Raw genomic sequence first — 144,179 nt, forward strand, 5'->3', positions numbered from 1 at the left:
TTGCAGCCTGTCAAAACAGTGATTAAATCCAAGACTGCAATCTAAAGCCAGCCCCAGCAGGCTTAGAGAGCTGCAGCAGAGGCAGAGAGATCCTGCCTGTGCCAAAGGTTTCACTGGGCACCTTGCACAGGGAGGGATGGCAGGGATGAGGGGATGGAGCCCAGAAGCACATCCCACCCTTGGGTGGATCACCCTGCAGCAGCAACAAACCCACCCGAGGGTCTCACTTTCCATAAACACTGAAGCAGCAACCTTCAGCCTCACCTCTGCTGCACACCTATTTATGGATTCCTGCCTGATCCAGACTGCAGCAGAGGAGCCCCAGCCATGCACAAGCAGATGTCCCAGCCATGCACAAGCAGATTTCCCAGCCATGCACAAGCAGATTTCCCAGCCATGCACAAGCATATTTCCCAGCTCACCCTCTGCAGGGGTGTGTTTGAGATGTGAAGAGGGGCAGCAGCAAAGGCAGCATCCCCAGGGGGATAAGGGAAGGAATACATCTGCCAGATAAAACTTTTTCAGAGAGAGAGAAGATGCTGTTGATAGCATGGGGGCCTGCACAACAAGGCAGTGCAGGAGAAGTTCTCAGAGAAATGCTGATTTACCAGGGGACAGAGGCAAAACCTGCTACTGTGGAGCAATGATTACCTCTGGATGAAGAGGAGGGTCTGGAGCTTGTAAATCCTAGAGCACACCTCAGCAGCCTCTCAGGACATGCTATTCATGGCAGATTATTTGCCAAGAGTCCCAGTGCCTGTTGCAGCCCATCCCTGGGGGCTGAGCACCCCCGATCCCTTTGAGCTTGTGCATCAGCTCTGCACTGCTGCTCTTGTGCCACGATGCATTTGAAAACAAATCACCTGAAGCAGACCCCTTTCTCAGGCTGAAACACTCCAAAAACACAGGTCTACTCACTATCCCTCCAAGGTGCCATCATGTTAAAAATTAAGCATTAGTATAGAAAATATTAATATAAATACAATTATGTTAATGCAAATAGAAGGATAATATATAACAAACTATATTAAAACAACAGAAAACATGGACGTCTGCAAAGCTGAAAAACAGAAAAGGGTGCTGTGACTTCCTGAACTTCGCTAATGTTTGTGATTCCTCTTGCAGTACCTGCTGAGAAAGCAAAGATTTTGCATTATGCAGGTCACATTCCTTCACTAATATTTCTATTCAGAGGCAAATTGATGCACTTCTAAATATCATGAAGCTATCTCTATATTCACACTTGTTTTATCTTTTTCCTCCTTTAAAAACTTAATAATGCCAATTAAATTTGAAAAGCTGTGTCGGCTGGATTGGTGAGGCTTAAAAATGTTTTGGCTGATGAAGTTTGGAAAGATGCCTTGCTTTGAAAACCTTTTCATTGTCCCTGTGCCTAGAGCCAAAGGTGACTCCACTTTGCAGCAGATTCCAGCTGAACTCCAGAGAAGTGGGCTGATAGCACAAGATACACATCCAGCCATCCTTTATCTCTCTTCCCTTCCAGCCCCCACTTTGCATTCCTTACACTTGCAAAGTCATATTTGTCTATGCACAAAGGCCCACGGGGGGAATTTTCAGCACCAAGTTCACAGAATTTGCCCTTTACCACCTCCTACAGATATCTAAAAGGAAACATGCAAGCCAGGGTTCCAAGGAAAGTGGGTGTAGAAACCCAGGACTCTCAGCATCATGACAACTGGAATAGCAATAAGGAAGTCATATGTCTTGGCCAAAGTTCTGTGAAACCTTTCATTTTCAATGAATTGGCATTTTCAAAGGGAAAAATACATCATTGCAGCATTTATCTTCTGAACTCATACAAAGATACACCACAATAATTTGCTTTGCAACAAATCCCTCTATAAAAAGTGCTGAGCTTGCAGAGCTGTCTGCCTGAGAGGTTATATGGAAGATTTGTAGGGGTACAATCAAAGATGAAATGACATGTTAACTTCTGGATTATAACTAATCCCTCTGGAAATAATAATTTATTCAATCAACAAAATAAAATCAGTTATATTAACCTTGAAAGATCTACTAACAGCTACTCTCCAAGCTTCACATACACAGATTATAATGTTTAGCACTGACAGTTCTCACTATCTGATTTTTCACTCTATTTTTGTCATGAAACAGTGAAAGATATCCTCAGGCCTTTTTACTGCTTTACTTATAGAGAATGAAATTATATGGAAGGTAATTTTCTTCTCACATGCCCCAGCCTCTCTAGCTGGGCCAGCAGCGTGTCCATCTTCAGAGCCACAGGGATGGGCTCTGCTGGACATGGTGGAAGCTTCCAGCAGCTTCTCACAGAATCCACCTCTGTGGCTTCCCCTCCTGCTACCAAAAACCAGGCTGTGCTAAACCAGCACACCCTGTCATGCATGATTTCATTGCACCATCCAGCCTGGTGTATTTTTGTCTCAAAACCAGTTCTGGCTGAAGACAACTTCCTGTGGCAAATGTCACTCTGTGCTGTCCCTTGATTCCTGGTGTGTTGCTGCTCATGCAGATGATGCTGTGCCTTCCCACACTGCACCAAACACTTGCAAAATGAGAGGCTTTGCAGCAATCCCAAGCTCAGCACGGCCATTTCTGGAGTGCAGCCATTCCCAGCACTGGAGCACTCCACAAGGCCTGAAAGGATGAGCACTGAGATCTTGGATCCAGCCCATCTTCACGGGAGCAGCACACACAGCTCTGTGAGCCAGACAGAGGAAAAGGCAGGAGCATTCCCCCAGGCATCTCCTGTTTCTTGGCTTTTTTCTCAGAAGAGAAATTCAGAACCAATAACATGGAAAAGGTGATTCAGATCCACTGGCAGGCAAACAAACTACAGGAACATCTGAGCTTTTTGCAAAGTCAGGTCTGTACACTGCTAGAGCTTCACCAGTCCTCCAGAGCAATAGACTGACAACAGAAAGTGCCGTGAAAAGGATGGTTCTGGAAGAATCAACAACCAGCTGGAAGGCAGAACGAGGCTGTGGTGTGCTGCAGTCAGCCTTGAGCCACACTCACAAAACTGCAGCACTGCTCAGTTCTGCTGGAAAGCAGTGCCATTTAGATACTGGCTGTGAAGAGGCCCCAGGATGGCAATTTCCTGGAGTTACCTGGGGAATGGGCACCAAAGTCCAGATCCACAGCAGGATTTGGGTGGTGACTGCAATACAAGCTGACACCTGGGGAGAGCAGGTGGCCACAGGATGGTTTCTACAACAGCTGGGTGGTTACACACAGGAGCTGCCTGCAAGAACCTGAAAGAAAAGCAGACATCTCCTGTTAGCCAAGACTTGGCCACAGCATTCGCATGTCCAGGTGCAAGCTGTAAATATTGAAAAATGACACACAGCAGCCTGAGCAGGGCTGGATGTCAGCACTGAAGTCCAAGCCCAAAGGCTCAGCTCCTGGATGCTCAATCCTGCTCTGACTGAAGCCAGAAGGAAAGCTGGGAGAGCTCTCTGCAATGTACTAAAAAAGCCAAGTTTACTGGTGTTTATGCTTATAAATATATAATTAATGTTTCTGAAAAATTCATTCTGGGAGCCATGGAAAACAGCAACATCAGAAGAAAACAGACTTGAAAAGAGAAGGGAGAGGTTGAGTTAACAACAGAGCATCTTTATGATCCATATATTTAACAACTGCACTGTTCTGTGCTGTTTTTAAAAATCACCCTTATTTGTTATCTGTGCATTTGTGCAACACCTTTACCCTGCAATCCTCCAGGAAAATTTATTAAATTTAATAGAATCCACCCACATTTTAAAGCTGAGATGGAAAGTACTCATATTTAATAAAAAGTACATTTTCTAAATGGTTATGGTATTTAATTTGCATTCTCTTTGCTATTTTAACTGTAGCTTTATTAGAACAGCATTGTTGGCTGCAGTGTTTCTTTTTCACCACCATTGTCATTATAAGAAAAACATGGAAAGCAGATGAAAAACAGGGAAAATATAAAAAACCACAGCATGAGCAGAGTAGGCTGAAATGTGTGTTTTTGGGAAAAATATCTCAGATCTCTGCAAAGCTCAAATCCCCAATCACCCTCCCCATGAGCTTCCAGGAAGAGAAAAGAAGATGTAGGATGTTGTTGGCTTATTTCCATAGCAATTAAACATCCTTTTACTTTGGCAGAGAGGCACAGACAGTCAGCAGGTGAAAACTCAGCTCTCCAGCCAGCTGTGCCCATTGGCACTGGTGGAGGAGGCCTCCCCCAGCCTGCCTGTTTCCTCCATCCTTAGAGGGTGGGACAGAAACTCCCTTTCCTTCCTCTGCTGTCTCCCTCTCAGGACCCACTAAGCTCTGTGGGGTGGATCTGGTGCCAGATGTCTGTGTCTGCCCAGTTCAAATCCCCAAGCAGATTAGACACGTCTGCACCGAGAGGATCATCCCCAGTTCATGTTAATGAAATCACAAAGATCAAGAGGTGAGGTTGGGACTGGCCAGAGCAACTTGCCCTGGCCCAGAGAACCGCGGGACCTGGCAGAGGTGAAACATAGAAGGAAGGGAGGAAGGATGGAAGGAAGGAACTGGCAGGAAGGAGACAGGGAATGGGGCAGGTGAGCCAGGTCTGGGTGGGTGCCCAAAGCCCTCCTGAATCCACAGCCCTGCTCCAGCCCCACCAGCCTCAGCCACAGGGATCATTAGGAGATGGTAAATTGCAGAGGGAGAAAGGTGAGCAGAAACAGCAGCTTGATCACCAGGCCCCAGTAATCACTTTCTGAGCTGGAATTAGAGAATATTCACCACTGGGGAGGTAAATAATCACATGGATGAAAATGATGCAGTGAAATGGTGCTGCAGGTTCAGCATCCACATCCCCAATTGTCACCAGCTCAGTGCCACCCCACAGACCCTATTACAGCAGCCCTGCCAGCTCCCCAGCCTGTTCTCCTGCCCAAGAGCAGATGCACCTCTGCCTGCTTCTGGCAGCATGGCACCAGCCCTGTGCAATGCCCGTGGAGCTTCCAGGGGAGGAGCATGGATCAGATCCCCTTCCTAGAAACCAGCACAACTCAGTGCTGAGGAAAGGGCCGTCGCTGTCAGCATCCTCCTTGCCTGAGCCAGGCAGAGAGCAAGGAATGAAAGAGGGAAGACGGGAAGACTCCAGAATGCCACAGCACAAGACACTGGGAGCACTTAGCCAGCGCACCCCAATGTCATTTACAGCTCAGGTATGCAGGATGATCCATGTGCATGCAGCCAAAAGATGGTCCCTGTCCCAAACCCCAGTTAAAAAAGGAGTGAGACAAGAGGAAGCATTCTGGAATTACTCAGATCTTTGAATTTGAAGGAAATGTGATACTCCACAATGAAAAAAACTCATATAGGAGACTATATCTCTGCTGGTTCTGAAAAATTAGACTTTAAATTCTCCTTTGACTTTGTCCATAGATAGGGATTTGCTTGGATTCATTTAATCATCTTTGTTGCTGAATGAAACAAGGAGCAGCAACTCACCTTTCTATAGATGTCACTGAGTTTATGGCCCCATGTGCTAAAGAGGCAAGGCACACAAAGAAAGTATTATGCCTTCATTTGCTAAGAAATCAGATTCACACTAAAATGTAATAGAAGTATTATGATTTGTTTACTGGTTCTCTTTTTAATAGAAAAAAATAAGTTACTTTAGTGAACCATTTAAGCTGGTTTTGATGTATAACAGAATTTTTGGGAGAATAGTGTGTCCACTGATCAGATTTTGAGAGAAAGGACATGGGTTTCTATGTTAACTGGTCTTTTTGCTCACTGCTGTCATGAGTTTAGACAGATCCCCACCAAAAATCAAACTTTGATCTAAAATAACACTCACCAAACATGGAGCAGAGCCAAGAACGCCTGCAATTACAGGGCAGCAATATTCATCTGTCCTGTGCTGCAATACACACAAAACACTTCAGATGGAGTAATTCAGATAATATTTCAGATAGAAATGGAGTAATTCAGATAATATTTCAGATAGAATAGCTAATAACAATTGTTTTAATTAGCCCTTGTCAAACATCACAGAACAAAGCACTGTAACACCAAGACTGGTGCAGATGTAAGATTTGCTCAAACAGGTTCAATCAACAGCTTTGTCCTGGCAGGAAATTCAAAGAGGAGAGGATAACTAAAACATTTATGCAGAGACATGTGAACTTGCAGCTATTAAATACAAACCTACCAAAGAGCTTACTCAAAGGGGCGCCACAGATTCATACCAGAGTTATTGCCAACTGAAAACAGCTCTTCAATAGTTTCTCTGTGCCTACTGAATGTCTGTCTTCAGTCCCTCTCTAAATATATTCCATGTCATCCTGGGAGAAATACTAGAAAGGCAAAAAGCTCTTCAGTACTTGTACTCTTTCTTGTGAAAGGGCTGCTACCACCTCCAGCCTCCTTTTTAGATCTGCTACACAAAGTGGCCCTGCTAAGGGGGTTTGCATAGAAAAACTTCTTCAGATGATGATGCCAGAGCATGAGAGCAGTGGGCTCACCCCTGGCCTTTGCTTGGCAGCAAGAGAAAACAAGGTGCCTTCAGCTTTTGAAGTCTTCTTTTGAGCAGGTCGGTTCATCTGATCAGAGGCAGGCTGGCTACTCAGGAGTAGATTTTATAGGCAATTAAAATGGCAGAGAAATAAAATGTAAATACCACATTTAAGTTTAATTAATGGATTTGCAGCTATGCAGGGTATTTCATGCACAGTTCTGCCAGGATGGCACAGAGGGTGCCTTGGCAGACCAGAGACACGTGTGACCTCAGGAGTGCCCACACTGACCCAGTCCTGAAGAACACAAATCTTGAAATGCAGAAGGCTCCAAATCCTGAGTGTGGCTCCTTCCCATCTCACAGTCTGACCACAGGCTGCTCACAAGGGCTGTGCTGGGCAGGTTGAATCCTGCAGTCAGCTCTGCTTGAAGCCATGCACCAAACCCCTGCCCTGGCACAGATGGCTGGGCCAGCTCAGGGGGTGCCACCCGTGAAGGTGAAGCCTGGCAGGTCCCTTTGATCCACGAGAGGTGCTGCAGTGCAAAAAGTCCCCATCCCACTGCACGCCCCTGCCCCAGTTCTGGGATCATGGCTGCACCTTCCTGGCTCCTTTGCTCTTTCCCAGCAGTGGCTCAGTGCTTTGTGTTCCCTTCAAGGTGAGCTCTTCCTTCAGGTTTAATTGGATGTGTTGGTGTGTTTTTGTGCTCACGTTAAAGTGAAGCTAATTTTACATGGCAAAACGCCAGTTCAGGAAACCAATACGCAAACTCGTAATTATTCATGCATAATTCAGGGATTATTTGCATACAGTAAACAGGCCATCATCCTGATGAAGTGTCAAATGATATAAAGTGCTAATGAAAGAAAAGAGAATAGACAAGAAGAGAGCATGAGATCAAGAGAGACAGAAAGTGGGAGGGGAATATATCCTCTAATGAACTTTCAGAAGTCTCCCTAAGCTGTTTTCATAACAAGAGGCACTAAAACACCTTTAAGCACAGCCCCATGAGCCATCTTCTCTCCCATATTTCAGTCCAAAATCTTCCACCAAGCAAAGGCACATTTTCAGTCTGGCCCAGGGTTTATCTGGGTGTAAATCAGATCATTCCAGTCAAACCAGAAATTCGTTCTCCCAAGACCCAGTAATCCAAAAGGCCCATCATTGTCAGAGGTGCAATGTTTCATTATTAAAGGGCTCCTTGGCTGTCCCAGGAGGGTACCTACACTTTCATTATGTATTATGTATGGTGAGATCATTTTAATCATTCCAGCATAAGAACAAACATTTCCCAGCCCCATTCAAGTCTCTCTCTCACTCTTATCCTGGGGTCTGTGCGGGAGACAAAGTCCTCACCTCCAGCAACTGCAAAAATACTCTACATAACTAAGAATGCTTGTCAGCAACATGATATTCACTGAGAAAGAAAGGGAGAAATGGATGCACATGCTGACACTCCAGCACTGGATTAGTTCCATAATTTTACAGCAAGGGTTGTGTCCGCTGGAGAGACACAACTCTTACTGAAAGCATTCTCTTTGCAAGGAAAAACAATCAAAGGTGTTTGCTGGGAGTAAATTCTTTCTTTTTAAAGATGCAGACTTCATTACTATTACCTCGAGCTTTAAAAAGTAAATATTTCAGAAAAGGGTTTCTAGCTTTCAAGATTCACAACAAATGTGGGTTTTAATGTGCTATAAGGAAATAATATTTCTACCAAACCACAGGTGTTAGTAGTTACTATATACATATTAAAAAAAACTCTGAGAAAAATTACAAAAGGTGTTGTAAAAATATGATTTTAGAAGTTGTTTCAATATTTGATTTTAAAAACTTAACTGCTAATGAAAAACTTGAGCATGGAATAGTGCAAACACAAATAAGTAAGGACTGCTCCTATCCTGATGTACAGTGTACTAACCTGTTGCTTTGTGCACATTACAACTGGCATAAAATTAAATAAAGTGATGATGGTACACTCCTGGTAGTAGCTCCTGCTTGGCTGCAGCCCAGCCAGACTGGTCCAGGCTCCCGGGAGCTATTGGAGTTTCTAGTACGTTTTGTACACCTGTTATTGTGTGGTTTGCCATTGATTAGGTGTCATAAAAGCCCTGACTTTGCTATCTGCTTCCACTGACGTGGAAATCGGTGGGATCTACCCAGACTTGCTATGGATTTATTACACTTTCACTGAACTGCAAACACTCCTATTGTTCGTGGAGGGGCAGTCACATTCTCACTAAATACAAATACCAAAACGTTAATTATTTTGATTATTCTGTGCTTTGCTCATTTCTGCTGTCACACCAAGAGCAGCAAGGTGGTTTTCAGAGGACAAAACGAGAGACAGGATTTCTTTGTGTGCATTCCTGTTTGTCTGCTTGCTTCTTGAGCAGATAATATTGCCTCTCCACAAAATCTATTTATAATCAAGGCTTCAGTCTTGCTTTCCTCTTGGGTTTTTTTTGGGGGGTGGGGATTGCTGGGTTTTTTCCCCATGAATGGACTGCCAGGGGGAGCTGAGCCTGGGAGATAAATATATCAGCTGCAGTAACTCTTGAGCAGAGCTGAGCCTTGGCACATTGCTCTCTTTCACGCTGCTGTATGCATGATAAAAAGGATTTTTTTCTGGTGAAGATGCTTTAGGAGAAAATGTTCTAAGCATGGTGCACAGTGGAGAGAAAGGGAGGGAGACAAAGTCTGGAAAAGAAGGCAGGAGCACTTTGTGCCATAAGAAAAGATTTAAGCGTGTCAGAATGAAAGACAAGCATTTTCAAAGTGCATAATATCCCCAGAATTACATGGGATGTGGGTGGCTTCAAGGCTACAGCTCCTGCTCTGCCACATATAGGTTTCAAGGTCAGAGTCTAATTTTATCCTGTGATATAACAGCCTGTGCTGGAAGCTGCTGAGACAAGTCTGAGCCCCGAGTGATTAGTGTCTTGCTTTCCTTGTTTCTCTGAAGCTGAGGACAGGGTGAGAATGGGGCAATTTGGGATCACTCCGTGACTTCCACATCTACAAGTGACACAGGGGCAGCCACAAACGCTGCTCCAAGGCACAGCACAGCTTCCACTGCCAGCTTTTAAGGTGAGCTGAAGGTGCTGGAGGGGAACAAGTGAAAGCAGAAATTCCTGCAGTGGGCACAAGCTGTGGAAGATGCTGGTTTCTTTTTCCAGTTAACCCACAGAAGCCTCAGCTTGAAAATTAACGACTTCAGGGCAGGAACCAGAAGTGCAAAGCAAGGAGGGAACATGGCAAGGCAAGGCAGCAGTGATTCTGTGCTCATGAATTCAAGGGTTCATCTCAGATGAGCTTGGCAGGAGCCTGAGAAAAGCACTGGGATGAAATCTGACTTCAAGCAAACAACCAAGAAAAGGAAAGGATGGAAAATGCAAATTAAAAGTCAGTGAGACAGACCTTGAGAAACCTGATAAGGATTAACACTTCTGATGCCTGTTCCTCACAGAGGAAAGGAGGGTTTGACAGGATCACAGGGCTCAATACTTGTGACCTCTGGAAATTGGTCCCTCAGAGCTCCTGGGATGGGCTCCTGAGATGAGGGCAGACAGAAATCTATGCCTAAGTGGTTCCTGCCTCGGAGCAAGCACAGGACAAAATGACTTTGTGCATTATCTACCAGTCCTGCTATTCAATCATTTCACAAATTCTCCCTAATGCATCTATTGGCATCTGCAATGCATCCCAGAGAGGGAGGGAGGGAAGGAAAGCAGGAAGGAAGGAAGGATTTTTCCTTTGTTACTTTTCCTATAAACAACAGCCACATGCCAAAAATGAACACAATTTTGTGGGTTTGGGGTTTTTTCCCCCCTACAAATATATGCCAACAGATCACAGAAAATGTTAGAGAGCCAAACACATCTCTACAGCCGAGGGCCACTGCTCTGCCATTATCACACAGAAAATGTCAGGTTTTGCTGTCACCACAATGTTCCAGGGCTGGCTCAAATAAATCATGGATGAAGACAAAGGCAAATTCTGACCAGTGGTTCCCTCCCAGTGAAGTGCAGCCCCTCAGGAGAGGTCTGCTGTGAGCAGGCACAGCTGCTGCTCAGTCTCGTGCTTGCAGCCTCCAGGCTCACACAGGGTTTTTCATACAGTGCAAGCCCTTTCTCTCCTGTGAGCTCACCTGTAGCACTGTTTAAGTGGTCTCCTAATGACAGTCTCAGAGACAGATTTTTCCTTGCCTAAGCAAGAGCACTGCCAATTCCACCCATTAGAAGTATTGACTGCCACAGGGTGATGTGTGTAGCAGTGAGAACACAAAGCTGAAAATTGTAAAAGACAAATTAAGTCCCCACTGACAATTCTGAGCACCAGCACAGAAGAGAGCTGTTCCTGCCAGCAGAAGGATTTTTAAGACTTTGCTAGATAGAAAACAAAAACAACACATGGTGACAGTGACCTTTGGGCTGAGGAAGAGCCAAGGATGAAGTTCTTGCATCGGTAAGGGCCAGAGGATGATGCTGTGGGAGCACCAGTGGTGCCAGGAGCTGTTCAGCCACCTCTCACTTCTGCAGCACAGATGACAGAGAGCAATTCAGTGTTTTGGCTCTCACTGAGCAGACACCAGACCCCCAAGTTAGACACCCAGGGCCATTGCAAACACTAAAGCATCTGGTAACTGTAAATCATAAATTTTCCTCTGAAGCATTCTGTTAAAGCAACAAATTCACTATCTTTCCCACACAGCCTACATTTATTTTGCCTTGCACTTTGCTTTGTATTTAGCTGCATTAAAATCAGCTTATTCTACACCAGTCCAGGGCTGACTACAAAGTATACCGCTGATGATTATAAATTCTTCATGATGTTATTTTCAAAGTAGGAAAGATCTGCAAGGCTCGGAGAGACTCTCCTTCAATCCTTTCACCTTAATCAATCACGTTTGCTATAAACCTGTTACAAACTTGTTATGAAGTAAACAATCAGAAAACCATATCAAATTTGTCTGACAAGGTCATCTTGCCCTTCTTCAATACTTTATTCATTGTGAAGTAGGATTTGAAATAATGATGCCCTCAAGGTACCTTCACCCCTAGCAGATGGCAGAAGTCACAAGGCAAGAGCTGTAATTAGAAAATCAATGGTGGTCTCATCATTTATTGCGTTCTACATCAGTGCTGGAGGGAAAGAGAGGGGGTCTGTTTGTTGGTGCTGAGGGTACCCATTTTCCAGTCATGCTCCTTGTCCCTGGCCTCCAGAGAATGGTAACATCCCACCTGAGTTGTTTTGGAAGTCTCCAAAGTGCTCAGTTGTTTCCAGGACCAAGGACAGGGGAAGATGTGTCGCTTTCCCTCCTAGTAAGTCCCCAGTTGCTTTTCTTTAGCGCCTTTGGAGCTGATTCATGAAGATTGGCAGGGAAAGGGCACCAACAGTGGGATTGTGCCTTTTGCACTCCCCTGATGAGTTACCAGGCTCAGCCCAGAATTTCCCTAACACCAAGAGCAGTGTGTGCAGAGACCCTGCCCTCCAACAAATGATCTATGTGCACATGGGTCAGACCAATTTTAATTACTTTTTTTTCCCTCTCAGATTCCCAGACTTATGCAGGACATGCTGCAGAGCTGGTTCATGACTTACACACTTAGAAGGAGCTCTAGTCATAAATCATAAGGATAAGGTTTATGCTCCAGGCCTACTTCCTAGAGTATCCAATCTTTAATAGCAACACAGAGAGCTCAGGAATAGCAGCACCTTGCCAAGCTTTTCAGCAAGGGCTGAGACCAGCTGGCCTGGCTCAAAAAGCATGCAGAACCCCAGAGCAGCAGCTGCACTCTGGCTGCAGCTGCCCTCAGCCACAGGCTCCAGCATCTCCTCTTTTTGCAACCTGTGGGCACCTCAGTGCACTGTGGGCTGGAGGGGTAGGAAACCATCCCGGAAAAGGGGCACCAGCTAGCAAAGAGAGCACCCTGTAAGTAACAAGGCAAATGGTGCAGGGATACAGGCAGCATTCATTCAGGAGCAATTCTGGAAACATCCCACAGAGTAGATAATGCCAGGGAAAAGCATTTTCCTTTAATGGCCCCTTCATTTCTCTTTTATTGCATCTGAAGTGTGCAGTAAAAGGAAAAACATTTGAAGCCATAAACAACCACAAAGAAACAGCCTGGCATCTCCTGAAATACACTGCAGGATTGAACACAGGGAATTTTAGGAAGGAGCAGGGTGGTGGCACAAAGGAAGAGTATTGATGGTCCTGTGCTGGGGGGAAATCTCATCCTCCTGTGGGATGTCTGAATGAAAAATCCCACACTGCACTCCTTATCCCTTGTTCTGCTCTGGGAGACTTCCCTGCTGGCTCCATGGGCATCAGGCCCAGGGATCATGGTGTTCCTGGGGAAGCAGAGCTGGTGCATAGACACAGGGACAGTCCTCCACGTGTTGCAGGTCCTGGAGATGTGCTGAGGAGATAAGCCAGGACAAGGTTTGTGCCACTGCACTGCAGCATAAGGAATCCAACCAGCAGAATTCCACCCCCATGGACAGTAACAACGCAGTAATGTCAGAGCATCTCTAACTGAGCTGCGCCTCACTGGCAAAATTTTGGCCCTATAACTGAAATATCAAGGAAAATTATCTTTTTTTAGGAACTAATAAGGCACCAAACCCCCACAGTGTGCAGGATGATACAGAGCCCATCTAGTGAGCAGAACCTCACTCACAGTAGAAGAAGACAGAACCCCATGGTGGTGATGGTGAATTTCCCCCACAGCCTGTCTCCCCTCCCCTCAACAGTGAGAGAGATTGGAACTGCACCCAGCCCCTTCCCCAGCCCAGTTCCTGTGGTATCTCTGCCCCACCAAGAGAAACCCCTCAGCGAGAGTAGCCAGGAACACCTCCCCCCTGAACCGTGGCAACTTTTTGGGTCTCTCTTAAGCACCAGCCATTATTGTCTCTTAGCAACAGATGCGAGAAAATTCCCTGAGAGAAAGAAGAAAGGAGCAATCCTGACCTCCAAGACAGATACACATGTAAACAATGCTGCTTTCCTATAAAGTTTGTAGAAAGATGTTAAACACCAAATGCTGGTTTTAATTTATCTGGATGCTGAAAAATAATGCCAAAATAGGAAAAACCCACAAAATCCCAAACAATCCAAAATACCTATTTCCAGTGCCAAAGAGTCAGTAACCAAGGACATGAAACAGGTTAATTACAATATTTAGTGTAGCATTACACCACTGATTGTCCAGCCAGCAACACCTAATTGAACTCAAATTATTCACTCTACATATCTAATTAGAAGGCACAGTCTCAAGGCTGTGATACAATCAGTCACTCAGCATTAGGCTTTTACATGAGACATAGCTGACGACACTCACTTGTGCAGGGCACGGAGCAAATGCCGATGCTGGACCTGCAGCTCTGGTTTGCAGCAGATATTACTGTTTATGATGGCCTTGATCTTTGTTTTGTATATTTACAGACCCTACTGCTGTGCACAGACATCCCACACTAAATCTATCAGAAAACATTACCCACTATAGCTCTTGGCAACACCAACTCCGCTGTGTCAACCAGCCAAAACGGGGCTCTAAATGAGGAGAACAACTCAGATCATATGTTTCGCAAATTATGCATAAGAAGAAGATGTAAACAAGCTCCATTAAGATTATTATGCATGAGTTCATGTTTTTGCACAATTCACAAATTACCTATAACTGCTTTTCTCAGATAAATAAGGTTGGAACGATACAGCTGACATTTTTTTGCCAAAGTCTATGACTTCACTGCAGCTTTCAGAGAAATTACTCTGAGATTTACAGTCTTATTAACCCATGACCCTGATATTGTCTGATGAGACTTGATTATCATCCCAGTCTGGTGGCTGAAAAGAGTCCTTTTCTTGATCCAGAAGACTCAGAGCAGAAGCAATATGTCTCTGAACTAAATCTGAGTCTGAAAGAAACTGTCCCAGCTGTGTATGAGCATGGATAGCCCTGCTCTGACTAGGAGGAAAGCTGAGTCAGTAGGATGAACATATAGCTTATCTTTCTTTTCTGATTCAAGTCAATCTGATACAAACTGGGAATGCTAAAATAGACACAATTACAAGAAGGTATTGATACATAATTCCTTGATTACACCAAGCTCACGATGCCCCTGCAGAGAGATTAACGGGGAGTCTGGGGGATCAGGACAAAAAAAAATAGGTTTCCTGCAGGCATCATGATCTCCACATCCTGAACAAACACAGCTCCAAATGCATAAAGCCATGGCCTCTCCCTAGGTCTTAGATCACAATGAACATGTTGCTTGGCAATACCATTCCCTTTTTAAAGCTCTCCATTCCCCAGCACTTCTGGCTTCACTCCTAACTGCATGCCCACTTGGGATTTCCTATTGAAAAATGTTGCACTGGCCCACTGTCCAACACTGGAAAGAACAGATTTGTTATGAAGATATTGCCTATTTTTCCATAGTATCTCCTGGCAGAGATAGAATGAAAATACCTCCCTGAGATGAGTAACGTGGGACAAGTCTATTGTTTCAGCCAGTGCTGCAGACAGGAAGTCTTACCTAACATTTCTTAGATTTGTAAATCCCTGAATGACCTTCATGGATCTCTTTAAAATAGTTTTGAAGCACTGACAGGTTCACTAACCTTGCATCATTTCCAAAATGATGCTGAGAGCCTTTGCTTAAATTGGTGGTGGGGTAAGAGCACCTTGTCTCTTCACACCTGAAGGGCTTTAAAAAGGTAATTTAGGGATTTCTGCAGAAATCTCATCCATCTTCCAAAAGTGGCCATTATGAAGGACACAACTCCTGTAACACTGAGGGCCCAGTGGACTGGAGGGCAGAGCAAAAGTCTAGAGGAACCCAACAAGACCTGGGTTTTAACCCAAAATTGACCCACATGTCCATGAGCTGCTGCTACCATTGAGTCAGAACAGGTGTGTGCTTTCCTATGGATGTGTTCAGGCATTCAGCTTCCAAATCCAGCTTGCTCAGGGGCTCCTGCTTGTGCAAAACTGTGCCCAGACCACAAATTAAGGTTTGTTGCCAGTGGCATCGTGTTCTCCTTGACTGTGACATTCATAGCTTTAACTACAGGTATTTAGAATTACATTAATGTCTCCTGTATTATGTAAGGAAGATTAGAGTTCTGTTCCATTTAATCTTGCTCATCCATCATTTATTTAACTTTGCATATTGTCATTCAAGGCAAGTATTTTGAAATCAAAGCTCCATTAAACCTATTCAATTATCTGTTGTTCTGGGTAACTGTTATCACTGGGTGCAATAGCTTTTATTAACTGAAACAGAACATTAAGAAAATGAAAAATATGTGATTGTTAACCTTGGAGCATCCCCAGGTCCTCATTTTAAAGCAGCTCAGGCATTAATCCTACAACTTATAAATAAATGATTATTAAAAAAAGACTAGGAAAAGTTGTAGAAACAGACAACTAAGCAATGTCTTCCATCACTGATTCTGTTTCTTTAAGCAGGTAGATCTTTATTTCCGTGCAGCACACAGAAAGGCTTTGATGTTTTATGTAATGCTGTTGCTCAGAAAGGCAACTTGAAGTTCAGTATAAAATTCAGACTGCACAAAGAGCCCAACTTCACAGCTCTTGCTCTCCTATTTGTGATATGTTTTATATTTAAGAGTATTTATACTGCTTCAAAACTATGTTCAGGAGACACATATTGTGGTGGCTCTGTCTTAATCACTTTGTAATTAGATGTACATTTAGTAACTTCAAAGTAAGAGGAAATATTGGTCTATTTCTGTACTATTCTTACTCTATGTCATGCTTGTAAAAACTTCAAAGTGTGCAAAAACCAGTCTGATTTCATGCATAATTAGGTATGGAACTGATACTTCCAACAGACAATAGCAACCCACTTTCCAGTCCTTGGCAAGAAACAAATTGAGACAGAGAAAACAGCAAGAACAGCTGATACCTGAAATCACCTCCCTGCTTTCTGTGGTCTCTGTATCATCAAACTTCTCATTTGTGCCAGGCAGTTATCTAGGAAATCTTATAGACTGAAAAGTATGGATTGGTCAGAGGGAGGTGGCTACATCTGGAAACTTGCTTGAAACAGGGAGTAGCAGAAAAGTAACAGGCTCTAAGGGAAGATGCCCAACTCTCCAGAGGCCAGAGATACCTGACACAGGATCACATAAATAGCCAGTAACAACGTAAAACTGCACTGTGAAATTCCACTGTGCTTAGATACAGTTGTTAGCTTTATCCTGGGGAAAGTTTAATCCAGGCTTCCTTGTAATCCTCCTCCTATTGCTGACCAACACCCCCTCCCCCAAATAGCCCAAGCCACTCTTCATGGACAGCAGTGCTTGCACAGCACAGCCTGCCATCCCCTCAGCAGTTCTCTGGTGCAGGAATCAATGCAAACTCTTATTAAAGCATAACTTTTTCTTTGTTCCTCTGCCACAGTGCAGAGAACCAAAAAATACCCTTGAAGAGATGCACATACGAGATTAGATGACTTACAGCCAGCATGAACAACAGATGTGTGTGGGTATTGACTACCTTTCTTGCTCCAAGTAATTACTGCAGGCTACAGAGAAGAAGCTGCAGTCTCCCAAACACCTTCAGTCACATCTCATTGGTCTCCAGCCAGATCATCCCACAAGAATCTTTTCAATCACACAATCCTATAAAAACCAATTTGGTTTCATGGTGGTGATGAATCTGCCCTCTGACTAACCTTATTATTTGCCTGCTTGCTTTGTGAAGAGCCAGATCAGACAGCTTCAGATATATCCATACATTTTCAGTGTTTTGTTAATCATCCTATTGCTTTATCGATGTTCCTATATTGGACAATCACCTTCATCTGCAGAACACTTGCTAATTGTCAGTACTGGGGAGGCTGGACATTTGAGATCAGTCTGGTTAGCAGAACAGCGTTTCTGCTGTTCTGGCAGAATGCAATGTTCAGTCATAAAGCAACAGGATAAAAACAAGTGTGAAACAAAATAAAATGCTATGTGTTTTTATCCATGGGAAATCATGCCTGACCAACAGCACATAAATCCTTATAGGAGAGCTTCCTTGTTGGACTGAGGAAACACACTTGTCCTCCCCTCTCCAGAGTGTGGCAGTCAGTGAAATCTCCTTAAGTGAGTTACTGCTTGAAGACAGAGAGGCTGGGAATTCAGAGCAGGAACCAGCTCCATTGGGATTACCAGCAGGCTGAAATGAGTGCTGAAATGAGACTTCTCAGAGCAAGGGCATTATCAGTGATGACAATCCAGTCCATGGTTGTCATTAAGGATCCTGGTCCATGAAGCAGCTGTGGTGCTCAAGGAACATGCCAGGCTCATGTTCAAGGCAGGAGCTGCCTTACAGAGGGAGACACAACATCAAACCTGTGTAAAACTGCCCTGTATTACCAGGCTTTTCTTTTTCTAAAACCTTGAAAGGGTCAGGCTGAGAGTCAGAGGAAAGGTGACATCAGAGGGACTGGTACAGATAAAACAGAGAATGCCTTGCAAAGAGGCACAGCTTGACTGAGCTCTGCTCTACATCAAGCAGGTGATCACTGACACAGGTCCATGTGAGGAATAAAAAATGTACTTCAGCTCCTGAAGACTTGAGATCTGGGGGAAAAAGAAAAGCAATCAACAGTGCAATTTGTTTCTAATTCCCAAACATTTGAAGTCTGCTGCAGTGAAATAGTTCGTAATGGAACAATTTCTACCACCACACTGAAGAGGAGAGATGTACAGGCCAGGAACAAATCAACAGCCACTCTACCAGAACCATTGCTCTTGAAGAGCCATCAGAATTGCTGCTGAAGTGTCTTCAGTGCACGTGACTTAGCATTCAGTCGCTGCCCAGGCTGATGCCTGGCTAACCAGCCCTGTGCAGGGCAGTGCATTGCTGCTGCTGGGGCTGAGCCTGGGGTAACTTCTGAGCTTCTCTGTGCAGGACAAGGAGTATGAGATACTCTCATTTGCCTCCCAGAAGCACTTCACCTCTAAACAATCAAGAAGTGGAGGAAAAAGGAGTTTTATAATGCCAGAGTAGGATTAGTGCCTGGCTGAGGGGAGGGGGTGGTTATGCCTCCAAAACCATCCCAATCCCTCTGCAACTTCAAGGCGAGCTGAGGGACCTCAGCAGGATCCCAAATGGCAGCAACCTGAGACACAGAGACTCTTGAGCTCTTCCAAGGGCAGCCAGAGCCCCCCAGCCCCTCTCATCTGGTAGAGAACATCTGCTCCTCAGAAACTGCAGTTTTCACAGAGGAAAACAAGAAAAACAGGCGGCATTTTTCACTCTTTCCCATTGAATTTTTAAATTGAAAATGCCACCATTTTCAAAGAAGGCCAAAAAGAAGAAAAAATTACAAGACAGGGCATAAACAGAAATTAATAGAAGTATTTCCACAGGCTTTTTTAAGCATGAAAACCTTTTTATAAGTATCTATGGAAAGATTACTGCTATTTTGGATCAGCTGTGGAGTCAGCATCGAGCAACAGATTTTGCTGAGCATCCGCTCCTCTGGAAACATTTCCCAGGATAGAAAGAAAAACACCCAGAACTTCTCAGCACACTCAATTTGCTAATTTTGTCCAAGAAAATCTACCCTCCAAACTGATCCCTTCATGTCTTAGACAGAGCAGTCCCAAGGAGGACCAGCAGCACTGCAGACACTTGGTCACCCATCAGCCCTTTGTCCAACACACTGCACACACAACCCAGAGCCTTTCCCTTGCCAAATACACATTCTTATTATCCATTTTAATGCTGACCCTCCCTGCAGCCCCTAAGCAGTAATGAGTGGCTGAAACTCAGGCAGGGAGGCAGCAACAAAGCCACTCTAAGTTTTTGGGGAGGACTGAACTTCCCTGAGGGCACTGGTGGAACATGAGCTCCTCCTTGGAAGAAGAGTGGAGACAAATTCAGGGAACTTCTTCCTGCTGCCCAGATGTGTTCAGCATAGCAGGCAGCTGTGCTGAACTGGAGAGATCCTGAAAGAAAATCCATCAGACAGCATGGAGAACACGACCCTGGAGAGAGGGTGGAACAAACTGTACAGCCATGGATGCTGACTAATGAACACAGATTCATTATCATACTAATGTTCAACAGTGTTAAAGCACAGGACCTGTCCCATCCCACAAGCCAGAGGCAGCAGCATCTCCCTTCAGACCCTGCAGCACCTAGGTGCACATGTAAAGGCTTTTCTTCAAGGGAATTACTAACAAAACCAGCAATTTCTGCCATGCAGATAAAATAATAATTTTAAATAATAATTTAAATAGTGAAACTAATGAGATTTAACCACAGGTTTGGGTTCTTCCCCCTCTCTGGACAAAGCCCTTTGTTTGTTAACATAGGCCCTTATTGCAATTGGGAACCTCCTGTTTGCACTGCTGGGAGCTGAACTGGCACAGGGGATGTGGGTCCAGCAGAGGGGATCCATGCCCAAGGAATCCAGGGTTTTGTGTGAGCTCTGGGGAGTGGAAGTGTTACCAAAATGGCACTGCTGGTCACAAGGAGGAAAACAGCATCCATGGTGTCCATGGATGCAGCTGCAGTTTCATCCCAGGTGGGTGCAGCAGGTTCTGGATGAAGACAAGATGCTCCCCTGAGCAGGGCATTTGTCCCAAGAAGCTCCCAGGCTCACCTCCACTCACACATTCACCCACATTTTTAGCCTGTACCATGATTAAGAACAACTGCACTATTAAGACACATCATCACATCATCCACATTCAGATGTGAACACAGGGGAGAGAGCAACTTACAAAACCTTTGCAGATTTTGGGCATAAAAATGTTTTTGGGGACAGAGAAAATCAGTATACAGAGACAAATCTCCCCATCAACTAATAGATTTATTTTCTGACAACATGCATATAGCAGAGCAGCACTCACTCCTAGTAATTCCAGTTAAATGAATGGAATCACCCAGAAAATAATTCAGTCTCAGGAGCTGGTTCATGTTCAGCCTGACAGGATGAGTGACACTGTGGTTCCACCCTTGATTGGTTGGTTGGATTTTAACAAATAAATTGTCTGAGTTGAGCAATCATCCACCACCTGGACTCTTAGCAGAGTATTGATGGATTTTTGGTCCAGCCCTAAATCTGCTCAGGACAGAAGTACCATTTTTACTGATTTTGGAAGGTGTTGGCCAGGGCTCACCTCCCAGTGGTTGTGCTGCCCCAGGCCCAGGGAATGGGATTTGGAGCTGATCCATTCACCAGCCTGGGTGAAAGCACCCACCAGTCTCAGGTATCACTCTGCAGAGCAGGAACTCCACTTAAAAACCCAACTGATTAAGGCTTATAAAAGCATACTTTTATTTTTTGTATTTTTGCCAAAATTAACTCTGTAACATGTCAGTGCTACAGCAGAGCTCTGCGAATCAGGGTATTTGTAAGGCTGTTTAAAAGATTTTAAAAATTGGGAAAGTGAGTTAAAAAAGGGAGCTTCAGATGAAAATTTTAAAGCCAGTTTGCCAGCTAAATAATACAAGGAGAAAAAGCATAATTAAAAATAAAGTTATCAGGCTTTTAATACTACATTTACCAGACAAGCTAAATATAGCAACATTAGACTAAAGCATAGTCTTTTGCAGGCTTAAGTTTCAACAATTCATTTGCTGATTAGCACCGACATGAAATCACTCAGCACCTTGATTTTTGGAAAAAAAGACAAATACTGAATTTTTACCTGTTTAAAGAAACCCAAACCACAGTGGGTTAAACATAGAAGAGGAGAGTGATAACGGAGAATGATGTAAAACCTAATTAAAGACCTTTGGCTGCCGCAGAACTGAAAACCAATTAAAAACCTCTTTTTGCCTGGGAAGGTCCCAGAAGAAATTCCTAAATCTTAATTTGCTGCTGTCCTTATCTGCGCTGTGACAGGTCTCTGAAGGCTCCAGAGCCAGGCAGGAATTGGAGAGGGCAGCGAGCAGAGGCGCCCGGGCTCTGCCTGCCCTCCCCAGGCACAGCCCCGGACCGCATCTCTAATTGCCGACTGCCATCGGCTGCCCCATTAGAGAGAGGACTTTTAAAGCCCCTTTTAGGACTTGATAGCCAGCCTCAATGCCTCGCTGCCAAGCACAGCCCCGGTGGAGGATGAAGGATGATGCTCAGCCCAGGCCATACCTTGAGCCCAGCTGCCAGCACTTCCAGTGCCCCCAGCTCAGGCTGCCTCCTGTCCTGCTGCTGGGGAGTGCCTTGACATTTTGCCAGACACTTGATACCATTTTGTTTTATTGCTGTAGGGAATTATCAGTGACAGGAGCGGGGAACACTCAGAAAGACTTTTTACAGGTTTATACTTAATTTAAAAATCTAATTTAAATCCCTAGTAGCCTTTCCTTTTTATAAAATTAACACTTAATTCCTTCCTTGCTACTTGAATGAATTCATATCTGCGGTCATCCAGAGAAGATGAAATTGGCAATTACAATTCTGGGGTGTCACATTGCATATGAGTAATTAGAACCATGGATTTTGACATTGATTTCTTTTCTTTATTACCACTTTTTGTTGCCTATGTAATATCACTGTGACCTGTGGTATGAGATCCACAACCACAGCAAGTGCAGAGACCAGAGGGAACCAGAGGGCTCAGCTCTGCTCCCCGTTCCAGCTGGGAAGGTGCAGCCTGCTCACTTGTGCCCACAGTGGTTGTCCTCCCCAGAGGACAGCACAACACAGAGCAGCAGTCCCAGACCACTGAGACTCAGCACAGCATGGTTTGGGAACTGGTGGCTTGCCAGAGGGGGAGCATCCGAGGGCAGAGGGCACGCTGCCTGATGTGTCCATCACCTGAGAGGCTCTTGGAAAGATATCAAAGAACCTTTTCTCCTGCACATCGTTCCCTTTTGCTGAATGCTCCCTTTATCCTGTTACTGCTCTCCTTTTCCCTTCACTTTTTTAGATTCCTAACACGCTGTTTTTTCCCTCCCACCAAGGCAGACTCAGTCTTGCCTTCACTGCAGAGCTGCACGGCTGGGTCAGCTCTCCCTGCTGGAGGCAGCAGGTGACCCTGCTCACACCATCCCTCTCACGAGCTCTGGTCTTCTCACCTGAAGAAGGAGAATTAAAATTATCTTAGCAAAACCCTACACAACGATGGATGACTGATCATGGCACTTTCCCCCCAGAGATCCCACAGTCATTGCTTGTGCTGGCAGCTTGCATGAAAGCATTTCATGATTTAATGTTTACCCATGAGCTACCTGAAGAGCATCTTGGGCAGTGCAGGCCCTTTCATCATTTTTCCTGCTGAAGTCCCAGGCTCCATCCAAGTCAGCATCTGCAGAGGAGCAGCCTATGCCTGTGCAGACACAAAAAATTATCATAGTACTGATATTTACCAATTGATTAGCAATGACAAGTGCATCCACCTTAAGCAAAAGGACCAGCGGAGCCCCAGAGCAATTACATAAAGCAAACTCTCACCTTGAGAACATACTGACATTATGTAAAACTCATGCTCCCAGTGACTTTGCTCCCTTTGCTTGTGCCCCTCTGGATGGCAGCTGTGGTGGATTGCTGCCTTGAGTCTGCCATGCCTGGGATTTCCACATTCCACTCTCTCCCAGAGCTGGGACTCTTGCTTTCCATGGACAGGGATGGGTGCTTCCACTGCAGCCTCTGCCCCAGGACTGGGGCTCCAGAGGAACAGAGCTGTTCCTCCTAGGGACAGCTGGGATCCTGAGGCCTCACCCTCTGGAATGCCAGGCCGTGGAGCTCCAGGGCTCTGGTGGTCCTCCTGCTGTGGGCAGATCCTCTCATCGCTGCCGAGCATTTGCAGGCAGCCCTCAAGGATCATTTCCATGGCCGAGGGCCATTGGTCATCTGATCAGCTTGCTCACCACGCCAGCAAGTTCTGCTGCTGCACTCTTTACATGGAAAAAGGCAGCTCTAATTTGGGGGAGGCAGCTTTAAGGCTGCTGGGGGGGAAAAGCCATCAGAAGTTCATGTAGGGCAGTTTGATGGGAGCTCTGTGTGTCAGCTCTCACGCCATCAGAGACTCAGTGAGAAACAACTCCAGTTGGGAATTAACCCATTTTGCAGTTACTGCTAAACCTCTGGGTTTAATTAATTTTAAGAAAGTATTTTAATCCCCATTCCTAGATTTGGTTTTTGGTTTTTTTGGGTTTTTTTTTTCCCATTGATATCTTGGCCTTAAAGCAGGTTAATTTCTACAATGGCAGCTTCAGAACCTGGTCTGAGACAGGTTGGATGCTGAGCTCAGGAGGCTCCAGGCCATCAGACACATCCAGGTATTCCAAAACCATCAGCCTCAAGGGATCTTCTACACACAAAAATAGCCTTTAATTTTGCTCCTCCCTCCTGCACTGGAACAGCTAAATTTTATTTTCCTTTATGCCAAGCCTTTATTCCTGAACAACAGACTGCCCAGAGAGAAGGATAAAGAGCAACTGTCTAGAGGTTTGTGTATTGTAAGGTCACAGCAGGCCTTTCCTGACGTAAGCCACTAATAGCATGGCTAGACACACTAAATGACATAAAAGTCAAGAGTGGACAATTACATATAATTTCAAAGTGATAGGGAAAGGCCACTGGATTTACAATGTCTAATCCTTTGCAAAATGTCTGTATATTAAATAGAAATAGTTAATTCAACCACGTATCCTCTCAGTGACCTCATTAGTCTATCCCCTTGCTAAAAATACTCTTGGTTTGTCCCTGGGAATACAGTGATTCTCATTAGCAAATCATGGTTACTCTTACTTAATACAACAACACAGACTACTATACATGAAAAATACATCAAAGAAATTAAACAATGTATTTCTGCCTTTCTGAGAGGTAAAAACAGTCAGAACAATCAGTTATTTTCTTGTGAGAATACAAAAGAACCACCAGACCACTCCATGCAAAACCCAGCAATAATCTTGTGCAGGTATAAATTAGCCCCTACCCCTCCCTGTGCTCAGACCATGCATCATACCCACAGCTACACTCTTTTATTCCCTTTATGGCACATCTTGGAGGTCCTTGACAGGAGCTGCACTGACCTGTCAGGGCTGTGCCACCTGTGTCAGCCTCAGTTCTTGTACAAGTCACAGCTTTCCAAAATCTCTTCATCACAAGATGCTGGCCTTGAATCACAGGCAGTGTCTTGCTGAATTTTTCCATGCTGTCACATCACTCCTGCCTGTGAGATGCAGCACGAGCCCTGCATTACCCATGCACACAAAGGCTAAATTTGCTAAAAAATGTTTACAGAAGAGTTAAAGCAAACAACTTGAAATTCTTAAGACTGTACAAAGCATTTCCTGTGAGCATGCTGGTCACAGGGCTTGTCAGGATCTCCCTTTCTCCCTCTCTGTCCATCACCCAAGCCAAAAGCACAGCCCAGTGAGGAGCAGCTGGTAACACCAGAGGCAACCCAAAATTGGTGAACCCAGCCCCTGTCACAGCTGGAACAGAGCCTGCAGGTGAGATGCTCTCCTGCTGGAGGGAGCTGTGCCCCAGAGGGGGATGGAGCTCTCAGGTACCAGCAGCTTTGCCGAAGGGCATTGAAAGCCCTGAGTGCTTCCCTGGCCTTCACCATCCTTAAGCAGCAAAAGCCTAAGATCCTTCCAAACAGTATTTTTTCCTAACATGTCTTTAAAAATCACTGTGGCTTTCATAAAACTCATTTAACCTGTTATTTTATCAAATTGTTTTGGTGAAAACTGCTCATTCCCTACTTGGTGATGGCCACAACAAAAACTTGTTCATATGTCTATAGTAATACTGGGAACACGCTCCAGATTTGTTTTCTAAGCCTAAAATTATTTGAAATAACTTTCCATCAAGACCTATAAATCTGATCTGTGACCCACATACAAACATTTCACCCAGCTCCACATCATTCACTGGAGCTGGAAGGAAAATGGACCTTAAATGAACATAAACCATAGCATCTGAGCATTTACCACTGCATCTTCAGCTGAGAAAAAACAGTTCCTCTCTTACATCCTCCCTGTTCATCACTTTTTTCAGCTGAGAACACACAATTATTGGTGATAGAAATTCTAAAAAGTAAATAAAATTAGTTCTAATTAGTAACCAAAGTACTTTTACTGAATAAGTAAACTGCAAATCTTTCCTCTGTGCCTACAGGACATATTCTCTCTTATTTTGTCTGTGAACATATTACCAGAGTCCTGCTACTGGGCAAACCTGGTAAATGAAGCACAGAAATATCAGACATTCTGCAGGGTGTGAACAGGCAAATGCTGCTGGTGTTGGTTGGTGGGATTGTACTGTTTGCAAGAAAAAGTTGCTACTAAACTGCTGCAGCCCTTTCCAGTGTCTTAATGGTGGAAAAATGGTAAAGCACCTGCTACAGGCCATGAGAAAGAGAAGGCAAGAAACTGCTTGAGATTTGCTACTGTGGTGCACATTTTACAACCAAATGTTCATGTATAAACCATCATCCATTAACTATGATAAAACATGCACTAAAAATAATTTTAAAAGGAGCATTCAGCTGCTATTTACCCATTATTTTTTTTAGCCATTCAAGATGGTTTGATTTTTTGGTCCCTTTTTTAAAACAATTCCCACTCCACCTTGACATCTTGTTTAGAATTTGTTTCTAGGCACAGAGAGCTGACAGATGTGATGTGATTAGCAAGACAAGACAGCCTAACCAAGAGCAGACAGCACAGCAGACAACACGCACGGGGCCGCGAGCTCCTCTGCACGCTCCATCATCCCCAGCAGCCCTGGAAGTTTCATCTGACAGTGGAGATGGGCATTAACCCCTGCAAGTCCACACCAGGGTTGGTTTCAAAACAGGCTGCATTCAGGAGCAAACCCAGTTTCTGCTGAATTATAGAGAAAAAGGTGTCTTTCTGCAGCCCAGCTCTTCCAGACAGGAACGTTTCCAGCTCAGTTCCACTATCGTTAGCAGAGTTACTAAAAGTGTTTTTGAAGATCAGCTTGTGTGCTGTGACCTTGTCCTTGGTGCCACCTCAGCAGTACTGTGGGAGCAAGAACAGAGTCCCACAGCTGCTCTGAGCTGCAGGAGCAGAGCTGCCTGTGGGGAAACCCTCCCCTCAGTGTTCAGAGCTGTCAGACATGGAGTCATCTGTGTGCATTCCAAGCAAATAGGTCAGGACTGGGAGGGCAAAGAGAAACTGAGGAACTGTCTAACAAACCCAAATGAGCGTTTCTGGTGTTGGCAAATTCAGATACCTGGGGTCACTCTTGCCAAGGTCTTTACATTACAATGTTTTGGCTTCTCAAACCCCCCCAGCTCAAGCAACAGGTAACACATCCAGAGAAGAAGCTACTTTACAGTCATTTGATGTGAGCTTTCCAAAATATTACCCCTCTGTTTTGAAAGGCACATGAGGCCATCCAATATCCACCCCTCAGTATCACACATCTGAGAACGTGCTGCCCAGGATCTGCAGACAAGGGGGTCACAAACCTCAGCAGATGGCTTTACTTACTACTCTGGTGAAGTGTTTTCACTGGAGGCTGTCAAATCACATGGATAAGGTCCACAGAAAGAAAGTAGAAACAAGAAGTTGAACAAAAGGCATCCCACCTTCAGCAAGAACAGCACAGGTCTGTTCAGGGGCTGGTGGTTCCCATCACAGCAGCCATGTACAGCATTTTGCAGAGGAATTAACCAAGAGAGATGAGATCAGAGCCAGGAAGGGCAGCCTGCACTAGATACTTGATCACAGCAGACTTTCACTCAGTCTTGTGATGAACCCAGTTACTTGTGGCAATGCAAGAGCTGTTTTCATAAAATAACCAGTGGTCATGAGGTTCTCCTGTGCCTTCTGTGGGTGGCCAGTAAAGACTCTTGACAGCACAGTCTTTGCTGTTGACATCAAAAATGTCACCTGACTCCCCATCATCCTTCAGGTAGGTCACAAGATATTAGGGTTTTTGAAAAAAACCCAAAAAGTAATACCAATAAACAGTTGGAGAAAACAAGTCTTTCAAACCCTAGCTGATAACCAGCTTCAGAAGAGAGTAATAAATCTTTGTTCCCATTTTATGGGAAGGGAATACAGGCTTCCCAGGTGGCTTAGAAAAGAAACAGGAAAGAGAAAGGTCTTCCTCCAGCAAATGACTTCAGAAGAGAGTAATAAATCTTTGTTCCCATTTTATGGGAAGGGAATACAGGCTTCCCAGATGGCTTAGAAAAGAAACAGAAAGGTCTTCCTCCAGCAAATGGAAATAGAGATGTATCACACCCTCTGACCAAGCCCCAGCCCCTGGGCAGGCCAAGGGTGCCCCTCTCAGATTTGGCCCTGCTCTCCCCTCATCCCCATCCAGAACAGAACAAATGGCAGTGCTGGTTACTGGGAAGCTGAGGAGCCACCCTGCAGGACATCACCTCTCCCTGGAGGTTCATGGCATCCTCTCTCAGGGCACTGTTTTGCCCAGCTACAACATTCAGGGCTTCTCCCAGCAGGTCCCTCCCTCCCTCCACTGCCAGCACTGTGCCCAGGAGATTCAGCAATACAGAGTTTCACTTGCCTCTTCGCTTTCATATTTGCATCACACACACTGAGATTCTTCTGCTTAATCCTGACCCATTTCCAGTGCCAAAGCAGTGACAATGAACACAGGGTGCAATGGTTTGATGCTGCAAAGTCAGCTCTATGTGGGGTGTAGGGAGAAGCCTCAGAGCAGAGGCTTCTGTAAAAAGAAACTCCAGTAATTTTTAGTTTGTTTGCTAATTGACAAGCTGATTTTAGACTGCACGAAAGACTAATTGCTATTCCTTTCAGCCAGTGAACTGTTAATGAAGCTGGAATTTGTCCTAAAGACCATATGGCACATGTCATCTCTATCAAGCTATCTAAATTCCAGAAAGTCCACATTTATAAGTGTATAAATATGGACAAGGAAAATGAAATGTGATTCTTTAAGAAGCATAGTTTCTGCTGTAACCCTAAGTTCCAAGCTGCAGCTGTTTATTGAATGGCATTGGTCTCTCATGCCACATGATGTTAAGACAAAACAATTCATCTTAATTTCTAAAAGACAGCAAAAATGAAGAGTGAGATGAAGAAGGTGAGACATCTTTTAAAATTCTCAATCTGATGTCTGGTCTAATGAAAATTTTACAATGGTTTACAATGAGGATGGTTTTTCTTTGGGGAGGAAGTAAGGACAGGGAGAGCAAACAAGGTCACAGCTTTGTTCCTATCAGCATCCCTGAGTACAGGACACATGCTTGGTGACATGAAGAGGTCTCAGTCATGTCCCTAACTGCTTAACCTCTGAATGGCCCAGCCTGCCTGGAATCAGGCTCACAAAATGTCTGAGAAATATTTAGGGCCTCGGCAGAAAATTGGCAGGGGGGAGAAATCTCCACTCTCCAAAACCAGTGGCTGATGAGTGTTAGAGCTAGAGGAGGTCACTCAGACATGCTCTTAGTGACCTCTGTGTGCAATGACTGCAGCTCAAATTTGTCCTATGCTTTGGAGAGCCAAGATTCAAAGTATTCTGATGCACAAACAAAGATAAAAGAGAAAATCCTTCCTCCATGCATGGATGAAGATATTTTAATGGCTCTGCTGTCCACAGTGGAGCCCTGCTGGTCCCTCTCAGAGGGCCACAGCAGCACCTGCCTTCCCAAGCCACACTCCATCCCTTCAGCCTGCCAGAGGCATGGGCTGGAGCCCAGCTGGGGCAGAGGTGGCCACAGGTGGCCCCTGGCTCTGGCCCCATCCCCTGACAGGGGCAGGGATGGGATTTGAGGCCGCAGTGCCTCGGTGCTGGTGAGTACAGCCTGCTACTCCATGGGGCAACACAGAAGGCACAGAGCAGGAATAGTGCAAAGGTGCTTGGTTTTTCCTTTCCCAGCACTGTGTCACTGCAGGCCAGATGGAAACCTCCTGGGATATTACACAAGATAAGCTTGACAGGATTGTAAATCATAACTGTCCCAAATGGCAGAACTGCTGACAGCAGACACTACCATTCAGTTGCACCTGATATTTCCTTTTCTTTGTCTCTTCTTGTCATCCCGTCCTTAAAACTCCATAAAGTGAAAAGAAAAAGCAGAAACTCAAAAAAGACCTGAATGATGAACCAAAACCTGCCATTTCATGTTTCCTGGGTTTGGCTAAATGCAGTAATGCTGAAATAACAAGATACATAAAATCTCTTTTAAAAAGGCTTAGGAAATAAAACCAGAGAAGTGTATCCTCTAATATTCCATGTAATTTAAAAACATTATTCAGAATTGACTAGATAGAAAACACTGTGACTAATGGGAAACAGGGCATCACTTATGTGATATGAGCACTTGAGACATCCCATATACACACAAAGTCAAATATTAATAGAGTGGTATATCAACAGAAGCAATCTCTCTGTTTTGGGGACAGATGTAGGGATTTATTTTATTGTCTTTATTTACAGCAACAATCCTTTCATTGCTAATATCCTCAGCTCCTGACAAAACATGCCTAAGGGACAGCAGCTCTGTCTCCCCTTTCTGGAAACTTGGGCTGTGCTTTAACTGCAATTAGGAAGCTGCTTTGACTTTCCTTCCAAGTTCAGTGCTCCTGACCCTGGTAGAGGTTCTTTAGTCACACAGGGCTGTTCCCATGAAGATGGAAGAACAACACTCCCAAGAGTCTTTCTGGCCTCAGCACCCAGTGCCTCCCCACCACGAGCAGGGAACACACACTCTATAAAGAGTGTACTGTAAGCACTCGGTGATTTCTGGCCTCAGCACCCAGTGCCTCCCCACCACGAGCAGGGAACACACACTATAAACAGTGTACTGTAAGCACTCGATGCAATTACATATCTGAAAGAGACAAATACTCAAAACTAAAGTTAACCAGCTCAGGCCAAAACAATCTGCATTTAAATGTATTAAACAGGGCAGCCCTGTTCTTCAAAGCAATTTTTTTCCAGAAGTGATTAAGAAAAGAGATGACCCCTTTTTACCCCAATTAACAATGCAGCACCCATTAGCAGGAATTTTATGACTTTCTGGTGGTATTTATTGACAGCTGTCAAACATTTGGGTAAAAAATATGGAAAGAATACACTGGCACTGAGTAAGAAACATGGGGAGGGGACTCAGGTGATCAGTGGTGTGTTTATTTTGGTGCATAAAACATGTAAGGAAAATTATTTCCACATTTCTAAGGAAAGGTTACAAGCAATGAAAAACAAATGGAAAAGAAACCAAGCAATTTTTTTACAGTAACGTTGAACAAGGGTGGTAAAGGCAAAGTTGTTAATTCAACAGAAGCCAAGTATTTGGGAACAATCCCGGTTATGAGGACCACAGGTTAAAACAGACTAATTTTTCCTTTATTAATGAATACTGTGCGGTGAAACAACGTTTAAAATCTGAAATGTTCCTACAGTTATTTTTCCTGCAGTGTTGTACAGACAGAGGAGAATAAACAAACTTGCTCTCTACTGAGAGCTGGAAAGTGTGACCCAGCCCTGACCTTCCCTCCCACCATCTCCATCTGGGCACAGAAGAAAGAGCAGAATCAAAGGCCAACAAGAAGTGTGGTTACCCAAGGAGCTCCTGTGCCTGCCCCCTCCCAGAGCCCTCAGCAGCTCATGTGCACAACTCCCCTCAGAGGGGACGAGGACACTCTGGTGGTCTTTAGATGCCCAGGTTACTAAAATTTGCAGCCTGAATTTGCCTCGTGCACTCAGATTTCAGATGGGTTTGAGAACATCTTGCAAAGCAGTGAGAGGCTGGTGGGGAATTAAATGTCAAAGCCATGGCCCTCAATCCTCAGCTCCACATGGTCTTTAGCTCCACAGGTACTTTGGATGTAAGAACCCAAGATTGGTTTTGGAACTCAGTCATCAGGCAGCAGGGAAGACAAGAGGTGCTCTTACAGAAGGAAACAGATGCCAGACAGCACAGAATGCTGTGGTCTGAGGGAGAATACAGCAACAGGCCAGCCAAGAGTGCAAGCAGGTACAAATAACTGAGCTTTGACTCACTTAGACTATAAGTTATCAAAAAAAAATACACATATATACATCACTCCCTATTCAGTCTGTGAGAGCTGAAAGTCCAAACTAACCTCTAAACCATGACAAAAAATCTAAAACAATATGCATTTTTTTTCCAGTCCCAAACACATTTTCCTGTGAGATCTTTTCACATTGCAAAATGATTTCTCCTAAACACTTAGGAAACAGAACTCCAAATAGAAAGGGTTTAATAACTATGTGGACAGCCTGACAGCATGCAGCTCTGAAAGAGCCACCTGAACTTTTTGCTCCCACTGCAGACTCACAGAGGCATTACTCATTTAATGAATAAAAAAAATTAAAAACTCAAACAGCAGCAATAAATACCCCCAAAGATGGGGGAAAAAACAGCACTCGAGCCAAAGTAATACTATAGTAGGAGACCATCCCCTCAGGAATGTCAGCCACTTGCGGCTCCTGCTGTAGCACCACTCCCAGGTTTCCTGGGCTGCATCTCTATACAAATCACCAAGTCATCAAAGAGCTCTGGAGGACTCCAGTGTGTCACTGATGGTGGAATTCCTGAAGAAAACAAGCCAGGTTGTGAAAACACATCCCACCATGTCTTTCCCAGAGTGGGAAATCAGCAGGTTCAACAGAGCTGGACACCAAATTTGGAGCCTACTGATGGAGAAAAGAACTTCACTTAATGACCTGTGAAAGACTGGCAACAAGAACGTGTGACCTGGGGACAGGCAGGAAAGCCATCCGGATTTCCTAGCTGGCTCTCAAGCTGCAATCACCTTTTCACAGCTGAACGGGTCCTGCAATACTCAGGGGACTAAAAACTTTATCAACTAAGCAAAGTATAACTCTGCCCTTTAAGACTTTTTTTTTTTTCTGACCACATTTGCACACAAAGAATCATAATTCACATTTAAAATATAGAAGAAAAAATATCCCATAAGCTACATATGGTGTGCAAGTAAAGAACACTTTCACAGAGCATGGAAAGCATAAAGTGCCACGTGAGAGCCTGACTCTCCCTCCAGATCTCTGGGTCACCACATCACATAAGGTGCAAGCCAGGAGGAAAGGGGACACACATTACTCCTGCAACATGCACATACCTTTCACTAGCTTAAAATAGCTTATATGTTTCCAAGAATGCACAAGCTGAATTACAAATACATTTATCAACAATGGGCAATTCTCTCTTGATGTAAGTGCCACTAAAAAGCCTCTGCTTTATCTGTTCTGATCAGGAGCAGAGAAAGTAACAGAGATGTCAGCTACCAAGGGCATCAAGTCAAACCAAGGATTAAAGAATCAGTGACCAGTAGAGTCACACATCAGTGTAAAGGTGAGGTAATCACCAGCTGGAGGGCAAATTAAGAAGGAACAACAATTCTGGTGGGCAGAATGAACTTTGCAAAGAAAAGTGCTATGATCTTTTCGGATCAGTTCATCCTCAACTCTTTGGTTAGAAACTTCTCCAGATATTTGTACTGCACTTGTTGCTGTGGTATCAAATTATTTTTTGATGTCCAACCAGCCCATCAGATTAAGACTGTAAGCCTTTAGTTAGAACTTTATTTATCTGCATGCAAACTGCTCTAATCCGTGATTGCCATTATTCCACTAAAGGACCAGACTACTGGTTTGAGCTTCTGACTGTCACTAAAATGCTACTCCTTAGAGATCCCTCAGAAACAGAATAGGCAATTTAAAAATAGCACTGTTTATAAGAAAACACTGAATATTCCACCCAAAGGGCCTGTAGAGCCACAGCCAGGCTTCAGCACGTTCTGCTGCACCAGTGCTCATCCCTTCAGCACAGCTCCTTTATCCCAAGAAGCCACAAGACTGGCTGGATCCTTGCAGGAATTGCTTTCCCTGGACCAGGTTCTTGGACTTTGCAACTTTCTAAGGGGAGGGGTATCACAGAAAAATGGATATCTGCAGATGATGAACCCTCTGATGTTAACAAGGCAAAGGAACTTTACATAACCTGGATTTTCCCAGGTCGTCTTCCCCACTGTTCTTGTCCTATCTCAAAACAAAGAACAAGGGAAATGTCACCTTGGATGTCTGGAGTCAGAGTGGTGAGTTTTGCAGGGATATCAGATGAGCCTTTGGGCACACTGTACATGGAAGTGAGCCCTGTTGGCATTTGCTGCTAATTGGGCACCAAAAAAGCAAAGCCTGAATGAATTTTGCAGTGTGTGCCTGCATCACTGGGAGAGGGCAGACAGCTCCCGTGGCTCTCCCAGCTGGCACACCATGCAACCCTAATTTCATTCAAGTCAAATAGCTATAATTGCTTTTTACCCAGATGCTTTTCTGATTCAGGTACTACAACTGCAACATGAGAGAGTCCAAGATTTATGAAGAGGCAGCCTGACTGGAAATGGAGATGGGTATTTGCTGTATCCGTGTGTATACCTACAGCTGTGGGTTCAGAGATGGAAAGGGGATCTTATGCTATGGTTAAGAAACACTCAATGAGCATCATGGCATTTTATACTACACTACAGAAGAAACCAGTTTGCAGTTTTGGGCAAGTCTTTGATGTTTACTTTTCAATCCTAGTGAGTAAATGTTAACTAATTTAATTATAAACACTTTAATCCAGAGGGAGATTTAAAAAAAAAATCACAACAAAAAACCCCAAAGATTAATTTGATTGAAGCACTACATTTAATCCACTGATGACAAAACGTTCAAAAATAAGTCTTCCATTTTATGTATAACAAATAATGAGTCAAAAAAACCAAAACAAAAACAAAAAAAACCCAAAACAAAACACAAACAAAAAACCTCATCATTGTGGCCATATACCAGCTCCTGGCTATACAAGGCTCAGACACAAAACTGATATTCTGGCTGGCTTTAAATCACCTCAGAATGATCAGAACCCATGTGAAGCTTCTTCCAAACAGAGAACACCAGTGAAGATTCCCACTTTTAAACACTGTGTCCCTCATCCCCAGCATACAAAGAGCAGGATATATTTACATTATCCTAAAGGAATTGCAACTCCTTCAAGTACTTTTCAGTTTAATTAACAAAAGAGACACTGAATATGGATTTCAGAGGATTTAAACTCAAGTAGGGTCTAAAATCTGGTCTTTGAGCTGGAAAAAAAAATTAGTAGCATGTGACACTTAAATGATTGAAAAATCCTTAAGCAACAGAGCAAAATTTTTCTATCCAGTGCTTTGCACAGCATAAGAAGAATATTCTTAGGGTGATGAATCAATTTATCTTCACTGGCCAGTTTCCAGGAGTATCCACTGGTGCCACTATTCTGCCTGCAACAACCTTGCACAGCCACATGGAATTGAGACTTCAATTTTTTAAAGAGGAAGAATTGATTTTGATTTTAACCAAAACAATTATGAAACCTAAAGCTTACATGTAGATTTTGGTAGTGACCATTACTAGTAAACTGCACAAAGAATAAATATCAGTACTTCCAAAACTGACACCACAGTAATCCTGCTGCTTGATTGCATCAAGCAGGGACAAAACACAAATAGCAAAATCCCAACAAAAGTCTATTAAGCTTTACTTGGTTATTATTAATAGGTAACACAATAAGCTGTTTTAAACAGTTTTCCCCAGAGGATGCCCCTGTGACTGTGTTCATTAGCAAAATGACTCGTAACATGATGGGAAGTCCAGAACAATCACAATGGCATAATCAGAGCTGCAGTTTGTCAGCAGGGCACCATATTTTGGAGCAGGTAAAGATTCCTGTGAATTTGCAGGGCTGCACACATAAGCAGTTCTCCAAGGAAAAAACATTAAGACTGGTTTTTCATCAGTCCCTAACAATAAAATGAACACATCAGACCAAAATAGTTTCTTAAAAGTAGGTCAAAAATACCCATTCATGATCACTTCTGCATTGGTTTCCTAGCAGATTCACCTACCCGCGTGGATATACATCATGTGTATCCTGGAGACACTGAGGCAGAGGAAGAAAACCAAATACATTAATGAGGTAGCTTAGACTGGGTAACTGCAGTTAAAAGTTTTATTGAACAAAAAAAGGTAAAATGTGGTAGTCCAGGTTCACTGAGCAAAAGCAGCTCTCTCACTGAAGCTGCACTTTGTGCTAAATAACCTTATTAACTGAGACTATACAGAGGAAACATTATGCAAGTTATCTCAACAGTAAAGGAGAAAAGGTAGATTAAATTTGATCGGATGGAACCATTTGGTCAAATTCAGTGGCTTAAGTTACTGATTCTAGCCCTTAACTACCCATATTCAGTACAGCCATAGCACAGAATACTCTGCTGCACTGAATTCCCATTTGTTAATAGTGTGTGCTCCCATGCAAGTGGAAGCCAATTCCTGAAAAGAAAACCAAATTAAAAAACACAAATATGTTTAGAATGTTTTGTTTGAAGCATCGTTCAACTGACTCAGGAAAAACACTCGATATATGTTATAAAAAACTCCTGGCCTCTACAAGGTCCGCTCCTGTACAGTGCTAATATTTTAAAATTATTTTATTTCTTCCCTCTGCCTAAGAAACTTCATATGCTCTGAAAGCACCCACAAAGTCAGGTGGGTAAACAGATATGTCAAAAATACTCTGTGTAAAGAGGGAGGTAGCTCAGGCCCCTTGGCAACCTTCGGAGAGTTCACATTGATGTGGTCTACCTACCCTTGTGATCTGCAGTCAAAAATGAAAGGAAAACCGATTTCAACATGAAATTCAGTGACATGTTCAATACAAATTTGACTCACTGGGCTCCCAAATGTAAGCTACAAGGTACCTCACACCCAACATACAACATTAATAACGTACCTAGTTCATACATTTTACAGACAATACCTTCTCATTTGTTAAACATTTGGCTCGGGCGAGTACATTTCTTTTGTTAACCACTTGAGAGACATTCTAGGCCAAACAAACAGCACAAATAATGTCAAAGTCTTTTTTTTTTTTTTTTCAGTAATTGTATGAAATGCTGTAGGCTAAGCCTAACAGAAACTACTGAAGAAAAATAAGAGACCCCATGATGCAGTGCAGAGGTGTTACTACAACATCGTGAGCCAAGGGATGGTTCTAAGGTGCTGAAAGAGGAGACTCTCTGGACGGTGACCCTGTATTGTCCTCCGGAGGGAAAACAGTGAGAGTGCAGGCTCGAATGCCACCAAGGGATTCTGGAAGGTCAAATACTTTATGCCACTCATCTTTTTCTGGATCATACTTCTGAACTATTTCCACCATACACCGGTTATTCCAAGAATATCCTCCGACAACATAGATTTTATTTTCAAAGACAGCAACCCCAACATCGCTTTGCCCACGTAACATGGCGGCAATTGGAGTCCACTGGTCTAGAGTTGGTGAGTAATATTCACAGCTTAGAACATCATCATAATCACTTGTTCCTCTAAAGTGGTTTCCACCAATAACATACAGCTTGTCTCCTACAGTACACATGCAATGCAGACCTCTGACTGTCGTCATCGGAGCTTTCTGAGTCCATTTGTCTGTGTCAGGGTCAAAGCACATGAGTTCCTTTTGGAAAGTATCGTGGGTAATTCCCCCTAAAGAAACAAGACACATGTTAGAGGAGTGCTCAACCCAATAAGCATTAAATAACAAAAAAATACATTTTACTGAAAATTTCATTTTCCTTAAAACTTCTTCACTCTAGCTTAGATTACTATCACAGAAGTACTCCATTTCAAATGACATTTGTTCCTTTAAATGGGAATATGGAGAGAAGCCACTCACACTGTGCCTCATCACACAATTGATACAGGCAGATTAAAAGAACAAAAAACTGTTACCTATGCTTCTACTTTGCAAATTTATTTCTTTGCTTGTGTTCATTCAGTTTGCTAGTTATGTTTCTCACCATCAAGAATCCATTTCCCTTTCAAATTCTGATACTATGCCACTGTGTTTTAAGTACCACATAGTAGCATTTTCATAAAAAATCTTTTTTCATCAAATTCAAGTGAATAGAGAGAGGACACACATTTCAAATATTCTTCAGTTAATAGTTACCTATGGTTCCCTCTACATTTACCTTCTCCATAGCTCCCTGCAAGAGCATTTGGAGAGGCTCCAGGACAAAAGGAAAAGAAAAATCTGTGGGATCTACATGAAAAAAACACAGCAGACAGCATATGCATGTGCCACCTGCAGCAAAACAAGCAAAATGGGCAAAACACAACTGACAGCAGCACAGCAATTAGGAGCTCAATGGACTTGCTCACAGAAAAATAAGCACCTGTACCTCACAGTAAATTCTAAAGCAAATTCCTCCTAGCCTTCTGGCACAAGAGCCCCTACATGAAGCTGCTCCAGCACATCCCCCACCAGTTCTTGTCAGCTAAGCAACCTTGTTCCCACCTCCTGCCACGAATTTCAGCTTAGTTCTTAAGAGGACATCCTTTAAAATTTCAGTAGGAGAATCTAGGCCCTGCAATGATCACTGACAGACAGATTGAATCTTCTTTAAAAATTAAGCTAACAGCAGATTTTCAGACAACCCATTTGGAAAAAAAATGTAATGAAACTACAATCTCAGTTACACACAGGATGAGCATATTTCAAATTAAAAACCAGTGCAAGTACAGATATCACTTATATGCTATGATTAACATGAGAACTTAGCAGTTTCCATTATTTCAATGAAGGCAAACGTTGTTTAAAGTTATAAAATTTTCAATGCATTCCAAAGTTTATAGTTTATGTGTTTAATTGCTATATTATCTCATAATACATGTTATAATTATTTAATACTCATACACAATTATAATTATATATTATAACAATGTTATGTTTAATTATATTGCTATATATAATATATAAATTATATATTATAATTTATATCTATGGCTACAGGAAACTTTATTTCGATTGGTAAAGTGAGTAACTGCTTTGGAATCCAGAGCTATTCAATTACTAAGCATAATATTATCTACAGTAATTTTGTCAGAGCCAGCAGTGTATGTGCTGTTTGTCTGTCTTCATATGAAACTGCATCACTACTGATACCACGGCAAGCCTACTGCAACCACAGACTAATTTGTACTGTCTGCTGCTGCGACAGAAAAAGTTAGACAAGGAATTGTTTCAAGAGATGATGACAGGCATGATTTATTTACCTGAAATATACATTAGCCCCCCATACACGGTTCCAGCGTGACCATAGTGGGGCTCGTTCATTTTTGCCACGTAGCTCCACTCGTTCATTCTGGGATTGTAACATTCCACAGTGGCTGTTGGAGACAAATGAGAGCACAGAAGTGTTGAAAGCAGCATGGCAGCTTGGTGCTGAGCTCAGTGCAGTGGCACAAACATTCACAGAGGAAGTGCCAACAAGTAACACTGTGCAGCTGAGGGAGTCTCCAGGGAATTATTGAGCACTATCACAGAAACAGCAGATGGGGTTGGAAAGGGCCTCTGGAAATCATCTACTCCACCTCATCCAACTCTGCTAAAGCAGGGTCACCAAGAACAGGCTGCATAGGATTGTGTCCAGCTGGGCTGTACCATCAGCAAACTTGCTCAGAGAACACTCTGTGTTCTAATTTCCTATTCTATGTGCTAATTTTCTATTGTACTGCAGTGTTTTATTAAGGATTTGCACAGAAACATACAGCACAGAATGTGCAAGTCACTACATCAGTTTACAAAAGCCAAGCTTAAAAGAAAAAAACATGAAACATCCCTGAATCTGGCAAGGACATAAGCAGTGCCTCTGTTGAGGCACAACTCCATTTGTGCAGTTTTCTCTGTGAGCTGGAATGTTAAAATGATCAAGGCTTTTATCAGATCAGAGATCACAGAGGACAGTACCCAGGAGTCAGTGCAGAATGGATTCCTGAGGAGGAAACCTCTCTCCAGTGTAAGATGGGAGAGATGCAGGCTGCCGGGAAAGGGCTGCAATAATCACAGAGAATACAAATAGAAGACATTTAATAATGAAGAAAGCTCTAGGTTTGGCAGGCTGAATACTACAGTATGATCAGAGGGGCACAAGGTCCTCAAAACCCCCACAATATAATGACTTTATGATGCACAGAGAAATTGTCAATAATTAAGTTATCTTAAAGACAAATTAGATCTCATTTTAAATAATTAAAGACTGCTTAATCACTTGGATGTTTATGAACTATACATAGAAAAATTGAATCTGTCTTTAAAAGTGGCATTTTACTTGGTCTAGAACAAGGTTTTTATTGAATCATGAGTAGAAAATCTGAGTCAGCTCTATGGAATCGGTGATGACTTAACAGTGCAGGATTACACATCAACCAAGAGAGAAAATACCCTTAGAATCTGAGAAACTTGTCATTATAAAGGCAGAATCTAGTTAGTTTTAGTTTAAGCCTAATTACAGAATTATAGAGCCAGTAAAGAACACCAGACAGTAACACATAGTGAATATAAGGCAGCTCACCCTAACTCCAAAGCTGTTTTAAAAAGATCCTCTGGATCACTTTAGTAGACTATAGCTATGATCTCAAACTCCAAAAAAAACCCCGAGCCGTGAAAAAATTAGGACAGAGCACATTAGAGTGACCTTCTGAATTCTCTTGTAGTTGCTGCATCACCACTTTATTGTTGTAAAACGGGATGATAATACATAATTCCATGCAATTAGTGTCTCAAGTACATGCACTGAAAATAGAAGCTTCCAGTTCCAATGTCAGAAATACTGTTTGACAGCCAGTTCAGCATCATCTAAGGCTAGAAGTGAAAAATAAAAAATCTATTTTGCACATAAGAATTGTTAAATTGTTACAGCACACTGGATTTGCTTCAGCTTTTCCCCACCCAGCAGCTGAACTTTAAATTTATGAAATGCAGAAAAGTGCCAGTCCAGAACATTAAGTTCATTATGCAAGGCAAAACACATTAAATTTCTGGGTTTTTTCTAAACAAATTATATACGTTGATTTGCATGTATGAAATTATTAATTTCATATTCTTGAAACTGTTTCAAAATAGTAATGAAATCTTGAAATGCATCTGGTTCTGTGTGAGTGGCTCGCACAAGGACTCCCAGTTCTGTCAGCTCAGGGATGTGTAAGATGGACAAAAAAATAACAAACCAATACAAAGGAACTGAAGTCTGGTGTGTCTGCAGTACTGCTGATGTACCAAATTTTTGATTTAAAATTCTGCCCAATATATGGGCAAGTTCCCAGGTTTACTCTAAGAGATCTGCCTTGGTCATTTGGGTTTTCTTAATAAAGACAGAAATCTCCTTTTAAAAAAAAAAAAATTTCCTTGCTGCAGGCTTTCAGTAACCCATCACAGACTTAGCCACAAATCCAATGAATGCTGGAGACACTCTCTTGCCTAAAGAAGAGTATAGGCACAAAGACCTGATTCCACAAATGACAACTAAAATTAAATCTGTGAGTTGTGTTTCTGTGCAATTCCACCTTGATATCACCTGTAGTTTTTGCCCAATCCCCAAATAAACCCATGCTTGCTCTTGTAAACACATTCATCCATTCCAATATTCTTTTTTTAAAAGGAAAGCTCCTTTCCACTCTGCTCTGCTTAGCAATCAGAAGCAAAGATGTGCAGAAATTTCAAAACCAGAAGGAAACAGATTTGATGTGCAAGTAATTACAGCTGTCCCAGTTCCACCCCTGGGGCAGCCCCTTCAACCCTTTGAGCTCCTCTGTGCTGAAACATTGCTCTGCAGATTCCACAAAAACTGCATCCCCTGTCCAAAGTGCTCCCACTCTGCACTGAGGTGAGGAGCTTGGGTTTCTAACACACTCCAAGGACAGGGAGAGCAGAGGATGTGCAAAGGAAGAGCAGAGCCAGCAGCACACAAGTGAATGTGACATTCAGTGCTGGACAGCTTTATCTCACTCTGCACTACAAACTGCATTTAAAAGAGAAGGCATAGCCAAAATATCCCTTTAGCAAGAGAAGACAAAACGTGCAGAATTGGTACCCGTTACCACCATCACTGTCACCACGTTGTAAAGACATTATTTATCTGAGAAAGGATGGTGCTGAGTCCAAGACCCATCTCTCTGATGTGCCTTCAAAACTGTCTCTAACATTCCTAGCACAGCCAAAGTACTGTCTGACACTATTTCAGACAAACTATTCCAACCCAAGTCCACTGTGCTCTAAAACAAAGCTAATCACTTTCCAGCCGAAAAACCCTACTCTTCTGTTAGATTGATCTGTATAATTGTTTCCCTGTTACCTTGCAAGGTCATTCAACTTCTGTCTTTTAGCAAGATATTCCTCTGCACTGAAAAGAAAAAATATTCAAAATTCCAGCTATTAAAGGTGCTCATAATTTAAGAGAGACAAATTCTTCTTCAGAAAATCTCCAGACAGAGCAGAGTTCACAAAACACTCTAAAACTGCTACTTTAATGCACTTAAGTGAGAGTGACGGATTTATTCTTCCAACACCATGAATGATTCAGACCAGCCTTTATTTATGTTTAACAGTAGAACTTCTGATGTGCTCATTACCATAATCCAGGGAAGACAGGCCTCATTTTAATAGAATTAAGCAATCTCAAAATGACACCAAGTTTTGACAGTCCCAAGGGATGTTCAGCCTGTACCCATTTTATAGTGCCATCTGTGATGCTATTTGAGGAGTATACAGATATTTAACACTTCTCTGTCAGTAGCTTCTAAAGCGTCTTGAGGTCTGTTACAGCAGCACTTAGCAACTCTGTGATGTCCCAAAACCCAGGCTCTTAACTTTGTTATACTATTTCTATAATACAGCTTATTCATGTACAACTCTAAGCTGACTTCATTAAATAGTCCTGACTAATTTTGTCCTAGCACAGCAAAGAGCCACTCCAAAATAAGCCTCTGCACAAGAGGTCCTCTAGTTCACACTCTGGTCTGATATTCACAATACTACTCTGACAGTGAACAGCCCAGCTGGATACTGATACATATCAATCAGCAACACTTAAGATATATTAGCTATATCTTTATATACACACGTACATATATATGTACACACACTCAGGGGGGAAGTTTTTACATAAACAAGGAGTGTTCAACATCATAGAGGGCATCTGGAAAATAAATATCTTCCAACTTGATGGGCAGAGGGTCAAAAGAACAGGTAACTAGCCCAGCAGTTTTCTCTGTCTTTATTGCAGCATGATGAATTAATGAATGAATCTGTGGTTTAGTCACAACCCCATTTCCCCTAAAGTGCTGAGGAAAAGCCCATACATAAAAACCCCAAACTCTACTCCAGCCTATCAACAGCAGAGCTTGAAGTATCTGAACAATACCTAAATGCACAAGTTTTCTAGTACTTACACACACAGCTTCTGCCATCATCAAGCACAACTGAACTCTTATAATGAGCTACAAAAATCTTCTTGTCAGAAGAGAAAACAGTCTCCAGTGTTCAGCTGGAATCTGCCAGTGTGCTGTGCTTCACAAGTATCTTTGTGACCCACACCTGCTTTTCCCTTTGACTCTTTTTCCAAAAAGTCTTGTTTTTTGCACACCTGTCTTCTCCAGGCTGGGCTCCTCCCGTGCCCAAGGGCGGCTCTGCCTTCTGGGGATACCTCTGGCAGGTGTCTGCCTTGACATTTAAAGGCAATTATCTACAATCCTTTCAGGAGGGGTACTTAATTCTGCACAGCCCTAAGCTGTTACAGGGTTGAAAAATCTCAATTATCATGTCATAATTCAGGCCATTTAAAGGATACATTTACCACATTCCAACACATGTACCACATAAATGGAAATTCACTCATCCTGTCCAGTGAACCACACCTTTCTCAGTGGCATGCACTGGTAAAACAGCAGCTCATTATTACACTAATGCAAGTACCACAAATGTAGAAAGTAGCATTTACAAAGTTCTCAGAAGAAGAAACATCGGAAAACTGTTTTGAGAAGGTTTGATAGAAAGCCTCAAAAAGTAAAACTTTTATTCCTGTGAATGTCAGGGAAAAAAAAAAAAAAAGTTTTAGTAACTTTAATCCTTTGGTCCTTTTCCATAAGAGCCAATTTTCCAGAAAGCTCAATTCAGGTTTTGGGAATTTTTCCTCTCCAACAACAGACTGAAATTAGTTTGAACCCAAGGGCAACTTCTTTAATATCTGTCCAACACACATTTGACCTTCTCTTCTTTGAAAAGCCTGAGAGTTTTTCTCTTCTGAACAGAATGGGAAGTTTAAGCTGGATTGCATCTTCCAGTTGTCAAGGTTTATGAAAGAAACATGAAAATGAAAAGTGACTCACCTCACAATTAACAAGGAAAGAACCTGAAGCCCCAAATCAAAGCATCAGACAGCTACAATATTTAGCATTTAGAGTGCTCTTCCCACAGAATGATCCAGTGGCATTTTTCAGGTCTGTGTGGAAATTGCTACAGCATTTTAATGATATCTTTACAAAAGAATTTTAGATAGGTGATAAATTTTGTATTTTAATTAAAGAAAGCAGAAGAGTTGAGGTCAGCAGAATGATACTGCTTGATCTAATTTAAGCTAAAACTGCACTCAAAGCCTCCTTCACACACAGGTTGCACTGGCTTAGTGACAATATTATTTCATATTGATTTTGTCAGGCTTGCAACTTTTTCAGTGACATTTTTATAACCCTCCTCTGTTCAGATTGTACAGTGCACAAGGTCAGCAATCTGATTATTTGCTATTAATTCATACTGTTAGAAAATAGCTCACTGAAGCTATATATCAGGTTTTCTGATACTCAAAGATCAATACATGTTATTTTGTACATTTAGTCTTCCAGAGGATATTGAGATTGTTTAGGATGTATTTTCAGGTAAATAGTGATAACAGTAAAAAATTCTGAAAACCCCAGGATCTGCATCAGAAAATGACTAGGGAAAACAAGTTATTGCTAAGCGTTTCCCATCTTTTTGGAACAGGAGGCATTTTTAAATATCCCATTTCATCAAACACTGGAATGGAATTAAAGTTTAAACTTACCCCTGATATGGGGTTTTTTCTTCTGTTTTTGTTTAGTTCTTTTCTTGGTGTTTTTGTTTTGTTTTGAGTTTGGTTTCTTTTGGGGTTTTTGGTCAAGCTGAATTAAATATCATTTGCAAGGGGGGAAAAGAAGAGGCACCAGGACCAAGTCATTCAGTCATTTGTACAAATAAGGTCATAGGTGAAATATAACATTTTTAATAATTAAAAAGGCCGGAACATCAGAATATCTGAATCTCACTACTCTGTGAGTGAAATAAATCACAGTCATAAGACTAAAACAAAACAAAAAAAAAAAACCACATCAAAAAACCCCTTGGCATTTCAAATACTATTCCAGAAAATTTTTGTCTTTTAAAATGCAATGCTCATTCAAGAGTGAGTGTCAGCTAGAGCTGTGTATCCCTTAGGAATGGATTTTGTTTCTCAGCTAAAGTAATGATTAATTTTTTCTTTTTAAAACTGCACTTATATCCCCCCACACTTACACAGGCAGACACAGATGCTTACTTCATGTTTCCTGGTAAAGATCAAGACACTGGATAACATGCATCAATACACAAGACATACGTATTTGGAATTTTTTTGTGGTATTCCTTCTAAAATTAACTTCTAAGAGTGTCCAGAAAAAAAATCTGCATTTGCAGTATTTCCAGAAAGCAGCAGCACTCCAGTGACTTCAACTTGTTTCTCTCCACCCACTCCCTGGGCAGAGGGCACTTCCAGGCCCAGCAAAAGGCAAGGGGCTGGCTGCAGGAGGACTCACCTAGCTCACCCGCTGCATTCCGACCTCCGACTGCATACAAATGTCCTTTGAGGGCACTTAGGTGGAAGAAGGTCCGTTTCTCGTTTAAAGATGCCACTTGCATCCACTTGTTGTAGCGAGGATCGAACCTGAAGACCGTGTCGACCGCCGTCTTTCCCTTGGTGTCGTAATTGCTCTGGCCTCCCACCACGTAGAGGAAGTTGCCGATGACGGCGATGCCGTGCTGGTACCGCGGCGCGTCCATGGGCGCCAGGGATTTCCACTCGTGGGCCTTCTCGTCGTACATCCGCAGCTCCTTGCTGACCACCAGCTGCTGCCTGAGCACCCCTCCCAGCGTCACCAGGTGCGTGCTGTCCGAGCGGATCGCCGTCCGCTCCGACTGCATCACGGGCTGCATGTACGGCATCATCTGGTAATTGCTGGCCTCCAGAAGCAAGTTGACACAGGTGTTGTCAGTTCTCATGAAGTCCACTGTCTGGACGTAGTTGATAAGATCCTGGGGGGTCATCAGGGGAAACCTGATGTTCTTCATGAGCTTTGCAGCGTACTCCATGCGAGGCTCCTCGTAGCGCAGCCAGCGACAGGCCGCCTTGAAGAGCTCCAGTTCAGTGCAGTGCTTAAGGCTATTACTTGAAAGCACAAAGGCAAGACGTTCAAAGGGGAGTTTCACAAATTCACCAGTACTTAATAATGCAGGGAAGTTCTTCAGGATGAAATTATTAACATATTTATCCACTTCTGTGAGATTGTATGTGTTGGCAATTCGCCCAACCTCAACGCAGTTTTCCAACGAAACCTATTAAGTAAACAGAAAAAGGAATCAAAACACTTTCTTAATTTGGTGTCTAAATGATACTGTAAAATTTAATGAATACTGTAGAATCAGCAATATTTCAGCATTTTGCAGTGCTCAAGGTGATTTACACATGAGCAAATATTCAGTGCAGTGTATATATTCATGACTGCAAAGGGAGACCAAATTTTTTCCTTATTTTGAAGAAAGAACTGAGACAAGTAGCAAGCAGATGGCATATATTATGTCAAATACCTTACACAATGATGAGGTATAACAGTTAGATAGCGCCTCATCTTTGAAAAGCTCTGAAAACATCTAAGACAGACATGTGGAAAATAAAATTAAGGGACAGGTGATCAGCCCAAGGTTACAGAGAGCAAAACAAAAGTGTCACCATTAGATATTTTTTGACACTATGGAAATTGTGTTGGCAGAATACAACCAAAGAGAATGGCACAGCTAACCCCTGAATGCCACATATTTTGGACAACTAATATTTACAGTGTTCAATCTCATGAATACATTCCTTCAAAACAAACAAAAATGGATCTTTAATAAATCAAGGCAGTGTTCTCACCGTCTCTGTTCAAAACTAAATACATGTCAAAAATAAGACAAAGGTAGTGATTTTAGTTTATACATAATTTTTTAAAAAGAATGAACCTAGGAGGATTTCCCCTAAAAATACCCAGCTCATTAAAGTATGGATCACACACCCAAATTTAACTCAGTACTCGAGTGACTTGGTAATCATATGTTTTACACTGTAGCTGCATCTATCTTTTTATATCTTTGGCTCCTGAATTTCTAAGGTCACTTGGGATCCAAGGCACAGGAAGGAAGAAACATGCCAGGAATGGGGCAAACTTCTAGTGGGTTTTCAGTGAACCCAGCCAGTTCCTTTCAGGAAGCTCTCTGGTACATGTGCTCAGCAAGTCAATCAAATGCTTCTCGCTCAGAATTGCAGCTTTTTTGCATTCAAACCTTATTCCAGACCAAGCTTCATTTACACATGTTCTAGTCTCTGTGTATGTCAGTCCTACTCAGTGTCAACCATTTCCACAACTTTGTGATTCTCATTACATTCCTAATGCCAGAAGAACTTAAGCTTACAAATCTCACAGTTATTTTGAAAAAGATTATAAAGATTGAGGACTATGGCCCAACTGGAGCCTAAGAATTCAAAAACCTTCAAATGACTTCTGGTCATGACAGCGATTAGAAGATTTTAATACTGTATAACTTAATCTGATCATTGTCCTTCAATACCAGACAATTCCAATGTCTAATGAGTACAGGAATAGGAGATTTTTTAAATTCACTAGAAACTGATCCAACTTGCCCTAGAGTTAAGATCTACTGTCATCCAAAGTCTTCATTCATGCATCTTGAAATGCCTACTAATCCTGTAATCAGGTCCCATCTATAAAATGAATGTGCAGCAGACTGTCAGGAGTTCTAGTATGAAAATATTTGTGCTTTATATACATGGAAATAATTTTTGTATTACAAGACAGACCACATTGTTTATATCAAAATATAATACACCAACTAGCAACAGCCTATAAAATATTCTCCGACTGGCTTTGAGGATCAACAACAAACAGATTGCCCAGAGAAGCTGTGGCTGCTCCATTGCTGAAGTGTCCAAGGCCAGGCTGGATGGGGTTCTGAGCAACCTGGTCGAGTGGAATTTCTTCCAAAATTTCTTCCAAGTTGTATTACAAAATAAAGCAATGGAAAAATCATCCCTTAACAAACAGCTGACTTGCAGTATACCATAAATCTTAACTCTTGCTATATAGTTACTGTATTTAAAAATCACTTTGGAATACATTGTCTGGCACCAAACTAGAGATATGCAGCACTTCCACCACATCAAAGTAAGCAGGCAGAAATTATTGCATACAGGAAAGGCATGCTTGAACTTAAAAGATCAAAGCAAAACCTGTACAGGTTCTGTACCACTGGCACATGCAGAATGCAGTGAAGTATTTGGAGCTATTGCTGACTGGCTGCCACTTATCAAGTGCCCGGAGTGCACTGGGTTCTGTATTGCCATAATTATGTAACACTGTAAATCCATGAAGCTGAGCATATTCCTGGACTTCTTACATTTGAGAAATTTATTGACACATTACACACTGTTAATGACTGATGAACATGATATCAGCAGCTTCCAGTCAACCCCTGATTCTGGGAAAATTCACTTTATACTGCCTTTAGTAATCCACTGGGACTGTACTGCACTCAGGGTTGGTTGGTTTTTTTTAATATATGATTGCAAGTACTTCCCATTAGGCTTATGAAATTGTGCATTATGTTTGACTCACCAAAAAATTCCTCCACTCACCTCAAACCAGAGTGCCATATTAAATATTGTCTTAAAGCTTACTTTTCTCACAAAATTACTGTTACCCTATTTACTCTGCTCTAAGATAATAACCAATGTACCAGGCTAAATTATATTGCAAAGACTTAAAAGTCATAAAAATATATATTCTAGAGATTCTTAAATCCTGAGCCAAAAAATAATCCTTCAACAGAAAGAAAGGCTATAGCTACTTCTACTTGAATATTCAAAACTGGACAGAGTTCAGCACAATGTTATTTAAATAAATACTTCAGTTACTCAAACACTGGGGTTTTTTGGTTTTTTTAGAAGTTTGACTTATGCTATGGATCTGTGTGGAAGTCAGTCAATCAGGAGCTTTTCAAGAAAGAGAAGGAACTGCTACTCTGGAAATGCCACTGAAGTGAACAGGAGAAATGGAAATATCAGGTGAAAATACATACACTGTACAGTGTATCCAATAACAAGTAAAACTGCTCACAAGGAAAGAGCTAAAAGACAAACATTCAAGCAGCTAAGCAGCTCCACAAGGAGTTGAGAATTTCACTTAAATAAATCCCATTTTACATGGACTTGACTACTGAGCAGAGCTGCTCACTCACATTACTCATTGTAATAGCTCATTACAAAACAGAAGTTGCAGAAAATACTAAAAAGCTTTTCAAAAAAGAAAGGTCAAGCACAGCACCATGTTACAACAGCCTGAAAAACCCAGAGCAAAAGCCAAAGTACTTCTTTGAGAAAGCAGTTCACTTAATTTTTTGAAATTTTGTAGCAACCACTTCCCAAGCTCTCATAAAAATTTAACTGACTATAAAATACTACAAAACTGGACACAGCAAAATGATTGCAAGTATGAGAGCCTTGGAGAACAGCTCACGAAAAGCATCACACACAAAAAAATCCAGCCCTCAAACCCAGCAGCACAAAACAATCAGGTATCTAACTTTGTTTTGTGTCAATGGCTGTCAGACACTGAAGCACTTAATGCAGTGCTTCAAAGGGCCCAAGTTTAAAAGACCAAACACATCCCTGAAACCTTCAATTTTCTTATGGGCTCCCATTGACAGAAGCCCAGAAAAAACTGCACAGAAATTTGACCAGCTCAGAAAACAGAATCCACTGTACCCCTACAGTACAAAGTCAAATTTCTGGTGGCTGTCAGAGCTGGTCCCAGGGTTAAATCCCACACTCCCACAAAACAGATTAACTTTGCTCCATCCTCAGATAACCAAGTTTTTTTGACAAGGCACGACTTCCAAGTATTAAGCCCTCAATATTTGACTATATCCTAGTAGTTACGAAAGTGTAAAGCACCAAATTATAAAAGGAACAAAATTCTTTTGCAGGTACATCCAAGATATTAATTTTCAATGTTTGGGATTATTTTCTTTAATTACAGTGTAACAACCCTTTCCCCATTACCCTGTAATTTTCCTGAGTGCTGTAATTCACTTGGGTAAGTTTCTCATCTTTGTCCATTTTATACATTGCTGCTAGTTTTGCAAAATCAGTGTTGTGTCTAGAGCTCACTACTCTGAAAACATTTCCATGGCATTTTTATGAATTTTATTTACATTACAGCTCAGCTAGATGTGAGTATGAGAGTAATCCTAGTCTATTGTACAGGTATAATTATTGAAAACCAATAGAAACAGTAAGACTGAAAACATCTTAGGAAGTACTCCACTGTTTCTCTGAGAGTCTGTTTTGCTGCTGAGCAAAGATAATCAGAGCAATGGGGTACTTGACAGGAGGGGTGTAAATGCAGAGCAAATAAAAAAACCACTTTCAAGTCAGCTACAACAGATACTGTTCTTTGAAGGTCTCATTAGTTTTGCTACACAAATTAAGCTGTTACCTTAAGCTTTGGTTTTTCTTTGTAAATATTTCCAATACCCTCTTATGAAGTACACAATTACATTATGCCTTACATAAACTGACTTCTATAATCTCTTTAATAATGGACTCCCCAGACAATTCAAAGACAATTAAGCATTTGTCTGGGAATGGTTACCTCAGCTCTCAAGCCAGCTAACTTCAGTAGAAATAAGCTCAACACTTGCTCAGAATATTTAAATTACAGAAATGATCCTTCAAAAAGAAACTCTTTTGCTCACCAACTCTTGTTTCAAAAAATTTAGAAGTAAGGTCATCCAAAAATTCTTTATATAAGGATGCTAAGAACATAACTAGGCTAACAGAACAACCTCAGTTTTGTACTTCCTCTACAGCTATGCCATGAATGAAATGATGTCCCCTTAGATATCAGTCTAAATTAAAGTATTCCCCCCCAAAAAAACCCAATAAAATTAAGAGAATTAAGAAAGTCTTCCCCATTCTTTGAAAATGGAGTATCAAACAAGATCATTCTAATTTGAATGAAAACAGTGACTGAATCAACACCACAAGTGAACATACTTTCAGAGAATGAGCATTTAAAACAATAACATGATTTAATATGAAAAAAGTTCTTTCCTTAACAAAGCAAAATAAACAAGGAGCTGCCCTACCCAGAAAGGGGAAAGGCCACCACAGCATCCCCAGGGCTCAGCTCCCATCAGAAGGAGCCCTTTTCAAATACCTCATTCAAAACACCACCAAGACCTTTTTCCAAGCTGGTATTTATAGTATGTCAAACCTGGAGAGGCATCATTTTAGAGGTAAAAAAACCCCACTGAGCAAGATAAAATAGGTGGGATGGGATTGAAGAGTATTAAGCTTAATGAAACATTATCACAACATTATCAGATAGGTCATTTAAAAAACATCTCTAAATTAAAAGCAAAATGGCATTATCAAGCCTGAAATAGGTGGGATGGGATTGAAGAGTATTAAGCTTAATGAAACATTATCACAACATTATCAGATAGGTCATTTAAAAAACATCTCTAAATTAAAAGCAATATGGCATTATCAAGCCTAACATAATATCTCTAACACATCATAGGAAACAAATTGCTGTTATTATCAGCTTAGAGTCCTCTGGTTTGCATAAATCCTGGTACATATTTTCAGTTAGGGAGGTCACATTTCTAAGCCTGTACTCTGCAGAGCAACAGGAATACCTGCTTCTTTATTTCTCATTACAGAGCTGAAAAGCTGATTTCCAAATAATTCTGTAATTTGCGTGGAACACACCTGTTAAAGTCGGAGTTCTAGTGAGATATGGAAGCATTTAACATCAACACTAGAAAACCTCCAGTGCACATTAAAAGGAACTGCAGAGTGTCTCTCCAGGCAGAACTGCTCTTGCACCACTGCTGTTCTACAGCCCCACAGAGCAGGACAGGAAAGGTACTGAGGGATCCTGTCTGGGTATTGCTTTTATCCTGTGTTAGGGTCAGAAAACAGGTAACTGCACCCCAGTGAGATGGAAGGGCTGTAAATACAGGAATAAAGTGACTGAAACTGAAGCACACCTAATGAATGCAGCAAGCAGACAAATGCTAGAGTGCAGTCATGCAGGTAGACCCTGAAACATCTCAAATCAGCCATGTAAGGGAAGAATTTCAATGTGGTAAAACATTTGTATCAAACTCATGCTGTACATAATACTCCGAAGAAAACCAAGTTTTTCAAGAAAACTATAAAGCAAATTTGTTCTCTGTGAATCTAAGCTGTGAATAATGGCAGGTTTTAGACATAACTTTGATTATTACATAAGTCAGTGTCATTAAGAAAAAAAACAAAACTACATACGAAGGCTTTAGACATTGTAAATGGGAAACAAATAGTCTTACCCCAGAGATAAGAAATACTTTACAGAAGTCCAAAACAGGTAAAATCTGCAAAAAACTGGCAGCTTCCAGAGTGTCCTGAAGGTTGTCCATGTTAAGGGAAAGTTTTGCAGTATAGATGAAATCAATGATCTTCTTTAGGCCTATTTTGTTCACACCATGAAGCTTAATGCACATTAAATCTTGTTCCTTCATTCCTCCTGAAACAGACATGCAGGCAAATGTAAATGATCATTTTGGTGGGGTTGAAATTATTTCATAAATTTAGAGATAATTAAAATATGATTTTAAAATTTAATTTTAAAACCCCATATGCAACAGCAGAGAGAGATGTTTAGTCCACAGCGTTGTTTGCAGTCCTGGACTGATTCACACACAGCACTGAACTTGTGTCCGAGTGTCTGAATGCGAGCAATTTGGAGCAGCAATTTGGAGACAGACATGGCTTTAATGAAAACACCACCTGTGAACATGGCCTTGAAGTAATCACTTGCAGAAGCCATCATTGCTCTGTGGACAGGGAACACCTCATCACCATCTCCAGGAACGAGCGTCACATCACAGAGCAAACCTTCCACTCGCAGCTGGTCAAAGCCCTGCAGGAAAAGCACAATGCAAAGCATCCTTGGATTTGGGAGGAGAGTAGAAATCTCTTATTTCCCTTATGCTAATATTTATTTACTTTTATGTACATGTGTAGTGTAGGTCCAAAAAAGTGACAAAGAAATAATTTGTCATCTTAAAACCATTATCTGTAATATATTCAATGATTAGTACTCATTGAAAACAAGCAGAATAATCATTACTTTCTAGATATAGCTGATGAATGCCAAATACACTAGGCCTTAGAAAGTAGTTTTATTCAAATAATTAAGTTATTTTCAGGAAGGAGTTTGTTTTGTAAGCCTTCACAACAGCAGTTGTTTCAGGTAGGGACTGCTATTTTTTTTGGACCTACCCCTTCTGGTCACATATGCATTCTAGATATAATTCTGTTCCACAGCAATTTAAGGGGTTTGCAACCTAACAGGCTGCAAAAGTCTGTGACCTGAAAGGAAAACTGTTACCTGGTCCTATGATTATCAAATTTGTTACCACAGCAACATGCTAAAAACCCCAAAATAGGCTCCCATTATACATCTGAGCTTTGAATTACTTATAACATCTAACTGCAATAAAAAATAAAAGCATCTACAGCGGCATCCTAGAGCAAGCAAGATTTCTTCCAAAGATGTGCCTGGTTGTGTATACTGGAGGATGGGTGAAATACTCTCCTTCATTCTGTGGAACAGAAACTCAAACATAAAACATTTTCCTTTGAACTGGTATTTTTCTAATACTAGCAAGAATGTAAATATTGTCTCTATAGATGTTCCACCACACAGCAGTGCCATAGTCAGACCCAGCACAGGGCATTACACCAAACCTGGCAGGGCTCTGTCATCTTAGGCACATGCCTAATGTAATTAAATACTGATATTTAAGTGAGCTTCTTTGATACAGCTGCCATGTCAGAGTTTAAACATTGTTACCTCTAAGAACTTGAGAGTGGACTGGGATATGACCCCAAGAAATGGCCAGGTTTGTTTTCCAAGCTGCTGCTAAAAGCTGAACCTCTCTCACAGGAAAGCAAGTCCCAAGCAATGCTTGCTTGTGGGCATTGACAGCACAAGAACATGAGAGCTTTTGAGGCTTTATAGGAATAATTGGACTAATACAATCTATTTAGTGGACACATTGCGCAGAGCAGCCAAAATTCTTAGCACAGCTCAATACAGGCATGAAAATATTTAATTACCTGTAATACCACAGAACTGTGAGTATTGCTGGTGAAAAATCTGGTGGTTCCTGTCTTCGAAGACTGCAGATGGGCAGAGACGCCCATATCGCTGCTCCCAAGAGACACTTTCATATGAGGATCCTCCTCTTCCACCAGGGATCTAAGGAAATTGGGACAGAGAAACATTAAGACCAAAGTAATTTTCATTCACTGATCTTTTGTTTTAAACCCACAGTCTTCTGGGATGAAATGTAACAGCACAGAGGCTACAGAGGAAAAAAAAAAAATCAGCAGGCAACAGAATCAGTGGTTCCCTTCAGCTAATTCAGGAAAGTGAAGTATTAACAGTCTCCAAAAAGGCATAACTGCTTTTTTGATTGTAAGTTTTTCCTTTTCCTTCCATACCCAGTGCCCTGATTTAGACACTTGCACACTGTTATTTCTACAATCCAGTACTGTAGGATGTTTAGAGAGGTTTCGTCTGGTTTCCAAAATTAAGCATCTTAGTTTTCCTTGCCAAACTGGTGAAACATTGAAACTCTAAGGGTAATATTAAAAAAAAGTATTTTCATTCTTACAGCTTGCATTACATCATCCATGCATGACTATTCATCATAGAAAATATACATCATGGAGTTTCAAGCTGCAGTTGGAGTTTTTAACCTGCTTTTAGAAACACAATCAGAACTCCTTTAGGATATGATATTCAGTATTCTGTATTCTGCTACCATCCAGGCAAACACTTCATAATTTTATTTTAAGATTTTATCCCAAGCAATTACTGTCCAAATCTAGACAGGACGAGCTAATTTTAGGTAGAATTGTTAAAGAATTACTGCAGTATTATTAGCCTGCTATTTTAATCTTCAGACATAAATTAGGTCACATCTGAGAGCCTAACTATGCTAACCTGTAATTATTATACAATGTTAAAAAAATTCTTCTACAGAAATATTAACAACTAGTTTCTGTAATTTCTGTGATCTAATGTTCTACCTATGAGCCTGTATAGAGGTCTAATGAATATGTACACAATTTTAACTAGCAAACATAAGCTATTAATCCACAGAAGAGAGCATCTCCATTTTTAATCAAGAATTTCCATATCTCAAAGATTTATAGCTGTTTGACATAACTGCTGCAAATTTCAGATGCAGAAAGTTTTCCAGATTTTAAATGTGCAGGTTAAAAGACTGGCCTTCAAACTAGTTTCAGAAATTACTTGAAGCAACAAGAATGTGCTTAAATCCCTTCCTTTTTGCCAGTTTTCATTATGATCACTATCTAAGGACAAATTTGGAATTTGTGGAAGAAAAATAATTTTCATAATTTCCTTTTTTAAAAAAACATTTACCTCCACCTTCTTCAGGTACAAAGACCATGCAGAGCACTTTCTGAAACTCACATATTACCCTCATGGCATTGACGTGACTTGTTCAAAGCCATGAGTACAAAAGGTCAGCTACAAAAACATATTCAAAACAAATTCACCATTCAACAGTGCACATGGGTTTGAAACAGTGAGATTTTATGCACACAGACATAACATTGTAGGAACAAGGGTACATCTGAACAGCTGTGACTTCTAATGTACTCAGCTGAATAAACTAATGTGGATGAACTGCAGCATGCAAGATTTGTGCTATTTTTGAAACACAATTACCTCTATTTTATAAAACAAATCCAGAATCATTTAAACAAAGTTTACATGGTATACCTTAGAAAAGGGCTCTCCAGACTATCTCTGCATCCAACAAATATAACTAAGCAACAGAGCAGCAAGCAGTTGCTGGCTCATGACCCAAAATATTTTTGTTCACTCTGTTCTAGGGTGTTTTGGGTTTGGTGAGTTCTGTTTATTTCAGTTTTCATACAATTGCATGGAGGCAAGAGTCTTACATAATTTCAAAGGACATCCAGTCTCTAAATTTGTACGTGTCTTCCTGAGAAGAAATACAAAATAATGTGGGGAGACTTGCAAGCGTGGGCGTGAAGAACAACAGATTCAACAAGCATGAATCTAACTCTTTGCTCTTGAAGCATCTTCCCAAAATGTCAGATCAGATAGATGTTACATGAAGGAGCATTTATAATACTTTCTCTGAACTCAGAAGAAAATAGAAAGCGAACACATAATTTAAAATCATTATGAAAAGAAACAGACAAGTAAACCAACCTCCTTGGCTGTTTGGAGTGGGCATTTTACCATGTTTGCCACATCACTATTTGACTTTCTGACAGACAGTATAACTCATAAGTTTTACAAATGAAGGCAAAGACCTTGAGCATGATTCATTTATTCCAAGAACGGCTGGGATAATGGAAGCATTTTTCTGAACGTGACACACAACTTCCCATAGCTCTGTTCTCTACAGGTCATCCTCTATAGAACACAATGCCTTGTTAAAACTGCACAGTCAACAGAGAGGATATAATAAATATTAAAATACTTGTAATACCTAGAAGTAGACATTTGACATGCCTGGTGTGGCCATAAGCAGTTCTCTATCTGATTTTCAATATATAATGAGCAGTTCTCTTCACACACAAGCTCAGCAGCTCACCACCTGAAGCTCTTCTGCAGAAAAGATTTTTCACTATTTCTCTTCCACATTTGCTGTTATGTATGGACAGACATTTCCACATGCAAATGAGGCATTAAAAACTCAAAATTCCACACCATAAAAATTTACCAGAGTATGACCATTACAATTCTAGTCCTAAACATTAACTTGGCTGATTCCATGTGAATAAAGACAAGCAGATCATATTAATCCTATATGGGTTTTGGCTCATATCTATACAACTATGACCAAAAAAAAAATTGTGATGTGGGTTTTTTGTTTGTTTGTGGGGACCTGGGGATTTTTGTTTGATTTGTTGTTGTGAAATACACCACCTATCTAACCTACAGCTTGACAGTTCTGGAGGGCTGAGCACCCTCTCCCTCCTGCAGAAAGTGACATTCAGGAGCTGGGTTTGGCAGAAGTTCCAAAGCAAGTCAGCAATAACACCTGGCAATAAGGCACTGATCCCCTGAATTCTAGACCTGTGACATTCACCAAGAGGGAAAGAGCATTCCCAGGGCAACCACAAATTCTGCCTTTGTCACTGGCTTGGTAGCAGCTCAGCATTTATCTCCACACACCACCAAGAACCTGTGTTTGTAAGACAAAGTGAAACTGCAACGGCGCTTAAGCTCTGTGTTAACTGCAATACACAAAGAGCAAAACCCTGCAACAAAATCTTAAAGTATTCAGGACGTAGCTTCTGCTGCAGGGGATGTAACATTAAGATTCAGAAATAACTCTGCCATTTACACCCAGAACAGATGGGAAATCCCTCAATGTCCAACTGACTTCCCAACAAAACCACAGTAAGCACATGTGTCTTGTTTGGACACTTACCAAAGGCATTATTTACATTTATTAACACAGGTCTAATAAGCACTATCATTAACTCAATAGTAATGAAGGTAAATATATTGATTTTTTTTTTTTTTTACTTTAAGTACAGTATATCACAATTAAGCATACTACCAAAGGAGAAAGTTAATTCACTTTCTAATTAATTCTATTGTTCTGATCAATAGAAATCATTAAACAAGAAGTGCAGCAGTACCATTTTTAACCAGAATTTAAAAAAGTTAGGAAACAAAAGTTAAAAGAAGTTAAAGCTACAGTAGCATGTAGTGAGAATTCACAACAAGCTGCTCTAAATGTGGATGTTAAAATCACCTTCAACACACACAGTTGCTCTGGAGAGAATTGAACATCATAGTAGTTAGCCAAGGGAATGTTGGAGTTGAATGTGAAATGAATATTAACACTGCAAGAGGAAGGCAGAGGAGCTGCCTGACTTCCTGCAACCTCTGGGAAGCAGTGGCTTGCAGCTCAGAGAAAGGTGCCAAGGTTAATTAGTTGCTATCACAGAGTAGGTTGAATCAGAATTTTCTTTCTAACCACATGTTGATTCTTTCAAGTACAGCACAGTTTTTTCCTAGAGGCTACAACCAAATGTGCTTTTCTCATGACTCCAAGTTAATCCTCCAAGTACTTCCAACTGATATTTTTATAGTGATGAAATAGAGAGTATTCATTATATGGATATTAACATGCTTTAACTATCCAGCAAATACTGACAGATTTCACTGGCTGGAGTTACAGCACGATTCACAGCAGCAAATTGCTTTCTAAACCACTTAGCAAGTATTAACCTGTTAAAACAGTTCAGAGGCATCCAGGTGATGATGATCAGCAAAGATCCTTGAAAATTGTGACAGATTTTATTTTCAACTAGAATATTCAAATCATGCAGTTGCCATTTTGTAGAACTTAGTGGCACAAATTAAATAAAATATTCTGTTATGATGTTTTCTTCAGAAGTAGTGGAGTTTATTCTGATGCAACAGAAACAAGGCAGCTAAGAATATTATTAAGGATTTGCTCATTTCCATCAGTAATCCATTCATCTATTTCTCAAACCATTGTAGGAACTCTTTGAAAACAAAGTAAGGAGATCAGCCTACAGCTACAGATATTTTAGAGTGCATGTTCTCCAATTTATGTAAAACCCAGTCTTTACATAACTCAGTAAAAGCTTTGCCAAAGCCAGATCGGCCAGAGAGCGAGTTCTTAATTTGGGGAAGCTCGATAGCTCATTTTTGAAAGGACTATAACCTTATTTTCTCTGTCAAATTACTGTTCAATGAACCATGACCACAAGTGTTCTGGTCACTGGTAAAATGGCTTCTGGTGCAATCACCCCTGGCATGTGCCAGGACTCTGGTATTTATCAGGTAACACAGACAGATATTTCAATTTCATATTAGGTTATTCTTATTGCAGGCCAAATCTTTCTGATTTTATGACCTATCAAAAAAATGCCCCTGGTACATCCCAAGGCTATTCTATGCATGCACCTATGCATGTAATTTGCTAATGAATCTATTAATTAAAAGGCCAGTAAAATACAACAAAACTTTCATTTGCTATTAAAAATACAATAATTTTTTACTTTGTATGCATAATCTGCCAAAGAGTATTTAAGTAAGCTTAGTCTCCAAAAAAAAAAAAAAAAAAAAATTTACTATATTGCTGTCTTCACATTATGAACAGATGTTCCAACTTCCTGAGGAATGAATTTAGGACTTCCCTAACAAAGTACCTGGCCACCTTGGAGCTCAGTAAGCAGAACTGACAGGGCAGCATTGTATTAAAGAAAATCTCATAATATTTTTTAAGAAATTCAAGTATTAACATAATGTAGATGAAAAAATGATGCAATCATGGTATTTCACATTTCCATTCCATATCTTCTACTCATACAATTTCAAGAAATCCTTTATTCAACAAAGAAGTTACTTTGATACTTGTCCTCTCCTAAAATAATATCTCTTCCTTTTATTACTACTTTTTATCAAAAATTTCTAATTTAATTCTTTTATGGTATCAGTAACCCAGTAAAACTAACCAGCTTTTATCAACTGCTAATGATTTCTTATTACAAAAAAGTTTCTATAGTAAATGCAAGTTCACATTTTAAAACAGATACCTGACTCCAGCTAGGAGAGAAAAGAAAAAGGTCATTTTTGTGCCAATGAGTTAACATAGCAAGTTAACTCCTCTCCACAGACCAAGGAGCAGGTTCAAACTTCAGTTCTGGCTTTGGGGCACACAGGAACTGACACTGCTGCTGCTCAAGAGCCAAATGGAGCACAAACATGAGAACAGCACTGGAAGGCAGGACCTAAATTGCTTTGCATGGATCACCTCTGTGACACACACAGTGCATTAGGAGTGAGAATCATGCCTTTTTTTCCTTTGTCACTATGACCAGTTGTCCTACACTACTGCTTTCAGATGTCACTGTTTTTACCGGATAGAGACATTTTTTGACCACATTTTTATTAGATGAACTTGAGGCTGCCGCTGAAACTAAAAACACCTTGTATTTGTCAGGCTACTGACTTTCGTTAAAATGCTATTTAATTCTGTTCATTTGAAAGGGGCCACCACAGCCAGAAGTTTGCAGACCTTCTGCCTCAAGTGAATTATCATTGCTCTGTAACTACTGTGGATGCAATCTCCTAAAACAGCTAATGGCAGCTAGTGCCGAATGCTGCTCACTTTGGCAATGCTCTGATGTTTATATTTTAATATTTCACTTTTTACACCTGATCTTTTTCATACATTACATGGGCAGCATAACAGCTGAACATTCAAAAATATTTCCTTAGTAACTTCATACTGAGGTCTTTTAAATTTCCACTCCAGGAGAACGGCACAAAGTAAAACTTACTGTTTCTTAAATTAAAAGGCAAATAAATGTCCCATTTTCCACCTTTCCTCTAAACTGAGGGTGTTCTCTAAAGGAGAACATAAAAACAGGCTCTATACAATAGACCAAAGCAGTGAGAAGTGGGTTTTTACTTTGATAAGGCTCTGGCCAAGGGAAGCAGGAGATGAGGATACAGGACCTGCAAACCCCCCAAAACCAGCAGAGAAGGACGAAGGTCGATTGTGGGCACACACTGACAGGCAGGGGCAGGCAGGGCCCCAGCTTCACCTGCTGTTCTGACACACTCACAGCACAAGATGCTCGTTGCAGTGACCAGCTGAAGAAGGTGAAGGCAAAGTCAGTATAGAAGCAATGTAGCCTGAGCAGCTCTGCCAGCAGCAGCGGCAGCAAGGCTACAAGGGGAACAACCACCACAACCTCACTCGAAGGACAGGGACAATGACATGTGCTTAACCACAGTCAGGCTCCAGGTGAAGCTATTTCTGGAAGCAACGTTATGGAGACTAGTACTTAAATGTCAAGCCTTAACCTTTTCTTTCTTTTTTCTCTTTATGTTTTTAGTACAGTCATGTCTCTGGACTTCAACATACAATCACCATATTGTGTCCAAGCACACAAGCCGACATCAACAGAAATTATGACAGCTACTATAAAAACTCAGGTGATTGAAGACAGTCTCACTGTTCCCAGCAGCAGTGGATCTCAATGGCAAGTAGGAGAACACAGAAACAAAGAAACTCCCAACGTCACTTATTAAGGCCACACTGTGACCAAAGCCAGCAGATCAGTTGCCACAAAGCCATCAGAAGAGGACTGAGCAACATCAACTGTTTTGGTATGATTTCCCAAGAACATGCACACAGAACATATTCTCTTCAAAACTCCTTCTTAAACATCTAAAACAATCACAGGTCTCAAGCTGTTTGCAGCATAATTACAGCCTGCTGGTTAATTCAAATTTGTTTTCCACAGAAACAAAGCAATATTTGGCTCAGTCACTGCTATAAAGCTTTTGTTCCTAACAGCATTTAATCTCTCTGGGAGCCTTAGCACCACATCCACATTTATCTGTTTGACAAAGGGTTTGCATTCATTGAGCCATTCGTAGCTTAAATCTGCGGACTTGCATTGTTTAATGATGCTAAATTAGAAACAGTTCACTAATGACTTTTTGCCAAAGTTGGAGTTTGTCTGTTGATTCCTGCTATTAGAAACAGAAAAAGCAAGGGGATACACATTTTGTGGTTTTTTTACTTAAGGAGAACTATTTTATTCCCTTAATGTTGAAAAAGGTAAAATAGAAGAGTCAGAGATTTCACAGTTTAGGCTGGACTAACACTGCACATATTTTCTGTTCTTTATATTTGGTCTTAAGTACTCAAGAGTTAAACAAGAATTTTGACTAGGTAGCTTAATACTTCCTGTGTATTACAAAACACAAAAACCACTCTGCATGCACCAGCAGATTACAGTTGTACCTCATGTGTCCTTAGTTTCCACACACAGAAATTAGTAAGTTACCAGAATGGCTCCTTAGAGACAAATTTAAGTCTAAGGAGGCACCTGCACATTGAATATTTGGTCATAGAACACACATCCCACTGTATTCCTGTAACCAAATTAGGAACTACTCCTTTCAAGAGTGTTAGAGGTTTTCTCCCTAAATACTGGTCAGAATAATTCTGATACCTTAGAAGTCAGTAAGATTCTGATTTTAGGGTTTGGGTCCTTATCTACCATTCCTCCTGCTCTGTCACTTCTCACAGATGTTTCAGCATTCCGTTATTGCAGTCTGCCAGAGAGGATGTAGAGGGGCATTAATTACTTTCAGTTGTCAAATATTTTTCCCCTGTGTATTAGAGCATTTGGATCTATGCGTGCCAGATAAGAGGGGCATGCGACGTGTTCATCCCATGAAAAACCACAATTGCAATTTAGACATTGATACAATCTTTGTCACTGCTGGACAAAATATTATGGCAGTAATATAGATGCACACTTCCACTTTAGTGTGATAGCTACACATTATTACACTACAACTCCCATTATTACTATTTAGAACAAGCAGCTACTATTTTAAAACCCCAATATTCACCAAGCACTTTTTGAAAATCCATAGGTAGCCCCATCCAAATGTCAACAGAAAATACCACTTAACACTAGAAAAGTCAATGAGTAGAATGTGACGGGAGAACAAGATTTTTTCACCTTAACAAAGAAATAATGGCAAAAATAACAAACTGGCAGAACTGACATGCTGGCAGAAGAGGCTAAATAACATTCTAGATAATTCAATAAAGATTCTTTACCATGTCTCAACACAATGTCAATATTGCAACATCCTGTTGTATAAAGCTAAGTGTGTAATTTTGGGGACCTGTAGGCCACATCATCCCCTATAAAGTCTCCACAGAAAAAACAGTAGCCCTGGGAGGCTTCATGATAAACAAGTTGGAGGGTTTTTCTCATTTTTATTGGTTTATTACAGCAATGAAATTTGCTGTATGGACGAAATTTCACACTTAGAATAATCTATTGAAAAACCTATTATATAAAGAGCAGAAGGAATATCAACAGGCACAAAGGAGAACTCTATACACAAAATGTCTGGGATTAAAACAATCTCCTACTAGTATGATGCAAGCCCCTTCTACTCCTCACTCATCCAATTCATCTTTTTGCATGTATTGTCAGACCTGTTTAAAACATATTTGAGGTGAGCTGCATATTGACTTTCAACATGTTGAAGTTTGAAATATCTAGGAAGCAATGGCATAAAATGGAAATGTTGCCAAAGACAGGAGCGTGTGAATATCGTGTAACCTGTCAAATGCTCAGGAGCCCAACTAAAGGGTTCATTGCCAAAAAATGACCATTGAAGGCAGCAGACACACATAGGGTGGTCTCACCAAAGAGAACTAATACAGGTGGTCTGATGAATTACACACACACACACCTTTTCCCATTTAAGTATATATCACTGTATAGGATAAATTCAAAGAGCTCATTGTAGAGCAAAGCACATAGTTGGAAGAAGGCACAAAAGCATTAATCTGTATAACCAACATAAGCAGCTAAAACTAATGCTGCTTACTCCAGAGTATTAAGAATTTATTCTACCTTTCTGCACAGCAACTGATTTCCATTAGAGCAAAGCATTTCCTATCAGACAAATTTCATAACCACATGACTCAGGATAGACTGTGTTGTAAACTCTTTGATAGCAATATATTTGTAATACCACATCTGTTTATTTCTCCTAATATTAGTCAGTTATTTATGAAAACACATGCAAAGGATAGTTTCCATTTAATACTATTCCATCAGAAAGGATAGAAGGCACTAAGATTACAAGTGGATGTCTCTGAAATAAGAATTCTTTTATTTTATTTATCTTTAAAATTGGCATGCAGGTGACTAAAACTACTTAATTGAACATTTAATTTTCTAAAAACCAGCTAAGAATATTCTTGTATGACATATCCTTAACAGAACAATCCTCTGTAAAGTGTTTTTGCAAATAGTGTTTTTGCATTATTGAATTCTTTGTAGATGTTTATCATAGCACTTTAATCTCCTGAGTTTTCAAAAACATCTCTTCCATTTGTATTAATGGAAGATGTGCACAGCTAAAAAAAAAACCCAAACATTCCTGGTGTGAATAAGAAAGAATTCTCTTAGTTCTTAATGCATAAGATGCTGTGCCCCCTGAACAATTAGTGGGACTCATGTTCCTTTATGCCTCAAAGCTGTTAAATACAATTCAGAAATGTTCCTCATCCTCACTGTAGTAGTGCTTTAATTCTTAATCTCTGCTTATGTCAGTCACTGTTGCTTTTTAAACGTTTGGCAGTCAAGTTAAAAAACAGCCATGATGCCATGGGGCACCACTTTTTCAAGTGTTATTCACTTTCTTCTTTCCTCTTATTCCCTTGCTGAAACTGTCCACCTAATATATGAAGTCATGTAGGTCTCTCCACATAGTCAACACAACCACAAATATGAATATGATTTGACTAGTGGTGCATAAACTTGCTGTAACAGCTTTCACAATGTTTGACAAACAGCATCTATATTCTAAACCCCAGCAAAGTAAGTGCCATGAAAGAAAATGCAGCCTGACAAAGGCGTGTGCACGTAGCCACAGCTGCATTCCTAACTCATGCACTCAGCCAGCTGCACTACACCTACATATATTGGCACATGCCAGTCTTCCAAGTCTAATAGTGCCTGATTTTCCCTAAGCAATGTCACTGGATCTCTCTAGCTTGGGGGAAATTTCAAGCTAATCTGGATCAGTTTCACCTGAAGTCAGGAAATGTGTGCCTTCCTCATCCCTTTGCCCTCCGTGTAATGTGAAGAGTTTGCAGTCAGGATGTCCTGAAAATATCCCTAATAAATGACTGGTGGTATAGAAATCCACCACTCAAGAGGCAGCAAGCCCCTGCTGCTCCTTCCCATTGCCAGGAAAGGGGAACCAGATCCTGCAAACTAAGCGAACTTCCCAGTGACAGAACCACATCTTCACCTACAAACTCATCACACCTCAGCTCCTGCAGATCCTTCATGCCAGGTACTGCTCAGCCACAAGTTCCCCACAGCACAGAACTCTGCGAGACAAGCTCCTCACACTCATCTTCCCCCATCAGCAACCACCACAAACTTCCCAAGCAGAGACTGAGTTAAGCCTGCACAGCTGCAGGACAGCCAACATTTGGCAGTAGCACTTTGTATATAGGTGCTTCATCCAAGAAGCCAAACCTGCTCACAGCCACCAGTCTCAGCATTTTGCGACAGGGAAAACAAGGCAGCGTTCAGCTATCGGGTACACAGACCAAAAAAACTCTAATAAAATCTATGCATCCTGATCATTAGTTTAATCTCTACACACGTTGGTTGTAAATCATAAGCAGGATGAAGCATTTACAGATAAGGTCAACTTTATTAGAGGAACCTGAAAAACTGGAATTTCACTTCAAATACAAGGGAAAAAAACCCACAAACTACTTTTAAAACCTTCCTCCTTTGCATTCCAAACTACACTGTTTTGCAAGATTTAGATGTCAAGTATCAAAGGGATTAAAAGCTCCATCATACCTTTGCATACCCTAGATCCAAAATATTTAGTAACAAAGTGTTCATCTGTGAATTCTAGAGTTTTGTAATCATTTATTTTACATCAATACATGTTCCATTTCACACACCACTTCTTCCTCAACCCTTTACTCAAAACATAAGCTCTTTGCCAGTGTGCAGAGTACTTACAACAGAAAAGTTATAAATATGAATATGAAAAAATCCGATTATATAAAACAGTATCAAATTTACTGTTATCTCTACAATGAAGGTAATTAATCCAATCACCTATTTTACTGGCCAACTTGAATTACACGAGACTTTTTAATTAGTTGATTTATATTGCCTAATCAAATAGGTGCCATTTTGTAATGTTTCTCATTCTTTATAATAAAATATATGAACAATTTTTGCATTAGCTATACGAGTCCTCCTAAAGCCAGGTCTGTGTGCCAATAAAGAAATGTCTCCATAAACATTGAGATACATTGACTCATTATCAAGAGATGATTTAGGCTGCTGATCACATATTTCTCATGCTCCAGATAACCTCAGCATCACATAGTTTAAACATGATCACTAAACCTGCTCATACTTTCACCATACTGAGATAATCAGGCACACGATCCCCATCACAAAGGCTGGAGCATTCTCAGGGCTAAGATTAGCACTTTAAAGGCGACGCACAAAAGAAATGCTCCCTTTCAGCAGCAGAGACATCAGACTGGGCTAGTTCTGATTTTTCTTGCATTTAAGACTACTACAGTTTAAAAACAACAGCATAAGATAAAACACTAATGACACTCTTTCCCTGAAATAGGTTCAAATGTCTCACAACTCTTATCACGATACTTGCCTTATATTTAAATAATATTTTTTAACAACTCAGAATAGGTAGCAATTTATAGAAAATAGCTACCCTTTTGGCAGCCTTAAGTATATTTGATGCTTCCCATCAAAAGACTGAAGCACATCCACATCTTGTCATAAGATGAATTAATCTTAAAAGCAAGTGTGCCCAGCTCAGGTTTTGTACAGGCAGGTTTGTTCCCCAGCCCTTCTGCCTGAGAACAATAGTGACCCTGCACAAGAGAACAATAGTGACCCTGCACAAGAGAACAATAGTGACCCTGCACAAGAGAACAATAGTGACCCTGCACATGGTGCTGGATCCTCTCAGCCCCACCATAACAATGCCATGCTCAGCAACAACAAAAAAAAGAGACATTTAAAAGGACCTGTGCACCTCTCTCTTACAGCATGTACCTCCTGTAGCTGAAGCAAAAGCCTACCTGTAAGCAGACAATACAAGCTTAAAAGTACTAATATTGTAGGCATTAGGCTGGAAGTCTTTTGGAAAGTAGTAGCCTTTACAGCAATTTCCAGATAGAAAAGTCACCTACACTGCTACCTGTGCATTTTAAAGCAACTCTTCCTCCTTTTGGAAGAACTGCTTCCTTAAATAAAGGCAGAAGGAATTCAGTACCCTGAGCTTAGTAGTTTAATTTCAGAGAAGGAAAAAAAAGCCACCTGTATATGCTAACACAGAACTCACAGCAACAAAAGGTGAACAAAAGCTGCATCAGGATTTGGCAAGACAAAGGCACATTGTGAAGCTACTTTACACTGACAACCTGTATAGCTACGTAAGTATTCAGATATGAATGATTCAAATTTATGTTATAAGCTTGTATTATAACTTTTTATGAAGACATTCAATTTGTATTACAGCTGAGACTTTAAAGAATAAAACAAGACCAAAGCAGGATGATTTCACCTTTACAAGAACTCACACAAACAAAAGTGCAATACAATACAGCAGGCGATTTCAAGCTCAATTTCCAAATGAAATAGTCAGGAGAAGGAAACGTTCACATATACACTATATAGAAAGCCTGCCAGCCTCAAAGCTTAACTCATCATTTAAAGATCAGCTCTACAAATTAACACCACCACAAACTTTTCAAATTAACATACACAGTATCATTATGAATAGGGCTTAATCTGCACAATTTCTCTACGTTTCAACAAAAAGGGAAAGACTTGACACGACATCCATCATGAAACATCCAGGATAAAATTGGGAGGGGGGTCTACATAGCAAACAAGATAAAATTCCGAGTGCCAATGTCATTTAATATGTATCAGGGTATTTTGCCACAGGTTAGTCTCACAAATAGAATTCCCACCTTATTATCCTCATTTCTCTCACTTACATGTATGCTGGAGAAAGTGGCGATGACCTGGATGTTTTAAGCACAGGAACTGGGAATTTCCAGATAGCAGGAGAGCTCGTTTTCCATTTCAATGGCATGTTGTCACCACGGTACTACAATAACAGTAAACAGCGTTTCCATAACAGACTACCAACTAGGACTTCCATTCCACACTCTACTGACACAGCAGTGGCTGCTGCTAAGAACAAGGAAATGATTCTGCCAATGCCCTTAAACCGATGCTTCCAATCTGTAAAACAGGGCTGTAAGGCATCTCCTTTTAAATCCTGCTGTCCCCTAAAGCAATATGATGATTCTATCCTTCTAACTCAACAATAGTGCCACCTCGTTAGGGAAGCACTGACTGCAGTATATGTTAAGAAAAAAAAGACTGCACTCTGCACACCAGCATAATGCAGCTTTATTAAATAAAAGCAGCTAATTTTTAAAGTACTGTTTCTGATGCTATTGTTCTACCTTAACAGGGACACTGCAGCACTGTACTATATTCTCTTCCTATTAACCTCATTTCTGACCAATGGAAGCAGAAAAAAAAATGGGTTTCATATGAAAATGAAACAACATACCTACTCAGAATACACTTGTCATCCTCTGAACATTCTTCTTTTGAGCTGCAACAATACAAATGGGATATAAATCTCAGCATAGCCTTAGGCCACGGCTAATAGAGATCAGTGACTAAATTCAGCAGCCTGTTTTCCTCCTGTGCAAGCTCTGACCAAACAATACAAGAATGCCATTATGGAAAAAGCCCATTGCAAAAATCAGTCCTTCTAATCCATAGCTAGGAAGACAAAATAAAGCAGAAATCGCTGCAGGTTTCTGCATGCTCTTCTAATAGCTTCTGGTTCAGGATGCTCTCATTTTCCTATTCTCATTTCCAAGGAGGAAGAGCAAAATCTCATGCATTTTACAACACGATATGGGAACACAAATATCACTCTGTCTTCTGCAGCAGAGAAGCAGAGACTAGCAGGCTGTTAATAGCAGTCTTTGTAGGAACGCTATCAACAATCTAATTCTCAACGCCCCCCCAGCAGCTCCCAAATTGCCTCCAGAGCTGACGAAGCAGATGGGGCCACGCAGGTCCCCATCAGGGACCACTCCGCAGCTCAGGGCTCTGCTTGGTGACCTCCCGGGGCTGACGACAGCGGGGAAGGCAGGGAAGGCAAGCTATTAAAAAGAGAATGGGGAATTTAATAGCATCTTATGCAGAAGCAGAGCATGTTTCTAGGGAAAAGAAGGCAGAGATTCCGCTATACTGATTACCTTGCAGGAAAAAAATACAGCACCTCCAATGTATCGCCATAGCAGACCAAATCAACAGTAAGATATTTAGTCTACAGATTTCAGAATAGTCTCTGTACAGCATGACAATTTTTCTATTCATCAGGACAGCTTAATCCTCTCACTAAAAAGCCAACACCCTGTCACGCTACTTAGCAGTAAAGAATTGAACCAGGAGCTATTTCTATAAATGTCTATAAATGTATTCATTCTAGTAACATTTAACAACACTCTGATAGGGTTCTCTAACAGTGAAACATTAAGTTTCACTGTTACAAAATGTTTTTCACAATGTACATTCAATTTTGGGACTAAATCACCAGGGAATAATTGCTGCTTGTGATCACCATTATTGAAAATGTATTGAAAATAGTTTTGGGCAAGCAGTTGCCAAATCCAAAGACAAGGAATTAAAATAACACCGGACAACCTCTCTCAAAACCAGATACACCCCTTTGACAAACAATTGAGGGCCTCTCTCCCACTTCTCTGAAGTTCTAAATTACAAATGAGCAGCATTAACCCAGGCAACAAATTTCACAGGATGCTGCTGCTGGGATGCTGAAGAGACACCACTGTGTATGACAATAGTGTTTATATGCCATGACTATTAAGAAACACAAGTCCTGCAAAAACATCTATGCAGTTTTAGCACAGTCATACTTTTAGCAAAAGAATTCAAGTATTTACATGCCAACAGGCAGGTTTGGCTACACACTTGGTCAACACTGTGTCCAGCCTCTCACACACACACAACACCAGACTACCACATCGTGCCAGCTCTGCACTGAAGGTCTAGAAATCAGGTTGAAAGATTTTACACAGCAGCTATTATAATCACAAAGTTAAATAAAACCAATCATTAATTTGCATTCACACACTCAGCTTTGCTTTTACATTCACCATTATACAGAAAGTGTCTTAAAATACAAAAAGCAAACACAGTTTTCCTCACACTGAGTGCAGCCAGTGCAACCAACTGGTAACTGCCTGTAAAGCCTCTGTCTCGCTGCTCTACCACCCCCAATAAGATCTTCACATTTTATTTATTAAGAGCAGCATGACTAAGAATGAGGTTAAAGACAATCAATGGACCCCTTTTACAGAAGTAACTCCTGAAATACCCTTTTGATCAGTAAAATAAAATCCAACTCAAGCCATAAAGTCATTCCCAAGCATTGACTGACATTGAAGTCAATCCACACAGGCACAGAAATCAGAGTTACTTCTCACTTTTGACCCCAACAAGATCATTCACCCTAGAGGGCAACATGAGTCCTCAAATACCTGCTCTCCTTTGTGTGCTCCTGGTCCTACTTACTTTTCCACTTACTCTACAAACAACATAAATAAAACCTTAGCAGAAAAAACAATAAACAATTTTTTAAAGTACAGGAATTCCAAGAATTCCAACCAAAACCCCTCCCAAAATCCAGCACAAACTACTCCATCAAACAGCCCATGTACAAAATCCAGAATTGAAGAAAGTAGCAGCACCAGGTATTCTAAAAATAGGGAAATGCTTGTCACTTGCTAAAGAACAACCATGTGAGAAATGAATCACCTATCCACACATGAGAAAAAAAAATAAATCCCATTTTCTTCCTGACAGTCACAGATTGGTTGCATATTCACAAGGAAAATACTATTATGTATTTTATGCTTTGCATCAACTATTCCCAAGACAACAGAACATCTCAGTATATAATTCTGGTATTTTAAGTAAGACTTCAAACTAACATTTTAGCCGCACATTTAAATATATGGGAAAAGTAATCTGATCTCCTGGAGTGTGCTGCACCACTGAATATACATTTTTCTCTTCTCATATTACATAACTTTGCCACTCATCCTCAATTGAAGGATTCTGAGGGCCAAAAGCAGCATTACACCTCTGTGCAGAATACTCCTTGCTGAGAAAATATTTTCCCAGTGAAGTGCTCTGAAAACATCTCAACTTGGCACAAAAATTGGAGATGTGCTTTAAGTTTAAAACTCCTAAGTGCTGAAAATCCCATGATAACTGCACAGATTAAACATAATTTTGGGACCATTCGAGGGGCTTTTCTGTAATTTTCTCACAAGCACATTCACATTCAAAATCAAAAGCATCTACTATTTATAACTTGCTTGAAGTTGCATTCTACTTATTATCCAAGTCTGCCACATAGCCTTAATTCTGTGTAAAAAAGATGAGAAAGTGTTTGGGTTTTAAGCAACTATTTCCATGTTCGTGTTTCCACAGCTGCACTGAGCACAGACAAGGTAACTGACAGAGTATCACAAAATTCTGCACAAAACTCAGCCATAAAGGAAAGGAACAGATGGCATAAGGAGAACAAAAGTAAATAATGCCAGCAAAGGCAGGATCCCCAAGGTGCCACTTTATGGACCTGAGATGTTAAACAAAGCCAGAAGCTACTGACTGGGGCTGAACAGCAGTGCAGCTCTGATCCCACAGAGAGAAGACTGAAAAGTGCTTGTGATTAGAGAGGAGAGCATTTCCTAACCCTCTCCCTCCATCCCTGCACCTACATCCTGCTTCATTATTGACCTACAAGCAAAATTTGGCCCCAAATGAGAAGAGCAGGCACACAGCATCACACTGAAAAAGCACATGACCAAATCACACACAGAATTCCCTTGCCAGGACACTGATCACAGCATCTGATCACACTGATCACAGCATCTTTTCTTCTGAAAGCTCTCCCTGATTTTCAGAGCAAGAACACAGCTGAAACCACGTCCCTTGTGACTCTCTTCCTTTTCTGGGGATATCCTCTTCCTTCCTTTGAATGCTAAGCTGCTGCCACGTTGTGTCACACATAGCAACTGTCAACACATTGTCCTCTTACAGCCCACTGTGTTCACAGTTCTGGGGCATCTGTGCATCCAACAAAACTTTTAAACCATCTCTGCATTTCCCACAAGACTTCCCTTCAAAGTTGTTCAAAAAGTAGAAAAAGGTACAAGGCAGAAATCTGTACCAGAGCCCAGGCAATACAAAACTGTTCTAGTCTGAAAGTATTTATTCTTAGCCTTTGAATGCCACCTGAATTTTTGTACAAAAACCAAGCAGAATAAAAGTCATCTTCTAGAGATGTTGCTGGATTTTCATCAGTTTGCACAGATAATGAGTTTAACCTTTTTTCCTCAGTTCTTAAACTGTTAAAAACAAAACTGAAAAAAAAATACTTGCTCAGTCAAGTGATTTGCTGTGGTTAAAAAATTGCTGTTCCACTTTAACAGGTTACTTACCTCTCTCCTTTTATTCCTCTCTTAAGTGTCAGAGGAACTGAAACACTAGGTGAAAAGTAGGGTTATGCTACATCACAACTTTCTCAAGTCTTCCAAACCCTTTCTAGCATGACATGAAAAGTCTTCTCACTTCCAGAATCTCAGACTTCTTAAGCTTTCCAGAAAGAAAAACAGTCAAAGCTACAGTGACAGTATGATGTACATCTCCCATTTTCATCTAGAAATGTAGACAACAGAAAGGTCTTAATATTTGTGTCACAAACTATTTCCTACTGATATAGAGTTTATATAAGACAAAATGCCAGACTCAACAACAAGAAAAATGCCTTAAAATGGTAGTGGTTAGACCAGTAAATATTTTCAAACTTCTGAGATTCTTTTCCCCCACACCTGTGTTCTAAAAACTCATTGATACAAAAGCATGTTTCCATTTTAAAATGCTCATTTGTTATAAGATAAAATCCCTGGTTTATGATATTAGCAGTAGCAGAGCTCACTCCAAACTGAAGGCAGAAAATCAGTTTCCCATAGGGAGGAATTGCTCTCATCTTTTCTATATCTCCAAACCACCAGCCTGCTGAGCTGATGCATCCTACACCACACAAGAGCATTTTGATACAGAAGAAAATAAAGCAGAACCCCCAAAATCCAGCAATATATTCCCAAAGGCATGGAGCTCAAACGCAGTAATCATTTCAATATTCAAATAATTTCAGTAATTTAAATATGGCTGCAAAGGCACAAGACTAGAAACTGAAGAGGAACAAATAACGATGTGTAACATTTCTCTACAGGTTCCCAAAAAACTGACTGTGTGATAATTTAATTGGCTTCCTTACTCAGCTCTTTCCACTTCACATGGGTGCTTCTCATGTCTCTACCTCTGGCTTTTCAGTCTATTAAACTGCAGCTGTTCCAATTACTGGAAGAGAATAATTAAAAATGGTGTTGACAGTACTGCCCTATATATGAGTCAGTTAATTAATACAATTTCTTTGACCATATATCATCAAAATATTCATACCAAAATTCATGTGAAGGGAAAACAAATCTTTGCCTAAGGAGGAATCCAAAGGAAACCACTGCAGTCACATCTGCAGTCCCCTCAGAGCAGCACTGAAACATTCCCCAAATACTGAAGTACAGAAAAATATTGGCAACATGCACCTGGCAATGCTTTTACTGAAATGGCAACTTTTCTGGAAACATCAAAAATCTTACTAAGAAACAGTCTTTGAATTAATTTTTTAAAATTTCATTAAGAAATCAGCTTTAAAACTGCTAAAGACAGTTCTGACAATTATGCCTGTACTTTGACTTGCTACCTGCTATGCTGTCTCAAATTGTTTTTAAATTCAAATTTTTTTTAATAACTGGGGATAAAAAGACCCTCAGACATCAGATATAAGTTACAGCAGTTTTTAGAAGCAGTTGTACTGTAGACATCAAGGTGCATGTGATGGATAATACATGGATCCATCCATAATCTCATCTCATAAATGGATCTGAGATGCTTACAAAGTAGTTAGTATCAAATAAATTTAATTATTTTAAACTGGGATGGCTGCTCATGGAACAAAGAAAAATCATAAAGCATAAAGAAGTGAGATAAACTGGGTTTGCAGCCAACCCCTCCTGCTGTCAAAATGCTGTAAGCAGTGCAGGTTCCTGTCTCTACAGTAATATGTGGGGCCCTTTCTCAAATAGGAAAAAAAATCCCCAAATCTTTAATTATTAAGTTAAGCAGTCAGGGCATGTCCAATGTGTTTAATAAGAAGTGCTACAATTTTCTATTCATTCACTCAGCATTTTTTCCTGTATAAATGAGGAAATTGCTGCAGTAACATTTTAGGATGTGTCATTTCAGTGAAAATTATTACACCTAAATATATATATGCATATTATATATATGGGATTGTGTATATAGCATGTGTGTGCATATATATACATACACTATGTATAGATATACATTATTTCTATATATATTTGACAAACACACATTACCCTGCATCTGACACAGCCACTTCCCCTTCACTTCCACACACTTCAGATAGGAGAGATTCAAATTCTCACATGATTTTCAGACTACCAAAGTTCTTCAACAAACCTAAGATGCTGAGAAGGAATCATGTTGAAAAAGTAGTTTCTCCATTTCACACATTCTTCAAATAACCCTGGTCTTTGCAGCATTTATAAATGAAAAAAAAAATCTTATAGTCTAAGTTTGAAACTTCTGAAATTATTCAGCAACAGCAAACATTCAAAAACACCCATGCCATTTCCTATAAGGTCACAATCAACTATTCTTAAAACTATTTAAGTAAAATAATTTTGCTCAAATCTTAAGTCAGGTTCCCAAAAACTTGCAGGAAAAGGGAGACAAATGCACAAATTCAGTCCCTGCAGTATTCACACTTTAAATATTTGGAGGTATTAATTTATTAAAATATTAAAGCCTGTCTCAGATATACTTGGTAACTATACAAAGTTTCAGAAATATTTTGAATATTCTGAAGTGTGTGTTTCTTACCATGAAAGTGGGTTTTATTTTATGCCACTTATGGATGTCTTGCATTTTCTTGTGTGTATTCTTGAAGAGAGATTTTTCTAAAATTGAGGTAATATTTGTCAAGAAGTACTGTTAACTTAATTACAAGACACAGGCTATAATATTAAAAAAAAACCAAACAGCTTTGCTTGGGTAAATTACTGTTATGTAAAATTTATTAGGTAAAATAAGGTCTTGAAACACTTAGCAGGGGGTAAAACCAAAGTGAGCTAATGAAGGTTTGCAATTTTTGATCTAAGTCCATGTACTCTACTGACAGCACACCACTAAGAAGAAATGCTTTTGAATTAGTACCAATTTATTCAGAGAACTTGGCTCATCTTCCCCAGGTGATTATATTAAATAAATCAACACAGAAAACTGAATGCACAGTCACAGCAGCCAGACTGACCCTGCTGAAGATAATTGTCTGAAGAAACAGTTATTTTTATTAGGTCAAACTGTGAACTACAAAGAATTTATTTCTAAACAACTTCTCCACAGCTGTTATAGTCTGCTGGCTGCTCAATTTATTTTAGTAAAGTATGCCTAAACACATTTACACATCAGGCTCAAATGCTGCAAACATATTAAACAATTTAGTAATGGAACAGAAGCCAGGACTGAGCACCAGCCATGAACAACTTCAGTATTTCCTGCACCACAGACAGCAAACTGCAAGCTACAGGTGTCATGTGTTGGGTAATGTTTTTTGGAAATATCCTTAAGGTGGGAGTTTGTAGGCTTTTTCTTTTATTCTTGCATTATTTATATGAAATCTGTTAGTCCTCTTGCATTCTCTAAATCCTACCATCTTTATCCACTGGAGTGTGTTTCTGCACACCTACAGAAAGTGTCCCTGATGAAAAGAGAAGAGCAGGTGTGGGGAGGCAAGAACAAAGCCTTGATCACTGCTCTTGTGTGCTCCTGTAATGACTGAGTTTTATTAAAAGCCAAAAAAACAAACCTTTCCTGAACACAGGGACTCCTACTGCATTGTCACCTCTGTCACCTCCAATCCACAAAATCTCCACTGTGGTCACTCCTGACACCTCTATCCAAAGGGAAGAATCCCTCAGGAAGACTGACAGAGAATGAGATTGAAAAGGTTTCAAGAAAGGTGCTGATGCTTCAAGTCCAGGTTGTCAGAAATCATTGTGTTCAACCTGGGAGCCATAAAAACTGCAGGCATGCATCTTCCAGGATCCCATGGCCACTGCACTGCAGCTGGCTGCATTCCTTCAAGGACTCACAAAAGGGACACCCAGGTGCAATCAATTTATCACCTGCCTTCAGATACTCTGAAGCATATTAGATACAAATTTTTACTAAATAGCAATTTGATCTTAATGTTCAGCTTGCCTGCAAAGGGGCATGTCAAAGTCTTCAGCAGCAAAGGGACATGTCAAAGTCTTCAGCAGCAAAAACTCAATTTCAAATTTGTCACTAATGTTAATTGTTTATGGCTAGTGTTAATTTCTCTCACTCAGTGAGAGAAAAAATAGTATAATTTCTCTACACTAGAAAAGGAGTTTCAGGACCACAGATCATTTCAAATAAATGCCACGAGAACAGGTGAAATTAGTACCAAAACCAGAACAGCTAACAGGCAGTGTGGGAAAAAAAGAGTCTTGTACTAAATTTTCATTGTACAATCAATGAGTGCATTCATGACACAGAATTAGCCCCATCTTAGTGGACACCAACATTTCAAAACACTTGCAACTTTCAAAATGCATACCTTGCTTACATTTAGATTTTTCCAGAAGACAAAAAAAAGGATCACAAAAACAATTCTTATGAACTCGTTCCATTTCTCTGAAATACACCACTATGTTCTACTTCTAAATCACTAAATGCTGAAGCTCCTGTGTAATAATTAAATTATAGATGGAAAATTACAAACTGCCTTCATCTTTAGCAGCTCTGAGAACATAAATTTAAGGAAAATTCCATGTTTCCTAGGCAAAGTTTTGAAAAATGCCAGTTAGTTATTTCAAATATGTTATGGTGGGCAAATATACAAGCTAGTAATTCATTTCCAAAAGCAGATTTAAAGTTTTAAAATATTCACTTAGCAGAATGGAAGAACTCTGCAATTGCGATACCCCTATTTAGTGGCAATCTGGATAATTTAGGATCAAATGAGGACACACTGCTTTACATAAAATAATTGTACATAGCAAGAAAAGTACAAGCTGATTTTAGAAAGGCCCATGGAATAATGGCAATTTTACTTGCATTTTTAAAAACTAGGAACTATTTAAATCAAATACTTTCAAGTCTTATGGCTATAAACCTTTTGTCATAAAACTTCAGACATCTGACTCCTATTCAAAAATGCAGTTCAGTGCTTTCACCAATGTCCATGTAGGAGCTTTTACAGGTCATTTTACCAGCACTCCACACACTCCTGACAGTTCCCTGCATCTTTATTGAGATATGTGGCCATATCCTTTACCTGGCAAAGCCCCCTTCAGAAACACAGAACTGAAAATAAATCAGTGAAGCTCAGAGGAGGAGAAGACTGCAGAGAGGTGGGTGAGAGGCTCAGCCCAGTGAAAGCCACCACCAGCACAGCTGCACCAATTCATTTCACCCACATCATCTGGTCAGGAAAAAAGGGTCTAAATTCTGCAAATAACTCCAGGCTCCTATGCAAAACAGTCACATCCTTCTCATCTGTGCTGCTCTAGTGAATCACAGCAGGCTCAGGAGAGATCACATTAGAGAAAAAAAAAAAAAAAAAAGAATCAATAGATGTGCACGGTGTAGAGGTCCTTGGGGTGAAATAGCATTGCACAGCTGTGATGCATGAAGACACAGTGCAAGAGTCAGCTAAACCAAGAAATATCTGTATTTCAGCACCTTCTACAGCTGCAGTAGTGTACTTTTCCACAGCTGAAGATGTCTTTTTGAAGCATACATACAGAACACCAAGCAACTTTAACTTTGAGCTGGGACAAGCCCTTCTCTGAAATAGTTCTAAGTAAAGTAGTTGTAATTCAGGGCTTTGTCTGCCAGAGGGAGCTGAAGGAAAGTGAAAAAAATCCCATGCATCTCATTCCTTCAAAAGTTTCAGAGTTGTCCTACACGTTACAATTAAGTATTCTAACAAAAAGAGGGTTTAATGTAAAATCCACCCCAGCTGTGTCTGGCACTCCCACACTGACATCCCATTACCAAAACCCTGCCCAGTGCCCTCACTCTAGGAGTGAGTCTCTCCACATTGAATGGAAACAATACCTCCACTTAAAGTTTAACTACTTTCTGATCAACATCATAGTGGAGATAACTCCTCCAGAGACAGACTAATAAGGAAAGCATCAAATGAGATGGTATCCAACACCTTCTTACACCAGCTTGTCAATAAATGCAGGGCAACACTGCACAAAGACTAAGCTTCCAGTTAGAGCAAGACACATTATCTGAAAACAGATTGTCATTAAAAGACTCGTTGGTCTTTTTTGCATACTCTTTTCACATACTGCTTCTAACACCTAATGTTGGTACACCTAAAAATCTGCTTGTGGTTACAGGTGCTACCACACCAAACTATCATTTATATGTTACCATACCGATTTTTTTTTTTTTTTGTATAGCACTTTTTAAAGAGCTTAAAAGAAACAGAAGCTGGTCTAATTTCACAAATTGATAAAGCAAGCTTTTTAAACAATGTGTTCATGGGAAACTGGGATTCTGTAAAACAGCTCAGGAAAGAATTTCACTGCACACATACTGGATAATCTCTTTCTTCCCCCCTGCATTTTCAGGAAAGCTACTTCCACCTTCAAAAACTTTACCTATAAAAACCTGCACAAAAGGGTTTTGCAGTTTGAAAAAAAAAAAAAAAAGGCAGATGGGTATACCTTTAAACAACTCTTTTAAATGCTAAGGTCTAAGCTGATCCAGATTCCCTTAGATCAAAATTTCACCAACATCTTTAAAATCAGCGCAGTAGCATCGTGTGCATTTCTTGCAATCAGAACACTTTTAGAAAAACCAGTTGTGCCACCTTCTGGTATTCACAAGAACTACACAGCAAGATAAATATTTTAGTACATTCCCATTTTAAATGGAAAAATAAAAAAACAATACAAACAGAAAACTCACTTTATCTATGAAAACAATGAAAAATACTACTACTTTTTTTGACCTTTGGTTGATCTGTGCAACATCATAGCTAGGACTAGCTAGATTGGACTAGTTTGTACCCAGCCTTGAAGTTCCTGAGGCTGTACCACCCAGGAGATGGATATGATGATCCTTAGGGGTCACTTCCAACTGAGGATATTCTATGACACCTGCTGACAAACACAGCACCCTTCCCACACATCACCTGGTCTGAGACATCAGCTAGTCTGCTCTTTGCCCCATCTTACCACTGCAGCAAAGAGCTGGGACAGGCAGAGAGTGAAAAGGATGAGAAAACTTGTGGAATGACTTCTATACAAGAATCAACTTTCAGATTTGACTTAAGAGCATGGAAAGCAGAGAGGAAAGAAGAAATACATTCAGAGTATACATGTGTCACAAAAAGCATGGTAAATGTGGGGTCCTTATTCACAGAGCTCTCCAACACAATAAAGTTTTACATGAAACTAGCAGTTGTTTGGTGGGAAAAAAATGAAAGAGAGGAAATGTCTTCAAGTAACATGCTGCAGCTATCCCACCACCAGCAGCTCTTCAATATTTGTTTTTTACAACACAGATTCACTGAAGCAAAGCAAGAAAAACAGTTCAAAACAGAAGTGGTTGTAGCCAGTGCCCCGTAGGTGACTCCAGCACTCACACACAAGGCCAGCAAACATCTCCACCTTATCTCCCACTACCAAAGCATCCCTAATACATAACCATACGTGGTTATGTAAAAACAACAATAAACACCCTTCCTCCTGTATTACACCTGGATCTATGCAATTAACTCTGCACTGATAAAAACACAAGGGATGGTGAATTTAAGCTATGACTTCAAGAAATTTGTGATCATTTCCAATCTGTGCCTTCACTATAAAATTGTTTCTAGGTGTCAAATTCCCACCAAGTTCTGAAGCAGAAAAAGCTTCAGTGAAAGAAGAATGAAGGCACGGAATTAGGTATGAAATAACATTAACAAATTAAGTGAAGAACTGACTCCGAAGTGCGTCAACTGCTACCTTACAGCCCCTCCCAAGACAAACATTTAGTGATTCTCCAATCTTAGACAATCTGACACAGAAAGTAGGTATTTCTGAGTATAATTTTCCACTGTAACTTGAAACTACAAAATTTAACTACATTAATTTAAAATAGAATTCGGAAGTTTGATGTAAGAATCAAGCCCAAGACCATGCTCAGTCACTAATGTACAAACAGCAGAAACATGGTAAGACAGCTAAAACACAAGGACATCTATTTGCATGCTGACTTGCTCATCACACCTTCCACAAACCTCTGCATATTCTTTCAGCCACATTTACTCAGCTCTCTGCAGTACGTGTCCCATGGTATAACCATTTTCTGGATCTCTAAACAAAGCAAAACTTACATTAATCAAAGCTTTGCTTTGACGTGTTCTTCCAAGTGCAGTATTTTTACTCATTCTGAAGTTCGGCAGTTTCATTTTCTGGAGATGCTAAAATTACAATTTTGCCCAAATAAGACAGAATGATAATATCCAGGAGGGTATCGAGCACCATGAGAAATACAAAACATGATTTTTTTCATAAGCAACACCATAAATCATGCTGCAAATAAGATTTTATAAGAACCTCTGAAATAACTAATGTAACAGCAAAGTTGCCCAATAACACTTCAGGAGAATCATGAAAGTAACCTCAGACCAGGCAGAATGTGACTGCAACCACCTGAACAAAGTCTTGCTGTATATTGCACAAAGTGTTGCCAGGAAAATGCAATGCCATAATCCCACACAACTAACTAGTAATTTTTTTTTTAAAACCATGCACTAACATCAGTCATGCCTGAGCTGCTCCTGCCTCCCCACGTATCTACAGACATTTAGAACTGGAACTGAGTAGATTCCTGCAATTTACCAAAGCATTTCTTCACTCACTTGGAACACTGATTCTAAATTTCAAACCCTATACTGAAAGCAGCATTAGTGTCAGAGATTTGAAGGCGATCTCAAAGGAGCTCAGTATTTTCATGACAGTAAAATCCTTGAGAGCTGAAGCTTTGGAGGCCTTTGAACAGCCTATACTGAAAACATGAAAAGAAGGCAAGATTAATTCTGGGGACATTTGGGAAATCTCTGCTGAGACAAACATACATTACTGCAAAAGCACAGGATACAGCAGCCAGATTAGGAAGGGAGGAAGGCAGGGCAGTAAACCAGATATTTATTCAGTAGGGTCAGTACTGAACTCAAAGCAAAATGCAGTTGGCTTAAGATAAGATGAACATTTGCCACAAGAGTTTCTGTAAACACTGAAATAAAAACTGTTCAGTGAATAATAAACCTCTGCAGGGAAACCAAGAGTTACAGCAACTACGAACCCAGGAGTTTTACATAAACACTGTTACAGAAGACTGTTCTTTAGTGCTTCTCATCAAATTTCTGTGAACTTATGTTCTGGCTCATATCCTGAATCAAGCAACAACATGCACAAACATACCTTCTTCTGCTTGAGTCTTTCACTAAAGCAGAAATATAAGCAAACTACCAACACCTTGCTGTCAAAAAAGCAGCTGCTGGGGAGAAATTTCTAAAACATGAAATAAATGTCCATTCAGGGACATTTTTTTGCTGTGGGAGTGGGGGTGTGCAGATGGCACTAATCAAAGACTGATTTATTTAAAGGAAAAGGCCTACTTGAAGACTAGCAAGTATTTTAAATAATTACACTCAATAAATAGCTAAGAAGATTTTCAGAAATTTCAGTCATTGTGTCAGGCACCTGCGTATAAATAACTAAATACAGGATTTGTAGATAAGCAGCCCATTTATAATTGTCTTTTATCAACACCCTAGAACAACGCACAAGGCCCAGCGTGACTAAGCTTTTACTTCAGGGTTCTAATCTGATGAAAGTCTACAAAATCCAAAGGGCAAAAGTAAAATTAACTAAAATTATTGAGCCTTAGCCTTCTGGTGTTGAATGTACAAATTCTTTTTCACAGCAAATTCTAGCAACGTGATTCAGTTCATTTACCCTCCTCCCTCCCTCTGCTCCTGAGTTCTGCATCAGTCTCTAACCCAGTTAACTGGCTGGAGAACAAGGCCATGCCTGTTCTCCAGCAGAGCTGCTCATTACTCCTGAAGCATGTACAGCAGAGGGATGGCTGCTCCCACTGCACAGCAAGCCAGCAGCATCACATAATTACTCCTCATCAGCCCAAGTCTCTGCCACACCCCACTGCAGGGCAGCAATGAAAAGGATTTCCGGATGCCAATGACAGACCAGCGATGTCCTGGCCAAGGCCCTGAGCAAAGCCCAGCACAGACAACCATGTACTTTGCTGTGTGGGCCAAGCTCTAATTATCTGAAAACAGAACTGAACAGAGTCACATTGGCGCTCTAATTACCGGGAGACTGAACGAGAGAGGAGAAAACCTGGCTGTGAGAGCAAAGAGGAACCAGACAAAGGCAAAGATGCTGCTCCAGCCCAGAGAGAGCAGCTTGACAAAGCCTGCAAACTCTTCTGCTGCATCTCTTCACTCCCACATTGCTCTGACTCACTCAAGTCACATCAATTTAAGCAACAGCAAACACGGCTTTGCTCCTTGTCCAGCTGGGCTTCTGAGGGACTTGCTGGCTTGTTGACACGTGACCTCTGTGTTCTTTGGGACAACAGAAGCAAAATGAGATCTAATACATTCTCCTTAAATTAAGTTTTCTCCTGGATCCCTGGTTGATCCACCTCCACCTACCTGGCTGTCAGCTTAGATTCAGCCACCCTGTAACAGGTGAGCTGGAGCAGAAGAATGAAAGCGGAATTCAGGAATTTGGAACAGGGTGTTTGCATGCTGAAAATGTTTGGAATCCAACATGATGGAGCTGGATGTGAAAACATAGCTTGGGAAAATGGAAGGAGATTAGCAAGATGCTCAAGTTTCAGCAATGCCATAGGAAGGTCAGGCATAAATATACACACAATGTTGTGACAAGGCAGAACAGCATAGTTATAGCTGAAGGTTTTCCATGACAGACATGGACATTTAAACAGTGCAGTGTTATGTTCCATTGTTAAAATTGCTATTATCAGCAGGAATCATACTGATGTCTGGATTTCAGAGTGTTTATTTATGGGATTGGAAGTCACCAGGCTGCAGAACACACTGTTTGAAAAACTGAGCTGTTACCCTGAACAGCCTTCGCTGGTCCTATAGGATACCTGTATAATACCTCAGAAGATCACATGAAAACTTAATAGTTGCTTCAACTTTCATTCTCCAGGACAGGACATTAACGCAAATATAACCCAACACTTCTCATTATTACGAGATGTCCTTAACAACATTAGTAAGCTCAAAGTGCAGCTCATTAAAACAGATCAGTTTCAGATGCAAAACTGATCTCCCCATACAACAAACACAAGCAAGACTGTTTTTCCAGCACAGTCTCCACCACTGTGTGATTATTTTCCAAGATATGACTGATTTTGCATCCAAGTGAACTGCAACCTGAATCAGAGGCATCCCAGATGTGCAATGACAATGGAATAATGGGAAATGTATTACCAAGCTGCACACAGGAACATACACAGGCAGAAGACCTCTAGCATAAAAGAAGAGTGGAATGTACACATAGGAGCTTTTTGATGGGTTGGGTTTTATAGAGCAAGGAAGGTTTTGTGTTCAGGTGTGGAGAGTTTTTCTGTTCAAATAAGGCAAAAATATACATATCCTTCAGTTGTTTTGGGGTGGGGTGTGGTTTCTTTCATTTGTTTTAAATGTAAGAAGCACCAAACTCTTTGGTAACCATGAAGAAAGGGGCACTTCTCTTTTCAAAATTAGGTCACTTCTGTTAATAGCAAAATTAAATAAAACAGATCAGACACACTCAAAGAAAAGTTCTCCTTTTCCCCCCCGCTTCCCTTTATAATTAGCAAATCAGGTATTTCTTCCATTTGACTAAACGGAGGAACATTGATTAGAGCTAAACTTTAGCACCAAAAGAATTTTCTGGGAGTAAGCAATTTAGACAGCATTGTTGCTTTTCAAGATTACAACTTTTATTTCAAAAGTGTTCATTTGTATGATCAGCTGCTAGCTAAAGCAGATTATACTGTGTGTTAAAATGACTAATTTTCGAAACAAGGGTAATTTTTGAATGTTTTGTACATTAGCAATTTAAGAACTATGCCAATCTGTACCCAAAAGTGATACACACAGTTTCAATATAAGGTCACAATCAATAAATTACATACAGACAAACAAATACCATACTCTCTCTCAAAGGGACAACGCTATACACACTGTGGGAGTAGATTATTTTAGATTTAGGACTTTAAAGCACCTTACCATAAGCATAAAGTTGCTTTGGTTAAAGCCCTTCTTTTGAACTTGATGCATTCAAACAAACAGTAAACAGAGCAAGAAAACAATTACTCATAACCTACAACCACCACCCATCAGGAGAACAGCTATAGCCAGCAGACACCCACCTTCCCAAGTGACAGAAGAAAGAGAGGAAACAAAAGGGAAAGTGACAATCAGCATGACATTATCCTACACTGCTAACAGGTGTCATCAGATGGAGAACTTTCCAGAAAAAACCTGCTTACAGTTTGTGGAGCATCCTACAAGCCAGCCAGACCTTCCAAGCAGCCAGGGCAGTTTGGGAGCTCACCTATCCCAGTAAAAGCAGCAGCTGACCTCCTTTGAATGAAATATGAACTATTTTAGATCCACACCTCTCTGCCTCCCACATGAAGTTCAAGTTGCAAGCAGTTCATGTGCAAAAGGACTGGCACACAAAGCACACACTAAAGCTGCACTGGGACAGATGGCAGGACCCACAGCCATGTCTACAGGAAACTGAACTGCATTTAACCCAGAAACACACCCAAACCAAAACTCAGCTTTTAAATATGAAAGAGAATGTTTCTGCTTTCAACCACTGTTCTTTCTTCATTAAAAAAAAAAAATTAAAAATTAACAGGAATATACCTGTGTCATGTTTCAATAAATTCATTAAGCCTGGATGTTAATTTCCAGTCACAGAAGAGGAACTTTGGCTTTTTTATCAAATATTCCATCACAAAGAAAACATTACTTTTACCTAGCCAATCTTCAAAAAAAAGTACAGATATTTTCTTTCAATGCAAGTCAACACTAAACCTGTGAGTATTCACTCTACTAATCTTTAGGTCATTTTAGTGGTTGGTTGAAAACAAAGATTATTTGGAGAGCTAAAAGCATATACTGGAGAAAAACTTTTTACTGAAGAGGTTAATTCTTCCACTGAGATTAAGAAACCTGCACTCCTTAACAAGCATAAACACTGTCACAGACATCATACTGAAACCAGGTGTAACAAGTGTCCAATAAATAAGGTAAGAAGTTTGTCATCTCCTTAAAAAAATTCACTGAATCTTTCTAGATCTTCATCTTCTAATTTTAATTCTGATATGAATATATTAAAAAAGGCTTAATATGGCAATGCCAACATTCACATTTTGAATGATAATGAACTTCTAAAGTATTCAAGTGCACATGCCTGGGAACAAAGGACAAAATCATGAACCTAGTGAGGACTGAAAGTACTTGTAACATCACTGCTATGAACACAGAGATGTGTTCATCTGCTAAATAAAATAAATATAAAAGAAAACCTTGAAAGGAATAGGATGAGTAGGTACTGGTTGGGATTACTAGAGACTGGAAGCTTTCAGAGATGGAGAGAACACATACAGAAGAACTCTGCTCTCTAAGGAAAGCTTTTATAACTTTTTTCTTCAGAGTTTCACAGAATTATTCATTAAAGAGACATTTTTTCACACTAAGCAGAAACGTGACTGACCAAAACACTGCTAAGAGATTGTGTGCTCTCAGAGTGCAAGTCTGAAAAGTGAAACTTGAGACTGAATATGCTCAAATCACCATAAATGCATCCAGCAGACAAAAGGCATTTGTGTGCCTGTTTTGGGGGAAAAAAAAAAAAAAAAAAAAAAAGGAGAAAGGCAGAAAATCCATTGCCTCTAATCCAAGATCAAACCTTTAAGGAAAAATCCCCCCAGCAGCAGGGAGCAGCATACCAATGAGTTTGATCATTCTTCAAAACTGATTCAGCTGCTGCCAAAACATAACTTTAGTAATTTAAACTGTTGTCCTATGAATTATCTGTTTAGACTGAGACAAAAGCACACAAAATCAGTCAGTGAAACTACAGAAACTATTAAGATTTCTTCAATCTAAACTTGCTAAAAGAAGGTTGTTTAACGTCAACACACGACTTGGAACAGAAATAACTGAGCATTTATTCTTAAGATGAATGCTCAAAAGTTTTATTAATCTAGTTAAATGAAAGGTTTAAAATGCCATTAGCAACCCAAAGGAAAAAAAGTGGAAGTCTTAAATGGCTTTAACAGAAAATCCTAGTCATGAATAATGCCTCTTGCTGCAGCAATATTTTCAATCACCTGTAAAGGAAAGTAAATCCTACCAACATACTGAAACACTCGTAGCCAGGCTGTTACATTTCATACAGTGGTGAGGAAAGGAACATGATGGATCCCTGCCACTTTCTCAGACAAACACTAAATCAAAAGGATGACTCCTGACAGGATGCAAAGTTCTTTAACAAAATAGTGTCAGAAACTGTTGTGCCAGCAGCACATTTCGTCATAAACTTATGACCCCTAATCTTACCTTTTTCATGTAAATATGATGTCCCTATTCAGTTGCAAAATGCATGAAAACTAATAAAGAAACATACTGCACTACAAAAATAATTATTTTTCTTGTTTCTTTGAAAGAATGAACCCAGTTACTCCAACATGAATTAACAACATCAGCCAAACCACCATGATGGGCGTGCAAAATACAGCACAAGATAATATAAACAATGCTATAGCTTCTATGTCCATATTATAAAGGAACGATTATGCTTTAAGTGAGGATTTAATTTCTAGAAATAAGGCTGCTGGAATTTCTGTTGGGTTAAGGTGATCAATTCTGCATTAAATGACTGGTGAAGATCTGTGGAGTCCATCTCCTGTTTACTATAAGAAATTAAGTCTTGTGGTTTCAAAAAAACCTACATCACAGAAAGCCACAAAACAGACAAGACATTCTAAACCATAGAATCACAAATTTCCAATATCTAAAATGTACTTGTAGAGAAGATGGGAATTGTTCCCTTCATAAGGATACACTTATCTCATTTTTCCATCAAGAATCTCTCTTGAAAACATGTTAAGAACCAAATTACTTTCCAGTTAAAATCAATATTAAGTCATTTTTGTCACCACAAAGCATTCCGACAATGAAAATGTTGTGTATTACAAAAAAAGGGGGGAAAAAACTACTGAATTTTACTAGTTTTTGTCTTTGCCAACAAAGCATCAAGAACCAAATGAAATTCGAAAGTTGAACCAGGCTTTCAGACATTTTAATATTATAAAGCCTCGGGTGAAAGTGACAGTATTTATATCAAAATAATCTTCTCATTTCTTCTCTTCTGCCCACATGCTACCTCGAGTTTTAGACAGATCTTTATTTCTGCCTTTTATCTTGCCTGCAGCAGTACATCACTAGGGACATGCAGTTTTGCCTGACTAGTAATTTTTGCTGGGAGCACTAAAGAAAGAGTGTTTTGTTTGCAGGATCCTGTCCCTTGGCACGAAAGTGAAGACATAGGAAACATGAGGGATGCTGTTTCTCTAAAAAACTTACATATTCAGAACAGCAAGGCCTTAAATAAATGCAGTTACATTGCTAAATTGTTTTTATCAATTTATGTCATCAGTTAGGATAAGCCCTCTTCTTATATGCAGGTATAAAGAGTTACTGGCAAATAGACAACCATTTTCCAAAACTTTTTCTAGAACATCTTCAAGATGCAGCCTTGTTATCTAGTCAGGTAAAATCCATCTTTCACAAAACTGAATTGTTCTGGCTTCTGACAAGCCCCACATTTCCTAATCTTTGAAACTACTCAAGTGTCTTCCTGCCTTGTCTCTTCAGCCACATTAATTTACTACAGCACATCCATCCAATACTCCTGCTTCTCTCACCACATCCAGCATATAAAACTGCTTTCTGATGCCCTTCAGGGCTCAGCTTTGTTTTGCAACACTTTTTCCCCTCAATTAGATCAACCTTTGGCAAAGCATCCAACAAACACTTCTGTGTTCTCTTCCACTGGAGTCCCCTCAATTAGATCAACCTTTGGCAAGGTTCCACTGGACCCCTAACACACAAAGGCATCAGAAAAGAACAACAGTAATTTCTCCCTCAAAACACCAAGCTGGCAATGGTACATGGCACTCAACAGTCAGAGTGACGATATATGGCAACTATGACTCCTTAGGCACTGGAGTAGACTTTGCACAGATCCCCAGACAATCCACAAGCTCTTACAGGAAGAATTGGGAGCTCCAGGCTGGCACAGCACAGGCACGGCTTTAGAAGTGCAATTAAGCAGCAATTGTTAAGGTAACACTTTGCATCTTGCAATCCCATTACAAAAACTTGGTCATCTCTGATCAAAAGCCACCAAAACTATGACAAGGGGTGCAAGCTGACTGCAGAGCACTCTGCTAGCACAGCAACAGCAGAGACAGCCCTTCCCATCAGAGGCTATTCTGATCCAGCTGCAAACACCCACATGCAACATCTGTTGAGTTAGGGCTGCTTAGGAGCAAAGATTAAAGAGGGCATCAGACAACATTCTGAAAAATATTCCCCATGGATTTTTCTCTTTAACTGAAAACACTATGACATCATTCCTTATTACAAAAAGCAAAAAAAATGAACAACAAAACTAGAATCCATTTGGCTCCTTGAAGTGAAAGCAATTTTTAATAAGTTGTGCAAAACTGTCCAAAGTCTAAATTTTAAGGAAGCTTTGTTAATAAAAAACAACACACTTCATGTTGCACTGAAGAGTTCATCAAAATCCAGCTGTAGGCAAAGTCAGCATGTGTTGGATCAGTTCAGACTTCCTGAAATGCCATTTACAAGCAGTGAATTTCAGGTAAAGCACACACACTAAAAAGGAAGTGACACTAATGGAACAGGATTCACTACAATGAACTCCATAATACAAAACCATATTTAAAATCAGTGCAAGCAATTCTTGTTTTATGTAAACTATTCTACTGCATACAGCACACAGAACACTGCTAAAGCAGCATAAACACCCGGCTTGTGAAAAATACACTCTGGCAAGCAGGAGGCAACCCAGCAAAGGACACATTACCAATGTGCAGAGAGTAAAGCTCCAGAAGACCTATTGCTTTGCCCTCACCATCCTAAAACACTTCCCAAAACAATTCAAGACACCTGTACCAACGCAGAATCCAAACTGCTTCACTGCATAGCCATTGCAACCTTTAATAAGACATTGTATAGCAGCAAAATAAACCTATTGTGCTCTTACTTGGAGAAAGGAAAATCCTTCTGCAGTCTTAATGAAATTTAATCCATAATCTCAAAACCATTGAGCAATTTCAACCCCTGCATAACATTTGCAGGAACACAACTGTGCCTCTGTGCTCCCAAGCTACACAGGATTATTTCACTGCCTAAGTACACTGGCATCTTGGCTCTCAAGTCAATCCCTGTCTTGGCAGTTGGGGGCCAATTCCTAAATTGAACTCCAAGAGGGACAAGTCTGACCATATCAGAGTCATTGTAAAATTTCAGCACAGTGTTGCATTTTACAGAAAGATTTATGTAACTGAAGTTTAAAAGCAGATCTGCCTGTTAATACATTGAGGGAGATACAGCACAACACAGCTGGAACACACTTTTAAAGAAATTTTAATCCACTATCTCATGTCTGCCACAAATCATCTGAGGCCCCTCCCCTCTTTGTATATTAATTCTAAAGTTTATCTGTTCCAAATGAGCTTTTCTGCCCATTTTCATGGCCTAGAAGATGACACTGCTTCCATCCTCTGCTTTGTGTCTCAGCGAACAGCTCAGCCTGCTGCAGCCTTAGCAGGGACAGAAGCTCTTCCCACCAACACCTCACCTCAAACGGGGCAGGCACCTGAGACTCCCCCATTTCTACAGGCAGCACATGGCCTCAGGTCAGGGCTCTGTGCAAGGACAGCCTTAAACCACTGCATTGAACATAAAGCAGCAGAAAGCAGAATTTTTACAATGCTGAGGTATGTGTAATTAAAATACTGTCTTAAATGAAATATTCCTCTGAATTTTAAGTCATATGATCAACTTTTTAATGCCTGGATTTGCATAATGAACCAAATTTAAACTTACATATCTATGGTGAAATTAATTCAATTATCATTAGCTGGCCCAAAAGCATCTAATCAATTCATAACTGCTCTTAAAATGTAAACTTAAGAGATTTTCCATCTCTTCAGTATTCTCTTCCTGTAAAGGACTTTCATCTGCACTTTCCAACCCTCATAAAGCCTTTCCCTGATATAAGTCACCTGTGGCTACAACATATTAAAGCTCATTCATCATCACCTACACTTAATAAACCCACAGTGATGAAATAAACTCTGCTGATAAAAGGTTGATTAGATAAGCATTGCACGTAAGAATAAAACTGTAGATAAGAAATCCAGCAAAGTGAAAGAAAAATCTGAATTGTCTCCACAAAGACAACAGGACCATGACATTTGGATCCAACCTTTTCCTCACTACCAAGTGAAAAAAATCCTGCTGTGAAACCAGCTGCTGACTGTCAATTATTTTAAGAGCATAAAGCTTTATGTGGTTACAGAGAGGAAAGGCCAACAGAACATATTAATCAGTCCATTCATGAGGAAACTGAATAGCTTAGATACAGCATATCCCTTCAGTGTCCAGCTTGTCACACACAGTCCCTGATCTACTGGCTACCAAGGGCACAGCTCAAGCACCTTCTACTATTGCACAAATTAGACTCAGACATGGGCAGAAGTCAAGCAGAACAAGGCACCCTCATTCAGCCTGTCCAGAAATAATCAGCATTGGGAATGCTGTGCATCTCTGCATTTTGGTTAAACTTCATGTTAAATATTATCCACTTAAGAATTAATATTTCTAAAGTTTATTAATTTAGGAGTCAATACTACATTGAAAATGAAAAAGCTTTTATTGGACATTGGTTCTTCATTAGCTAAGTTACTTTTTGACTTAATGGACTAAGTTGCAGTGTATATTTCAAGCACTTAAAAACCTTTGAGCATTCAAAAGGTGAAATGTTTTTCAATTTTCAGCAGAAATCCTACACATCAAGTACACAGTAATAACCACAAAAAGAACAATAGTAACAGACAAAAAGCAATTTCCTTTATATAGTCCAGAATACTTCTCAACATATTACAGCATAAAGGTTAAAGCCAAGGTTATGATCATACAGAACTGGCAAAGGAACCCGTTCCTTCAGCTCCACCCTGCACCAAAAATTAAATTAAATTCTCAACTTATCCCATTCTATTTCACACATGTTCACCCTTGCAATAATGCCTAAGACCTAATGGAACTGTCCACAAAGATATTACCTGTTATTGCAGCTACTAATGCTGACACAGAGGAGTACTAATGCAGGGAAATCCCAAAACACTCTTCATGGTGGGTGCCATTGGTTGTGAGCCTCATCCACTCAAGCATCAGAGCACAACCTGACCCAGCCCAGTGCTGCAGACCATGAAAAGCTGACTGCTGTGCAACTGAAAGGTCTTTAACAGCAACCACCTGTACAAATCAAATGCTAGCCCCACAAAATAGCTGCTGCCTATTTTATAGAAAGTCTTTTCTGAAAATGACCTCACTAAAATATAGTCAACATATGTAAATAAGCTCCAGGAAAAATTTATGTATTATCAAATAAATGTAGCATCACCATAAGAACACCTCAAGGTATAAAGATTGACGCTTGGAACACGTATACCTAAATTTCTTTAAAATTTAAATTTTAATAAAAAAACCAAATTGATCAGGTTCCAATTTTATTAAGCAGATAATATTAAAGAGATTTAAAAATATTTAAATTCATGAGATTATTTAATTAAATTATTAGATTATTTAAATTAAATTATTATTTAATTAAATAGATTTTTCATTTTTTAAAAATAATAAAATAATGAAGAATATTGCATATTATCATTGCTACTCAGCCAACTGCAGCTAAAACTTCACAGACTTTGTCCACAAGAGATCTCAACATAACAGAGTAAATCAAATCAACACTATCTCCTGGGTAAGTCAGCTGGATCAGGACAAAGATTTCTCCTGCTGCTTCATAAAGAATTCAGCATCTGGCCAGGAGATTGTTATAAAAAAATCCTCACACAGCCTTCCTGAACCAGCAAGCAGAGCCTGGAAGAAGCCAAGGGAAAGATGACTACAAGCCAACATTATCTTTAAGCTGATTTTCTCTTGAGTGAAAGCAAGACAGGCTTTCAAATCAGGCACTATTTGCAGATGCCAAACCAGGATGAGAACATTAAGCAATAGTGACTTTTTTTAATTAGTTACTAAACAAATCACAAAACCCTATCTAAGAAAATATCCAAAAGTCTCCAGGAAGAGGGAAGTCTAAAAACCATTTAACCTCTCTCTTAGATCCACGTAACAAGAAAAGCAAGTCACGTGTAGGAACCCAAACTGGTTCCTACCTAGGAGTTGAAGCAATTACTAGTCTGTTGTAATAAAAGGATTTTTCTTCAATTTAAGAAAAGAACAAAGAAAAAATTTTCACTGTGTAGCTTTAATGTTACAAACATAGGAAAACTTAGAAATCAAGGTGCCTGAGGTAAGAGCAGTTCGTCTAACTTGAGCTCTTCCTTGCCAAGAGACTGAAGTTGTCCACAAAGGCACTGTTCTCCTAGATAATTACCATTAGAACAAAGCAGCACCTCCAGTGTATCAAAGTTTATGGTTTAAAAGAAAGCACTCAAGAACACATTACTCATATTATACTTACACACAAAAAAAAAAAGAAGCACAAAGACTGTCATGGAAAATCCTAAAATAACATGCTGCTTTAATTCACAACTGTTACTGGAAATCTGGCAAAAAAAGGAAACACTGGGACTAATTACTCCAAAGGAATGAGCTGGCTGAGGAGTCTATAGCACTAAAAGCACAGCATTTTTATGGAATCCATCTGAAAAATAAGACATTGCATCACCTAATTGTGCTCTCTAAAAATTACCTTGTCTCCACAAAAGCAAATCCTTTAAGTACTTATTTAGGTACACTTATATTTCATCATGGAGGTTCTTTCTTTCCTGTAACATTTTAGGAGTGTAGTTTAGCTGCTTGATCCCAGAATATTGTTGTTTATTCCCGCAGAAAAGAACTGAAAACTTTCAGGAAAGCTTCTATTGACTGCTACTATTCCCATCATCTTTACAGCAGATATAGCAGACATGCAATCCAAAACTGGACAAGGACAATAGAATGTCAAGAACCTGACATGCAGATTAAGTTTCTACAAGTAACAAGTTAACCCTGCTAAAGGTTCCCCATGCCCACCATGCCGGGGGTTTTACTGCTGTCTAGAACACTTTCAGCAGCCAACAGTAAAAGCCTTTGGTAGACTGATCACCACAGACAAGTAAAGCATTGTGGTTAATCCCTTATGAAACCACACATTGCTCTGTCCTCCAGCTCTTTCCTTCAACAATGAGCTTTGCCTATGGTTCCCATGAAGGGCTCTACACTCACAGCTTCCCAGACCCAAATGAAACGGTTAGACAAATGGTACAGTTATTCTAAATTAGAGAATAAAAATGATAATAATTCCCACATTAGCATTTTGAGCTTTTTAGAAAACACACGTCAGTTACTCACAAAGAGTCTCTCCACATCATCTCTGATAAGCGGAAATATCTCCTCTGTTCTTCATGCACCTGTAGTCAAACAGAAAAGAACTGAAGCAGAGTCACAGACAGACATCCCCAAATAGCACCTGGCTCTCTGATCCCATGGATTTTCACAAAACAAACCAAGATTTGTTCCAAACATTCACACATAATCTGTTTCCCCATTTCACTTACTTTCTCTGGTAAAATTACAGAGATGAAGGAGCACAAAAGCAAGAAAAGTGCTTCCTGTTTGCACGCATTAGGCTGCTCTTTGCTGTGGAAACAAGGATGAATTATGAAAACTAATCAAGTGAACAGAGAGCACATGCCCTAGATTTTTCAAATAATCTCTTGGTTTAACCCAGTTGTTCCTGAGCCTGCCTATCCCATGAACAATTTACTAAAATGGAAGCTGTGACTCATTAAAGGCACCTTTTAAGGGAGAAACAGCTCAAATTATTTATAAGCAAGACGTAATCACATTAATTTGTACAGAAGAGGCCAAAATCTTAATGACTTCCATTTCTAAGATCTAATACAGTTGATAAACAAACTCCTAATTCATTTTTTTTTTATGTCTCAGAAGTATGGTATCTTACAGCCTTTAACCAAAATGAAAGACTACAGACTATGTTCTGGCTTGTGAAATCATACCTCCATTTGATGGCCAGTGAAAAAGTTGTAACATTTCTATTTGCTGACATTTATTTATTAGCAAACATTGCAAAATATAAACTATGCAATACCCCTGAAAAGTGCCACACTTCAGATTTTTGGTCTTTTATATATTTTACATTTATAAACATAATTGAATGATAAAAACTTAGTAGCTATATGCATTGGGTATTTCTTTAAAGCAATTTGCTATTAATTCACAGCCCAAAGAAGAAATTCCTTTTTCTTAGTCAATACTTCAAAGATACAGAAGAAAATTTTTAGATAAGGTCACAGTGGCAGTTTATATATAACAGAAAATAAAAGCTTCTGCAAATCAGCCTCTCCCCTTCAAGTGCTCTGTACCATGACATATAAAATTTTGACTTCAGAGAGTAGACATAAGCTCTCCTAATTTAAGAGCCTGTCTAAAATCTTATTTTGCTAAAGCAGACTGAGACAATTTAGTGGAAAGAAATAGCACACAGTATTTGTAAGTATGAATTATAAATTCAGTGTATGCTTTGCAATACTTTAAACATGCCACAACTGAGACAGCATCAAACAGAATTGTTTAATAGCACCTAACTTGCCCACTCCCTCCCACTGATACTACAGCAGCTGGCAGAATAAAGTGGTTGTTAACTCTTGGTGTTGCTTGCACCGCAGGACATCCTCTTGTTTCAAATAAACGTAAGGTTCTCCTCTGTTAAAGAAATTTGCTGAGTAAATGGGATGGGTTTTATCCATCCTCTATTACCAAACTAGCATTCAGAAAGTGCCACATCACCTGAGCTGTTCTGCTACCATCATTACTCCATCATTTGTGAAGTCCTGTGTGATATGTAGTGTGGTGACTGCAATCAGGATGGGTGTTTAAATCTCAGTCCTTGTTTTACCAACCTGTGGACATTACACAGGCTTTTCTAATGAGACCAATACATTACACAACAGGACCAAGGGATCCAAAAATTCTATGCTAAAACAGAACTTTTCATACTCAGAAAAATTTTAGTTAATTTTCATCTTTAACAATAGAGCTTCTCTCATCCTCAGTGTTGATTCTACATTCCCAGCATACAAATATCAGAAATTCACATCTCTGCTTATACCTTTGCCACAGAAAGGACAAATCTGATCACCAGTACAAACTTGCAACCCCCTGCCAAGAACTGAATTTCTCACTACTGTGCAAGGTCCTGAGGTTTGCAGGGTTTGCTCTTGCAGCTGCTGTTATATTTTGCCATTATTCTTTCAGAAATGCCAAAAGAAGTACGTAAATTAATGAATAAGGATTCATTTCCTATATAAACCATTACATTTGTTCTAACCATCTTCAGCCTGAATACAGGAAGACAATTTAAAAGAGGACTGGTTGGGACCCATGTAAAATTGTTCAGCATTCCTGAGAACTACTTCTAATTCCAACTCCATAAAGCAAACAGACTACATGCATTGTCATATGCCACTGAATGCAACTCGTGTGGTGGATACCCTGTGAAGCTTTTTTTTATGCCTGTAATTCATCTGTCAGGAAGCTCTAGATTATTCAGGGTTGATAGTGCACGCTGCTTATGTAGGTTACTTGTATTAGTTACAGCCAACTCTTCAGAAACAACAGCAAATGAGTGACACAAGTCATGCCAAGGAGTGACAAAGTGTGCAGGGCACAGCCTAGGAAGCCATTAAATGCACAAGCCCACACATCCTCAGGGGCAAACGTGAGCACACAGGCACTATGAGAAACACTCATCAGGTCAGAGGCCAGACCTCAGCAAACATCACTCCGACAGCAGGCAAGCTGGGTTTAAATGATTGCCAGAAATCACAAAGCAGATGCTGGGACTTAGCCTTACCTACAGTGGTAACACAGTCCTTCCTCCAGCACAGCAGACAACCTGAATCAAAAACTAACAAAACACAGCTGCTGAAAACCAGAGTGCTCGTGAAACGCACGGGAGCAAGAGGCTGAGTTCTCGCTTGGGAACACTACTGAGGGCCACAGCCTCATGCTGCTTAGTTTCACCCAACTACCCCTTGCCTACCTTGTGCTGGACCAAACCACCAGCTGCACAAGCCACCAGCAAACAGCTGTGAGGGGACAAGCAGAGCCAGCACGGCCAGTGCTGCCTCCCACCAGAGGGACAGGGAGATGCTGCTCTCCAGGCAGCAGCAAATCCCCAGCACCCACTGGGCAAAGAGAGAAGGAAGCAGCACTGTCCCTTCCAGCAGCAACTGATTAAATCTGACATTGAACTGCACTCTTAAAGGAATGGCTTTAATCTGTAAATAAGTAATAAGAGAATCTCTCTCTAAATACAGAGAACATACACCTAAAAAAATATTATCATCTTAGAAGTCGAATGCAGACTAGCCTGATGTAGGCAGTTTTCAGCATGGACTTCGTACACGTTTCTGGAGAATAGCACAGCCTCCCAGTTTTTATAACAGGCATCAGAGTTGCATTACTCAAGAGCACCATTACCCTATATCAACTATCACCTGATAATCATTACCAAGTAAAATAATTTACTAACTTCCACCCATAAGCCAGCAGTATATAAGTACTTAAACATTTTCTGTAAAAATTGAGTCCAGACACAAAAGAACCCCTATATTATAGACTACAGAAAGTACAACTTAAGCTACCAATTAGCTTCAGTCAGACAAAGTGCTGCATTTTGAAAAATAAAGGAAGCCAACAATCAAAATACAACTTTAAGTGGCAGAACACATATTATCCTAATGGAAATTTTGCAGTTGTGAAGAAGTCTTACCCACCAAAAGCAGTGCTACCATGCTTGTCAACTGCAGTTACAGGATGGCCTTCATTAATATACTTTAAAAATGTGTTTGATAAAAATTTTATTCAACATATTCTAGAAACTCAAAATAAAACAAGCTTCAGCACACTCACACAAGCTTAGAAGTCTGCAGTAATATTTCAAGTATTAAAAAACCCCAAGCTTCTTGGTATAGCATTTCACTCACACAGAAAGAGAAAACAGTTCCCTGAAGCAGATGAAGTCATTAATACACCACGTATAAATCACACCTAAGTAAAACACCTGCAGTTTAAAATGGCACCAAAGGCAAGAAGAAAATGCTGTGTTGTATTGAATAGCTGTGCTAAGCCTAACAGACCTCGGTTGGATGCCCTTATATTATACTCTTAACACTGGGAGCTTCAACAATTACAGCATAGTGCAACCCAGTCCCAAGGAATGAATGGATTTCTCTCCCATTCCCTTGAGCGTTAACGAGATCATCTTCCCACACTGCAATCCCAGCCTGGGACCAAAGAGAAGGGGAGAAGGAATAGGCTGCAGACGACACACCACAGTGACACTGAGTCTAAGATGCCAGCACAGGGAGGGGACAAGGATGCAGCAGGGACCAGTGCCCCAAAACACAAGAAAGCAAGCGTGAGACAAGCCAGCTCCCTGCGAGAGCCACAATGACCTGACAGGTTAGTGACTCACCCGGGTTCACATCAGCTCTGGTCCTGGACAGCTGCACTGCTCTGTCTCTTCTGCCCTTGGCTCAAACATCTGCATCCTCTTGTCATCCCCAGCTGCAGACCCAAGCATTGTTCAGAGCTGTGCACAGCACCCAGATTGTCTGTCAGTGGCAGCTGCCCAAAATGCTGTTGTCCTCCTACGGTTGCTCCTACAGCCACAATGCAGAGCAGGCCCCTACCAGTGACAATGCCCACAACTCCTGTTGTTTGCTGTGTGCAGACCACAAAGCAGCTTCCATGCCACCCCTCTCCCAAAGGTAATGTGAGCTTCTGCCTCTATGCTTATGACTGGAGGAAGGTTTTTAATCATTACCTCCCAAGAGGGCTAACAGTACAAAGTTAGGAGTTCCATTCTCCAGGAACTCCGTTCTGGACAGTCTGTGTCACAGACTCAGAGGCACCAACTGCTGCTCTGGAAGCGTTAATGAAAAGGCCAGTTCACATCAAATGGGAAACAAGTGATAAAAACAGGAAGTAAAAGTCTGAAAAGCCTCCTAGTAAAACAATGCACACACACTTCAGCAGACTTCACAAGATTCAGAAATCTTCCAGCCTTCACAAGCGACTCCCGGATAGCCAGTGTACATTACCTGGCAATAAAAGCAAAAAAAGTTCACAACATTAAAGCCCATTTCCCCATCTTCTGCTGTAAACCTTTTGGCACCCTCTCCTACATCACATACCAGAGTATCAGAACCACCTGCATCACTGAGAAATTGAATCCTTGGTATTTCCATATTGCTACTATTCAAGTATCCTTATGACAAGGCACCTTGGAATCACTTTCCACTGAACTCCAAGCCTTCCCACCTGTTATTTCCATCAACAACGTCCTTTACCTGGAGGCTTCTCCTAATCTACATATGCAAATAAAGGCCTGAGAAAAATGCTCCTAGATGAAGTTAGTCAGTCTGATTTCCAACAGCAATCACTGTTAGCAAGCTTCCTAATTTTGCAGAGCTGTTATGGGCGAAGGTGGAAGCTAAGAGAACACCAGGCTGCAGATCAACTTAGAGGCATTAGTTTTCCTTTATTTTCTTTCTAAAGCTATTCTGAGCAGACCTTGAAATGGCACAAACACTGAACTGACAATTCAGGACACACTAGGTCAGAAATGCAGCCAGAGCACAACACAGCACACACCACTCACTGTCTTATCATAAGGCTCACAAATGACATGAGAGCTGAGTAGGATGCACTTCACATGTTGGTCATTCAGCTTTAGTTAGTGGCATATGGATGTTTTCTAACACAAGAGCTTTAAAAGCAAAATGAGGTTTGGATTTTTGATCCTTGTGCTAGAAATGGACATTAAGGACTTCTCAAACACAAGGATCTTGAACACCCGTACAACAGTCCAGCTTTTTTGGTTCAAATAACCACCTTGAAGGAAAGACCAGAAGAGAAGCCATGCAACCTTTAGATAACTGATTAGCAGGGAGCAAAAAAAAACAGGATCATTCTAGATGTCCCAACCTCTCAGACAGTGAATTTGCTAAATAAGACAGTTCAAAATGAAGCAATATTTTACCTCTGAGCAGTGCAGCTTAAATTGTGAGCTCAGTCAATCCACGATCAGAAAAAGTAAATTGAAGCTTTAGCTGCATTCTGGAAAAATTTCAAAGCTATTTAATATTCTACAAATATATACATTTATCTTTCTCAGGCAAGCTGAACAAACTTCTCAGAAAGCCAAAAGTAATCAGTCTTAGCAGAATCTGCTTGGAGTTACATACCCTACTTTGTACAAAGCACTAAGCTTCCTGTGTCTTTATCAGCTCTCCTAATAAAGAACACATCAGCTCTGTGATTTGATCTACAAGAATTTAACAAATATAGCTTGTTCATCAAAAGAGTCCAGATATTTTCAAGATATTCACAATGTCTAACATCTCAAGTATATAAACCAGCTTTTGAAAGACCTTGGAAAAAAACTGTTCCCACAGAAGAATTAAACAATATATGGTCAGAGTCCTACAAAAGAAAATAAAATATTTTTTTCATTTGAACATTTGCATGTTAAGTATTTACATTCCTGTGAAGAGTTTAGATTACAGGAGTTTTCAGGAGATGTACATTTCCAATGGACTAATCCAAATTATTATATGTAACAATACAAAAGCCTTCTAATTTCTGTCCCAGTGAAGGCTGACAAATTGTGTAAGTTTTCCACAGACACTGTTGACACTTTACAAACATATTACTCACCCACACAGTCTCTCAAGTAATCTATTTTGTACCAGGAAAATTAATCAGAATAATTTTCAATGTGCTAATTTAAGGATGTCTACTGCAACATCTGGAAAAGGCTATGTAAAGAGTACAGAGCACATACATACATGAATATTTACACATCCTTCAAACTAGGAAGTCTCAGGCTACCAACAACAGAAAAATATCTGAATATTTGGATCAACACTCAAGAATATCTTCAAAGCTATCTTGCTTTCTTGGCTACACAAACTGCTTGATCAACCTCTGTTACACACTAAGTTTCATATAAAAGCACCACACAAAATTCAGCCAGGAAAGCTCAGACTGAAGACCTAATCAGCCAGGCTACCTGTCTAACAGCAGACAATTAAGGAGCAGTGGCAGTGAAAGGACACTGCCTTCTGCAGCTTCCCTCTGTCAGGGTTTTAGGGACTTCCTCCCACAATGAGTGTCTGGAATTCAGCCTTGAGCACTTCAAAATTCACTTTTTTCTTCCACTAATTTGTCTAATCACATTTCAATCTAATTTGCACTCAAGATATCCCATTACAATGGAGTCTTGATATAATTATACACTGGGTAACAACGGAGTCTCACAATATAATTACACATTACAGGAAAGCATCCTTCAGCTACCACCTCAATAATTTCCTAGTGCACCACCCATAGCAGCTTCCCACCTCCAATGTCATACTGACTGCAGAGACTTCCCCACTACAGTTTCCCAGAGAATGCTCCCCTGCTGGTCCTCCCCTCTGACCTACTGTTCTGCCTCTTTACTGCCTGGAAAGCTGGGAGCACCTGCACACCCAGCTACACAATGTGTGCCTGGTTGTGTTAATTGAACAGGAATGGTTTCACTGGGGTTTAGTCACTAAAAGAAAATTATTTGCATACACAAAGTATCTCAACTTTCTTACTGTTCATGGCAGGATCCCAGGGCTATGTTTTGCCATTCCCAAGCAGTCCAGGTTAATTTTGACATCTAGAACAAGGTTTGGGAAGAGAAAAAAATTGTCACACACGTTTGCACACTATTATCCGCTGTAGATGTTATTTTAAAGAACTGCAAGGCAGAGCATCTCCAACAGAGTTAACTATTGGCTTCTGCAGCCCTTTGAGCTCTGTCTCTAGTGTGAGTGGAAAATTGGATAGCTCCACTTCTTGCCTGAAGGGAAAGTTCACATAACTCACTAAAAATCTGCGGCATCCTGCTCTTTTCCATGTGTATGGAATATTTCATACAGCATCCCACAAGATCACAGCTCCATATAAAAATCTATTTCAACAGTAGCACTGAAGAAAAAAAGTCAGATCTAATTTTTGGTTTGAAGCTACTCAGGCAGACACTGTTTCAGAATCACAGCCACCACTTCATGTCAATCACTAAGTGCATACAAGCCACAGGAGGTACACAAGTCCTAACAGAAGTAAAACCTTGCACCATGATCCCAAGCCAAGCCCCCTCCTCAGAAATTCCCCCCAGCAGCTGTTACCACAGCAGGAAGCTCTGGCTGGGCTTGCACAGAGAGCACCAGTCACAGCAGAGCTGAAACAGCACAAAGTTCCAGTGAAAAATCATCTTACAGCCATGAACAATGGCATAGAGGGATTTAGGAGGAGACACTGCACTTCTTTTTAATGCTGAAAATATAGCACAACCAATTTGAAAGGAAAACAGCAAGCAGTTACCCCAAAACACAAGGAGCAATCAGCAGTTCTGTTATTTGCACTGGCATTAATTTTTAAAAAATTTCATTCTAACGTAAAGCAGAGTGAAGAAATGCTGGCAATAACGCTGCTGGCTTTCATTTCCTCTGCATTTCCTCTCAGAAAAAGAAAAAAACCAAAAACATTGCACTTGGTAAACCATATTCTCACACTGTTAGCACCAGAAAGTGAGGGTCACTCCTATAATTCAATGAATGAACAGTATTTTTTTCAATTACAAGCCCTTGCCAATCAAATAATTCATCCAGTTAAAACAATAAAGCAATATTAACAACAAAATCACATAGGAAAGTGCAGGTTAACCAATAATAATGGATCAGAAGCACTATGGACATTTAAACTTCTTAACCAAAACAAAGGGTTTACCTGAAGATAAGGGGCTACGGCAGTCTTATTTTATGAAACTTTTAGTACTCCTTCTTAAAATGTGTCAAATTATTTTGCTCTTATATATGCACAGCTATGGATGGCAGCCATCAGAATGATTGATGTTCCAGAACTAAAATACCATTGTGTCAGAAATGACACACCATTCACCAGGAAGCCTCTCACACAGTTTGTTTTATGTTTTGGTGAAGAAGGCCAGAAAGTTAGAAAGTAGTTTCTGATGGTTTCTTACTCCCCTTAAAACCAGCAGTAAGATCCAGCTGCCCCCCCCATCCCCTATGAGCACATTTTGCCCAACCTGCAGGGTGGCAGAGCCGTGTCAGGCTGCTCCAGTGACACACGAGCATTACACTGCAGGGCCTCGTGAAAGGCTCTTAGTAACAAAAAACTCAAACAACGTCAGACTTGTTAGACACATCTGGGATGGCACTGAAACAATAAAGTCAATACAAATACAGCATTTTCTCCTCTGACCCATTCATTTTTTCCTCCTCCCACTTCTTTTTCTGCCATTATTTATTCCTGACTCCTTGTTTAGGACTGTGAAGTGTTGTCATGCAATCTCTTACCTTCACATTCATGTTTTCCAGCCCAACTCCCTCCTACCATTAATTTTACTAATGAATAATAAATCTGAACTAGTAGTGGGAACTGGTTACAACCAAAACGTGGACTCTTCTGTACACACGTGGGAAAGACAAGGCACTGCTGCACAGCAGCCCCTCACCACGTGCCCTGGCACCAGGCAGCACCACCACAAGGGTGCCAGCATTGCCATCCCCTGCTTCCACATGAAATATATCTAAATTTAGTCACTTCTTTCACTCCACACCCGCAGATCATTACAGCCTAACCAGAAAAAACACTATTTCTCATGAGGATCTTGAAGAGGTATTTTCTTATTTCAGCTGTAATCGCAGGGTTATCTGCAGGGAGAAACCACATTTCTGCCTCCAAGCAGCCCTTCAGCTTGTGAACCTCTGCCCTAGGTTTGGGTCTCCTCCTCTAAGAACAGCTGTGCCATGGAAGAGCTCAGCACCCTTGGCTGCTTGTCCCTGCTCTCTGCCATAAGGCTCCAGCTGAGCTGCTCTTAAGTACTTTCTAACCTATTTACTCAGGATCAACCAATACAAAGAGTGATTATTTAGGCTGTTAAAACCACTCCAGCTTATTTTGGTTGACATTCTGCAGAACAGCTCACATAAATGTCTAAGCTGCCAGAATTAAGGTTTACAACCCCCTTACTGAAATATTTTCTGCTCCTACAAACTAGGAATGGTATCCAACAGCAAGAGAAAGCCAGCAGCAGACAAGAAATCCCTGCTGTCATCCCAAAAGAAGCCAGGGCATTTGGCACACTCATCACCGAATAAATCAATTTTAAGAGCAGGACAACTCCAGGGTACATCTGCTCAGCCCTTTCTCTCAGAGAAGACATAACTTGGAGTTCCATGAGCCAGGAGAGCCATGTAAGCACCTACAATAACACTTAACACAAACCCCTGGCTTGGAGGAAGGCAAGACATACTATGCTGGTAAAAGTCCACCACATAGCCTTAAGGCTACAAGAAAGAGAAAAAATGTTACCACCACAGGCCAGACTACTTGCTTACTAAGGTCTTACCAACAGTTGCAACTGTTCCTGTATACAGTCATACCCACCCCACCCACTGCCACCAAACCCCAGAAAAATAACCAGTGGAACAAAAGACTACATCAGCATAGCAAGATTTGGGAAGGGAACAAAAACTGCCTTTTCGTTCTGCACATGGGAGGCGCTGTCATAACAAGGTCTTGGTGCATCACTGTGGCTCTTAATTATCATCAAGCAGACACACCAGCTGGAACACTGTGATAAAAAGGAATGGCAGTAGGAACATAAAATCTCAGAGTCCTTACCTTCTTGCTAAAGGGAAGTGTTGGGGGGTTGTACTATGGTTCATTTAAAGCCTCACATCAAACTCCTCCACATATCAAAATTCAAATTAAGACAAGGTACTAGAGCATCCCTGAAAAAATATTTGCAAAGATACAGGCCAGGCTCTCTTGTAGTAAGTGGTACCACCAACATCACTGAGATAAATGATGAGATAACAACACTTCTACCAACCCCAAGACAGATGATAACATGATCATCTCATTACTCTTATCCTTTAAATAACAGAACTCGGTTTGGACATTAAAGACAGAATTCTCAGACTCAGGAGTAAAATATGGCACCAAGCCTCACTTGAATCACAAAACTCCCTACAACAGTCCTTTTATCATTACAGATGTCAGTGTTTGGTACCAATAAAGAATAGAGACAGTGATTGCTGGCACATTTACTTCCCCATGACAAAGGTGAGTAACCAAAAGAGACTGGTCAGATTTGCAGAGCCACCAAGGGAGCAGCGTAAGGCAGCTCAAGCAACCTGGTAAACTCAATATTGTTGACTTATCTATATTTATCCTTTGATTCCTTTGTAGTTTAAGCATTTAATTCCTAATTTCCAGCTTCAATGTGTAAGCTTGCAAAGTCTTTTGTTTGTATGTCTCATAGGACATACACCCTGGTGGAAATACTTTAATTCCACTATATAAAAACAAGCTTTACTTAGAACAGCAAACACAAGAGCCCAGATTAAATTTCTAACCATAAAATCATTGTTATATTATAAATTGAAGACTGAAGAGAGCAAAACCAGTAATATTGTTCCTGTTAAAAACTTAAAACATAAACAAGCAATAAAATACAGTTGTTAATAAGTGTCAGCAATACAACCTGACATGTATTTTGTAACTTGCAGTTGCTACTACTTAAGTTACTCACTAACACTGAGATGAAAGATGATGGGGGGTGGTGGGCATAAACTATTAACGCAAGTCTTCCACAATTCTGGCACCACGGTGGATAATCAGCTTCTAAAAAAAAAAAAAGAAATATATATACAGAACACATGCCCACGTCTGTAGGATTCTAGTGCTGCTCGCAGCTTTCTTTAAATAACGGATGTGCTACTCACTTCCTCAATTCTATTCAAAAACTGTGGGCAGCCAAAAGCTTGCCCAGAACCACGTGTTTTGTAACACTGAAACTGGTTGAGCATCAGGCACTGAGAAGCCAAAAGTTGACAAGGCAGAAGAGCAACCCATTTCTCCCTCTTGGCTCCCTTCAAGAGCCATCTTGCTGACAGATACCTTCAAGGTATCTGTCAGCAAGATGCAGGGGAGTGTTTGAATCCTCCAGAACTAAGAAAAAGTTTTCTCCCTTCCTTAATGTAGTGTAGAATTTCTGCTTTAATAAAAATATTTACCTGAAAACGTGAATTTAAATGCTACATGGATCATTCAGCTTCCTCACAGATGGAAAGCTAATTGGAGAACAGCAATCCCAGGAAGGGTTCTTTAATGGCATCTGGAAACATGACAAGTTTGAAGTGGAAGCAATGCCCTGGTCCTGCTGAGCTGAGTTTGATACTCCATCCCCAGCATCTGCTGTGAGAAGCTGAGCTGTTTTCCCTCCACTCACCTCCTGACATGATTCCTGCCTCTACCTGCAAGAGCAGTAGCAAGGTGTAGCCACAGGGTGAGTTAGCAAACTCATAAAAACATTTCTGAGTGGGTAGGTTTCCCATGAGCTAAGCAGCATGAAAGAAATCATCCTGCAATCACTGAAGCATTAGCTCTGCCAATGGAGCTGCCCCAGGAGATCAGGGCACAAGGCAGGAACACCCAGAGGCACATTTGATGAATTACCTGCAGCACCAAACTGTTTCCAAAGTCTCCAGCATCAGATTTTGCTGTCTGAGTATGAATCTTCTGCTTAATTTTCAATCCCTAACAAGTTTATGAAGAAGCTTGAAATCTGAAATATTTTGCATTGTTTTCTTACAGAATTATTTTCAAATGTAAAAAACATACTGCAATCATATATGACAGAACCAGAGCTTCAACTTCAGAATGCCAGTACAGTAAAAACATGCTGGGTATTTCAGATCATCATCTTAACATACTGCTGGATACCTCCATTAACATTATCAGATAAGGTCAGTTATTGAAAGGAGTCAAAGTTCTCACAATACTGAATTAAAAGCATGTGGAACACATTCAGCTTAAACTAGAACACACAACTCACATGGAGATCCCAAAGAACAACCAGGACAAAGGAACTGGGTTGCAATTCACATTTATCCTTGCTTTTTTCAGCCTGTAAGATTCTCTCTAATATTTAATCATAATTGCTCACACTAATTCTGCTGAATTTTTTCATCACATAGCACCTCACCTTCCTCATAACAATTTGCACTTGACCAGATGGCTTTGGTGTGAATTAAGCTCATTTACTATGCACCATGGTTTTCACTTGTCATGATGCTAAATCCTGGTCTGCGATTTCTGAATAATAGACTGATAAAATGAGTGTATCTTCATCACCAAGAAAAAAGGAACAAAGTTCTTTCCCCACTGCTTAGCAAAGATGGAAATTAACATTCATAACAAGACTCACATGATGAGCAGCTGAGTACTGCAATATTTGTTAGAACACACACTTTTAAGTCCTCTGAGCAAGGACAGGCACTCAAACCACGCCATCCCTAGTTTTAACCATGAGATCCACACACCACAGTCCCATAAGCTTTGTGCCAGCTGTTTCCCTTCTTGCAAGGTGGAACAGCTTAGACAGGACCTCTGTCCCAAAGCAGCTTACACCTCCCACTTCAGGCAAATAAAGAGACTTCTGAGAGGCAGGACAAACTAGTCCATATGCCAGGAGGCAGGAGCCAAAGCAAGTGTCTGACATCACAGGTAAATAGTCCTGCTGCTTTGCCTACTGACAACCAGGTCTGCTCTGGTCTCATCCACACCTGCACAGAGAACAGCAGCAGTTCTGCTCTGCCAGTTGCCTTCCATGTGCAACACTGTCTGGGCACCCTCCAGAGAAGGAACTCTTGAAAAGGGAGAGCAAAATGTGCAACGTGACAAACCAAGCAGGCATGGGGCACCTGGTAAGATTGATGCTCTTTAAGAAGGAAATGGAGAAAGGTCTGAAGTTTTCCCCAAAATTTAAGCAGCTAAAAGTCAGGGCAAAAGCTCTAAAAACTTATTTAAAAGCAAAACTTCTGTTCACAAGCTATTTTCATTTGTACTTTCTCCTGTACATAAGTTTGTTCATATTTAAAATATTTCACATTAAAGAAACCAAGCAGAATAGCTGGCATTGCCAAACAAATCTTGCATTTCACAACTACAGAACACACCACCAAGCAGCTGCATCCGTCACAAAGAAGGTAAAACAAAAGCCCCAAGGAATCATATGACCATTGTCATTAGTATTAACAAAGCACTGCTTCCATAAAAAGAAATTGAATTACGTATTTCCTACAGCAAGTTTAAAGCAAAAACCTCAACAATATAAATCAGTAGCTGGGGCATTCTTCAAAAAGCAGTACAGCTAACTCACTGGAAAACAACTTCTCAAACAGGCATCGAAGACATCAAATTCATGACAGGGCACTGAACATGGAAAATCACCCAAATTTTCTTAGTTAGTCATTTGAAATACATGAGTCAATTAAAGGAGTCAGGTTTAAATTTTGTTGCAGGTTGCAAGCTCCTCCTGCGTTCAAACAGGTCCCTTTCCACCTCAAAAATCAAGAGCTATCTTCAGGAAATCCACTTCTGGCACACTTCTGTCACCAACACCAAGTCACACATTCCAATTCCCCGTATCTCCCACCCCAATGCACTCATAGCCTGGTTGCCCTGTCAGAACCTCCTGGTACAGGATATTGGCTGTCTGCACTGCATGGCACAGGCACACTTTCACCCCAAAACACCTCCTACTCTGTAAAGCCCTGAGAGACAAAGCTTTATGAAAATAATTCATAATATTTCATAATCATGAATAATTTCATAATCATAATTCATAATAATTCAGATAAAACTGGAAAATTTTTCAATTCCACTGAATACCCACTGAAAGCGTGCCTTTGCACCAGAGGCTACAATCTAACACTGGTTAATTACTTTGTAGCTTTTCAAAGACACTTAGCTTAAGGCGAGCCAAGAAAAAAGTTTCTTCTACTGCAGTGTTTCTAATTTATCCACAAAGCTCTAATCTCATAATTTTAATCAACCTATTGCATCGTAAATAGTTAAAAAGAAAACCATAAAAATGTTTCCAGTCAGTACTCTGACAATGCAATACAGCTGTGAGAATGAAAAAGACCTGAAAGTAGAGAACCTTGAAAGGAAAGCAGAACATATGTTGCCCCATCTATTTAAGCTTTTACCTCCCACTCACACTGACACCCATGAACACTATGCCAGATCTGTGATAAAAGCATCCATCCCTGTGAACCCAGCCCCAGGCTGTCTAAATCAACTCTGATAAGCTATTAAGAGTCATTAGAAAAGTTTTCCACTATTGATACAGTGAAACAGCCAAACACTGAATATGTTCTGAGGCTGCTATTCTTAAAACACTTCATAATTTTTCAATTTTTGCCATAGTGCAGTTTCACAGTAAGTTTTGCCTGCACAGATACATCATCTAAAGGGAAGGGAGGAAAAAAAAGCCATATAGTAGGCATCACAACTATTTCAGCAACCTAACAACCATGAAAAACACGAGCATTTCTGACAGCTTTGCTTGTGGTGTTTGTGGAGGTGATGGAGTAGTGCTAGCAGAAACTCTCCCAGCAGAACACGCTGCAGATTCCTTGGAATCCCTACCAACACTTTTTTTGTAGTGTTGATTAATGATCCCTTTCTATCAGCTAGACCACACCAAGAACACAGAGCCCTGGAGGGTAACTTCAATGATACCTTTAGATCCACACAACCTGGGCTTGATCACCATTGTCAAAGAAACCAAAGAAGTATTGAATTACACTGAGATATATTCAACATGAGATAGCTTGTTGATTTTTTTATTTTTAAGAACTCCAGCATTTTTCTCAGCCTGTTGGAAAACAAAAACTAAAAAATCACACTTGTGACTAGAATTCACAGAACAATTTGGGTTGGTAGGGACCTCAAACATCACCTGGTTCCAATCCCCCTGCCATGGGCAGGGACATCTCCCACTACACCAGGGTGCTCAATACCCCATCCAACCTGGCCTGGAATTCAGGGGGAAAAGGCAAGGCCTTACTCTGCCCAACCCCACTGTGCCTCTAGACAGGTCATGTGCCAGCAGAAGAACCCTTCCTGCAGAGCTCCAGCTCACTTCCCCTCTGAGCCTCCCCTCCCAGCTGCACACACTCCCTCCTCCCCTGCTTGGCCCCCTCCCCGGCTGCCTGAGACCATCCCAGTGCTCAGCATTGCTCCACGGACCTGCTCTGCTGGCATCTGGGGGATTCCACTGCAAACCAGACCAGGGAATCTGGGCCCTTTTCCTCCGGTTGGGTACATTTGCTGATCTGTTTCATACATCACCAGAAGTTGTGCCAATGAATTGCAGAAGTCTCCAAGCCACAATTACTGCTACAGATCAGGTACGGTTGAACTACAGCCTCAGATGACATTCAGTTTAGTGAATCTTTACAGAAGAGCAGAAGAAATGATTTAAAGGAATAATAATAATAAAAAAACCTGGCAGGGGCAAAGTCACTTTAATTCATTTCTGACACCTAGAGTCATTGGCTCACTAGAAGCAGTCTTGCTTCTTTCAAGCAGAGCAGCATGCTAATTTGTGCTGGCACCTCACTACAATTTTGTGAACTTTAGAAGTGAAGGAAAATGTTTAGAAGCACAATTTTGAAAATCATAGAATCAAAGAGATCACAAGAAGTGCATTCAGGATAGCATTTAATCCAAGTTACTACACAATTTTTTTTACTATCAACACTCTGCAGCATATTCTAGTATTAAACAGGACTGCAGAACAAGCTCTACCATGAAATCAGAGAAGTGGGAAGAGTGCCCCGAAGGTTATTCATTAGCATTATCTCTGTGCGTAGCTCACTGGGGAAAGAATAAGGAAAACTCCTCTGTGGCATTCTATTCAAATGTATGAGGCATATTTAAATGAGTGAGGGAAGTATTTCTGATGCAGATTTCACAGCAGGTCTAAGACAGCATCACTTTCATTAACACTCAGAACATCCAAGCTGAAGAGCCCTTTGCCATACAAAACTGAACAAGATGCGCACCTTGCGTCTCCTGAATTATACAAAGGAGCCGAGCCAAGACTCCTAGAGTTCTTAAGTTAACATCGCACTTTTCATACGGAGGCGAAACGTCCTGAACAGTACCTACTAAAAACGGAGCTTGGCCTAAATTTTATGAGAACAGGGAGAAGAGGAAACTGACAAGGTAATTACAACCTACAGCTACGTCCCCCTTTCCAATGGCTGCATCTCAGAACTAATCCCCAAAACTCCTTCCTGCACCCAGACCTCATCCAGCCTATTTAAGGGCCAGGGAACAATAAACACTGACGAGCAGAAGGGGCCGGGTGAAGGAAGAGAACGATTACAATGGCTGCACACAAAGCCTGGAAAAAGAGAGTTAAAGACACTTTTTGCGAGCGGCACAAGCTCCGCAGCCCGCCAGCCGCGACCCCGGCCGGGACACTCCCGCTGCGTCCCCAGCCGCTCCCAGCGGTGACCCCCGTCCTGCCGGACCCGTCCCTGCCCCGCCGGGCACGGGCACTCCGGCTCTGCCCCGCACCGAGCACCCCTCGCTGGTCCCCGTGCAGCCACCGCCGTCCGCGCCCCCTCCCCAGCGGCACCGCACTGCCCCACGCCGCCCCCGGCACGGGGCTCACCGCCCGCCGCCCCCGAAGTGCACCCGGGACACGCCGCTCCCGTCCCGCCCGCAGGGAGCCCCCGCCGCCGGCAGCGCTGCCCCGCGGCCTGCAGCGGCCCCCGGTGAACGCAGCCCCTCGGGGCAGCCCCTCGGGTGCGAGGCAGCCCCCCCGCCGCTCACTGAGTACGGCCCCGCTCCCCCCGCGGCCGCAGAGGCCCCGCAGGACGCGGCCCCGCCGGGCCCCCGAGCGGGACAGAGCCGAGCCGGGTCCCCGCGCCTCGCCCTCACCTGCGGCTGCGGCCGTCCGGCCCCGGCCGCGGTCCCGCTCCGGAGCGTCCCCGAAGTGCCGAGCGCGGCCCCGCTCCCCGCGCGCGCCCGGCCCGCCCCGCCCGGCCTCGCGTCATCGCACGGCGGGGCGCACTGCGCCTGCGCGGGGCGGGGCGGCGGGGAGAGAGGCGGGGCCCGGGTAAAGGGGCGGGGCCTCTGTGAGGGGAAAGAGACTGAGGGAGAGGTGGAGGGAGGGAAGGAGGAAAAGAGGGGAAGGGTCTCGGTGCACAGGGGTAGCAGGTCTGCTAGCAGGGCTTGTCTCCAGCAGCTCGGTGCTCCAGAAGAGCTGCTGGAACAGCAGAGAGGACAGAAAGAGGCAGCAACCCTCATAAAATCACAGAATGGTTTGGGTTGGAAGGGACCTCAAAGACAATCCTGTTCCAGCCCCTTGCCATGGGCAGGACACCTTCCACTAGACCAGGCTGCTCCAAGCCCCATCCAGCCTGGCCTTGGACATTTCCCAGAATGGGGCACCCACAGCTTCTCTATGCCAGTGCCTCAAACAAACCTCAAAGTAGATAATTTCTTCCCAATATCTAATCTAAACCTGCTCTCTTTCAGTTTGAAGCCATTCCCCCCTGTCCTGTCCTACACTTCCCAATGAAGTTCCCCTCTCCATCTTCCTTGTTGTCCCCTCTCAGACACTCTCCAAGTCCTTAGTAGCCTAGTGAATGCGAATGATAGACACACAAAAACATCTCCTTGTGTTCTCCAGGGGATTCATTTGGGATCAGCAACATTACCAGGTGAAAGGCAAGCCACAAGCTGCTCCCCTGAACAGAGTGTTGGCTCCTGGAAAGCTCAGAATTGCTTCACCTGTTCCCATAACGCTGGAGGATGCTAACCCTGAATTTTCTTCACAGTCCTCTCCCTTTTTCATGTGGCCACATCTTTGATTTGGGAACTGCTGTTCTTCTGCCGTTCTGCCTGTATTGTTTCCTGTAAACACACCTTTAATTACTGAACCCCCAACATTCAGCAAATTTTTTTGACTGCAGGTAATCTTAGGGCAAATAATGCCTTAGTTAAACCCAGCCAACCCTAATGAAGTTATAGGAATTTTAGCAATGCAATTGAGGGCAGAACTTATTGCAAAACTAATTATGAAGCCATAGGTAACCTTGCAGCCAAGACTGCAACCAGCTTCTCATTCTTTTAACCCTGGAGGAAAAGTTGAAACGCCTATGAGACCATAACACACCATTTCAGAGTTGTGTATGTCTGACAACACTTGCTTTTAAAGCTGTTTTTTATCTGGACATTTTTTGCACTGGCTTATCAAAGCCAGTGCAGCATCAATCTCAGAGCAAAAGCTATCCTGGTTGAGTAACTCTCTAACAGATTTTGCTATGGGCAGTTTTGGGTTCCCTTCTGTTCTCCTCACGTCACTGAAAGCAACTGAAGCAAATTCAGCACAGGGAGCCAATTCACCTCTGCTCTGAAGCTGACAAGAAAATCAGTATCTCAGTTGCAGAAGAGAACATTTTTTGTGTATATCTTTTGTGTATATTTTTCCAACTCCTGTCTTTGAAAATGACCTCTGGCATGAGCCAGTGATAGTCTTGACTTATCTTTACAAAACTTTGGGAAGAATTCACCTCTGCTGAGAAGAGACATGGACAGAGTGACACACTGGATATCACACAAATGTTCTCAAATAGAATAACTCCAGTGTAGGAATGTGCTCATTCACAATATTTTTTTTAAAAAGTTGCAACAGTGAGTTCTTCACCTTTTTGCTTCTTTCTTTCTATTAGAAAAGAAAGTGAAATTTGCCATCTAGACGGAGAGCTATAAAACACATGTCACTCCAGATACTGGGGTTTTTCCTACTGCTCTTTTTTATCCCAAGGCAAGGTAATCTCTCCAACACACATGTAACTTCCAACAGCACAGAAACTTTCTGATCCTCTTTGCTCATTTACCTGGCAAAAGGTAGTTTTTTACAGCCCAGGTTCCATCTCATTTCACAATTGAATATTCCTTTTTTTTTTTTTTTTTTAATTTTTAACTAAGCACTTGGTAAATGAACAGAGTGCTCATAGTGCTCCAGTGTTCTTCCAACAGCTCCACCTTGAAAACCAAGTAAGTTTTCCTGGTCTTTACCTGGGACTTCTCAGCACCAAATTCCAGCGTGCATCTGGAAGCCCCAGGAGCCGAGCTGTGCAGGGGAAGGCTGCAAAGCTCTGTTCAGCAGACCTAAGCTTTGTCACTAAGGAATTCTTCTTGAAAATACTTGTACAAGGGCTGCTTAGATACTATATTGTCATAAAAAAAACTTGTTCTAAGCTTTTCTACAAAGTGTTGATGCCTGTTATATACTTCTCTGTAAGAAATCCACCTGAAATTTGCTGTACATTCTCTGTCAGGCATCTCAAAGTATAAACACAAGACAAATACAAAAAAATTACTAATACAAAGCAGTTTACAAAGTAAGTTTTATATGTAATTATAATATATATTACATATTATATTACAGCAAGACTGTATTCACAAATATTTCCTGTGTAAGTCTACTTACAGAATAGTTCCTTTCAAAACAGCATTCTCAGTATTTATGCTGACAAATCTGATACAATTTGATAATCGTACTGAATATAATTTAGTGTGATAATACATGTTTTCAGCATCTAAGAACAGTATAAAAATGAACAGCTACCAGTTCAGGCAGAGCAGGTTATATCTACCTCACAATCACTTTGCATTGATATTACAGATTAGAGAGCAATATCCATTAAGCAAGAGTATTTCCTGTTCAGAAATTATGCAACTCGATTTTATCTCAAAAGAAGCACATACCCACCATCACCTTAGCTCAAAACAATTCACTCTGAGCTTTTGCCATAAATTGTAACAGAATCTGTTACAAAGCAGAACACGGAACTTGGGTAGAGGAGAAATACGCTCCGTTAAGTTTCAATTGCTTGTGGCAACACTGATTCACTATTTGCAGTTCTGCAGGTAGTTACTGTGGAACTTGATTTGAGCGTGTGAGGAGCTGCAGCTCACATGTACTGAATTCCCACACGTGTTTAAGGCAGCATTTCTGCAGCTCTTTCAGCCAGAATTGCCTGCCAAAGTGAACTGGAGCTTCCACGACCCCTTCTCCAAGGGCAGGGCTGCAGGTGGAGATGCATCTATGTACTTCCAGGTGTGAAGAGAGCTCCTCTGCTGAAGGAATGCTTTTTAGTTCTTTATTCTGCAATTTAGAAAAGTTACTTTCAGGATTTATAGCTTTTCTATAATGAAAATGTTATGTGTAGGACAAATCTGCATATTCATTCCACAATAACAGCCTCACAAAATTAAAATAATTCGAAAATGAGAGGCGAGGTGCATATTTGTCAAGAAGTAAACACTGATAATGTTTTGTGGTAAAAAATAATTCATTTTAAGTGTTTTTAAAGCTGGCTTTCCCCCTCAAGACAGCTTGATTCCAGCCATGCACGTTGCATTTCCAAAGTTCACTGACAGCACTGGCTCCTGCTAATGCACAAGAAATCCTGCAGAGCTGGAGCAGAAAGGAACATCTGCTGAGTGTAGGTAGTGCCGAGCTCCCAGCTGCTCCTGCAGGCTGCCATCCCATCCCATCCCATCCCATCCCATCCCATCCCATCCCATCCCATCCCATCCCATTCCATCCCGGAACCACAGACCAACAGGAGGGGCTCTGTGAGCACAGCCAGCCTCCAGCAGAGTGAGAGGGAGCTGAGCAGCAATCCCCCACCTGTGCTGAGGCTGGTGAAGCCTCATAAAAAGTCTTCATTCAGAGTGGAGTGTACCTACACCCTGTCCTTGGTGTTACCCCGCGGAGTGAGGTGGAAATTTCTCCCAGAAGGTTATCAAAATAAAAATCCCTGGAGGGCAGAGCAGTGCTCTACAACTTTGTCCTACTCCACTTCCAACAGCACCCAGCCACTTTCCAGGAACATCAGCAAGGAAAGTCTCCCAGTTTCTCAGTTATTTCCTGTAAGAAAGACAGCCTGGCAGCCTCTCTCCCTGTCCTCAGATGCAAACATGAGATACTTTTGGTACCCAGCATGAAAAATGGAAATTTCACCTTCCAGCCTCATGCTTTAGGGCAGAGAAATGGGTGTCAGCTTCCTCACCACCCAAGCACTGGTCAGATCAGAGCCAGCTGAGGTGCACAGACAGAGCCATGCCTCCCCAGACAGCTGCAGGCAGCCCTCAAAAGCAAATGGCATTAAAATATATATTAAAGCTTTATCAAAAAGATATTTGAAATGTCTCTCCTTGCACAGTCAGTGCCTTTACATTACAAAAGTACCAGATATTAAAGTAGTTCCCAGTGCTTGGAAGAGGAAATAGCTGCTTGGTGTGTGCTGGCACACAAAAGCATTCTAAATTAAATTATAATACTGATAAATCCTGCTTACTCAAGCCCTGATTTTCAAACTTTTTTTACCATCCAGAGCCATTTTCACAAATCTGAAAATGGGGGCTAAACAACAACCTAAAGATTAATTTTTCTTGATACCACTTTGAATGCCTCATCTCTCTTTGCCCTCTTAATATTTTGTCTCTCTTTGCCCTCCACAGTCAGCCACCACTGAAATGGCAATTACTGGGGCAGCAGAGAATCACAGACAGCTTGGACAGCCTGCCCTTCTCTGCCAGGCAACAGGGAAGAAATCAGCATAAACAGCATTGCTACTCTCAGAGAAACATTTCCAATGTAAATGGAGCATCTCACTGGAGAGATATATTTAATATATTCAAATATGTAGGAAGGGGGAGTTACTTTGGCCACCGAGCATTAAAATTCATCATGCGGAAGAAAAAAAAAAGATGGAAAACATTTAGGTTAAAATTGATCAAAATCTTAGGAGTTTGGGATGACAAATGAAATGCAAAGGGAGTGGAAGGAAGGATGGGGAAATCAGAGAAGATGACTGCAGGGAGGACAGTCTGTAACTGGCATTCAGGCAGAAAGGAGGCCATTCCGAGCAGGCGGGGATTTCAATGCCTCAAGGATTCAGAGCGGTTCTAAAATTTAACCCAACAACTACAAAGAGAGAATCTGACCTAAATACACTCCTGACATCCTTACATTGTCCAGTGCAGCAACAGCCTCTGTAGTTTGAGGCCATGAAGGACTGATATAAAAGCAACACTGACATTTTAATGCTATTTTTAAAACTCATACATGCTAAGATTGCTGATTGACTTATTCTTTTCAAGACATACCAGTAGATTTTACATTCCCTATCACATCAGCTTTGCATAAAAGGGTGAAGTGGGCATCAGGCAGTCAGAGTTCCATTGCCCAGGGTATAGCTTCTTGTGGTAGACACACAAAATGTTTTACCCACTTTGTTGTGCAGAGTATGATTGCAACATTTCCATTTGTAGCTAGGACTGCCTCATCTTCAGTTGACTAAACTGTTGTGGAAGCCTTCCTTGGGAACATAAGCACTGACAAATAACATCCTTTACCAGCTGCAGTCTGCCAGTCCCAGCCCCGTCTTCCCTTACCTCAAAGGATTTCACTCAAAAAATAAATAGCAGTGGAACTTGTCATTTCCTCCGAAGTAATTTTGGAGTTTATCATGTTTTTCCTCCAGAGAAAATCAGTGAAGCAAAATTTCAGATTTAGAGGAATAGCTATTTTTATAATAGATTTCTTCATATGTTATAATAAAATACCACTATCAAAAGATCAGGGAGTGCTTTTCCTTAGCTGAGGTAGAGAGCCATTTGGGAGCTGGGGCAGGCTGCAGGTTGTGCCTGAACTTGGTGCAGGACTCAGTCAAGACTTTTCTTTGGTAATTCAGGTATTCCTCCACAACAGCTTTCATTTTTAATACAGGAATTTTCCTGTAAAGTCTATTTTTGCTTGGTCTCTTTGAGATTCAAATTTATAAAGAGTGAAGCAACTCAATATTTTAGTTGTATTATTTATCTACATTGCTTTTATCTTGATTTTCTATACACATTTTAAGGCATCCCAGAGAGGGGTAGGAATCTGAAGTTTGAGTTATAGATTATCAGCAAGTCCAAAGTCTCAATTGTCTGGGTTTTTGTAATGTCAGATTTTGTGTCTTCATTGTGTCTTTTATAAAGTTTGGCTTGTTTTATAGCTTTTAAAGTAATGGGGAAAAATAGCCAATTTTGTTAGGCAAAAAGTGAAGTAGTGTAAGTCAGGAAATACTTCCAACAAAAGTCTCAGGAAAAAAGCCAAATACAATACTTTCTTTCAATCCTATACATTTCCAAAATGCACTACAATAAGGTGTTTGTTATAAGTCCCATCAATTTCTCTCTCTCTCTCTCTTTTTTTTTTTTTTTTATTTTAATGTCTGTACAGCAGCACTGAGCTTTGAAGTGCCAGCATGGGGATATTTTATGATTCATGAAATAATTATCTTTGCATTCAGCATATACAAGTTCCAACAGCAAACAGAATTGCTAGGTTAATCAATGTCTTCTGCAAGTTCTCACTGTTCTTCTGGCTTGGGCAGCAACTGGAACAACACTTTTAGCACAGAATTGCTAATCACCACAGACAACTACTTCCACCACTGGAGACTGTGTATTCTCCAGGCTAAACAATTTGTCATTGCACGCTTATGCTTTTGTTCCCTTCTGGCAAATGTTTCTAACTCCTTTCATATGACTGCAGGGCAGCTTTCAGAACATGACAGGAATTTTAAAACACTAATAGTAATTCTCAATTTGAGTAAAATCAACTTACTTTTAACTCATAAAACTGGTGTTACAAGTCTATCTTATCACCAAGAGGAAATGGGAGTTCAACACTGCCAGGAATGCAGATAAATAACATCACTTTCATCTTCCTTTCCTTTCCTTTCCCACAGGTGGGGATGAACAGGGAACAAGTGCCAGCAGAGGAAATGCTTCAGCCAACACAGCTCAGCCAGGATGCAGGAGAAGTGGCCTGTGCCACATGGAGGGATTATATATAAAATTTCCCCTGGAGCAACAGGGAGAGCAGTGGCTCTTGAGGAAGCAGTGGAGCCTTGCAGTACAGCACTGCACTCCTCGTTTGCTCACTGCACACGGCATAATCCATACACTGGTTTGATATCTGGGAATTTCTTCCCATAGTGAAGAAAATAGTGCATCTTAGTTCCTTCATAATTAGCAGTATACTAGGATAGAAAATGTGGAATTCTAGAAACTGCTGTATGTCTTAATAAGTTATCATTTATCACTGCAATATCAAAACAAGAGATTAACTTCTGTTGTGTATTATTTTTCCTATCACAAAAAGAAAGGTAATAAAGGCTGTATTTTGCTTGCTTCTTGCAAACGCTCATGCTGATCTGTGGAGCACTGCTCATTTGAAAGTTGTAGGATCTGATCAAAGTTGGGTGTGACACAACCTGGCCATGTCCTGGCAGAAGAGCTGCCTCTGACCACTCCTAACATCACAAATCAGTGAAAACAACTGTGTGCTCTCATTCTCCACAAAGTGAGCTGCTAAATGGGCTTTGTGCAGCAGTTGATAGTTATTATATCAAAGCAATCTGTCTTTAGGGTTCACTCCCAGCTAGAGATCACAATGAATATAAAATAAATTATTGATCACTGTCAGGAAATACATTAACAAATCCATCTCCAAGCACGAGCAGTTCAATGGTTCAAAGTGGAGCAAATTTAGTGACTGGCAGTGGTGTGGAATGACTCCATTCATCAGCTGAGCTCATCTACCAGTAAAGCATCTTAGTGAACCTTCTGAGCCATGCCAAAATATGGACAGAACTGCACAGGACTACCCAGTGCCCATTTTCCAAAACAATGCTTAAAAAAAAAGTTTCACATTGCCACAGGGTAAAACATAGTGCCTCATCACGATATTCCCAAAGGCAAGGGAATCTGCCCTGAGGCAGATTCAGACACCTCTAGTAAAGCTAACCAGCACTGCAGCAGCAACAGTGAAGGTTTTATGTCTACAGAGATAAACAAATTGTTGTGAAATTGCTTGCACCACTGAGATGCTGCAGTGTGCACAGCATCAGCACAGCCCAGTGACACCAGCTATCTCATTACAGGGAATTTTACTGCAGTAGCTGCATGGATATAAATCCTAAGTTTTGAGCCATGTCTGCAGTGCAAGTCTGTGTCTATTTTTCTATGCAGTACAAGGATAATGACTGTGGAGAGAAAACAAAGATGTTCAGTCCAATACTTTATCTACAGGGGAACATTTCAGCTACTGCATCCTGAATAGGTAACACCAAAATCTGTTACAGCAGGGAGGGCAGAGGGAACTGATCCTGAATTCCTATGCCTAAATTGCATAAGGAAAGTAAAAGAAACAAAAATGCAACACAGCATGTATTGGAAAAGAAACAGGCTGAGCTCCTTGAAGGATTTACAGCCTAGCTCCTGAACAGACTATGCAAGTTCTGCCCGTAAATGTCTGTGCTGACCACAGAGATTTACTCTCTTCAGGACCTTTCTAAGGGGGCTTCATTTAGAGAGGGATATTTGATCATAAACAACAACAATCAGAGTGTAGTATCAGGGTTTCAGTACTTCTAGTCCATATTCTTTACAGCATAATGCCAGGTAGAAGTTTCATGAACCTGCAAATACATGTTCTGTATCACTCAATAGTTTACCCTAAATATTGTGTATGGGAGAGGGCACAGCAAAGAGTATCAGTACTGACAGAAACCTGGATCACCATCAGCTCTCCTGGCTGTGTCCCAACACTGATAAAACCCTGCTGTTGTGGGGGCAGTGGGGACATACTATTTTAATATCAAACTTGATTCTCTGTGTTATGGCAGAGGTTCTCAGCAGTGTGTCTCCCTTCAAGGAGATCAAATAAATTAGCATAAAGTGGGGGTTGTAAATAACAGGTCATCAGTATTGGCAGGGAAATTATAGGTGTTTGGCAGCAGGATAAATAGTGGAGGTGAACCCAGCCAATTGCTTTGGAAGCTCCTTATTTACTGCTGGCCCCAGCTGCAGGCTCTGGTGCCTGTAAACATTGCCCTTGAAGAATGGGGTGGATATCCCACAGAGCATCAGTCCATGGGGTATAGTAGCAGACCCTTACACCAAACAGGGAAACATAGTATCAAAAACAACACAATAAAATGGGGTGCCTGTGTCAGTGAAGCTGCACTTAATTTGGCTCAACACATCACTGAAAATTATTTCCATGAAACTATATAGAAAGTGTTTTCAAAATATCCTTGAAAGGCTCCTGGAAATAGTTGTGAATGCCTGACAAGCAAGCACAGCGAGTACTCCTCTTTGTGCCAGTAAAACCAGAGGCACAGGAGTGAGTCCTGAGTGTCTTTTCTCCAGGGTTTTGTTGTCTGGGCTCTGTGACAGTGGTTTTTATGTGATGACTGGAGCCTGCACAGCTAGGAATTTGTGGAGCATTATGAGGCTGATACTCCATTTTCTTTCAAGTGCCCCAGATATCTGCTCTCTAGCAATCCCTTCAGTGCCAGGGAGAGATATCCTTAGGGAAGCTCTAATCTGGGTGGTCGGACAGAGAGGGGAAAAGAAAACTGGTTCTTCATTTCTCCTCATGAGCAGAGGTTGCAATGCACACAGTCCACAGGCTATGCCTTGCAGGCTGTCCTGTCTAGTCCATGATTAAGGATGCAGTTAGTGGTCTTTTGCCATTCCACAGCTGAGCAGGATCACTTGATTCCTCAGGAAGGTCCCGGGTACCTTCCTGAGGACGCTGCACACTCTGTTGTGTCTGCGTGCATTGTATCACACCCATTTAACCTCTGCCTCCCTTCCCTGCCTTGGCACACTTGCCACTATCTGGCAGAGGAGCTTTTGCTGTTTCTTTCCACTCACATGTCCTGGACACACCAGCAACAGTCAACTTTCCTTATGTGGGCAGATGTGAAGCTGGGGGAAACAGCCATTGCAGCACAGTTTCCATCCTGCTGGGATGCTCAGAGCCATCCTGGGCATGCAGTGATGCCCAATAGCTTTGGAGTTGGGTTTGGTTTTGCTGTTTATTTTTTGATTCAGGGAGGAATTTAGTGCATATTTTAAAATTATTTTTAGTATACATGTAATATTTTTAATAGTCAACTTCATTTCCTGGTCAGTCCGTGTGTCCCAGTGGGGGGTTGTGCCTTCTCTGTGAGTCCTCCTGGCAGAGAGCCAGTTTATTAAAAAATGGAATGAGGATTCTCATTAAATGAGAAAAATCATATCCACCCTCAGAGCTCCTCTGCCTCAAGGCAGAGCTACTTAACCCTTTCTTTAGACTTCTTGCATGAACTCTTTGTGCATGGTACCCCAGAGGGAGTTCCCAAATACCATGGGCTTTTCAGGGGAAAAAAGACATTGAGGTACTTCCTGTGACTATTTTTTTCATCAGCAGACTTATCATTAAAAATGCACATTTCTGACAGCAACAATTTTTACCACATTCTTGCCACATTATTGCCCAGGATGTCTGAAAAAAAAATTACTACTTCTGCCTCACCACATCTTTCCTTGTTGCCTGTGCTGCTGATGCCTGGGAATGCAGCAGGTATGCTGGATGCTGCCTGCTTTTTACTATGTAGGTCCTGAGGGGTAGTGAGGAATTGCACTTCAATACAATGCATCTGAATTTTAATTGAATTGTAGCCTGCAACTAAGTGGAAAGGCATGAAAATGAAATTTCAGTGTTTCACTCTAAAGTTGATGGTCCACCATACCTCTGAAATAACTGATCGACCCTCTCCCCTGTCTCTGTCTTCACCCGTGGCTCTGGGAGACCCTGCCAGGAGCCTGGTACAACTTCCCAGGCAGGTCACAGAGATGTGGACCTTGTCCCAGTGACACGTGTTCAAACCACTGCCTGATGCTGGCAGTGCTGGCCACGTGCTTTTCCTATATTTTAATGAGGATAACATAAGGACAGGGTTTTCCAGGTGAGCCCTGAGTCTAACAAGGGATTGTGGCAGTGTAACCCGAATCTACAAGAAAGCCTGAGTTTTGCAATGTCACTCCATCCTGGTGCTGCCAAATACAACATAAATGTCAGAAACAAACAGGTAATTGATTCACCCATCCCTTTGCCTTTGGGATTTTTGGGCATGCAGCACCCCAGAGAGAAGAGCAGCGAGGATGCCTTGTGGTGCCTCCCTGACATCTTGATAAGTGAGAGGTTCTGGTGACTGTGGAAGCCAGTGGAAGACCTGGTCCCTCCCAAACAGCAATATAGTATAAACTTCTGCTACAGCAGCTGCATCCACTGGTCCAGGAGTGATTTAGTTCTCACCATGAGTGCTGTTGTTCTCAGTTACTCTGTGTAATGCAAACATGGAAAATGTGCAGAGGAGGGTTGTAAAAGTTGCTGTTTTAGCTGGAACAAAATAAGAATGGGAGAAAACACAATCAGAAACATGAAGCAGCTATAAATAAATGGGCACACCCTTGAAAGAGTGGAGATTCAATAAATATTTGAATATACTGACCTCTGAAATCAAAATGTTAAAAATAGTCTCTAGCTTTTGTTTTTCACAAAGGACAGTAACCTGTTGCCAGAAGATTCCTGTAGTATTTGAGAGGAGAGGTCACTGTCACAGCTACCAGCTGATGTGAACCTGCTGCTCACCAGGGGCAACCGGGGATATTTGGGCTTTGCAGAAGCTGCGTCCCACAAGGTGCAATTGCAGTCTCCACATCTGTCCCTGCTCCATCCCTGTCCCCTCAAGCTGCAGCAGGAGGAGAGGGCCCTTCTCCTGCACCTCCAGCTGCATGTGAGGAGGAGGAGGAGGAGGAGGGCTCTGGCAGCTGTGCCAGGAGGAACAGTCACATTTCCCTATGGAAAAATTAAAGGTTTTTCCCAAAGCTTTGAAACCATCTGCAGAGCAGGGATGTGGCCCTCTGACCAGGCTTTGTTTGTATTACTTGTCCATGTGAAATTGTGAGTGTGGGTGCAGCACAGCTGCCCTGTCACATCCCCTGCCACACAGAGCTGCTGCTCTGTGGGGACTGACCTCTCTTTTTCCAGACAGTTCCACTGCCCATCACCATCAGTTAGCCCAGCACTAGGACTTTTCCAGACAGTTCCACTGCCCATCACCATCAGTTAGCCCAGCACACTTCTCCATTTGCATTTGAGGACTATATCTGCTGGTTTAGACTTGAAGTGTGGGTTATCTGTGCAAAGTGTGTTGGTTCTTCCAGCTCTATCAATGTCACAGAAGAAGCTGTGTCTTCATGAAACTTGTACCACTTTCATTCTCAAAACACCACAGGTCCAGCTGTGCCACTGCTGAACATTTTCTAGCCATTTTTCTGGTTTTCCTAGTTTTTCCTGTTTTCCTGTTTCCTGGTTTAAAGAAGATCATAGCAGTATAAAAATAAACTTTATATTAAAGAGCAAAACTTGCTCAATATGTCTTGCTTCACTGTTGGAACAGGAACCATTTTTCCAGTTGCTGGCTAATCATCAAGAAACTTTATAGACTATGCTGAGGCCTTCACCAGGGACTTTGCTAATTCTTGCTACTTCTTCTACAGCCTTAGCCTGTAATATGACATTTAAAAAATTATTTCTACAAAAGCTTTTAGTTTCTATGCCACAGCTTCAGCTTTTGGGGCTATGCTCTCAAATAGGAATTCCTTGCAATTTTTAAAAGAAAATGGAGTTAAAAGTGCGCAGTCCAACAAGTAGGACAGATGTAACCAACAGAAGTAAGGACAAGGCTATAGAGGAAAATGCAGGATGTCAGAAACAGGATGTAGTGCGTCAGGCTTGAGATTCTGACCTAGATTATGCTCTGATCTCTGCTCTCTCTTGTCCTGCTCATCTCAGGCATGGCTAAGCCAATGGCCACAGGCACCAACAGGCTCCTGCCCTGCAGCCATCCACCAGCTCTGAGCTCCATCCACACTGGGGGGTTGTAATAATTTGAAGTGTTTCAAGTTGCTCTCATGTTTTCACATCTCTGTTCCAAGCATTAGCCCACTTTGAGGAGAATGGAGCATTGTAGGGGTTGGGCTCTGCTGCTTTGGGCATCTGCACAGGGCTCACAGGGACTTCAGGGAAGAGTGGTTCCTTCTCATCCCCATCAGCTTTAGACTGAGATTCATTTCAAAGTACAGGTACATCACAGAATGTAATTGTGTTTACAAGCATGAATGAAACTCATCAGTTTTGCTTATTATTTCAGGTTATTTGGTTTTTGCTTGCTTAATGCTCCATAACTATGGTCTCTGCCACTGAAGAGACAAAGGTGTTGCTCTGTTCTCAGCCACAGCTATTTATATCTTGTAATAATGCTCCTCAGGATACAAGGAAGGGTATGAGACCAACAGTGTAAAATTAGGACAAAGACAGAACCTTCGGGGCCTTTCTGCTCAAAAACTGTCACTAACATTATCACCTCACCTTTGTTTTCTCTGCTGGATTGCTCCCCTGCAATCCCTCAGCCAGATGGTCTTTAATTCTGTTTATTTGACCTTAATTCAAAGCAAAAAGAGTCCATGTCTTTGGGGACATCCGTCCCACTTTCTGCACTAGACTGCTGACACGTCTGAGAGCCCAGTGATAACAAAGAGTTTAAGAGCCTCTAAATGCTGGGGGAAGCAGAGCCAGCAGTGGTTAGGTCACACCCAGCTCTGCCTTTATTCCAGCTCTCCGTGTGTGTGGCCACTGTGGGTTGGACACATCCCAGCCTCCTGGTCGGTGTGAACCCCTTGTCTGCTTAGGGAGCCCCAAGGGAGCAAAGGGAGAAGAGGCTGGTGGAAATCCAGACACATCTGAGCACTTGGCAGGTACTGACTGTACCTTTTGAAATGTTTCCTCTAACTTTGAAATCACAGCTTGTCTTTTCAGGAGTTTGTTGAGACACTGTTTCGCTGCCCTTTGGATGTTTTTCCCTTAAGAATTCCCTAAGGAGAATCGGCTGACAAAAATAAGTACTTAGTAATTCTTTGGAAATCAGATGTGGATGCAATTCTCTTAAATCTCCACTGCCAAAATACATGTATTTGTAGCATATATAGAGTTCCTTGTACCCACTTGTATTCAGATGATTTTCTAATTGTTTCCCTTGCTATTAGCCTGTCTGCAAATGATTCACAAACAACATTAGAGGTCCCACTCCTTCAAAACAAAGTCTGTCCTAAAAGTGACTCGTAACCAGATGTGGCACAGTATGTTACACACACACTGTGCTATTTTTATCCCTCCCTGTTTTCATCAGTGACTAAAGTTTTATGATGTAACCCAGCACTTTGAAAGGGTTTCTGCTGTTCCGCACCGCAGCTCGGTGCTCCATCCCACGTTAATCTCTCCCTGATTGCAGGGAGATGCTGCCCCAGACGTTCTGGGAGACAGAGCTGGGCTTTGAGCGCAGCCACCAGCGCCTGCAGTGGGCTTTGTTTTGAGAGGTGCTTCCTCGGGATAGGGTGAGCTCTCTGGAGTGTTCTTCCAGGTCTGTCTTTGCCTGAAGGAAGACACTTCAGGTCTAGAGGGATGTTCCCAGCCCGCCCTTGCCAGTTGTGCCCCCAACATCACTTACTGGACAAAAAGCTCTGCAGCTGCTGGAAGAATGAACCTCAAATCTTCCCCTTCCTCTTTTCCCTCCATTTCTCCCTTCAGAATATACACAAAGGTTAAGTTAAATTGTACATGGTTTAAAAAAAAATTACATTACCTGATAAATTTATCAGAAAAACGTGAATTAAAGCTCCCACAGTACTGTGTAGGAATTTTAGAAAAGCACATTTAAAAAACCCCAAACAGCTGTCCATATCTCAAACCCCAGTGGCTGTGAGCAGGATCAGGGAGCAGAGCTGTGCCCCTGTGTTTCCCGGTGCATTCCCGGTGGCCGCAAGCAGCAGGGCTGGCGAGCCGCTCCTGGACACACCTGCACCTCCCGGCTTCTCCCTGGCTTGGAGCTGCTGCCTCAGCACCCACAGCAGCAGGAGGGAGCTCATTGGATCTAGATATGAATACGCCTTGTTCAACAAACATTTGGCTAGAAATGCAGACAGAGTAATCAAGATACTCATCTGCTTCAGAAAAGGCTTCTGAGAGTTAAGTTACGCCCTTGATACGTCATATATCCAGTTATAATTCAGCTGCCTCCCCATGGGAATTAGCATAGAAGCTAATCACTATGTAACTGCAGAATGTGTGGGAAATTGTCTTTTATCAGCGTCGGTGTTACCCCTGGGAATGGGAGGGTTCAGGCAGCAGTGTGCTCCCTGCAGCAATTCCATCTGCTGCTCCTGGATGCTGCTGGGTGTTTGGGGTTTTTCCGTGCCCTGAGCCCCGTGGGGTGGACACCACAGCCCCCTGACATGGCCATGGTCTAAGGCCAGCTCTGCTCTTCGCTGTGGGTGGGGAAAAAAAGATACAAGGGCTGGTGGGACCTTGCAGAGAGTGACACAGGGATGTACAAGGAGCCAAACTGGGAGAAAAGCTCCAATCAGCAGGGCTGACCTACTCCTGGTGCACTTTAGGACACACGCTACATACACCCCACCTCCCACCCAGAAGGGCAGATCAGTTCACCCTGAGCATCACCAGAGCATCACCCTGTAATCCCCCCCAAAACCAGGGCAAGCTGCTGCTCTGCAGATAAAGACGAGTCATTCCCCTCCAGAGCAGCAGCTTCCAAGCTACCAGACAGGATTCATTTTTTTGGGGTTGTGTTGGTTTTTTTTTAAATCATGTTGAGTTTTTTACTTGCTCTTAAAAGGTGCAATTGCAAGAGTACAAAACAAATCTACACATATGTGAGAAGATGGTGCAACTTCGTTTTGAGCAAGCCCTGGGAAGTCACGATTTCTGTCCCAGGGCAGTGCTGAAAATCTTTGCGATTTCCCAGTTTACTCTTTCTTTTTCTTAAATTTGACATTTAACAAAGGCCCAACACATGCCCAGTGTGCCCATCACTGCTGAGCTTTGCTGAGCAAAGAGCTGCCCTGAGAGAGCTCTCAGCTCCCAAGAGGCTGTGTAGGCTGAACCTACAAATTGAGGCTTGAGCTTTGCTGATGGACAGTGAGGCCCAGAGTATGGTGGCATTGGGGATGGATGGGTGTCAGCTCACCAGGATATTTGGAAGGACATTTGGAAGAGGGTATGGGTGCCTTTGTCACATTACAGAAAATGTAATATCATATTCCATGATTCCTGAAGTCACCCTGCCTTTGTCTTTTTACAGCCAGGTACAATTTGTGGGTTCTTGTTGCTAGTACTGTCCCACAGCAAATAAGCAGCAAAAGCCCCATTGGCATTCTCCCACAAGAGATAACTGTGGTGTTATCTGTGTTATAGCAGCCAGTCCCTGAGCCAGAGCCCTGGTGCTCCCCTTGACCAGGGCCATGGTGCTGTGCCGGGGTGCCTGTGCTGCACCAGAGGGCCCTGGGCTGAGCAGCCAGGCACAGCTCCATGCCAGAGCACTTCACATTAGTGGGCTCAAAGCAAATATTGCCATCGTTTCACATTCCTGACTGACTTTGTGTCAGAGTACATCAGCATAAAGAACTGGATGAGCCCTCAGGTTGAAGCAAGATGGTTGTTATTTAGATCTAATGAACTGCAATAGGCAGAAATACATAAATCATTCCTGGCCAAGGAGTAAATCAAATGCAAGTGGCTGAGATGACAGTGGAGCCTGAATTTCAATCTCCTGAGGGCCAGATACATCCAACAAGATACTGTGTTTCCTGACAAGCTGGTTTTCCCAGCACCCAAGTTAAATAGTGTAAAACACTGACTGATCTATACTTTCTGCTGAGACCATGGTTCTGGGACAGTCACCCCCTGTGAAAGTCTCTGACTTGGCCACCACCTACACAGAGGTGAACAATCATTTCTACCTGTAATGTAGACAGTTCCCCATGCTGTGCAGGTTTTGCATGGGCTTTCAGCCTCACTGAGCTTCCTTTATTCCATTTTTAACTAATGGGAAGTAATTTGAACACGGGTGTAACCCCTGGATGCAGCAGAACTGCTGACACAGACAGGGCTGGATCTGGCCTGACCCTCATCAGCAGGAAAAAGGACAGATTGTCACAGCTGCCATCAGAAGTCCCCACCTGGCCTTGCCACTCTACCCCAAAGGTTTCCCTCTGAGATAAATAATAAAAGCAAAAGCCAGCCTCACATCTTCCCCCTGAAGACTAGAGGAAGCTGCATTCAAACGAATTAAATCTGCTTGCTCTCTTTTGGTGATGAACTTGAGGCTGATGAAAGTGACCTATTTTTAGTGCTAGCTAGAGGCACAAGTGAATGGCTGGCAAAGCATGGAGTGCACTTCCCTGCCCTGCCACTGCATCCAGCCAGGACTGCACCACCCAGGCACAAAGTATGCCAAAAACCTTGATGCCATGCTCCACCTTGCCCCCTTTGATTTAGAGTATGCTCTGCAATTCCTGTTTCACAAAGAGAGTCTCCTTCCAGCTCAGACCCCCCCTTGGGTAGGTGAGTGCCTGCCTTTCTCAGCCAGTGCCAGGGGATGTGTTCAGTGTTGGGGGCTGCCATGTGAGCCCCACGGTTCTGCTCCTGAGGGAACACTGCTTTTCTGCTCTGGAGCAGCTCAGTGGGAAACAGTGGCACAGCTGCCTGTGCCATGAGGCAACACAGTGACAGCACTGCCGGACTGGAGAAGGGGGAGCAATCTTCTGCCTTTGGTTCAGGGCTGCCAATGTAACACAAGCATCTAAATTGGTTTCTGCTGCACGTCCTGCACCTTGCACCATGGGGAGGGGGAGATGTGGGTACTGGATGAGCTTCTATTTCCCCCAAGTGCTCTGAGGGCTGCTGCTGATTTCAGATTTACTTACTGTAATGTGTCCTTTACTGTGGTCATTTGTCTTGCACTTTTAAGGCTACAGTCTGACATTTGGTCTTTACTGGATTCCACATTGCTTGTGAGCATAAAGGTCCTGTCTGCTTAAATAAAGTTTTATCCAAGATGCTATTTACAAGTTTCTCCAAAATGTCAATATTTGCTTTCCTGCAAGCTAGCAGGGTGCATCACACTTCCTGCTGGATAGCACTGCAAACTGCAGGTGCTCAGGGTCCAGATAGTGTTTCTGAGCCCTCAATCTTTCTGGAGGCTGATGTCCTGGGCAGCTGCCCCCTGCACATCCAGCTGTGGCTCCTCCTAGAAGGATCTGGTTCCTTCTTTTCGAAGTTTATACTAGCAGTTACTCATTGGGCTTTTTATACACAGATACTTCTTAAACTGTTTTCTTCTGTTCCTTGACATATTTATTTGTGCTGCAAGCATGGAGTTTTTTGGTCTGGGATGTATACTCAAAACAGAACAGGCAAGTCTTTCTTTATGGCCTTGGTAGAGTCAGCTGCTCATTTGGCTGTTGTAAAAACAAATGAGGAGTTTAAATCTGCAAGACAGGAAGATCCTGTCTTGTCTTTGCAAGCAGCAATTGAGCAGAACCCTATGGGAGGTGGTGGCCCCAGTGGCCAGAGGGAGCTGTGAGTGTGGAACAGGGTCCCTGCCTACAGCAGCTGCAGATCCAGGCCAGCACAGGCAGGCTTATCTGCCCAATGGGACAGCTGGAACATTGCTCCATGGGCTGCAGCAGTGCCCAGTCTCCTGGTGCCAGCATTGCCCAGCAAGCACTGTGCCAGGGAGGGACAGGTCTCCATGGCTTTACAAACTGCCTTCCAGATATTCAGACAAAGCTCCAGCAGCCTGTGGGCCAAATGCTTGGGGGCCTTCTGCTGCTTTGGCTGTGAAGGGAGCAGGACTGCAGGGCTCCAGCAGCAGACATCCCCCTGCCTGCAGAGTGACCCTTGCATTCACACGTGCTCGGTCCCCTGCAGCAGTGCCATGTGCCGTGGAGACCCCCAACCTCTGACGGCAGGAGGGGGAGATGAGCTGTGGGTGCCATCCTCAGCACAGCACCCAGTACCAGACACCTCCTGCCTCTGCTACCCAGGCCCTGCTCTGCCCCAGCCCCAAGGAAGGGGGATCTGTTTCCATTGCACTTGTCTCCCCACAGTATTATGTTCATCCAAGTCATTCCCCCAGAAGCAAAAGTGCTTTTCTGTTGTACCAGAATGCCCTTCCACTGCTGCCTGAGGAAGGGGGCAGTGAAATGTTGTTTGTTCTGCTTTAAGACACAGTGAGAGGAGATAAGCACCAGACAGCAACCTAAGCAACACAGCAAGGTCTTTCCAAGAGACACTGCCTGCACTAGACCCCTGCTTTGTGCGATGAATCAGTGTCCTTCCACAGATATAAAACAAGATTTCCTTAATTCCAAGGCATTCAGGATACAGAGCTAAACTCGCAGGACTTAATCTATTTAAATTTTTCTGTGATACATATTCAAGAAAACAGAGGTACACTCATAAGAGTTAATCCATTTAAAATTGATTTTGCCTCTCAGCCTTTGTGAAATATCTGCGCAGGAGAGCCTAGGGGCTTTCTGCATTTTTCAAGTAGGAAAGAGATCAGCCAAGTCAACCAGGCACACGGCAGATCTCAGTTTGCTTTATTGCAGATATGCTATATCCAGTCTTTCAATTAGTACCCAAGAACCAAAGGAGCTGGAGAAAGCCACCACAGTCTTATTTCTTGCAGAGATGATCAAAACAACCCCTGAGAACTGCTGCAAAGGTAAGCAAGATAAGGTCCCGAGGGAGTGAGCATGCTTAAGCTCAGCTCCCATGCAGAGGCAAATAAATGGCTTTAAATTGATTTCTATGCCAATCCCTGAGTGGAGACAGAATTACAGAATGATTCGAGTCAGATGGGACCTTAAGGACCATCGAGTTCCAATCTGCCTGCTATGAGCACCTCCCAAATTCTATGCCAATCCCTGAGTGGAGACAGAATTACAGAATGATTCGAGTCAGATGGGACCTTAAGGACCATCGAGTTCCAATCTGCCTGCCTTGGGCACCTCCCACAAGACCAGGTTGCTCAAAGGCCCATCCAAACTGGCCTTGAACACTTCCAGGGATGTAGCATGATTCATTTTCCCCTAAGGATGCCTTTAGCTGTTGGATACAGCGGCAAGCCTTTCCCTTGGAGTATCAAACCCGTGCCCACGCAGGGGAAGTAGCGGCCCAAAGCGTCCAGCGGGATTTGATACCGGGGCTTCACTGTGCTGCTCAGTGCAGGGGAGCCAGGCTCTGGGGAGTCCCCGCAGCCGCTGCGCTTCACTGAAGGGCTCTGCGGGCACCCGGGGCAGCGCACACCCCGCGGAACACCTCGCTGCCCGGTGACACCGGCCAGGAGCCCCTCGCTGCCCGGATGCGCACGGCGGGGCCCCAGCGCCACCCTCTGGGGACGCGGCCGCAGCCGCGCTGTCCCCGCTGCTCTCCCGGCCCCGCTTCCCCCCGCAGGGCCTTTGCTGCCCTCCCAGCGCCCTGCAGCGCTGTTTAATATCGGGTTCAGCCCGGGCGGAGCATCCGGGACCAGGGATGGGGCTCGGTGCGGGATGGGGCTGCGGCTTCCCGGCAGCGCTGGGGATTGAGCCACTGCCTTTTCAGCTGTGGAAAGAGGATATTTATCGGTCGTTTCAGGGCCAGCTGTTGAAAAAAAGTGTATTTAAAAGATTCTTAAATCTCCCTCTCTCGGTTAAGAATGTCAACCTTTGGTTTGATCTTTTCACATAAAATGAGTTTGTTTGGATTTTTTTTTTCTGTTCATTTCCTTATCAGCTCCATCAGCTGAGGAGGAAGAACGGAAGGACACTGCTGCAAGGAAACCTTGAAGTTTGAGAAGTGAGACACTGTAGCACAGACCTGTCCAAGTGCTGCTCATGCCAACAGATATCCTGACAACAAATTACCGTGTAAGTTTAGTAACAGATTGCGGAAGTGAGTACTTCATATCTGCTTATAAAGGACTCCTCTTGTTATTTATTGTCCCTTTCAGGATGAGCTGAGGAAGGAAATGGGAAATTGTACTTGCTGGCATGTTATGGAGCTGGCTGAGGGGCTGAGTAGGAAATGAAGCAGAAGCCAGCTGAGAACAGCACCTTGCCATCGAATGCTGCAGAGTGGTTTTGATCCATGCGAGGAGAAAGGCAGCTTTGACTCGGCATTCCTCAGGTGAAAATTTAAAATCAAATCAGCACAGCAGTGAGCATTTTTGCCGCTTCCTCCCATAACCACCAACTACTGCCCAGTCAAAAGTTTGAAAGCAGGATCCCACTGCAGAGCTGAAGATGGTGAAAGGCTCCTGGTTGACCCAGACCAACAGTGACAAATGTGCCATGTTCTCCCCAAAATTCAGCAGTGATATGTTTCTCCCCACTCTCATGAAGGTCACTGATGTTCTGCATGCTGGGACACACAGAAAGGAAGGTCAAGCATGCTGCCTTCCTGCTGAAGAGGGCATTTCCCTCCTGCACTAAATATGGAAGCAGACATAAGTAGCCCTCTTGTTTTTTCCCAGGTCATCTGAGGCACAGAAAATTCTGGAGGAGGCTGTTCTTTAGCCTCCACTCCTGACTGCTTCCCTCCCACTGTTGGCAGAGCCAGAGCTGGCAGAATGGGGAGGGCAGGCCTTGAACACCCCACTGTTCCCACAGAACACCCACCTGAGGGGTGCCCAGCCTCTGGGCAGCCTCTGTGAGCAGCACGTGATGCACAGTCACACACAGGTATTTGTGTGGGGTTTCTTTCCTTAACCAAATGAACACTTGCCAGAACTCTGGCCCTTCGGTGCGCTATAAACATTGGCAGGGCAGTGATTATTGTGGGTATGAGCTCCTAAATCACAGCAAGAAAGACAGGGTTATTGCACAGCATTTGCTGCTTTGCTGCAAGCCTTGACCAGTCCCACCAAATCAAGCACTGCAGGATATCTGGGATGAAAATATCAGACCCACAAAGGGTACAGGTATCATCCCTGGGATGCACCCCCAGCCCTAAGCCATCAGAGCCCAGGGATTTAGCAAGAGTTGCTTCCTTCCAGGAGAACACTGGATCTAAAATAAGTTACTTTTCCTTCATTGCTTCTTGGTTTGAGCTTCTAAAATTCAAACCGTTTCTGTTTTCCTGGTGTTAGTCCTGCACACAGATTGGGACCTTAACCTGTAATTCTGGCTTTGCTGCTACTATAAAACATTCACACTGAGTTCTTCTAAACCAGGAGCAGAAACCTTTAATTTCATTCCACTAGAGGAGTTTAATCTAGGACTATGACATTTCAATTAGTTAGTAATACATATTTAACTCTCCCAATATTAACCAAGAGAAGGAAAATTGTTGTATATAAGCAACTACAAGGATTTTATTTACATCCAGTAAAAGCTCTAAATTTAGAACAAATATCTAAACAAAGACCTTGCAGTAACTCCTTCTGCCTGTTAGGCCACATAATTTAAGGACTTCTGTTCAAAACGTAATGTCTGAGATTTTAATTTCTCCTTAGTTTGAATTTTTAGCTGATAAGGGCTGGAAAAGTCTAAAATATTGACAATTTCCCCTAGATGGGAAAACCATTTCTGCAGGATGCTGGTCCTGCTCTGGAGCACACAGATGTTCCTCTTTCGCAGGGGTTCAGTGCAGCTCCCTCTTTATCTTCTGGTAGCTATAGGTGTTTTCTTCATCTTCAGTGGGGCTGTGAATACCCTCAATCTGCCCCATGCTGGTGCAGATGCTGGTCCAGCAAGGTGCTGGTCTAGAGCTTGGCAGTGCTGTCCTGCAGCATCTGAAGTGCTCCATGGCTTGGCTCCCTTGAATATCTGTCACTAAGAAATACACTCATTTTTGTATTCTTTAACATCACTGCTTTCTGTGCCTCCATAAATGGTTGTTTATTACCCACAGCCAGAGATGGTTTTGCTCCTCAGCACAATAAATCAGGTTCTTTTTAGCACAGCCTGAAGAATTCCCAGAGTGGTTTCAGCTTCCCCAGAACCACAGTGTGACTCAACACACTGAACAGAAAACCAGACTTTCCCGGTAAACTCCTCTTTCTCCACAGAAGTTATTGCTGGATATGAGTTGGTTTCTTTTTCATGGTGGTTGGTACTGGGGATCTTCAGCCTCTGGATTAACCTTGGAGCAGGGCAATGCAGGGGAAGCAGGAGGCAGTCCTGGCCCTGGAGACCCCACAGAATGGGTGCCATGTGGCTGAAGTGGTCGGTGAGCAGGGGAGAGGTAATGAACAGCCAAGGGATAAAGGAATAAATCCTGCCAAGCTGCAGGGATTTGGAAGCAGCCTTGTGGAGACAGCTGTTCAGGGGGGTGAGGAGCTTCCTGGCTTGGGCTTACACACACACACAGATCGGCCACCATGCGCAGGATGCAGCTGGGTTTCTGCACTTCCTAAATATTTCTGGGATTATTATTACTTTTTAATCAATGCAGGAAATGAATGGAGGTGAGAATGGAAGTGCAGGGGTCAGCAAAGGAGCTGCTTTGTTATTTCTGACACAACACAGCAGGGACCTGGAGCTGTTGACTAAACCACGACAATATCAACAATACCCTTGGAGCTTCTTTTTTTATAAATGACTACTGATGTCTTTATTATCTTCCACAGCAGATAGCAACACCTGTAGCAAGAGATTTATACCCACTAATAATGAATTCTGTGTTAGCAATGGGGACTAACTCAAATATCATTAGCTGTGCCTAACAATAAAACATAGAGGTCACATAGTGCCCTTTGAAAGCTCTGATGTGACTGCTGTGCTAAACTCACTACACTGCTCTCCTGCCAGAGCACACAACAATGTTAATGTGGTCCTTGGCAGTCTTCAGAGGAAAAGTAAATGCTGAACTTCATTAAATATAATAGCACATAATAAGCTGATATTGGTTTACTTAATGCTCATGCTATGAATAGCAGATATTGACCCAAATGTGAGAATAGCTTTATCCAGTGTTCTGTCACCTAACATTAATCTTTATCAGCTTTGTGGTCATGTTCAGAGATCTCCCCTGGGTATGTTTTCTGGCCACTGTTAAACAAATAAATTGCTTCTACTGCCTATAATTAAAGACATATATTCAGCAGCAAAGAGGCACAAATGGAAGTGTACAGCAGGAAATTGCTGCACCCTGAGTTATCCTTCACATAAACCACAATGGCAGAATAAGGCATGCTCCCTGCTGGCAAGGAAAAAGCAGAAAAGAGAATGAGATTAAACACTGACAAGCTGCAGTGCAGCCTCTGGGGTGCCCTGGGGTTACCACATATAGCACTTTGGTATATCAGCAAATACTCCTGATCTGGGAGAGGTCATGCTCATTTGACCCCATCACCATTGTTATTCCAGCTTTTACTGCCACCCTGCATTGACAACTCTCTGCTACCACCACCACCACACCGCCACCTCTCTCCCCTCTCTGTACTCTGTTGACACCACTTCTTGCACCAGAGAGTAAAGCTCATCCCCAGGAATGGGGCAGGTGGTTCAATGAGTGGAGATTTTTGGTAGATTCTTTCCATAAAAAATCTGAAAGCCTATTTCAGAATTTTCTCCCACATCTGTCCACCCAGGTTCACAGATATTGACCATGTGCTCTTTCTGGGCACTGGAAAGAGCAGCAAGGAACAATTTAATTTCCTCTGGGACCCAGAGTCTATCAAGAGAAAAAGCAGCAGAATGAGTCACTAAAAGTAAACAGTAATTATCATCAAAAACGCAGATAATCTATCCATCTATCTCTAGACAGATAGATAGATAGAAACTTGGGTTAAACTAATGCTAAATTCTAGGCTGAAAACAATGAAAGCAGAAGAATTCAAAGCTGGGGCTGCCATGGCAACCCTGACTCATGCCATGGTGGTTGGGCATTGCAGCACCTCCCTGGGACCTCCCGGCAAGTGCTGATGTGTGCACTGCATTTTGTGGACATTCTGTGGGTAGGTAATTGGAACTGGAGAAAGCAGCAGGTGTGTTTGTGGAAGAGGATGCAAGTTGTGAGAGAAGAACTGGAAATCCAGATTTGGAGAGATAGAGGCACAGGTAAATATGACCTCACAAGTGAGGTTGCACATGAACTCCTGAGCCCACAGCCCCAGCAAGCCACGGGACCATGAGAAGCTGGTCAGGAAGACAAAAGTTGCAGTAGTGAAGCTTGGAATACTGAAATCCCACCTGTGAACCCTAAATCAGTGCTAGCTCTAGCATGGGTCCTGCCCACAGGGCTACAACTTCCAGGTCCTGCTCTGCCCAGCAGGTGCCTCTGTGCAACAAAACAGCTTCATTTTCCTCCAAGTAAAATTTCTTACAGTCATGGAAGTATCTTCATGCAGCTGTATCCCATTTGCAGATATTCTGTGGAGGAATTGAGTCTAAACCAGAGACCAAGGGCTGATAAAATCTCAGTTAAAAACAGTTTGACCTCCTGGCTGTAGCCAGGAGAGTCTGGGTCCTCCTGCCACATCAGAGAGGCAGTGCCCAGGAGAGCAGAGTTGTGATGAGCAGGAGCTGAGAAGATGTTTTCTTAGCACCGACTGGCTTCATATTAATGGTATATATAAAGTTATAACTTCCAGACTCCTCGGTGTCTTTAGAAATCAGACTGATTCTTGTGAGCATTTTTAGAATGCAGCCATTTCAGAATGAATTTTGTTCAACACAGAAAATGTATGCAACACAATTCCTCCACTGTAATGTTATTATCTTTTCTATGTCTCTTTCCCTTTCAATATATGTGTTCTGTAAAATCTTGTCAGTGAAAGATATGTATTTGTTTCTCTTTCAACACTTACATTAATTCTGGATTTGTTTAAGCTTCACAAGTAACAAATTACCTTTTAGAATCTGACAAAATTCACTTCAAAGCAAGCTGCTCTCAATTGTTCCTTACAAAAACAGCCAATGCACTCTTTTTCATTGTGCATGCCAGCATTCAGTGCTTTGATCATGATTTTTGGTGAGCTGCAATGAGCAAAAGTAGACGTTCAGAGAAGAGCGCAACTCCCAGCTCTGCTATACATTGATACACCAAGCCTGATTCATAAAATAGCAGTGTGCTTTTAGGCATCTAGAGACAGAGTGTAGAGAAAACAAAAATGTAACAATTGTATATGTATCCACTGAGCATCATCAGACAAAAATAAAGCATGGAAATTTGGAGGACAGAGCATTTGCATTGGCAAAGCTGAGACACCACTCATCTGCACATGCAGGAACTGTCAGCATGCCAGGAAGAGCGATTAAACAGCACGTCTGTGTAGTTAAATTGGTTTGTTTGTGAGAGCAGATGATGCAGTGCAAGTCAGAGCAGCAGGAAAATCCTTTGAATAGAAAGCCATGCACAGTCTGAGTTTTGGGAGGCCACCTCAAAAGACAGATGGGGCTTTTTTGGGCATTTCTTAACCCTTTCAGCAGGCACCGAGTCTTCACCTCACTTTTGATTTAGTAGCTGCACTTTTTCCTGCTTCACACTTTGGGTAACTGACCATAAAATAACAAGGTTATTTCTACTTCCAACAGAAAAGTTTGATGCCCTGCTTCTGGAAGCAGGGAAACCCCCCAGGCACTGCCAGTTTTTCTCAGCCTGTCCTGGCTCCTCTTTGCCAGCACCAGTCACTGCTGTTCAGTCCCACATACCGTGACTCCACACCTGTGGGATGGAGGCAGGGATGGAGGCAGGATCCAGACTGGGCATACCCTGTGTTTGGAGCAAAAGGGCACCAACATCCCAGTGGACATTAAACCTCTTCTTCCCACCTTTTGAGCCATGGGAAGGAGCCTCACTGCTGGATTTTTCCATGGTGGATCTGGCCTTTGCAGAGAAGAAAAAAGCCAACCCCTTCAGCTGCATGAAGCATGCCCTGCTGGGCACTGCCAGGCATGGCTGTGCATCTCCATAAGGAAGGAGAGCAGGGGCACTTCTCACTAGTTTGCTCAATGCTTCATCCAACTTGGCCTCGGCACTGCCGGGAATGGGACATCCGTAACTTCTCTGGGCAACCTGTTCCAGTGCCTCACCACCCTCACAGTAAAGAATTTCTTCTGTATATTTAAATTAAATTTCTCCTCTTTCAGTTTGAACCCATCATTCATTGACTTATCACTACAGCTCCTGACGAACCTTCAGAAAAAGTAAGTTAGAGGACCTTTCCCTCTTAATCACAACAGGAAAAGACTGCCCAGTCCACTCAGGACAAATATTTTCCAGATCTGCTTTTCAGTTACGAGATATTTTCTTTCCTACAGCATGCCTTGTGCTCTTTCCATGCTCCCAGAAAGGAAAGGCATGTGTTATAGCACCATGTGCTCTCTATCAGTCTCATACCTGTATGAAAACAAACCTGTTTCATAGCTGCTGGTGTAAATAGCCCAGGCACAGGGCTTGCAGTCTGACTTAGTCATCAGCAGCTGGCAAATGTCACTGTCTGTTTCCACACCTGACACATACAGCCACAGACAACCTTGCCATAATCTCTCTTCCTTGCCACACCTTCTTTAGGAAACATTTTGCTTGATAAATTTTTGACAAGTGTGTTTTCTGTGAACTGATTTGCTATTTATGAGGTTTTCATCACTGTTGTTACGTGGGTGCCCAGGGAATTTTATGTGGGAGCTGAGTACAGAGCACTTCCCAGCATTTCCCATTGCAGATTTCCCATTCCCCTGTGCCTGGAGGTGGGTGTTCGACCACATTCTACTGTTATCTTTTTGTTTGCATTTCTTAGTGCATTTCTTCACCCCCTGCAGGATGATTTGAGTTCCTTCATAGCGTTTTGCTAGCTGGGATCCTCCCTCCCTCCTCCAGTTTCCCCTGGTTCCTCTCTTTGCCAATACTTGACAAAGTTTCTCAGCCTCCTCATCTTTCTGTGACCCTTCCAGCACTTCTGCACCAATATGGGGGCACTGTGCATCCTGAGTGAGCACCCTACACACAAAGCTGCCTGTGCAAGACAGTTGTCAACAACCAAACCTCCCAGCACGCTCCCTCTGGGACAGCACAGGGGCCAAGGTGACACTGTGTGATGGCTGTGGTGGCAGGTGCCAAGGGAAGGTGCCCGTGCATCAACAGTGGTTTGCAGCACTGGGCAGGAGCAGTTCTCACAAAGAGAACCAGAAATCATGATTTGCATCAATGGCTTGACAAACAAGTTGGCAAAGAGAGATGCTCCTACATGGCGCTCAAGGTATGCAGCTTTTCCTGTTTCCCTGCCTCTCTCAGACCAGCACAGGCTTGGTGCTCAGGATTTTGAGTCAAAGAGAATTACCCTGTGTTACCTGGCCACTGATGTCACTCACTGCTCCACACAGGTCTCTTCTACTCTCACTAAACTCTGTATCCCCGGGGAGCAATGTCATACAGAGAAGCATCTCCAAGCCCCAGGATGCCATGCAGGAAACCTCGGTGTAATTCTTGGTTCAGCCAGTTGTTTTGGGTTTCACTTTGACTGTCTTCATCCTGTGGTAGACCTGGCACCAGCCATTCCTCCAGCACTTGTGCCCCTTGCTTCTCCCCAAGCCCAGAGGGTGCACAGGAGATCACTCACTGTCTAAGCTGCAGGATGGAATCAGCTCCAAGTTATGCCTAAAAATATTTTTTGCCCTTATTTTTTTTAATGCAATGATAGAAAACAGCTTTGCTTTAAAACCTTATATCCTTAGGTAACCAGATGAATCTGGAGACGGGTGATATTTTGCAGAGGCTGCAAATCCACCCTGTATCTGTCTGCAGTGAGCATATAAAGATTAGTGGGGCCAAGACCTATCTGCCAATATCAGCAGTGCTAGCAAATGAGCTAGGAAGAAACAGAGAGGGACTCCTGTGCTTCTGAGCCTCTGAACTATGAAAGCAGCAGCAAAGTCACTCAAAAAGACACAAGCCTTTATGCTTGAAGTCAGCCTGGCCATGGCAAAAGACCAGGAAACTTCCACACATCAGTGGTGATTTTGGTGAGATGGTCCTGCTGATACCACAGAGTGCTTGGGACAAGCTGATACATGAGCTTGATTCATGGGAGGCCCTGGGGGAAATCCAGAAGATAAAAGTCCTCATTACCTGGTCAAGATCAGAGAGGGCATGGAGGACCTTCAGCTGCTGGGCACAGGGCTCAGCCATGGTGTACTGGGGAAACACTGGGACCAGTTTGTGCTCACTGGGGTCTGAAATGCATAGACTAATGGTTGAGCAGGACATGGAAGTCAGAAAACAATTAAAGTAATTCAATTGTGTATGATTTCATGTTAGCAAATCTTAGCACATGTACAATCTGCTATGCCAAGGAGTCTGCCATTCATAAGGATTTTAACTATGATCTCGTCTTCTTCCTCATGTGAGTATGGTTTTGAGAAAACTGAGCCAGGGACAACATTGGATGTAAGTCTGAAGATTTAGCAGCTCTTTGCAGAGCTGGCCATTGCAGTCCTTCCAAGCCAACACATCCCACTTCTATGGCAAGGGGAGATGAGCCCTCACTGCCATCCTGGTGCTTGTCCCCGCCTGCACCCGGAGAAGAGCTGTGCCAGTTCTGGGGAGAAAGCAGCCAGGTCCCTTGCACACACTAATTATGACCTTTATCTTCTATCTCAGTAAACTTTGTCCCTGTTACACCCAATTGTCCTCCTGATGATCTTTATGGGCAGCAGAGATAACAGCAGCCAGCCTGAAAACACGGCACATCCCCAGCAACACCCTGCAGAGACAGCACAACCCCACCAGGAACAAGTCCTTGTTCCGCCTCTGTCTTGGCCAGTGGGTTTCCTGGTGCTTAGATAACACCTCAGTAGCCACTGTTACATTTGTCTCCATGGGCAAATCAGGCATGGCTGTGTCAGCGTGGTCCTGTGGTTATAATCCTCCTGATCTAGGGGCTCTATCAACCTCTGGAAAGCCACTCTGATGCAAAAGTGGGTTTGGAGTGGAAAGGTCAAGACCGCTGTGGTAAAGCTGAATTTTAACCATTGTGTAAGACCTCACTAAATATGAAAACTGGGCTTTTATTTGAATGTTCCTTAATTCTGCAATGACGTAATTTCCTCTGCCTAATGAAACATGAAGTCATGCAGCTGCCGTGAGTGACACACTGATAAACAATTCAAGATGCTTTTCAATAGCATTTTTCTCCAGTTTCCAGAGCCATCTGCCTTCCCCAGCTAAGGTTACATCATTACTGACTTTAATTATTTAGAGGCCATCCTACTTACTCTAATGCAATTGTTGTGTTTGGCTGTCAGAGCAGAAACAGTGTGCAATGAATAAAGTCAGCAATTTTCTGTACTAATTATTTATTCAAATCCTTCAACATTGAGAGCTTAAGGTGTATGCTAGGCTCATTCTTCCTTATTTTTAAAAATAATCAGAAGAACTGCTCATGCATTTCCAGTGTGTTTCCTTCCTGCACTTCTGCTGGTTTGGCTGAGAGGTGTAATGATTTTTTAAGGGAATGGGAGGCTGTGGCCTGATGTCACCTGCACGTGCAGGACAGGTGTGCACATACCCACCTGCATGTGCACAACCACCTCTGTGTTGAGCATTTGACAACAGTATCTGTTTCAAATACATTAAGCCTTTGCCTATTTTACAAAAAATAAGAGAATAGACAGAGAACTCCAGTTTGTGTCAGTGCTTTGGGAATTCTGAGCTTGTCGGAAGTCAGAAAAAGAGCTGTAGCTGAGCTAGGGAGCCAAGGAGCAAGGGGAACAGGAGGTCAGTGCAGAGAGTGTGGTGGGAAGCCTAAATTTGTGCTCAGCCTGCCAGTCACATGTATTGATTAAGTGTTTTGGATCAGGAACAGGCATTTATTGCTGAGCAAATATTAAAAGCTGTGCAGGTTTCAAGGGGAAGCCTCTTTCCTCTGGGAGTTGCCGTAGATCACTGATAATTAGTTGAGAGGTCAAAGACCAGAACATCAGATGAAAATTTATGGAAGGGAAATATGAGGAAAAACAAAGAAGGAACCATATTATTTAATTCCTGCTGCCGGTTTCAAACATTCATTACAGAAATTAATAAGAAAAAAATTGTTAAAAGTTCTTGTCATTTTGTATAGTAGACTATTTTAATTCTCTATCACCTGGTTGTATCACAGAATCCTTTGGCTGGAAAAGACCCAGGCGGGGGTCAGGCTCTTCTCACAGGCAACCAGCAACAGGACAAGGGGACAAAGCCTTAAATTGCGCCAGGGGAGGTTTAGGTTGGAGGTTAGGAAGAATTTTCTCATAAAAGGCTGATCAGACATTGGAATGGGCTGCCCTGGGAGGTGGCGGAGTCACGGTCCGCGGAGGTGACTGAAGGAAGACTGAACGCGGCACTCGGTGCCATGGTCTGGTTGACAAGGTGGTGTTGGGCCATTAGCTGGACTCGATGACCTCCGAGGTCCGTTCCACCCTGCTCGGTTCCGTGATTTTAGGACCCGCTGGCTCCGCACGGGCCGAGAGCCGGCGCCGGCTCTCCCTCACCCCCTCACGGCGGCCGCCAGGGAGCGCTGCACCGCGCGGGGGAGCCCCTCCCTCCCGGCCCTCTGTAGTTCCGCGCTGGCGGGGGCGGGGCCGGGCCGCTCTCGCGATACCCGCGCGGCGCCGCCCGGCCCGCGGTGCCCGGAGGTGGCGGCCCGGCCCGGCCATGGCGTCCGACAGCGACACCGAGGAGTTCTACGATGCGCCCGAGGACGTGCATCCCGCGGGCTCCCCCGCGCCGTGAGTTCGCGCCGCCCTGCCCTGCCCTCCCTCCTCTCAGCGCGGCCCCGCCGTCTCTGGGCAGCTCCCGGGGGTGCGGGGGGGAAGCGGGGTCCGAGCGCGGCCGCGGCCCCCGCTGAGGGCTCGGGGTGTGCCCGGAGCGCGGAGGGTGCGGGGAACCGAGCGGGGCTCGCCCGGCGCTCGGGGCTGCTGCGGCGGCAGCGGCCGTGAGAGGATGAGCTCATACCTGCCTTGCTGAGGCGGGAGCGGGTGTAGTGCTGGGAGGAGACGGGCGGAGATGGCATCGACAGAAGTAATTCCTGAAATGCGATAAAAGTAACAGATTTTCTGAGGAAGGAGAAGAGAGCGAGCTTCGTCAGCAACAGGCAGCTGTTGCTGCGTGAAGAACAACTTCTGATGTGCTCTGTTTTTAGTGGTGCCTTTAATACTTTCACTGTTTTTTATGGGGATTGGACTAGATTATCTCCAGTGGTCCCTTCCCAGCCCAACAAATCTGTGATTCGGTGTCGCTTTGATGCTTCTTGCCCTTGGCCGGTTGGTTCCGGTAGTGAAGATTTACCAGCGTTTTCTGACGTAGATCCCAGTGCTGCTGCCTCGGAGCTAACCCTGACACCGTGTTGTTGGTGTCAGCCAAATGTGCTCCCTCTTGTTGTAAATCTCTTTCTGGTTGTGTGCTGGACAGGTTATGGCTTGTATCAGTTCTGTTTTTCGAGTAAACCTCTTCAATATTTTACTTGGTAGGATGAGGTTTCACATGGCCTGTTTATCAAGTAATAGATATGGATTGTGGGATCCATGCATTTGAAGCTTTAATAATGGACTAAGGAGCTTGTTTTAAGCTGTCACTCAGTGGTCACTGGATGCCTACAAGAAAGGAAAGACTGGATCTTTTCTCCTCACCTTCAGATCCACAATTAAAGTTTTTCTCAACTTAGCTACTTAGCTGTAGCCTGGTGAAAAGCACATCTTAGCATACAGTTCTGCAAGATGTGATAAGCCAGATCCACAGTGCTTGTACTGATATGAGATTTTTCTCTAACTGTTTACCTTCTGCTAGGAATAGTGGTCAAACTCTTCTCTGAGTTGTATTAACTCAAAGTAAACAGCTGAAAACTAAGCAGCAAAAACTGTTCAATAAGTTAAAGCAGCTGGACCTGTCAGGGTTGGGACAGGAGAGGGTGAAGGTGAGGGATTCGTGTGACTGCAGGCCACAGACAGGAAAGGGGAAGCAGACTGTTTGGTAGAAGTGAGCTGTTAAATCTGCCCAACTGCACATCCACCTGTTGTCTGATACAGATCATTCCATGTGTCCTGGCTTTGCAGGTTTCCACCACCTGTATCTAAGCAGAACTTGATAATATGAAGTCACTCACTAGAAATTAAAGTGAAAGATGCTTTTAATTTCTCTAGTGCTCTTCCATAACCTGTGTCAATGCATCATTGACTCGAGTCAATAGAATTCTGTGAGCCTGAGTCAAGTAAGGAGGTGATGTCCATGAGCTTAGTTTGCAATACAGCTACTGGTCTGTAATTCAGTCTATTGTTGAATCTAACAATATGGACAGTATTTTCTCAAAATGAACTTTGAGATTTTGTAAGAGCTAATTTCACATGTGC

The 144,179-nt window shown here is 41.9% G+C and overlaps 2 protein-coding genes across 9 annotated transcripts in view; one reads left to right on the forward strand and one right to left on the reverse strand.

Annotated features, from left to right (window-relative positions):
- Nucleotides 1-30,539: 30,539 nt before the first annotated feature.
- KLHL13 (kelch like family member 13) lies at nt 30,540-111,076 on the reverse strand. 8 transcript variants are annotated; one of them, XM_041485180.1, is made up of 12 exons: nt 110,988-111,060; nt 100,766-100,830; nt 99,163-99,239; nt 97,594-98,221; nt 93,650-93,731; nt 93,444-93,502; nt 53,828-53,969; nt 52,493-52,625; nt 52,033-52,229; nt 45,141-45,936; nt 38,553-38,666; nt 30,540-36,980 (listed from the first exon to the last, which is right to left on the reverse strand). In XM_041485180.1, the coding sequence occupies exons 6-12, from the start codon at nt 93,461-93,463 to the stop codon at nt 36,493-36,495; spliced, it is 1,890 nt and encodes a 629-aa protein (XP_041341114.1). In that variant the 5' UTR covers nt 93,464-93,502; nt 93,650-93,731; nt 97,594-98,221; nt 99,163-99,239; nt 100,766-100,830; nt 110,988-111,060; the 3' UTR covers nt 30,540-36,492. The 8 variants fall into 8 exon arrangements, with proteins under 8 accessions (XP_041341114.1, XP_041341115.1, XP_041341117.1 ...); XM_041485181.1 differs by lacking the exon at nt 93,650-93,731 and adding an exon at nt 95,968-96,021; XM_041485183.1 differs by lacking the exons at nt 93,650-93,731; nt 97,594-98,221; nt 99,163-99,239; nt 100,766-100,830 and adding an exon at nt 95,968-96,021 and having other exon boundaries at nt 110,988-111,062.
- A 31,365-nt stretch (nt 111,077-142,441) lies between these two features.
- Nucleotides 142,442-144,179, forward strand: part of WDR44 (WD repeat domain 44) — a 23,310-nt gene continuing 21,572 nt past the window's right edge. Inside the window, exon 1 of the mRNA XM_041485203.1 lies at nt 142,442-142,562. Within this exon, the coding sequence (XP_041341137.1) occupies nt 142,489-142,562 (74 nt within the window). The 5' untranslated portion in view covers nt 142,442-142,488. The remainder of the gene's footprint in view (nt 142,563-144,179) is intronic.

Source organism: Pyrgilauda ruficollis, unplaced genomic scaffold (genome assembly GCF_017590135.1).
Source record: "Pyrgilauda ruficollis isolate IOZ18807 unplaced genomic scaffold, ASM1759013v1 scaffold7, whole genome shotgun sequence".
Taxonomy (NCBI): domain Eukaryota; kingdom Metazoa; phylum Chordata; class Aves; order Passeriformes; family Passeridae; genus Pyrgilauda; species Pyrgilauda ruficollis.

Coding starts and splice junctions, on each gene's coding strand:
- KLHL13 (XM_041485179.1), bottom strand. CDS start 100,830: ATGTCAAAATTAACCTGGACTGCTTGGGAATGGCAAAACATAGCCCTG. Junction 52,230..52,492: donor CTTCAAGGCCATGTTCACAG/GTGGTGTTTTCA, acceptor TGTCTGTTTCAG/GAGGAATGAAGGAACAAGAT. Junction 38,667..45,140: donor GAATGCAGCGGGTGAGCTAG/GTGAGTCCTCCT, acceptor TGTCTCCAACAG/CCACTGTGGAATGTTACAAT.